The 144,179-nt window shown below is 38.2% G+C and overlaps 1 protein-coding gene across 1 annotated transcript; it reads left to right on the forward strand.

Annotated features, from left to right (window-relative positions):
* Nucleotides 1-1,445: 1,445 nt before the first annotated feature.
* OTOG (otogelin) lies at nucleotides 1,446-108,119 on the forward strand. The gene is made up of 56 exons (XM_068399159.1): nucleotides 1,446-1,497; nucleotides 1,589-1,649; nucleotides 1,788-1,842; nucleotides 5,666-5,756; nucleotides 14,479-14,571; nucleotides 14,790-14,944; nucleotides 15,337-15,455; nucleotides 15,851-16,056; nucleotides 17,646-17,776; nucleotides 18,619-18,725; nucleotides 19,596-19,705; nucleotides 20,527-20,652; nucleotides 21,871-21,979; nucleotides 22,843-22,889; nucleotides 23,788-23,933; nucleotides 30,469-30,601; nucleotides 31,574-31,751; nucleotides 33,570-33,694; nucleotides 35,126-35,338; nucleotides 36,942-37,107; nucleotides 37,631-37,705; nucleotides 40,138-40,181; nucleotides 41,262-41,415; nucleotides 52,042-52,149; nucleotides 56,305-56,443; nucleotides 56,696-56,830; nucleotides 57,928-58,074; nucleotides 58,707-58,826; nucleotides 59,662-59,778; nucleotides 61,235-61,391; nucleotides 62,431-62,457; nucleotides 65,287-65,454; nucleotides 67,596-67,874; nucleotides 77,272-77,389; nucleotides 78,036-78,115; nucleotides 78,530-82,350; nucleotides 82,990-83,158; nucleotides 84,151-84,287; nucleotides 85,526-85,615; nucleotides 86,002-86,185; nucleotides 89,050-89,270; nucleotides 90,156-90,294; nucleotides 91,492-91,686; nucleotides 92,557-92,769; nucleotides 93,537-93,641; nucleotides 93,995-94,105; nucleotides 95,338-95,439; nucleotides 95,857-95,955; nucleotides 96,668-96,708; nucleotides 97,844-97,919; nucleotides 98,857-99,035; nucleotides 99,836-99,940; nucleotides 100,357-100,476; nucleotides 101,781-101,826; nucleotides 106,545-106,624; nucleotides 107,919-108,119. Exons 1-56 carry the CDS (start codon nucleotides 1,446-1,448, stop codon nucleotides 108,117-108,119), a joined length of 10,725 nt encoding a protein of 3,574 aa, XP_068255260.1.
* The last annotated feature ends 36,060 nt before the right edge of the window (nucleotides 108,120-144,179 follow it).

Consider the following 144,179-nt stretch of genomic DNA (forward strand, 5'->3'; position numbering starts at 1 on the left):
GCTTTAAACTAGTTTCAGTTATTGTTTGCTACTTGTGGTATTAAGGGAAAATTAATAAAGTGGGCAGCCCATTTAGCAGGCAAAGAAATACATTAAAATGTGTGTTGTGTAAACTGATTCCTGCTGCTTTTTGTCTACTTTCTCCACTTCCATTCACGTAATCTGGATCAGAGAAAGTTCACCAAAGCCAAGTTCATGGTGCATTCAGAGTACATGGGCTCTGCTACACACTGAGGCTAGCACATAATTCTAAAAATCTGTTTGGGGTTGTTGGGAAAAGGCTGTGTTGAAGTTAAAGAATATCTTTTCTGTCTCACTTTCTTTCATATACATTCTCCCTCCAACATCTACAGCAGAGAACAGAATTCTCAGTGAAAACATCACTAGTTTTCCATCATTTCATTAGAAACTAACACTTGTTGCAGAAAGAAACATAATCCACAGGGACAAATTACAAAGGCAGAAAAGAGATCTTTTTAATGACTTACTGTTAACAGACTTCCCAAAGCAGTCAGAAAAGGCCCCTTTTCATCTGAGACAGTTTCTCACCTGGTATGGGCAGCTTCTAAAGCTACTGTTATAAGATATGCAAACAAACCTGAAGAATGACGGGGAGAGAGGCAGCAGCAGATGGGAAAGAGTAAAGAACAGAAAAAAGGTAACAGTGATAGGAACAGGGAAGAGAAAAAGGAAGAAAAATAACGGAATGAAGGCAAAACAGAGCAAATTTAACCATAAGAAAAAAAGACAAGAATAAAAAAGCTGGAAAAGGGCCCACAGAGAGCTCCAAATTCAAGAGTGTGAATTTACAGTAAAAAAAAAAAGTTATCAGAAGCTATGGAAATAATCCATACACATTAGCTGCACGCAGTTCGTGTCTTACTCATGCCTGTCATTACTCAAGTTCTGACACCTGTTTCAGTGGGTGGGGGACAACGTTTGCTGCGTCCCAGCACAAGCAGGCAGCTCTCCACAAGCCGGCAGTTTTCAGTCGTGCGACATTCCCAGGAGCAAAGGCAAAGCCCCGGGTTCGTTCGCGTTAGAGGTGAGGCAGCACAGCCTTACACCCCACCGCACCCCACCACGGAGGTTTCGGCTCCTGCTGAGTAGACATGACACTAATTGCTTCCTAAACCCCAGAGGGGCGGAAAAGTGGAAATAAACGTGAGGAGCCGGCGAGGTCAGTGCCCGGCACGGGCAATCACGAACTGTTAGTGGGGCCAGAGCCGCTCGGCTGGAGCGGCAGCGGCTGGCCCAGGGCCCCCTTGTAAAACGAGGGGCGGCGTCCGGGGTGGGTGGCCGGGGAAGGGCCGGGAGAGGAGGGCGGGCGGCTGATAAACCCCCGGTCTGCGCCTCCCGGGAGGGCGGGATGAGCTCAGGTGCAGGTAGCGGCGGGTGCTGAGGATCGCAGCTCCGCGGGAAGCCCCTGCCGCCCGCCAGCCCACATGGCGGCCCGGCTCCTCCTCGAGGCGCTGCTGTGCGCCTGGCTGCCGCCCGGTGAGCCTCCCGCCGGGCAGGGGACTGGACTGGACGGGAGGGAGGACAGGGCAGTCCTGGCCATCACTAACCTGCTGCCTTTGCCTTCCAGCCATGTCGCCATGGGGCGCCCTGGCGCAGCTCACCCTCGGCGGGGACCTGCCGCTCCCTAGGTAAGAGCCAGCCGGAGCACAGCGGGGCTCCTTTCTCGCTGCCGCGGTGCGCGGCCGGGTGGGTGGCAGCCCTGAGGCGGGCTGGGTGGGGTGGGCTGCCTGGGCCGAGCAAACCCTGCCTTGTTCTCCTGCCCTCAGCCGAGGCAGCACCGCGGGACCTCGGAGAGAGGGCGGCCTTGCCACGGCGATGCAGGTAGGCGAGGCGGACCGGGCGCTGTGAGGGGCGGTAGGCGGGCGCGGCGGGGCCGGGCGCTGCCGCCCCTCGGGGAGACAAGGGTGCCAGGACCTGCGGCTTTTCCCTGAGGAGCCCCCCCCGAGGAGAGCAGCCCCTTCCTGCGGTCGGTTGCCTCGAAGCGCCGTGCGACGGCATCCAAGATGGCGCCTGGCTTTCCCGCGCTGCGCCGCCGCCTGTCGAGAGCCCGCTGAGGGGTGGCTGGTGGCGCCGGTCTGAGGGACGGGTGTTGTGGTTGTCACTAGGATAACGCGGTTCTCATATTTTACCTGAATATATCTGTATGTTACCACAATGCCATCGGTATTTCTGATAGCTGTTCTACCCTTTTTGATTCTTGAGGACTTGTCTTTCAAACAGTGTTGAATGTATGTTTTATCCCAGCCATAAGGAATGTCAGTTACAAACAGAAGGAAACTTGAGGCTTAAAGTGTTTAGGTAGTGAGGGAAGATGGTACTGAGAGCTTCAGCTCATTCAGAAATAGTTAGATGTTGTATGAAGCATCCTTATTCCAAGAAAAGCTGAGGTCTGGTCTGGCTCATCCAGCAGTAATTGCTTTGTGCCTTTTCACTTCTCAGTAAGAGAGCTTGGCAGTATTAGATCGCTACAACTCAGTACTGCTTTTTGGATGTGGTTTATCTTGGCAACCCGACTACATCACTTGTGGCATGTTGCTGACATGTAATTAGGGTGTGTGCTTCCTGCTCCCTTGTTTGAGGGTGGGAAAAGGAAAGTTTGCTTTGTAGCCCTTGTTCGTGGCTCCGCAGAGGAGTCACCTTTCTTTCCCCTTTCTCTTTGCTCTTTCTGCAAAGAGCTCAGGGGAGAGAAAAATGTGCCACATAACTGCAAACAGGTAAAAAAATCAGTCACCAATAAAAGCAAATGCTTGTGGATTGAGGTTCTCCCCAAGAATTCAAGCTACAGTAACAGGCTCTTTGTTTCCTTAGCCTACTAAGCAGCAAACTTCAGTAAGAAATATGCTTAGGAGAAAGGAACAAAAATAAATTTAGTATTAGTTTTTAAAAGATAAGAACCTGAAGAGTAGCCGTTCTAGCCGTTTGAGCTGTCTAAAACTAATAATGCATTTTTACGTGTTCTTGCTTTTAATAAGCTTTCTTAAGAGGAAGAGGTAAAGCAATGCTAAGTGATGGCGGTGAAGCCCTCTGCAGAATTTTATGTTCATGAAGACTTAGTTAATGACATATCTTCCAAAATCAGTTTTTAGTCAAATGCTAAGTAGGTATTTAGAACACAGAAAACACCTGCTATTTTAAAAATACTTTACAGAATCATGCACAGGACTGAGAAATTTGAATGATAAAACTCTAGGCATGAAAATTAAATGTGATAAGTCTACCTAAGTTCTTAGGTAAAATTATGTAGACGTAGCTGGTGTTGTTTATAATGTTACTTTGGAAGTATTTTGCTAGTTATTTGTATCACTGTAGACATCATACATTGTAGCTAAGGCTGTATATTAACAGATACTGTATTTGTCACTGAATTTTCCTTAATGAAAAGTATTCTATAATTAATGTGTCACTGAAATATGAACGTTTTAGAGGATGTAGTGCTGCTGTTCTTCATGAGGTGAAGAAATAATATGAAATGGCAGTAACATTTGTGTTACTGTATTAAGTAAACTAGGTAAATGTTATTAGATGCTTTGTTAACACGGAAAAACTTACTAACATGTCATTGATTTCTGATGATGGAAAAGTTCATGTTAAATTGAGAAAAATGTTATTCAGCCTATATGTAGGCAGTTCTAGAGTAAAGATAGGTTATATAGACGGTGAGCAACGTGGTTTTAACAAAGGTATACTAATTAGGAGGTATACTTCTACCTGTCATGAGCATGGCAATATAACCACATCATGACAAAATATCAACGGATTTTTGTAACTTGGCTAAGCAGGTCTGCTGTTCTGTTTCCCTTTTGTGATTTGATGTATTGCTAGTTTTTTGTGTGTTTTGGGTTTTTTTTTAAAAAGGATATGTGAGTATTTAAATTTTGAAGAACTCTTTAAGGCACCTTTATAGATCAATGCTGATACTGCTTTCCCTTCTGCATGATTATACATTTTACAGGACTGGTTGTTTTGTGCGCACTAAAACCACAAATTAGTATTATTTCCTTAAAGCATATTTTCTACAAGAGCTGATAGGGAAATTATTTTCTAAGCAATACATAAATTGTCTTGGATATTGTTTCCTCTCAAAGAAAAATCCTGGAGAATATTAAACAATTTATACATGCTCAAGTGCTGTCCTATTTATTTCTGTCATTAAAATGCTCCCTTTAAGATGGGTTGTCTTTGTTCACCAGTTTCCTTGAACCTGCACATTCAAAGCTGCATCTTAAAGAGCAATTTCCAAAACACTGTCTAGAGTACCTCTTTGTATAAATAACTGAGTTTGTGCCTAGTCCCACTTTTCCGTAAATGGGGTAGACAAGGTCATAAATGTATAGGTAAAGTACTAAAACTTTGCACTTGCAAGAACATGGGAAGGAGCTCCTATGTTCACACATCATACCTAAACTATCCACCGTCGTTGGGTAAAATGGTGTGAAAGAATGTTGTCCCTCCAATTTACCTAGAAGTTGTCGGATGACTAGTGACCATGACTGACTTTTAGGCTGTTAAGGACTAACCTGTGGGTTCTTTTCCTTTTTTTTTTTTTTTTTTTTTTTCCCTCTCTTGTTCCCTCAAAGTATTGGTTAGAGTTCTTGTCATGGTATGCTGATGAGACTCAGTATATTTTTTTGTTCAGAAGCGATACAGGTACCACTGTGTAAATAATTTGAGTTCAGAAAGAGAGTGGAGGGATTGTGACTGGCACCACTGTTAGGTGGAAGAATGAAGTGGAAGTTGGATTAATACACGAATATGGCAAGAATGAGAGGGGGAGTCAACATTATCATGACATACCAATTTATAAAAATGATTACAAAGTCTAATAGATGAGAAACACTTGGAATCCAAAGAGCAATTTATTGGAGAAAAAGAAAGCTTCATTCACCTCAATATTGAGAATTAATACAAGAAAACTCAAGATATCTTGCTGCTGACTGTTGAAGGCAGAAGTGCTTATGAGAAAGGAAACACAAGAGAATAAAAGCTTTAGTCTGTCATGGTTTTTGAATGTTAGAACAGCAGGAAAAGATTGAGAAGATGGTAGGAAATGTTTTAAAAACTAACCTGGCTGTTCAGAAATTTTTTTTAAAACAAAAAACCACCACAAAACAAATCTGTTGATTTTGCTGTGTTTTGGATCAGGTTCTTGGAAAATAGTGTGAATTTAGGACCTTATCAGACATTTTGTTAATGATTATGATGTTGTTTAGTGATTTATGCATACGTATACTTTAAAATGATTTTAAATAACTGCAACTGAGTGACAAGAACTTCCAAAACAGCAGAATGCTTATACTGAGAATTATGTTAAATACACATGATGGTATAGAGGCTGTAACTGAGAATGAAAGGTGTACAGAGAAGGGCACAGAGGACAGTGTTTGGATATGCAGTTTTAGGTGTTTTGGTTTAACTGGCTTAAAATCTGCCTGCTGTATACAGGCATAATGTACTTTGCTCCTTTACTGGAGTCTTGAGTAGAATGACTATACTTTTTACTTTGCAATGGTGTTTTCTGATAACCCTTTAGTAAGCCACTATGAAGCAGTGAACTTACTAAAAATGGTAAAATTACTGATAGACTGTGAAAAGATTTTTAAAGTGTCTTGGTTATAGCTGCTGATTTCTTTGTTCTTTCTGAAAGGAGTCTGGAATGCCAGTTTATAATGCTTCATCTGCTACGATATCCTTATCTCGGAACAGGAGACTTCACAGTATGAAATGTGAACCAACTAGTAAGTTAGTTATGTTTTTACATGAAATAACTTCAATTGTCCATTATATTCTGCATCATTTCATTTTTTTTATGAAGAAAAAAAATAAAATAGCTAATACAGGCCTTCAGGATAAGGGGGCTCTACTTGATTGGTCTGAAAGGACTGCAGGAGTATGACAATTTATTACAGGGTTTGACCTAGCTTTAAGTTTACACCTGCTTCTGGTTTGATCATTTGAAAGACTGTCTCTAACAAAGAGCTTTCAGCAGGGCAATCTGCTCTTGTAGTGACACACCTGAAGATGTGGATTGCTGCCTAGATGCCATTAATTACATGTCCTTTGTCTCTTCTGTGCTTGGAGGTTTTTTGTTTGGTACTTTTTTGATGAGGTAACCTATGGGTGCTTTTTGTGTGTGTAATCTATGGGTTAGCAGGATGAGGTACTCTTAGCCACCAGCTTGCAGTGGTGGGCATTTGCTTGAGTAATTTGCATCTTGGCTTTCTTGGTTCATTTTATTTTCAGCAGTGGACAGGCTAAAATCTCTTTGCTCAAGGGTAAAGATCCGCTGTGTAAGCTCTTCTGTAGAGGCTGTGTCATGCTTGTCTTGTACAAAGGAGAAACATGAGGCAAAGTAATTCGGAGTAATTTTGGTTAGTGATGTGAAACTTCTAGTTTCTCTTCAGCCTGATTGGTTGCATGGGATGTGGGACCTACCTAATGGTGAATAGTGTGGATTTGTATCCCCTGGCTTTATAGCACAAAAAGCAAGACTGATGTGTGGGCTGGACTCTTGCCAATTGTGATTAGGGTTGTGTCATCTCCAAAAGTTTTTAATTTCTGTAATACATACTGTTTTCAGAAGCTTTTGAGAAGTGTGTGTCTGAATGTGGAGGAATAATAGAAGGATTTAGAGAAGAGTAATATTATTCAAATAAAAACTATTACCTGTGAACCTTTCTAGTATATGAAAAATATATATTGTGTATGATAAAATTGCTTGACAAATATAGTGGTCTCTAGCAGTAAAACTCGCTCTGCTTTTGAGGGTTGCATCAGCTTATTGACCAAGAAGTAGTTATTTTCTTAGATCTATTTTTTTTTTTGAACTGAATAAAGCAGCTTCCGAAGAGATGCGCAAATCGTGCTGAGAAATTTGCCATGATAATTGTTTGGTTTCCTGGGTTTATTTTTTGCCAAGTGAAAATTCCTTTAATGGGACTAGCGGGTTTCATGTTCTGCTTCAGAGCAACCAACTAGAAAAAAGACTTGTAAGATGCATTGTGCTACTTTAACAGAACTCTTGAAAAGGGTTTATGTGCAAGTTTATTGCTTCATAAATAGGCCTAATATTTAAGAAAGGGAAGAACAAATCTAGAAGGAGGGAGAATGAAATGGGTAGCAAGTATCTCATGCTAACTCCTCACATGTCTAAGTTTTTAAAGGAGGATGTAGTTATGATGGCAAGAATTAGGTTTCATTGCCCTCTGCAGATGTAATAGGAAAAACTTTCTGGTTTCTTTCTAACTCATATTTCTATGGGGCAAAAATATTTCATAAGGACTTTCCATTTCTGATGTACTTGCTTTGGCAAGACAATGTTGTTGGAAACATGCTTTGGAAATTATTGATGATTGCCCATTCTTGAAGGCAAATAAAATCAGGATTATTAAACTCTTTAAGCAGTTGAATACCTGGACTTGGAAGTTTCCTTTTTAAATCCCAGTAAACTCTGTGTGGGAAATGGAATCCTATTGTCTGTGTGTGAAAGACATATTAAAAACAAAACAAAAGAACAACCTGATCTCCTTTGTGCAAGAGTTTCAGTAACACGCTCTAAATGCTTAGAACAATCGTTTCATTTTGGTCCTTCCTATTTGAAGAGAGATGCAAGCTGCTATAGCTCTGCCCATGGACTGGGATTTGCACTAATCTGGGGATATATGAAATAGTAAAGCTTTTTTTTTTTTAAATCAGCAAGGTAGGGTATCATCTTTTCTCCAGTTTAGTGATGTCTCTATGAAAATTATTCTATGAATTACTTGGAAAACTGTTATTATAACAGACTTATATTTCATCCTATTACAGTCAATTCTTGTTTCAATAACATTCTTTCTTGCTTCCTATAACTCATATATATAGATAAACCAACATGTTTTATGTGGAATTTTTGTATGATGGGTGCGTGATTTATTGTGCAATAGATCTCTTTACCTTTGTGTTGTATTAGTCAACTGAAAGCAGTTTAGAAAGCGATGTAATGTCTTATATGCCAACGGAACAAAAAAGTTGGTAAGGTACAAGTAAATGCCAAGAGATAAATTCTTGTGTTAGTTTCTTGCACCCAGGGAATATGGATTCGAATTTTGAAATGTTTATCAGAATAATTGACAGCAGTTAACATGTAGTTTACATAGCTGTTAAACTTGTAACTTCCTTCCACACAAATCTTTTTCACACAAAGTTAAAAAAATAAAAACAAACAAGCAAACAAAAAAAAAGCCCCAAACATAAAACTGCAGAGCTAAAGCGTATTTAGAACATGGCACAGGCAAAACAAATTCTTTCTGGAAGTAAGTTTCAAACTACTGCTAAAAATTCCTAACAGGTTAAACACTTCAACTTTTCTTGTGTTGAAATGCTGTAGCAGGCAGGAGTCTTCAATGTTTAAAGTCACTGTTAGTATAGAAGATACTTGTGCCTTACAGTATGTGTGCTGATTTCAAGAGATGCTTCAGGGCAGAAAATCTGCGGCTAACTGGAAGGCTTTTAGTATTGAAGAATTAAAATTACATCCTACTCATTCACCTCAGAATCTCAAAAAGGAAAATTTTACATCCTGGTGTAATGAGATCTTTGTTTTCCATTCAAGGCTGTATTGCATCCTGTTGAAGCCTGTATATCATAGAAAACTTGTGCCATCACAGGCAGATCTTTTCAAAGACTAGGAAGTTGAAGGATAAAAGATAATGCAAGAAATATTTGTTGTATTAGTTGTCCCATAGTCAAAAAGACACCTGAAAGCTTTCTAGAGAAAGTGTGCAATGGAAATTATTTACAAAATAAAAAATTTCAAGCATGTTGACAGCAAAAGTTTAAATATTCCAATATAAGCATATCTTCTACTTTTTTATGCATGGCTATAGGTCCTAGTTGATGTTTCTCACAAATTCTTATCCCAAACTGCTTTGTTTTTTCACTTTTCCATTTCCGAATAAGATTTGCATATTTTTAAAATAATCTTTTTAGTAGATTGATAACCTTCAGGCACACCTCTCATACACTTACATAAAGCTTTTAAAATGTGTCATCTTTTAAAGAATCCTGAGGACTATGAAATCTTTGTCTATTTCTGCAAATGACACACTGGAGCTCTGAAACTCTTTGGGCCAAAGTTGGTAAATAGGCAGAATCATAAGGACTGAGGGAGCAGGCTGGACCTTGTACCTACCTAGCTTAAGTAAAACTTGATCACTTTCAGGTCTCTAAATGAATATTTCACGCTTCAACTTTTATGTCCAAGTGAATCTAATAATATTCTGAAAGGAAACCTGTCTTCAGTGATTTGCATTAAACAAATTTTTCATGCCATGTCTTAAACAGTAACAAATGACAGAATTCCGACTCTAGGAAGAACTTAATGTTTTACAGGAATATATCCATAGGAAGGTCCACATCAGTCACAAATCTTCAAGAATGAATAGTGTATTGATGATAATGGTGTATTACAGTGAGGTCAAAATCCAGTTGGAGCAACTGGATTAACGTGATTGTTAAAACAAAAATCAAGTATTTCAAAGTTGATGCACATGGTAATTTGAGTAGGCATACATGTTCTTGAATGCATTGGCTTGCTTTTACTTTGTGAAAAAACTTCAACTTAGATGTCTCCTTGATTTAGTAGCTTAATTTTTGTATGGGATACATATATATGCTTTCTTTGCAGTTACCTCTGTGCCCAACGGACTGAAATAACCCTATCCACATATTGAGTGGGGTTGCAGCCTATTCAGTAATTACCAGATGGTTAGAGTATTTAAGCAATGGGAGGAGCAGAGGAGAATTCAGACCTGCATTATAAGATGATACCAAGTCTTTCTCTGTTCAATAATGAAGGAATTCGAGACAAGTTGCTTCATGGCAACAATGGTATTATTATCAGAGTGACTTGTGGGTTGTAATGGCATCACTGGTCAGAAATCACATTATTACTTATGCGAGTCGAATCATGTTACTTAGGCCTACCACTTTCTGCTGGAAAAGCCTCACCAGTTTTCAGTTTCAGATTCCAACCTGATGAACTGGCATAAGCTAAGGACTTTTTAATAGAGGTCACTTTCAGGTAAGCGAAGGATACAATATTCTTCGGTAACCTGTCCTGATTTTAACCTTTGCTTAGTCTTGATGTTTATTCCCTTTCTGCAGGTGTTACAATGTTTCTCATGTCCCTAGGAGAGACCTAAACTTGGAGTATGATCATATGGGTTAGCTTATTTAAGGAGCTTACATTCCTTTCATGACAAAAATCAGAGTGAACCCTTTGTTACGGGATGTTTATTCTGGATATCTGAGGAAGTATTTCTATGTTAATTGAGCAGAATTGGATGATTAAAGGAGGACACATTGTTTGCAGTAGTAACATGACTAAATGTGATCTGAACCAACGTTGTATTCATTGTATTACCTGGTTAAGTATAACTAATCTTTGTGCACAGAGCTCTTCTATGTACTGTACGGAAAGATGCTACAGTGATGTAAAAAGGGATATAAGCAAATACAAGAGCTATGTTTATCATATTTTCTTAGAATCATAACATGCACAGACAGAAGAGAACCTTATAAAGAAGAAAATGCTCATCATTGACTCATTTGACTTCCAATTCATATTTGGCTAACTTTCTTTCTAAAAGGGAGCAAGGGAGATCCTTTCCAGTGACAGCAACGGTCCCCAGATCAGCTGACTGTGTGCACAATCTGAATAAATGTGACTTGAAGCAGGTTACCTGAGACATGCTTAAAGGGGAGTCATTCAACTTGAAACATCAAAAGGAGGCTAACTTCCTCTACAGCTAAGACAAACATGACTTGCAGTCTAATTGCAGATTATTGTAACTGGACAGGCAATAGGGCATAATCTTAGAGAACCGAAGAACAGAGACCTGGGCTCTGATTACACAGGTCTCGTAACACTCAAGATGAAAGAGATCAATGTCTGCCTCTCTTGAGAAGAGGAATAAGGCTTCTGCTTTAGTGACAAGATTGGTCACTGTGAGTAGGTAAGTGAGATGGCTCAGCCAGAATAAGTAGGGACCTTTCTACATGGTGCTTGCATTAGTTTTTAAATTGAGCTTATGCTGGCTGTGCAGGGAAAGGAGCTAGATATTCGGGCTAGCTAGGCAAAGGAGTGTTCTTTTATTTTGTCTACCTGCCTTGTTCTTTTCAGCATGACCTTTTTTTTTTTTTTTTTGGGTGGGTGGTGTTTGTTGAAAACAAAGGAATCAAAATTAATTGTTTGTGTATTTTAAAAGTTTTCATGTAAGTAATTAGTATTTATTTTTTTTTTTTGCAAATGGGAACAGCCATATAAACACCAATAAACTGTACTGACAAATTTTGGCAGAACTCAGTAAGCAAGGATTCTGTAAACTTGTAATTGAATATAGTATTTTGTAAAATCACATGGCCTAAAGTAGATGAACATGGAAGGTCTTTTTTTTAAATTGTGGTACACTGTAAGTTTCCTGAAGTCTTCCTTGTTCTAGCATTATAGCCAGCTGTGAGCACAGAGCCTTTTTCTTCTAAGTTTCTAGGATCTCGCAAAGCAGAAGGAACTTTAAATATGACCTTTTTCCTCATTAAACTTCTACATTGACCACGCTTTGGTAAAACAGCTGGTGATGATGTTTGAGGTAGCCTCACAAAAGGCAAAGTGTTAACAGCATTCAATCCATAAATTCTGACAAGAGTTTGCATGTGAATTAAATGTTGGATGCACATTACTTGGTGTGTACATCTGAAAGTAATTTGTTTGTGGTAGATACACTTGCAAACCAGGTGGGGTTTTTAAGAGGCATTGGAAAGTCTTGCTCAGGCTAAAGTAGGGGCTTAAAAGGAAGCTGGAGAGTGTTCGTAGCATTTTGTTAAAAATGCTGTTTCTGATTGTTATCAGAGATTTAGTTGCTTTTGGATGGGATACACTCACAGGATACCCTCTATGTGCAGCTTGCTTTTGGATTATATTTTAGTATATTTAAAGCTCTTAGTAAGAGAATATGGCTCACTGACTTCTGTAATGGTACTTCTGTTGATGTTATTTTCTGGGAAAACAAACTAAATCTGTGCTATAAAAGATGTTGGTAGGAAATTGGTATTGGTGAAACATCAATAAAGTGAGCTTCTAGAAGAGGGGAGAAAAATTAGCTAGAGAGAAAACACACTTTGAAATTTATTTTTCTGTTGCTATTGCTGGAATGAAGAATTCAGCATCTATTTAATGGCAGTAGGATGTCAATGATCAACTCTTGACTTGTTACAAAGCAAGCATTTCCTTGTAATCAGTTTATAAAAAAATTTCAACTATTCTGTAAAGTAGTTCAGAATCTACTTTTGATGTTGATGCTTTTCATGTATGTTTAGCAAATGCCGATAGTGAGAACAAAACCTGAAGATGGTGTGACCCTTGAAATCATAAAACAGTGGTCTGTATCCTAGCTCTGAAGTCAAATTCTGTCAAGACTAAATCAATTACAGAGTTTATTTGGATTGGCAGAAGTGGTGCTTCCTTTATTTTGCCTGCATCAGCAATGCTTCAAACCATCTTCAGCAAAGCCTTCTCAAAAGCCTGAAAGTAATCTATGTATGTTAGGACTTCTGTGTATACCACTGGTGATGAGATATTTCATAAGCTGGGGTTTTACTGAAATGGGGGAAAAGATCTTTTTCTGTGAATTCTGGTTTTCAGGGCAGCACTTGAAAAATAATCTTATACATAGATTTTTTTTTTTTTAAGAATGATGTGTTTATAAAGATAAAGAAAACAAAAAGGCTGAGTCTTCAGTCTGTCTCTTCCTGAAATAGTTTTTTTCTGAGCAACTTGTCTGCTTGTCTGCAACAAATATGATCTCAGTTTCTGTTCTCCAAATATAAAAATTACTATGATTGTATAATACTCAATTATTGAAATTCAAATGTTTTGCTAAAGAGACTTAAACTTTAAAAGATCAAATAGTAGCAACATAAATGAATATATCACAATTTTTAGAACGGCATTTAATCACAAAGTCTAAATTTAGTAGCAACAGGCTTTGTTTCTGCTTGTGCGCATCTTTCCTTAGACTGTGAAAACTTTTGTCAGATTTTGATGGGGATCTTCCCAGGGAAAATAAAAAGTAAAAAAACCCAATGCATTTTCCTCCCCCAAACCTGTCATTGCAAGTTAGGGAGCTTGCTTTTGCTACAGTAGGCTCACTATACTTAAGCATTAAATTTTTCCTTTCTTAAAAGCTTTCACCTAATAAAATCAGAAACAACAGTAGTGGTCTGTGTCTTTATGGAAAGTGTTTGTGGTTGGTATACTTAAAAGTTGTAAGATGGAAGGAGTGAAACGGTTGAGGGCCCCAAGAGCAAAGAGGATGTTGTAAATACCTTAGACATTCGACTAACCTAGTTATATAAATAAACAAAGGGGAGCCTTCTTTTAATTTAGATGGGTATATCTCACTTCAGACGACTGGGCCTTGAAAAGATAGTTTCTAATTAGGATGGCTGTATTTCACTTCAGACAACTTGGCCTTGGGAAAACAGAGGCACAGAAACCTAAAGATAAGGGAGTTGCAACAGCTGCCTTGAAGGACACAGTCTACGTGACCTACGTGATCCACGGACTGAGTTTGCGCAGAAGCAGGGGTCAGCCGGCGAACAGTGAGGAAGACTACAAGCCTTCATCTGAAGATCCCTGACGACCACCAGAGAAAACGACTGCGCATGCGGAACGGACATTTACATATATTAATGAGTTCCGGGAAATCTTGTGAATATGCAAATGAGTTATTGGGAATCTTATGACTATGTATAACTTTATGGTATATAATCTCTGAAAATCTGCAAAATCGGTGGAGCACTCATGGTGGATAATCCCCAGTGCTGCCCAGCGCTGCAATAAAGAATGCCTGCTTAATAACACACTCTGGTGTTATTGAGGTTTTCTTTCGGACTCCTTACCCAGCCACACCTAGCTTCCCACTTCGGTGAGGAAAGTTAGAAAGCAAGGGGGTTTGGAGATCTCCGATTTTTGTAGCAGGAGGGTGAGCAGCTGGAATCTCAACATTTGTATTTCTAGGGTAGTACGCTCTCATCCTGGTAGAGCTTACCCATACACTGTTTTTTGTAGCACTCTCTTATATATGGATGTAGGCACTGCACTTTTTTGTTGTGTAATAGTTGTTCACTTCCTCTATTCATTGCTTAGGGGACTAAAAACATGTCAGACTAAGAGATATCACAGCCATTTTGATTTGGCTTCTCTAACTGTGCAATAGACTTACTTCATCTGGTTGTGTTTCTTGAGGTGAAGCTTTTGCAGTATGTTTCCTGTTTGTCGGTGCCTGTGGGATTCTCCTGGACATTTAAATGCTAAGCCACCATCTCCTGTCATTCATGGAGTTACATTTGGTGACAGAACTGGGTCTTAAGAATGAAAATTATCATAATTTATTTTTAACATGCCTTGTTTTTTCCACACAGATTCATTTACCTGTTTTAATGGAGGTGAGTGTGTCTACAGAGAGATGTGCAACTGCAGTCGATTTAATGCAACTGGACCAAGATGCCAGACAGGTGTGTAAAGAGAGCAAACTAACTGGGTTTCTGGGATTGTACTTGCATTCCCACAACTACAAGAATGACTACCCTCTGCCTAAAGGTTCCTTCATGCTCTAGTACTTTTTCCTCTCTTTTCTGTGGTGATATTTCGTAGCATACCGCATACATACATCTCAACTACAGACTGAATCTAAAAACCAGTGGTACTTCTCAAGTGACTCTCCTTTTGTTAGTGTATAATACAGGTGCTGAAAGAGATCATATATGCAGAACATGGGGTCAATATAATTTTGAAACTTTCGATGGACTCTATTATTATTTTTCTGGGAAATCCACATATGCGCTTGTGAGACATACTGAATTAGATGAACAGAGTTTTTCCATACAGGTAGGGGACTGTACTTCTACGTTCCTTTTAGCTGTTGTTGAGCTTGCTAATAACGTATTAATATTTAGAGATTAAAAATAACTTGTGATGATAGTATGGGGTTCTAAAATGTAATCTAGATGTAATTCTAATGTAATGTGGGCTACCAGTTACTATAGCACAAAATATAAATAGCTGGAAGGAAACTGATGTGTGTACTTTCAAAACCTGCTGCTGCTGTGAAAAGACTGCTCTAAAAAGAGTGCTAATAGTACTCAAGTTTTTGGGGAAGAGTGGGACCACAGTACCTGTTCACATGCTGAGGGTGGGATTGGGAGTGTTATTTGTATAACATGGATTATGAAGAGTTTGATTAAAATCTTGACTTTGACACTAGTAATTTTATTTGGCAGGTGAATAATGATCCTGAGTGCCATTCTTCTCCTTACTCCTGTAAAAGGTCCATTAGTTTATTCTTTTCTGGAGATGAACAGATAAAGATGAGCAGTGAAGTCACCTATAAAGGATTTGGGTAATTGTACTCATGTTTCTGATGCTGTAGTTACACTGGCACTAATCTCATGATACCCATTTGATAACAGAGAGGTGAACTAGATTACTTTTTTTTTTAAGCTACCAATAAATATCTAGATCACAGCTGTAATAATTACTTCTCACCTACAGAGTGGCATCTGAGGAAGGTGGTATCTAAATGAGTGGTACATTGTATTAAGAAGCATAACCATTGACACTGATCCTTTTGATTTTTGCTCTTATTTGCAACTTCATCTCTTTTAGTGGAATTACTTAGTATTTATATCAGGGATTTTCAGATGTATGAGGAAGTCATTAAATTGGCAAGTAATTTATTTTTAATAGTGACACTTTCTCATGTAAAGTTGTTTTTGATTCTGTCTCATTTCTCAGAGTACAGTTACCTTATATTACTGGCAGCTTACACATCCAGAAGCTAGCTGGGTACTTCCTAGTCAGGCACCAGTATGCCTTTACTCTGGCTTGGGATGGTACATCTGCGGTGTATATCAAAATGGCGCCAGAGTACCTGGGCAAAACACATGGACTGTGTGGAAACAATAATGCTATCCTGCAGGATGATCTTGAAACTAGTTATGGTGAGTATTTAAAATACTTTCTCTTGTGTTAATACAGGGATTTTTTTCAGGTGAACAAAATGTTACTTTGCTTAGTTTTTATTTGTAACGGTAACTGAATATAAGATGGGCAACTTTTGAAATGGAAAATATGCTATGGAAATACATCTGGTAGATTATATTTTTAGTGAAGGCTGCCAATTTCAATATAGATGAGGCTCTGGGGAGGAAGATCTTTAAAAAGCATGACAAAGAGCTATCTTACTCCATTGCCTACAATGGTATTTGTACTTTGGTTCCCTAGGACTTGAAAGATAAAATCTACTTTTAAATGTTCACTGCCCTCTTAGCAGTTTTATGTAAGACCCTGTGGAAGCCTGAGATACTGCTATTGGAAGTAAATCGATAATTTAAAGTAGTAGATAAAATTGATGAAGATTACCAAATCTTGTTTGATCTGGTGCTTCACTTATGCTGACACTTTCAGAAGTGATTAGTGATCTTTGGATACCAACTTCAGATATTTCCAAGAGTCTCGGCTTTCAAGAAATACTGAGTAAAGACCTCTGTAAAATAAGAACCAGGGGAAAAAATCAGGCCCCTTTAAAGGTATCTCAAGTTAAGGGATAAAAACTTCAGGAAATCATTGCTTTGGGCTGTTTAACTATTTGCTTCTCCTCTTTAAGATCAAGGTATTTATGTAGAGTACTGCTTCAAAGCTCAGAGTACAAGATGTAGTAGGTTTCCTCTGTTGTTTAAGTGTGCCACTCAATTTTAGAAAGCATCAGCCCTGCACTAATATCTGCTTTTACCCTCGTTGAATAGTTTGCTTACTAAATCAAAATGCTTAAAATAGTACCAAGATCAATAGCTCACTGTCCTCATTGCCTTCAGAGACTTTCCTCCACCCTCTCACCTTTCTCAGGGTACCTCAGTCACATAAAGCTGTGATTGTAGCACAAGCTGATACACTGCATACTATCTTTTTCCAAGTAGCTTGGGGAGCAGTAGTGATAAAGATATGGCAAGATATGCATTTATGGGTAATCCCAGTAGTAATCAATGTCACCACTTTTCTATGATGGATAATACCTTTTTTAGCTAGTTTAAAGCTAGCATAGACATTTCTACTTATGTGAAAAAGTCACACCTTTACTTGGTTAATGTATACAATCATTTTGTACCTTTGCAGTGACCCAGGAATGCCTCATCTTTCTTGGGTTTTAGACTCTCTGGGAGTTTCATATAAAGTAATAGCATAGACCTATGTATATACAGTTTATTACAGCTTTTCTTTACTTTCTTCCATTCAAGGACTGTGGCAGGCACAGTTCTGCTCCCTAAAGCGCTTCCTTGCCAAATCTCATGAGTAAGCTTCTTTCTACTATTCTAAAGCCTTCCTACTATAGTCCCTTTTAAAAGTATTTTTGTTTCTTAAAAGGACCATATTGTCTTAAGACTAACAGCTGATTCATTTAGTTATAGGAAAGGCTTGGTGCTCTCTGCTTAATGTGATGTTTTAATTATTGAGATGTTTCCCTGGGCAATCCTATAGAAATGTTGTTGTTCTTCTAAGTCACTGTGTGACTCTGTGTGTGTGTCTTGTTTAGGAAAACTGACAGATGATGTAACAGAATTCGTGGAGAGTTGGCAGGAAAATCCTCCACAAGGAACACCCAATTGGGATAAATCTGTTCTCAATGAACCACCCTGCCTGACACAAAGCCATGAATCTCTACAGGTTTGGATTAATGAAAAAGAATTATTACAGTAGCTGATGATTCTAATTAGAGTGAGAATTTGACTTAATGCTTTGAAGAAGACTAGAGATATTCTCAGTTCTTTTTTTTTGGAGAGGTGGATTAAAATGGTTGCTGCAGCAGAGCTTCCCTTGTCCCTTCCTTTTCCCCCCCCTTTTCTTTTGCATGAGTTCATAATTTAACTCTTGATCTTTTCAACTGTTACATTGTCTGCGTAGCAGCCAATAGAAGTGTTTGAATCTGCGGCTACATGAGTGAAAAGTTGTAAAGTAGGGGTGTGTTCTAGAGCTGGTTCCCATTCCTTCCCTTAGGAAGGATAGAAAAAAGCAGGGAGGCAAAAACAGAATGAGAGCACAGTTAATTTGTTGGTGATTAAAAAAAAGAATTAGTCACTTTAGTCCATCATGTTGAAGTAGTTTTTTCTTTTAAGTAATATTTTCAAGATATAACCCTGAAATGAAGTGCTTTGAAACTAAAGCTGATGCCAGGTATGTTTTGTTTCTGTTGGCTTTTACTGTGTAATTTAACTAAAGTGAAGACTATTACAGGTCATCTGGGCTTAGCTGCAACATGGTCTATGCCCTTCTTGGGGAAGGGATATGTTTTACTACCATTGGTGTGACCTTGGAGAAAAGATTCAGTGTTAGGAATGCTGTGGCACAGAGAGCAGCATGTTGCTAGCTACTGCTTCTAGTTGATGAGAGGAAAGTGATTCCTCATCACAGACTGAGATATCTGTTCTGATTTTTTTCATAGTTTTCTATTCTGCTTAGGTTTATTTTTGAAAACAGTCTCTTCACAACAGCTATCTCATTCATTTCAGAGGGCATACACTCTGTGTGATATCCTCTTACATCCCCCGTTTGAACAGTGTCATGAATATGTGAGTCCTGTTCCTTTTATGGCAAGCTGCACCAATGACCTTTGCATGTAAGTGAATGTTTTTGGGTAATTCCAAAGCTATTATAAAAAAACGTTGTCCTCCTATCATGAGAATTAATTGTAAATTTTAACAGAACTGATGTGTGTCTTTTTCTGCATATCAGTTTTTATATAACATTCTTTTATTCTCTTGCTTTTCTCATTTGTTCTAGTTTTACTGCCAGAAATTTCTGTGGAGTTGATCCTGTTTTCTTTGGTATAAGGATGACCAAAATCAGGCCCAGATATTTTCGTAACTTGTTAGTGTACCTTCCCTTGAATATGGCATCTGTGTTGATTCTGTGTGCAACATCATTAGTATTTCTAGCCTTAATGAAAAGTAATATTGAAAAGGTCAGTTTGGCATCTGTAAGCCATATGTTAATCCAATGAAAATAGGAATTTGATTACTATTTGAATTTGTTATTTCATAACCTGCTATGCTCCTTGTCCAAGCAGTTTTGACTACTTACATTAACAGGCAGGAGAGGAGAAGATAATTTCAATTTCTTGTACCATGGTGACTCACTGGTGGAAATCTTACACTTTCTTCTTGTGAGTTTTCTGAAGGATGTTATTCCTTTTGTAAAAATGAAGACCTTTATTCAAGTCTGTTTATACTGCTGTATCTTTGGCTTTCATGGATTTATTAAGGAAATTAGCATCTGGTCTCAAATATATTGATGACCTGTCTTCAAGTGTGGTGGAATGTCTTATCCATTTAAGACTTTTAACCTAGCCAAAGAACATAGTACTTTAGAACCTTATTGAAGTGGATTCAAACAACATGGTTGTATGCAACGCAGGAGTATTCATGAGGTTATGATTGCATGTTTGAATGTAGGTAGAAAATAATATGTCAATTTTTATTTGTGTAAGGTCAGCAGTTGATAATGCAACTTGGTGTCGAGCATTAACTGAATATGCCAGAGCATGTGCCCAAGCAGGAAAGCCACTTCATGGATGGCGAATGCACTTTCAGCAGTGTGGTATGCAGATGCTTTCATACTTGGAAATACTGCTTAGTTAGTTGTATTTTGAAGAGTGCCCTTCATGCTTTTACTTCTTTGTCCTTCCTTCTGTTTTAAACTAGTATAGTTCTCAATGAAAGCATAACTGTGGACTCACTTCAAGGCTACATAAATGCAATGGAATTTTTTTATATGTGTAATTTGTACTGAGTGTATTTAAAGCACTAAGCTTATTAGAATATGTTATAAGAACCTTCTTATTAAACATCGGAGATTCTTTAAGATGATTAACCATTTGTTTTTTCATAGAGCTACTCTTTCAAATACTGTCAAAGTCTTCATGGCTTTCTGATATATAAAATGTGTGTCGTGTGTTAAAAATAAAGTTGAATTACATTTGCATAAGTCTTCATCTTAGAAGTCACACAAAGTAAGCTTGAAAGAGATCATCTAATTTGTCTGCCTGTTTGGAACAAAGGACCAAAACTGCTTTGTCATTCATGACAGAAGATTTCCCCCGTGTTTCCAAAAAAGTTAATGGATGTTCTACCACTTCCTATGCTGGTCTGAGTATCTAAATAGCTCTTTTGTGAGAAGGTTTCCGTGAGTCTCCCTTGGTGTGTAATTTAAGATTATTCCTTCTCAATGCACCTTTAATGGACAGAATATGAATATATTTATATTCTGAATGTGTTATGAAAGCCATTGTTTCACTGTTGTAGATAACAAGATACTCAGTTGACTTACCAAAAAGTAAATACCTGAAAGAAACGTGTAATCTATTTAAGCTCTGACGCAGCAGCACAATACCTTTTCGTTTATCTCTGTTTGTTTTTCAGTGATTACCTGTGCTGAACCCTTGACCTACAATGAATGCATCAACTGTTGCCCTATTTCATGTCATCAACAATCACAGTGCGTTGACAGTGAGCTTCCCTGCATTGACGGATGCTACTGTCCAGATGGTAAGTTTTGCTTCTCAAATATGTATTATTTGATTCCATATAACTTTCAGATTGTTCTCCACCAAGTTTACATACCTATATGGCCTTCTAGATTAAGGCATTCACAGGAGCTCTTTATAAATGTAGTGCCAACAGTATGGATGAATGACCTTGCTTTCCTTGTAACTGACAAGAACCTTTTCCTCCAACAAGTGGGAACAGATTTCAGCACAAATCCATATTCTAGCTGTAGAGCTCCACAATTTAACTGAAAAGTGGGGTTTGCTCTGTTGTTGACAGGGCAGCCATCCTCCTGATTCTAGTGGTTGCTGCTCTTTTTTTTTTTTTTGGGGGGGCGGGGAGTGTTTTTTCATTGGGTGTTTTGTTTTGTGGTTTGGTGTTGTTTTGTTTGTTTTTTTTTATTCCTGAAGAATGTCTGCAAGGTCAGGTGCTTAGGAGAGCTCAAAAATATGACATGACTAAAACTCATTCATCTGGCGAGAAACAGGTTTTGATACTGAGATTCTTACTGTTGTATGGGAAGTGAGGTATTTATCGATGTGGCCTATAGCAAAACTTCACCCTTATTACCAAAATGCACCTTGATGTCCAGTTTTCCCCTTGTTACTGGCTTCTCTTGGGTACATAATTATATCTAAAAGAGGACAGAGAAAGTTATGCCATGGATCTTCAAGTCCTGTATACGTACCCTGTTGATTTATAAGTATAATCATCTTTGTCATGTGTTTTATCTTTTATGGGCTAGTAAAGTCTTTTAGCTTCTGGCACTCTAATAATGGAATAATTAAAAAAAAATAAGTAAAAAACAATTATAGTAAAATAAGGACTAAACACTGCTTTAAAACATAGAGGCAAAGATTTGTAACCGTGTGAAAAAAGAAGCTGAAGATACTCAAAGCAGCATAGTTTGGTATTTGTTTATATGGCTTTGTGTTTTTTTGTGTGGGTGGTCTCTTCCTCCTCTCCCCCAATATTAAGTATCTGTTATTCATACTATTGTTAGTGTATCTCAAGCAATTTAGGGACTTGGTCCATGTAATATAATTTATTTAATATAATTCAAATGCACACTTTTTCTGCAAAAAGGACTACCAAATAGTCTAGAGTTTTATTATCATATATGACCGTTTGTGGTCGTCTTCGGTATACTTGTTAGTGCTTTATCAGGCATTTGTAGAGATATTTCACTTTTTTTCTTCTTTGTTCTATTTCTTCTAGGCTTAATTTATGAAAATGAATTGTGTGTCAAGCCTATGGACTGTCCTTGTGACTACCATGGAAGTTTATTGGAAATGGGTTCAGTGGTTTATGAGGAATGTAATAACTGGTTAGTAATTTTTCTTTCTATGCTGTGGACTTAATCCTTTCGTGGTCATGAGAGACAACTTATTTAAGGCCTATTTAAGTTAAAAATTGAATAAAGTTGGTAAGTCTTCGCTGTTTCTACATACAGAAACTGTTCCATATGTTTTGCAATGAAGGGAAAGAGAAAAGAAACTATAGAGCTATTAATGTGGAAGAAGAGCAAATTACAGATGTTGCAGAGAATACTGTAATGTTTAGTACTCTCTTCACCTTGAACTCTGCGTCAAACTAAAAAGAATCTAGAAATCAAAAACTTAAGAGGATAATTACTTTGACTTTACTTTGTCTTTTCTTTGTGTTGTCTCACTGGAATGTGAAGAGCCTAATGTCATGTGACTCTTAAGATTCTATTTTGGGAATTTCTAAGCTAATTTTATACATTGGAAAGAAAAGTTTGTAGGAAGAGATAATGCCTTTTATTGGATCAGTTTAATTGAAGAAAATGGATGAGTTTGCAGATGTGGAACTTTTTTTTTTCACAACAGTTCTATTTTTTTCAAAGTAGTAAGATTGAAATTGTTGGTGTTTATTCTTCTCAGTTTTAATCATCCTTAACTTTTATGATGGTTATTAAGGAGCTAAAAAGAAAAGTGTTATTGGATGCATGGACAAAATTTCACCTGATCATATTCTCATGACAAGCTCTTGCTGCAGCTTCCAGGCATTCTAGTGACTGTGATAGCTCTGTTGTACGCTCTTGTGCTACTCAAGACACTTGGTGCTCGTTTCATAGAGAAAGAATCCAGGGAGAACAACTGAGGGACAGCCATACATACTTCACCAAAAACAAAAACAAAACAAACCACCTTTTTGTTTTTATTACAGCACTTGCATTGGAGGAAAGTGGATTTGTACAAACCTTACATGTCCAGGTATGTGAAAGTCTTGAATACTTAACTTTCTTGATAACTGAGTTTTTACTTGGGGTAAAATATTACTGTTAGATCTTAATGTGATATTTCGCTGTATAATTTGTATTTTTATTTCTGTCTACATATAAATGCATCTACATATGCTATAGATTAAACATTAAGATGATCTGAATAGCAGGCATCTGCCTTTGAGCTTAGCGCAGTAATGTGTCTCCCTGTACATCACTGTAATGTCTCTGGTAGATGGCACTACCTGGTCGTTCTTGAAACTTCAGTTGAATGACCTCTGCAATCTTCACTTGACAAGACTTCTGGCGAGATTGCTTTTTTTCCACCACAACATTGCTGGCTAGCGATATAGTATCTAGGTATTGTACAGGTATCAGTTAATTATTTTCACAACATGCCTGTGTAATGAGGGGTGTTATTCTCATTGCACAGATAGGGGGCTAAACCACAGAGATTAAGGTCAAAAGGATTTTGCAATAAATCCTTAAAGGTACCCATGGCCTCATGGCTCTTATAGCTGCCAATAGATTCAAGCATGGGTGTCGGAGTTATCAGTTAACTGTGGGAGTGCTTCATGTTTCTGCAAGTCTGTTTTTAGAGCTGCAAATCAAATACACAGATTGTAAGGATCACATATATTATTGCCTCTTTCTGGGGGAAGAATTGTCTAGGTATTTTGGCCTGGCATCAGGTAGGAACTCCATAGCAAAAGCAAGGATAAGGGTCAGTTCCTGTGTTCCTAGTGCCTGGTTATGATATGAATACAATTTTATAAATGATAGCATGTATCAGAGTGTATGAACTCTACAGCAGTAATAACTGTTGCGAGTACACTGTCTTTTCTACATGTTTAAATACATTATTTGTTATTATTATTTATGTTTGTCAGCTGAATGCTCAGTTTCAGGAGACATTCATTTCATGACCTTTGATGGGCGCAAATACACTTTCCAAGCTACCTGCCAATATATTCTAGCAAAAAGCCGTACATCTGGAGCATTTACCATATCCTTGCAAAATGCTCCTTGTGGACAGGTAAGCTTAGAATCTTCTTGTAATGTTTATATCCTGAAGGGTTTATTAATCAGGGGAAAAAAGTATTAAAAAAAAATGAAAGCTACCTGCAATTGAATAGGTTAAAATTAATCAATAGCAACAATTTTCCTTAATGATTAAATAGTTGAACAACAATAGTGCAGAGTAAGTCTGTACATAAATTCCTGTTTGCTTGTGATAAATAGGAAAGATTATGCTAGTGTTCTCATTCAGTGTTCACTGATGTCATTCAGTAGCATAAGGTGGTTCATGCAGCAAACCCTGGATAAGGACTTGTTTTCTTGAGCTTTCTGAGTATGTTTCTGTGAATTTGCGGTCAGCACAAAATAAACCTACTGCCTGAAGGAGGAATGACTTTTTTTTTGTGCCTTGAATATAGATTTCTCTTTCAGCTTTGTTCTTGCAGCTTGAAATTCACTTTTACTTACATTGATATGAAAAACTTGGATAGCTTTTGTGACAGCTGTCTCTGATTGGGATGCATGTATGCATCTGTGTTACTGTTGTTAAATTGGTATCCTGTACAATTGATTTCAGCCAAACATTCACATGCATGTATATAGCTGATACTAAGGTGCTCCTGCTTTATATTTGGAAGTTTCTGATGCTGTACACAGAAGTCACCAAATACTTAATCTGCTTTATGTCCAAGACCCGTTCTCTTTCCTTTGTTGTTGTATGTGGATTTCTGAGCATGTATTATAACATTGTACATGTGAGGTATGGAACACTGGTAAGATTTTCACTACAGCATTTGATTCTTATTACAGTCTTGACAGGTCTTGTAATTTTGAGGAAGTTAAGGCAAGTTAGAATAAGTCTTAAACATACATAGGTGGTGTGAGAAGTATAGTTGACAGAGTTGAGCTGTTTTCTGGAGTCAGGCTTTTATCACTGACTTTGAGTTCTACAGATGCACGTAAGGGCAGAATTTGGCCCACGTTTGTATTGGGGTTATAATGCTACTGTGGATAACACCTACTTACTGAGCTGATGGACTTGCTGTAGGAGCAAGATGTTAAACTTTGTCTTGACCAGATTTATGTTCTGTCTCCAATGGTCTTGTATAACGATTTTTACCTAGGAGCAACTGTATAGATATTTGAAGTGTATATAGACTTAAATATAACTTTTTGCTTTATTTCTTGACCATCTACTATATGTTAGGCCCAAATTTTAATTCTTAGCATGGTGAGCTTTCATATTGTTGCAGTTAATGTACTTTGCATAACACCAGATTTAGCACCATTACTTTTTACTCCTGTGGAGGTAACTACTTACACTTCATTATAGTAGTTTTCTTTTGTGTTCTAAATAAATGTGTGATTCTATAAGTCCTTTTACACTAATGATTGCATTGATTCTTCTCTGCAGCTTATATTCATGCACTTGAGGTTTTCTTGGGAAGAAAAAATGGTCATATGTCATGCCACACTTTCTAAAGGCGTATTTCAGTAAAATCTTTTTGTCCTTGTGCATTAAAACCTACTTCTCTGTATGACAGAGAAGACATTTAAGCAGAAGGAAATCATATTAAAGCAGCATTGGCATGTTTATTATAATAGAAATGATTTATTTGCAATCCAGGTAAGAGATGGGAGACTGAGTGCATGGAGTCCCCTTCTCATCTCAGTGGTAAAAGTTGAGAGGTAAGAAAAACAGCTTAACTGGATAGAGACCAAATATATTTTCCAACTGGATAATCTGCACGTAAATGTCCCACTATCTCTTCTGTGGTTCCTAGGAGAAGTGTATCAGGACATCAGGTGAGGTATGTGACAGGGCATGGAAGTTACCAGTATTGGAAGAAGTGGATTCCTGTGTTGTGAATATGTCTGCTTTATTATGCTCTAATAGCCTCTAGCTCCTTGAGGTAGAAGAGTTACAGTGGGGGTTGTGAAATGAGATCTTGATGAGGACATGCACATTAAAAAATCTTCTAGGATTTAACCTCTGTGTGCATCGTCCTTTGGGTTGGGAAGAATCTGGTGATCCTGCTAGTATTTCCTGTTTGTAGGAAGATTGAGACTGTTTAAAGATGCAATATATCTGATTGTTGCTACAATTCCACACTGCAAGTATATACTGGACTTAAATGATTCCGATTTTAATGAGTTTAGCTGGCTTCATTCTGTGCTTGCCTTGGGATCCTGAGGAGTTAAGTCAGTATCATCATCTAGAAGGGGAAAAAAATAAATAGCTGTGAAACAAAACATACACGTAGGCATTCAGCATATGCATAAATCTGTTCAGGCAGCATAATAATCTCAGCACTTTGCAGAGTCAGGAGGCTTGAGAAAGGTGGTTGTATATTAAAGCTGTGTCCTGTACTGTGTGGTTGAAGATAAGCAAAGGGCATCCCCAAAGAAACACTCTAGGCAACTTTTTTATGAAAAGGAAGTTGAGGCATGATTGACTTCTTGCAGAAGCCCACAGTGGGATACCTTTCAGCCTGACCCAGTGAAAAGCCCAACGGACAACAGAGGTCTGGAGCAAATACCTGCTATGGTAATGTGCAGGATATGTATTGGGGGTCTCATTCCCTTTTGTGTTACAGAGCACCTATCTCTGCAAAATGGATGAAATATACCTTTCAGTTTAGTTATTGGGGTTGATACTTTTGTTGGGGAAAGTGATAATCAAATTAGTTTTCTGCAGAGCTCGTGAGACTAAAGAGCCTTGCAGTAATTCTTGCATCTTCTTCACCCTGACTTAGAGCCTTTGCTTAATGTGTCTCTGTGTCCAAGTGTAGGTGAAAAAACAGATTCTCTTGGCTTTTACTACATGTTGGGCTTCATATTTCACCTAGCCTTTAACAAAGCTAGCCTGATCAGTCTGTAATAGGTATAGACTTCTACAGAGTTTGAGTGAATCATTCTGGACATTAACAGCCAGGTGGGTCTTTAGAGGCTTATGTGGTATGTTCCAAGGCTATGTGCTGCTAATTTTATTATCAATGTACAAGTGGTGAGAGAGTAGTGAGAACAGTTTGTGTACTAAAACACAAGAATGTGGGGCTTCAGTGTAGCTATTCAAGTGTCTTAACTATCAACTAGCTGGTACCACTTGGCAGAAGAGCTGCTTTACAGTTCCCTAGGCACCATCTGTTATTTTTTTCCCATTTGTAAAAATTAATGAATTGAAATGGGAAGCTAAAAGATTTGTAGTGTGGAATCTCATATTTCTTGATGGTTTGAGATTTTATGTGCTTTTTTTTTTTTAAAAAAGACCTTATCAGTCCCATCTCATTCAAGCAGATTAAAACAATGTAGAAAGAAAATACCTGGGGAGATATTAGCTCTCAGAATTACAAAGAATCCAGTCATCTAGAGCCTTAGAGCTGGTGACATAAACAGTCATCAGGCAACAAGTTATTTCAAAACAATGTGAAATTTTGTTTAAGCACTTCTTGGAAGGAGAATCAGTCAAGTGATCAGCACAGCTTAACCTTATCTAAGTTTCAGGTGACAGCCTTACTGGCTTTGTAGGTTGTATGATGAGAAGGTCTTCTGAATATAATTTTAAGTGTCTAGTGAGAGAAATGGCCATTCCTGTGAAAACTTCTGCTGAAAGCTGGCAGGGGCAGTGCTGTGAAAGAAACAGTTCATTGGAACACAGAGTAATTGTCAGACAGAATTCTCCTTTAGTTTCAGCATGAAGGAATAATAAAGCTTCTGTCAATATTGTGTAGTAATGTATATACTATGGAGGGTTGTTCTCTTGGCTCTGGTCTGCTATCCGTACCAGCTGGTATTCTTTTATTTTCATCTTCTTAAAAGATTGACAAAATTGTCAATTTATAGCCACTGCTGCTGAGTGATACGCACAGAAACCTAATTTCTTAGTAAAGAGGCAAGACAACTAGATAAGCTACGACAGCACGGCTTTACAATGTAGATGTCTGGCTTCACGATCAGTTCAGGAGAGCTGATTGAGCTGATGAAATATCTCCAGTTATTTTTATAATTTGCTATTTTAAGTGTCATTTTATCATTTCAACCATTGGTGAAAGATCACTGTTGCATTATTATTTAGAGAGGGAAATTCTGAATGTAGCTTTTAATCTTTACACACCACTGTGTGTCCGTTGTACTTGTGTGTCCATTGACAGATGATCTGGTCTGTGTTAATTTAGCATCTGTCAAAGCCACATGGCAGTGTTGAGAGATCCTTGCAGTTCTAGTAATTGTTTTCAATGAGTAGGGCAACATTTGCCCTGTATTAGGCAAGTCTCAGTGAAAGTCAGTGAGAGTTGGATAAAAGCGTAAATCTTTGAACAGAACATCCTGATCTGTTTGCACTGTGAATGGTGCAATTCACAGTATAATTTTGCTGTTAGCGCAACTGTCTGAAGGTATGGATATTTTAACTGAATCTTGTTCAATGCCTCTTTCAGCACTGAAGATGCTTAATATTTTACTATTTCATCATCAGTTATGCCTTCACTGTAGGCAGTGAGACTGAAAAGTGCAGCCTGCTGCACTTCTGCTGGACATTTCTGGACTGCAGCTCAGGGCCAGATCCAATCAATGAGAAATTTCCTCCAGTGAGACTTAGGCTGCTCTCTGACAGAGTGCCTTCAGATATGTCTGTGTATGTTTTGGTACATAAGACATCATGAGACATTAAAGATGCATAACCGAGATGAGGGTAAAATGAACAAATAGTGTGCCAAAAGTGACTGGACCCAATAGTTGTCATTGTTTTTGAATACCTTTTAAATGGTTACAAGGTCTTGCAGTGAAGGAGAGGCTGAACAGAAGAAACAGCAGTTGAGTGCTTCCCCCTTTTCTCTGTAGATGGCAGGGAACAGACAGTCTCTTTATCCAGTCACACCAAGCCAATGTAAATAAGCTGATGTCTCAGAAGCTATAGTATAGAGATTTGAGTGTAGCAGGAGTGGCAGAAAATTCCTTCCTAGAGCAAAGAGAAAGTAGAAGGTGGACCTGATTCTGATGTTTTTCAGCATCTAGCAAAACGAATTACAGGATGCTGACATGATAAAGTTCAGGTCATCTCTTGATCCACCTCTGTGCCTGATTCTGTGTAGTAGAACATGTTTCTTTTTAAAAAAATAAGTAGTGATCAAATTCATTCTGTTAAGAAAATCCTGGTAATCCTCTGTGATTAATAAGCATGCTTTAATAAGCATTCTTTCCCTACTGGCATCAAAAGCCAAAGTACCTGTAGTTATTCTGAAAGGTGGAAGTCCTGTTCTGGAAACTGGTAGGAACTGACTAGTGTTAATCATCTGTCTGGCTAGTTTCCATGTTATTTAGTACAGGTGTATTTGTTACTGTGATATGTTGAAAACATTCAATATTCAATAGCCCTCAGACTTGTGCTGCTTTCCACCTGTATGGTATGGTGTCTAGTTGAAGATCAATACAGTAACAGAAAACATGCAGGAATATTAAGTAGGTTGGGACTTCATTTAGGTACCAACCAGTTTCAGGTCTTGCTTGAATGGAAAAAAAAAAAAAAATCCAGCCTAAATAACATAGAATAAGTGTACTATAGTTAATTTTGATTTTGATGAAAGCAATTAACTTGAATTCAATTCTTAATCTTTAAGCCGTTGTGAAATTGTCTTGTGTAGGCCATGTAGCATCTTTATGTTGTGAAGCTTAAGCACTTGACTCTCAACAGTTTCGTTTTTAGGATTTTAGTCAATTAGCTGCCTTTGGTAATGTTGACACTTAAGTGCCACTGAAGAGGGTGGGTGTAGGTAAGGTAGATGAGGTTGATCTAGGTTTTTTGCTGTATGTTTCCTCCAGACTGAAATGCAGTATTGCTCTTCCTGTTTTTTCTATATGATGTTTTGACTTAGAGAATTGAAATGGAAATAAGGATAAGCAATGGTAGTAACAATAAGCAGGTCAGGCCAGTTGCATGTTGTGATATTGTATGCTTTCATGATGCTGCCTTTCATCAATATTCATCCAGGGAACTTATGAACATACTGCACAACTCCTCTCAGAAATAATGAACTTAAATGCTCTTTTAAATAAAGATTCACTAAATGCTTCTGTCTTCCATTATTGTTTGCCTTTAAATAATTTTGTGTCTTAAATATACTTTAAAAGAACCTAGGTATATCAGAACACTTTAAAGTACAAATTTGGATTTCTGTGCCCTGCGATGTGGATAATTCAGCCTTGTGCGTGAGCGCTAACTCAACATCAGTGGGCCTTTAATTAGGGAGTCTCATGAATTGCAGGTGTCTTTTTACTAAGCTATGTAAGAATTGTTTAAATTTCTCTTTCCAAATCCCACTTTTGAGCTGTATTTGCATAACAGGTTAGTGCTATATTTGAACTTATATATGAAATCATCCAAAATAATAAGTTTTCTTACTTAGATGTAAAGCTGTATGTTTTACAAGTACACTCTGATAACAAGCAAGATACAACTGAAAATTTTCAATCCCCCACTAATTATAGCTTTACTTGCACTCTTATTTAACATTTTCTCCTAGTTAATTATTTAAAAAATATTTTGCTTTTACTTGTAGAACCAGGATGGATCATGTGTCCAATCAGTCAGCCTTATTCTTAAGCAGGACCCCAAGAGGCAAGTGACTCTGACTCATTCAGGAGATGTTTTGGTATATGACCAATTCAAAATTAACCTGCCTTATGCAGATGGTAAGAAATAATACATAAACATGTAACTCCTATCAAGCTCTAAAGCAGTATTTTGATGGCATATGTGTATGTTGTGATACTGTCAATATTGCTAACATACTGAAGTTAAGTGGTATATTGTTAATATCAACATTATTCATTTGTTATGAAATGTTTCACAAATTAACTGCTGTTGTACTCTTTACATTAATGGTAGGAGTTGTACAGTAGCTGTATTGGGCTAATGTCTCTTACGTTAAGATAGAGCATGTTCTGTCTCTAGCGAGTCTAAATGCCATCCCTCACATTTACAACGTTGGTTAGGTCTCTTCTGAGGGGAAATTCTTTTCTCTGATTCTTGAACGGAACAATTTCTTTTCCCTTTTCTGTGTGCAACTCAAGTAAATATAAGTGGAAGGAGCCCTCTTGCCCCTTACAGATAAGCTACAGATTTTCAGACAAAAAATTTTTGTTTCTTTTTCTTTTTGCTTTGAGTTTTTATATCTCTCCCTCTGGAAGATACTACCAAGTACTCTACATACAAATATAGGAGTGTGTTTTCTGTGAGATTCAGTGTTAGCTTCAATGAGAGATTTATATGCAAATCACTAGTACATTTGGTGCGTGTGGAGCCTTGGCTCTTTGGCATGTTGCTGGTGTTAGGATTAGGTTGCCTAAAATAAACGGTCTGCAATGTTATCTGCAGAGATTGATTTGCTTTTAGTTAACCTTTATGAATATTCCAGTGAACCCTGGATGTGTTTTCAAAAAGTGTGGTGACTGTCATAAGTTTCTTGTTTTCTTCTTTAAAGTCTGAATCAGTGTAACCTTTCATGGGAAATCAATGATTAGGGTAAAATAGGGCCTTAATAAGAAAAAGTGTAACTTATGTAAAAATGTTATAAAACAAAAACAGTGAAATGACAAGAAACAAAATGCAAATTACAAGCAGGTTTCCTTTGCCTTTCAACAATCTCTGTTTTTACTCACCAGGATTATTTGAAATACGGAAACTCTCCTCTGTATTTCTTCAAGTAAAAACACACATTGGATTACAGATACTGTATGACAGAGAAGGACTGAGGCTTTACCTTCAAGCTGATGGACGGTGGAAAGATGATACTGTGGGCCTTTGTGGAACCTTCAATGGAAATACGGAGGATGACTTTTTGTATGAATAGCGGCAAGATTTCTATTTGCCAGTATATGAATATCTACAGTTAGAGTGGTAGATCAAGTGTGAACTGAAGCTGAATGGATAGATACCAAGAACAGTTTATTTTGAAGTTTTGTGTTAGTGAGATAGTTAGGTTTTAGTTTGCTAACAGAAAATCTGTAACTTCAACTATAGGATATCAAGCCAGGTTTCGCTTAAAATATTAAAATATAAAATTACAGTGAAATATATATGACTTATAAGTGCCAGTTTATATGAAAAGTTTTGTCTGAAATATGGAGTGGCCTATATAAGGGACTTCCTGCGTCCCTGCAAGCCTCTTTATCTCTTCCTAGCTCCTGTTTTCTGCTGCAAGTTCTAATCTGCGCTCTGACAGAGCCTCCATTGTTCAGTGTCTGCAGGACAGCAATAGGAATTGGCTGTTGCCTGAGCTTCACTTCATTGTAATGCAGTGAAAAGTGGTCAGAGCTGCCTGAGCACCACAGTTAAGATTGCTATTTGTTCAGCTTCTTTGCAGTATATTTCCTATAGATACTAAAGAACAAATTTGCTTCCAGAAGATAGAGCAGCCTAATGGAAATGGGAGGAGAACATGAATTTAGAGCATGACAGAATATTTCTTTGATCAAGGCAAAAAAAAAAAACAACCTTTTTTCTCTCAAAACAGAACTTTTAAATTGAAAATAATAGAAAAAGGGAAACTTTCAATAATAGTTCCCATTTAAACACACAAACAAATATTCTAGTGGATTTTTGAACAATTTCTATCTTAAAGATTAAAAAGTATTATCAGAATGTTGTTTATAACGAGACTAGGAAATATATAGACAGGATCTCAGTGAAGAGATTATTTATGTAAAACTACTTAAAATATTTCTCTGTTTAGAGCAAGTAAGTTTTGTAGTGTATTTTGATGACAGTCTTTGGACTTGCTCTCAAATAAGTGAGAAGTTGTTCAATAGCTGATACTTGTGAAAAAAGCCCTTAAACTATGGCAACTTATGAATTGTGCTGAGACATGACACAAACCATAATGTGCAAGCATCTTGACATGTACACAAAACACCTGATCCACACCAGATCTGGGAGGCTTGCCACAGGCAATGGTGTCTTTTGCAACACCTCCACCCCCAGTTACTTTACCAGAAGTAATACTACTGGTTGTATGCCTAATGCAATCTTTTCCCTGGAGTGTAACATCCCATATTTAAATGCATGGTTTCGATCATTCTCCCTATATGATATTAATGTGCCTTGGTTATCTTGATGAAAGTCTTTCTGTCTTTCAGCTTCTGCTGCCCCTGTGCTTACCTGGGCCTCATGGTTATCTATTCAATTGCTTTTGCAGTTACTTCTCTGGATGCTTGGATTTCTGTTCCTTCCTCTTTCTTGCAGGGACTAGAGAGCCTGGGAAGTCAGCTACCCAGGAACAGACAGGAAATATTAGGTAGAGGAGAGAAAAATGAATTAGATGTCACTGAGGAGGCAGAAGTATGAATAAGGGAGTGTAGACTTTCAGGGCAGTGGTGCTCCCTCCTTCTCTCTTGTGAAAATGAAACTTGGTCTGTTTTGATCTGTCCTTCCTTACAAAGTATCTAATGGCTCTAGAGCAGATCTTCTTTTTTCATTTCTGGGCCTTTGCCTGGAAAGAAAGAGTCCTGAAACTTAAGCTGACTGCTTTACAGGAAAGTACATGAGAATATGGAACAGTGGAAGGGGAGCTTGAATCAGCTCTGCTGAACAGGGTGGTAGAACTGAGACCATTCTGTAAATTCACTGTATCTTTTGTGATTGACTTCTGTTTTGTAAAAGATCTCCGGTTGGAGTAACTGAAAGCACTCCAGAGCTGTTTGGAAACACATGGAGAACTTCATCGGCATGCATTCTTGTTCATGATAGTTCACAAATGGATCCATGTGATATTCATCTGCAGGCAGGTGGGCAGTGAAGGTCAATTGTTATTGACAAATGCATTGCTACTTATTACATCTGTGCCTATTTTCCTAGCTGGATCAGGTAAAGTAATAACCAGTCCTACCCACTGAAAAAATTAATACTTACAGGTAGGATTTGGTGAGTTGAATCCGCTAACAAATCATGTAGTGTATTGTTTAAGTAGAGGCACTTGAAATACTCCCTTTTTATTTGTGGTTTGCAGTTACAATGTGTTAAGTTCGACATGCATTAAAGGTTGGTACATTGGTATTGGTGATGCTGCTACTTAAGATGGAGACTCAGAAGTGTTGTGGTATTCGTTTTTTAAAATACTGAAAAAATGAAACATTTGATTTTGTTGTCTGCTATGGAGGAGAATGAGTAGGAGAAAGATACTTAAGCACTACCAGCCTTTAGACTGAAAGGGTCCAGTTGGGGAAAAATGCTAGTGGCTGATGCAATGAGGACTACAGATGGTCACTAAGACATCCTTTAATAATTATGAACCTTGTAGATCATCAGGTGTATCAATTTCACAGTTCTTACCACTTCTTGTCTCGGACTCCGCATGCTTTTAGGCAAGATACAGAGGTAGAATATTGATTAAGACTTCGCCTGTAATTTCGGCAGAGCTAGGAAATCATCATGTTTTTTGGGTACTTATACAATGTGCAGCTCTAAGAAGCTGCATTCTTGGTAATGAGTTTGGACAGGAATGTAGAAAAAGTGGCCTGTACAGGATGTCAGAGGTTCTGGAAAAGGAATTTTGAAGTCCCAGTTTATGCATCTCTTATTTTGTGGGAAATACAAATTTATCTCTTTCTGGGTATGCTAATATAGCATATTATTTCTTTTGGCCACTATTGCACAATTATTTAATGTATTTAGAATTAAGGTATTCAGTGCTATGTTTGGAACTTCTTATGTAACTATTTGATACTGCTTTTGTTCTCCTGTGCAATAGCACTACCCCAAGCTAGCAGCTCTGGGTGTGGTTGAAGCCTTACGCAACTGAAACAATGAGCAACATTGTTCTTTAAAATGCTGACCTATTGAAGTACTTACTGGGAATGACTTAAACTGAAGAGATATGTGATCCTGTGTGTTTATGAAAGGCACTGGGTAGCGTGTAGCATCTGTTGCCTAACCCACATCCATAAATCAGTTTAAAGATAGGAGGCTGTATGTAGGCACTGTCTGCATATTGTAAAGCTTTTCAAATACCTTAAAATAATTCTCAGAACAAGTTCAAAACTATAAGCAGCTAACTTCTTTTCTGTCCTTCCATACAGTTGTATAGATATCAAAGACAGAAAGATATATCTGGCAATAGTATGTAACCATGATCAGTTGCATTGTATAGAAGACACTTTCTGTTCCAAGTCTTTTTAAACTCCCTTACTGAAACAGTGTTTAATCTGTTATTTGTATAGCCTCTTATGCAACGGAAGCTTGTAGCATCCTTACAAAAGAACTTTTTGCTCCATGCTACCCCTATTTGAGTCCTGTTCCCTATTTTGAGCAGTGCAGAAGAGACACTTGCAAATGTGGACAGATTTGTTTTTGCTCTGCTCTGGCCCATTATGCTCATGATTGCCGAAGATTTGGAGTTGTAATAGATTTCAGAGGAGGTGTCCCAGACTGCGGTGAGTTGCATTTCACTTCTAGTCTTAAACAATTACTGTTTGAGGGCTTTAGAATGACAATCAGGAAATAAAATTAAATGAATATAATCTTTTAAATGAGAAGAGGATTAATTCTAGCACAATCTTTTGTGTACAGGGCAAGGTTCTTTTTTCGTTAAGACAGAATTATTGCCAGTGTTCTTAGAGGATTGTTCCTTTATAGTTGGCTTTCTTTAGTTCTTTTGACTTAGGAAACAATGCAAAGATTTTTTTTTTTAAGTAGTTGGAGGGCTTCAAATGTGTACAGAATTAAAAATACGTCTATATCTCTTTTATGGCTTTGAATATCTCATACCCACGTTGATATTATTTATGAGACATGTAAATAGATTTGTTCTGTTCCTTGTAGATGCTAGGTTTATCTAATTCTTTAAATGAATGAGGTGAAAAATGAAAATGTATTTACCAGTTTTAGCTGGATTACTGTCAACCGCTGCTGTCTGACAATCTCTGTTAGCTTATTGTCTTACTGTCAGTGACACTGAAATACACAGAATGCTTAAATAAGTGTAGAGAACTGGTATTGTTGGTATTTAATTTATGGTGAATTGAAGAACATAGATAGTGTAGAGACAGCCAAAGGTGACATCTGTTATCTGCTCTATAAAGCTTTGCAAGTAGAGGAATGGGATGATAATATTAAATTCTTAGTTTATACAAACTTTAGTGATGCAAAAGATGTTGATAGGACATGTGGTGCCCTCATCTACATTTTTTTAAAATTATAGAATTGGAAACCCTATAAAACAACCCCAAACTGACACCTCTGATGTTTCAGTAGGTTTGGCTCTATAAACAAGGCTGAAAATCTATTTTAAGGAACATTCAAGAATTTAACATCTGGTAGTTTTCATCACATCATGTAATTATCTATGTTGTAATGCATGATAAAGAGGATTTTGGAAAGTTGGTCCAGCTTAAGTATCTCAGGCTGGAGTATCTGTATGTATATCTGAAAAGACTGGCTTGCTTGCAGTCATTATGGCATGAATGGCTGTGTCTACTATGACTGAATGTATCATTCAAACAATTTAGTTTTATTTTGCTTTTCTAGAAGCAAGTGTAGCTTTATTAGAATATATTTTAAGTCATGCTTGTAGGGTTTAAAATATGTGAATCTTTTTAGTATTTCAAGAACTTCAGATGTTTTTTTTTAAGTAGCGCTTATAGGGGGGAGAGAGAGAAAGAAAACTTAAGATGGTATTGTGCATCAGCTGCAAAGTACATACATTTTATTTGTCACTTTTCATCTTTTCTTTAAGATGCTGTGCATTTGCCAAAGCCCATGCACAGGAGCCAAGCATTTTCAGAGTTAGAGGGGGAAAAAAGCTTCAACTGTTTGGTTTCCCCAGTGTAAATCTGGATTAACTGTGCAGACTTCATTGTACTAGTTATTACTGTGGATTTACATCTGTGTAGTTTACACATCGTAGTGCCAAGATAGCAATTTTAGTGGAATTTAATGTAATTGGGAATGAAAGAATAGAGATGTTTATCAGAAAACTGTTGTGAGGTACTTGAGTGTCTTGCACTGTAACTTGAGATATTTGTTTCATTTGGACAGCTCTTTCATGTGGAGATACAAAGGAGTACAGTACTTGTGTATCTACCTGTGGCAGAACCTGCCAAGGACTGTCTGTGCCAGAGACATGCAGCAGTGACTGTGTTGAAGGCTGTGCTTGTCCCTCTGGAATGTATTTGAATTCCAAGACTGAACGATGTGTACATAGGTAGGTAAAGTTGCAACTCTGATAGTCACACTCACTGTTTTAGACCACTGCATTTGCAAGTCGGAGTGAAAAGCTAATAAACATGTAACCTTGTAGATATTATGCATCTGTAAACTTGGCTGGATCTTAGAATTGTCCAGAACCTTTGTGTTGGTCAAAAATAGCTCTCTTTTAGTACTGACACTCATCCAACACCCCCAAAGCTAGTTGTTACATATTGTCTGGTTTTTGGTATATAAGAGATACAAAAGATGTCCATTGTTGTGTAGAGGTTCTCCTTTGTTACTGATTTGGTTTGGAATGTGCTCAAGTTATATGACAGTATTGAGATCAATTCTTGTATTAAAAAAACCCAACCAAACAAAAACCCCAACCAAACCACAAAAACCCTACCCAACCAACAAACCTCACCAAAACCAACAAAGCAACCAATTGAACTTTGAACAGCAATGAAGTCAATGGGATTTTTTTTTCTTCCTTCAGTTTGAGTTAATCACCATTACATGTTTTTCCTCTACTCCAGAAATGAATGCCCGTGCTACTTTCAAGGAATTGACTATCCCCCTGGAGAAAATATTATGACATCTTTGGGCAAATGGTAAGATACAAAACTGTTTTTCCACCTGACTAAATTGTGTCTCTTTTTTGAAGAGCTCTGTCAAATCATTGTGGCTAGCCTGTTGGGTTTTTTGTTGTTGTTTTGGTATTTTTTTTTTTAATGAAACATACAGAATAAACGTACATCAGTTTTCTATGCATGTTTGGAGAGAGCTTCTTTAGAACTTAGGTTTTCAGGCTGCTGTGCTTATAATCCAATATACTGAAGTGCAACGTAGAGAGAAAAGCCACTACAATTTTGTAGATCCCTACTAATGTGGAGAGCTCCAGAAAACCCCAGACATTTCTTGACTGTCCATTCAAGTCTGTTCAGCTAGACCTTCATTGCTATTCTCCTTCCCTATACCAGACTGTAAATCCATTTATAAAAAAAAATAAAGAATCTATCTTCCGCTAGTATAAAATCAGTGTAAAAGAGCAATGTGGCTTTATCAACTAAGAAACAACACAAATAACTGTCAGCTACAGACAAAGGTAAATAAGCATCTCTGCTTTTGTTCCTTACACTGATCATGTGATCATCCACAAATGTATTTTTTTAGAAGTTACTATAGGTGAAAATCCTCTTTCAGCTGATTTCAGTGGAGTTATTTGGGATCCAGCAGCTTATGTTTTATGTGAATGTGTTAATTAAAATATATCTACTGGTTTGTAACTACTAGTCTTAAGATAAAAGGATCTCCTAAGAGATCTATATTTCCTATTTAGTCATGATTCTTGCTTGCTGCATTTTAACAAGACTGCATACAGATCTGTTGAGAGGAAATGCTTTCAAACATGGAGGTACAGACTGTCAGCTTCTCTGAATTACCTTGTGCTAAATAATACATTAGGAATCATGTAGGACTGTGTGTGTATTTTTTTCCAGTTCATCCGCACATAATGTATTGTTTTTTTTATCTGTCACTGTATTTTTTTTATTAGAAACAATTATGATCTTTATGCTCTTTGTCCTTTTTCTTCTTAAAAACGTCCTCTTTGGAACTTTCGCTTTCAAACTGGAATTTCTTCTCATGTTTCTCTATGGAGGAGCCTCTCTTGCAAATGAATGGGAGAATAGTGCTGGAGTTCATGGGCTCAGGTTTTCTAGTGAAGCACAGGACCTGAAATGAAGCCAGTGCTGCTACGTTTTTTCCCTGACAATGAGTTGCTATCAGATCTGCTACCATTTTGTAAAAGTACTAGACTATTTTGGCTGGAATTAGACAGGAGCAGACAGTATTATGTTGCTCAGTGCTTCCCTGTGTGCAGTATCTTGTTAGGGTTGAGTTTTATGCAGTTTGCTTGTTTCTTTGCTGAACTCTGTGATGTAGGGGAAATGTGTCTGTTCCTGTCTGTGTAATATTTTGCTTGTGTGAATGGGTATATATGCTACAAGCTTTATAATACACTAACTTAAAATTTTTATTTCTAATCTTGATTAGCATAGAGTTGTTCGAATATTTTTTTAGGTTCTGATTGTGAACTGTAGTTCCAGTTGGTTCTGATAATAGTCCCAGAAGGTTGCTATTCCAGAATCCTATCATATTGCTGGAGCAAAATTAGTTTGAGACAGCATGAGGATAAAAATTAGCAACTGCATCACTGTTTCCTTCTGTGAGCCAAGAACACTAAAATAATTGAAACATTTCTTCTTTTATGAGATAGAAATTCATGATATTGTGAGATGTCTTTAGATGGATAGTTTGTTCATGATCCATGTTAGGAGCGGTTGAGAAAAGACAAAGTTACCAATCTACTGTTTGCTTGTCATTCCGGTTCGGTACAAAAACTCGGGAAAAGTCATTCCAGTTCAGTACAAAAAATTGTTGCACTCACAACAGCTCGTGACTGTATTATGTTCAACATTGAGGTTTTACCTTCAACTGTAGGATAACTTAAGAACTGTTGGTATATCACGATTTTCACGTAAACTAGTAGCTTGCTTTTCAGCAGAGTTTTAAGCTGATGGTGAGGAAAATGGAGCATTTATAATAGTGTTAAGAATGTTCATGCAAGAGTACATACCCAGAGCTTGCTGTAGCATATATGTATGTGTGTTTAGGGTTTTGTTTTATTTTGCTGCTATTGCTCATTGCATTTTTCTTTTAGATTGTTATGTACAGGGCTTGGTTTATTCTTACTGCACTGATGTCTTTGGAAGCAGTATAGTGTTGTATTCCTGTATGTATTTTTGTCGGCCCAGTCATTTTAACTTGTAGTAATGTAATGCAGAAAGCAAAAGTTTGAAGTGTAATTAATATTCTTTGTGTTAAGGCAATGCACGCTTCATCCGCAGTTCTAATGTTCAATGCAAACATTTATACAGTTATTTTGTATTGATTCATACTTAGTGCTTCATTATTAAACAGAAGACGTTAATATTTTAGATCTTCCTGGCTCTCATTACATCTTTATGTATTTTTATTGCAGTTATTGCAGGGATGGAGTAATGAATTGTGATAACAACATAATAGGTGAGTGAAGAGAGAGAGGGAAAAGATACTTCAAGTCCGATGAATATGTATCTTCCAATCTCTGTGAAACCCCTTATCTGTGGTAGAAGATTGTGCAATATGTACAAATGAATAACTTGCAGGAGGGAATCTGTAATTTGGGAATTCTATATTTGTGTGATTGAAAGAAAGGCTGGTGCAAAGCAGCAGCATAACTATTCCAAATACTGTTAAATCTGAGCAAATTTTTTCTCAGTGCTTTAAAATACTAATTTTTTTTAGATTAGTAATGTAAAGAAGCTTAGCTGCATGACAAACAGCAGAACTTCAGTAGGACAAACAAAGGTTACCTTTATATTTCTTTTGTCGTACTTAAGTAAAAGAATGTAACAAGTGCTTTTTCTACTACAGTATGTTTTATATTTCATTAAGTATTATAGTCCATACTGTTATGATGCTCCTTCAGTGAGAAAGACTTTTATTTGAGGCTTCAGTTCTAGAATTGCCAACTCTTTGGCCTTTAGCAGAAATTTGTTCCCCATGCACTTGAAGGTGGTGGTTGTACTGATTTGAGAACTGTTCAGAACCTGCCTCCCTAATAAATTAATAAACCCAAGCAACCAACCAAAACCACTTTAAAACACTGCCACCACTCTGGGCATTTCTGTTACATATTTGCAGTATGCTCAGCACAACACAGAGGCAATTGTGCAATAGATTTGTTTGTAATCAGTGGCTCCAGCATGGAAAGTAAGGTCTAGCTCTCAGATCTTTTCTTAATATTTTTTTGCTTTCTGTTGATTTCTGTTTCTCTGTTGGTAGTACTTTGCATTTCTGTTTTGGAGGGCTGATTCCTGACTAACTGTTTAGAAAATCACGTCCCTTACTAAATGAATATATTTGTTTCAGTATTTTGTATGAGACTTATAGTAGTTCTATGAAGTTAACTACGCTCAGGAGAGACAGGCAATTGGATGTAACTGGTATTACTAGATGTTACGTGTTTGTACATATTCTCAATCTAAATCTATTGCACACCTTTATGGAACACAAAATTTCAGGTATGAAGACTAATGTGTTTGTCAATTTTTTCCCCCCCAGCACACAGCTGCCCAGTTGGACAGATTTACGTTAACTGCAGTAATCCACAAGTTGATCCTGAACTCAGCAGAGAGAGAACTTGTGAGAATCAGCTGCTAAATCTCACTTTCTCAGCACACCTTCCTTGTGTTTCAGGTTGTGTCTGCCCACCGGGGTGAGTACAGACAGATTTGCATCTTTTGGTGCACAAACATAGATGACTACCTTAAGTAGGATTGAGTAATTAATTCTGCTGAGGACATACCACACTTCTACATGGAGAATTTGAGGTGTCAAGGGGTGAGCATCCAACCTTGTGAAGGCTTACCACACGACAATAAGGGCTGTTGAAGGCATAAGAAATGGTAAACCAAGAGGCAGGTGGAGCCAAAGGTCTAATACCTCACAATAATAAAACCAAAATAACAGGAATATAGAAAGGGCATTGAAATAACTTGATCCAATCCCTGTACTACAGCAGAATCATGTTTACCTAGATAACTTTTCAGATATCTAACATCTTATTTGGACATTTCACTGAGGGAGGCATGTTTCTTCAGTCGCAGGCATTATTTTCAGTCTCTTCTCCCTCAGAAGGATATTTTAAGTCTCGGGGATTTATGCTGAAAATGTGCAGATGAGCTGTTGTCATGTTTTGGAATCAAGCACTGTATTGCTGAGAGATTTTGGATATAAAAATAGTAATTATGTGTTTAAGTTGTGTTGCCTTTGATGGGATTTAGTCTCTTAAGCACATGGCTTTCAAGTTTTGAGTATTGTCACTCTAAAATTACTGTTTATGCCTTGAGAGCCTTCTCAAAATGAACAGTAAAAGCCAGATCGACAGTCAAACTGGGTTGAAATAGCTCAGTTGAAGTCTGTGGACTCATACTCATTTATGTGTAGTTTTTTCTGTGTCATGGTAAAAGATTGCTACGCAGACTTCTCTTTTTTTACCTTATCATTCAGAAGCATGAAATGTCAAACTGTTCACATGAAATGGAACCTGTAATTAGTCTGATTCACAAAATGGTACCATGGTGAAAAAAGTGCAGTGCTGAGATAGATTTTTGAAATGAACTGGAGGCAGACATTTTCAGAATTGGAAAAACTCATCCTGTTGGACCTGGCTGATACCCCTCAAACCCAATGGCTACCTTTAGCAGCACTGTATGACAGGCAACTCAGCAGAGAATAAAAAGTTTGTGATGTATTTTGCTGTGCATGACCTCTGAGATGGTGAACTTTTCTGCTGGTACCTGGTATAAGTTAGTTCTGGAATTTAAGCAGTGAAACTGTTTTTTAGCATTGGAAGGTGTCAAGTGTTGGTGATCCCAAAGCTCTGATAGGTTTGTATAGTTACATGGGCAGAGTTTTATGATTTCCTAGAGACAGAAATACAAAATTAAGAAGTTCTGTATTTACCGTAACTTTGGCAAACTTAATTCTGTTCTTCTGTGGCTGTACAGGGCCTGTAGAGATACTGACACAAACTTTTTTGTTGTTTTTTGGAGGGAGAGAGGCTTGTTTGTTTTGTAGGACTTTATCCTTAGTGCTTAATGTAGAGCTAGGAAACGGTGTCACAAGCCTATGATTTGAACCAGGAATATCAGTCTGTACTGATGAAGTAGAAATGACAAAGTGTTTCTTTGTTTCCATGTATTTAATATATAGTACCTGGTTCTGACTGACAGGGAAGTGCTTATGCAGTGTTTGAGGGACACTTCCTTGAAAGGCGAGGAATCAAGTTTCTAGGTTCTGCCAGTCCTTCCATGTGAAATGTAACATGACAGCATCTTGCTTCTGTGATCACAAACTGCATGGTTTGGAATAGAAGGTGTAATCCAAGAATCATATGTATTTATTTAAAAATAAATTGAGAATCACTGTAAATGCTGTTCAGTTCTTTCCATTATAGAGTTACTTGCAAGCTAGTCAAATCTAGTATCTTTTAAATATTTGACTCGTGTGGTCCTGTACTGCATATATATTTATATTTTTATTTGAGATTGCTTTAAGAAGAATTAAGATGGTCCTGAAGGTGTGTGCTTTTGGAAACTCAAGAGACTTCTGCTCTGTATTAACTGTGCAGGTTTTCTATTTAGACAATTAATCTTAATGTTCTAGTTATTTTAATAATAGTTGCTTTTGGATAGAAGCTGTTGAATCTGAACAGCCCTAATATTTTAGGTCAGTCACTGAATTCACACTCTAATGATTTCTATTGCAGATTGACCACATGAGTCAGAGCAACACAGTAAGATAAGCAAATTATTGAAAGAAAGATGGAACAAATACCATTACCTTCAAACAGTATCTTATCTTCTGTTCATGACAGTTCAAGTAGTGCAGGATTCAAATGCACTGTGAATTTGTGCAACTTCAAAATCACCTTTCTAGGCAAACAGTTCTTACTGGTGAAATATAAAACTGAGGTGACCTTATTCACTTTACAAGGGTAAAACAGCCATGGAATTTCTTTGATCTTAGCATTAGTTCTTCACCTGAAATAATTAGTTTCATTGCTTTATTTGTGCTTTTATTCCTGTTCAAGTTCTTGCATCAGTTTAGCTTGATTCATTATCTGTCAGTGAAGCTGACTTAAACAGTAATGAAATTAGATTAACGTGTTTGATTTTTGCTTGCTTTAGATAAACTAAAGAATAAAATCTTGGTGTAGAAAAGTGAATATGCCACAGTTAAGAAATGTGTCTAGGAAGCTGCATTTTTTCAGGAGGAAGGATCTTTCCAATCTGTTTAGTGGGATGATTATTCTTCAATGATACCATGAAAGATACTTAACATAGAAAGAGAGGGAAAGAACCTGTTTTTGCAGAGAGTGGTGTTAAGATTTCAAGAGGGCAATGTTTTTATTTTGCAGTCTATTTTTCTAGTATCTGGAGAGTCTGAAATATTCTTTCAAATACTTCACGATTTCTACCATTCCTTCTTTGTTGTGCTTAAGAGTACATTCTAGTGGAACTTGCATGATATGGAAATTAAATACAAAATAAGTAAATCATAGTGAAAAGCAGCAGTTGTCTCTGAGTGTGATTCACTTGACCTCCTTTTTTGTCTGCAGTGAATAAATCAGATGCAAGTAACTATGCTGTAAATATTTAAATTTACAGATCATTCACATTCTATGGGTTACAGTTCTTACAGTATAAAAACCATGATCATATACTTTCCCTCTGATTTAGAAGTGGTTGAGGTAGAACACTAATTCCCCTGGAACACACATTCTAATGTTGTTCCACCCTGCTTTGCTGACATATTTAGTGATTTGTAAAATTTTATTTGTGTGTTTTCTTACTGGTTTTAATCTGTCACTGCTGAAATGTCAATTTCCTAGATTTCCATGCTGCATTCTAGAAAAACAAGTAATACTCTTTACAACACAGTTTGTAATTTTTCAAGTTCAATCTTGAATTACATTTTCTGCTTCTGGGTTGCTATGATTCAAATTATTTTTCTGTCTTAAACTATACAAAATGTGCATGATTTTACATGAAGACAGTGTCTTTAATCAGATTGCAGAAGAAAGAAAGCGAAAGAAAAAGAGAGAAAAAAACAACAGTATCTTCCTATATTTCTGCATACTATGCAACATGTTTACCACAAATGGATATATGCTGGTTTGTGCTTGTCCTATTCCATTAGTTTTCCATGGTCTCCAGTCTGACGGATAATGATCTCTGAAACAGCCAGCTTGTATTCATTGTTCCTTATAGCCTGCTCTTATTGTTGCTGTCAAGAAAAACAGTCACTTTCCTGAAGAAACTTACTTGTGTTTTCTCACTTCCCCCATTGATGTTGTTTTGCCCTTGAGTGCAGCATGAGTTGGATTTGGCTGTTCTATACTTTATATAGTGTACGGTGTAAAAAAAAAAAACACCAACAACCCCCCCCTTTCCCCCCCCAAAAAAACCCCAAAAAAACCCCACTGAACAAAACTGTGCTGTATATAGCTTTTCAAACTGACAGCTGAGGGTTAGCTGGACTTTTAGTGGCTGCTTGGTACTATGTTGTGTGGGTGTATGTCTGGGAATTTATTAGCCGTATCACTGCAGCAGAGAGACCATGATCATGTTGCACGTGTAATTATTTTGCCTAGTTCAGCAATACTGCTTTCCTGCTACTCTTGTGTGATCCAGTAACAGTGGTGAACGATTCATGTAATCCTTGGGGCTGCAGGAATGGACAAGACTCCGTACCACAATGCCAAGGATCCCTGGAAGGGATTTGCAGATGCTCCCTTTGCATTGTCCTGGGAGGCACACAGAAATGAAAAAGGACTGAAAATTTAACACAGGATTTAAAGGATTACCCTACAATGCTTTTGAAATATTGATTAATTGATCTGAGAGGTAGAACGTGTCAGTATTACAAGTTTATCTGTGTGGATCATGATATAGAACATGCAGATTCTACTGGATATAATTAATCCCGTGTCCTTTAATAAGCCGTTTTCCCCCCTCTCTTAATAGAAGGCCCCTCAGAATAACCAAAGGGGTTAATTTTTTTTATATATAAAAGTACTAGAAATTACAGAACTTACAACACTGAGTAACATGAACAGCCCTGCCTCATCATGGGAGCAGTGGAGTTGTCAAGGTGCATGAACTAAACAATATTAGTTCAGTCCAGATAAGCTGCACACCCTGAATTCAACCAGTGATGTCTGTTACCTGTGCTAAGCCTATTTTTACCAATTTTGTGGTTTTTTTCTGATGGATTTATTTTAAATAGATCAGCTTCAAATAGCACTTTGAGGTTTAAAGAGAAGACAAATGTATCTTTATGGTTATAAGGTGAAGACTGAAGTTGGGCAGGTAGTTTCTGCTCCTTGCTTCCCAATGCTCTGAAATAACCAACAAAAAAATGTTGATTCAATGAAGAATGTATTAAAATTTGTCAAACTTGAGTACGTATCATCAAAAAAGCAAAAATTGAGTAGATATGAACAGATTTTTTTTTTTTGTAAAGGGAATTTTCTTCCTTATATGTGAGCTTTTAGAAAGTATAACTAAGTGCATCTTCTTAAATCTCCCTACTAGAAGAGAAAACTGAACATTAGCAATACACATGCTGTATGTTTTTTATCCATTCATTGTCAAGCACCTCATTTGAGAAAAGCTACCACAAGAAAAGTGCTGTCATCTGTTCGAAGACAGATGCTTTTATTTGGACTGACTCAGTTGAATTGTTTAATAATATACATTAGTGTTCATTTTAGATCATGTTATCCATTCACATTTCCATTAACTGAAATAGTTAATAATTTCTATGTATATTATACATTAATTCCATCTTGCTGTAAAAACCAAGAGGCCCTCCAGCCCTTAAATTGAATAATAAATACAAATTCTGAGGGTTATGTCAACATCTTGCAATACATATTGCCCCAAATGCAAATAGTAATTATTTCTACTACTTCTGTTACTACCATCTACTGTGTTAGCTACCTATTAGATCTTCCACATTTTTTCCCTTTTATGGTTTTGTCCCCTCTATAAGCTAAATTAATTAAACCACCCCCTCCACACCCCCACAAAAAAACCCAAAAGACAACCCACAAAAAGCTGAGGTTTTATTTCACCAACTTTACAGCTATGGATTTCTGCAGGTGTGGCTTGTGGTTGACACTTCACAGAATAGAAAAAGTTAACTGGGATTTTAATTTTCTTGGTACCAAAGTATATGCAAATTTTTTCCAGATTCCAAACACTTCCAAGTTGGCACAGTGAGTTATAGTCATTAAGACATCATGGACATTTGTGGGGCCAGGTTTTAATGCTACTGTTCCAATATCCCCCCCAGTTTCTCTCTTGAACAAGTGGTGTGAAGTTACGTGGCCTTTCCAGACTGGACACCATGTTCTCTGGTGTGGTAGGACAAGACTCCACTTCTGCAGGCAACTGTTATAATCTGTGACAGAGAATACTCTCATGCTGAACCTGAACTCTACTAAATTTGAGCCAATTTACCCTAATAAGAATTTAAGTGTTTCTTTTTTTCATGACTTATTACTCTCATAAAATAGAGCTATGAAAAGATAGTAAACTGAAAGCTCTAGTATCCTGTAATTGTAATGAAGTTTTGTAACTAAGAAAGGAATATCGTGCCAGGTTTTTCCTCCAAAAATTTCTAAATAATCACTGTATTTCTGAAGTGGTGTACTGTATCAAATGACATGTAAGGAGCTTAAACACATTCTTGAAAAGTTTTCTTAAAAAAAAAAAAAAAAAAGAAAACTCATCACTTTATTTTTTGGGTTTGTTTTTATTCATTTGTAATCTCCACTACAATTCAAGCAGGTACTTGATCTAACTGTAAAAAAAAAAATGGTAATATTATTTACTGGCACTGGTAAATAAGTTCACTAAGCCACCAGCTTTGATTGAATCATCTTCCATGTTGAAAACTGTTTCAGCTATAAAACTGTTAGTCGCCTGGCACATAAATTATCTTTTTACTACAGATTAAGAATTCAGAGGCCAGGACTATACTTTGACATGTATCTGCAAACACACATTCATTCCCCAAAAGCATAATTAATAAAAAATATATGTTAATCCCCCTAAAACGTACAATTCTCTTCAGAAGAACAAGTGATGATATATCAGGGACAGCTAGTATTATCCTCTTGGCCATTCACAAATGGTAATTCTTTTGGTATCTGTCTTTCCCATGGAGTCCTGCCTTACATGATTTTTAGCACTGAATTGCACCCACAGTACTCTTGAAGAAAATGGTACTATTTGAGGGCATGGAGAGAGAGGTTTTAAGCCAGTGTGTTTGATTAAAAATATTTGAACTTTAAAAAAATTGAGTTATAGCCCTGAAGTGACGTATGGCTTAGATGGCACAGAGAGGTATCAAACATCACACCAATACAGTGGCAGTCCAGGCACTTCTTATTTGTGAAATAGGCTGGAACAAAGTACAAACCTCAACCTTCCTTTCCCTCACTCTTGGGATATGTGCTACTTGATGATGAGGCAGTGTGTACCACTTCTTTATACAGCTGTGAGAGCTACAGGTGGTCTCTGAGATGAGCCCTACCCTTATAGCCCTGATGGGACTGTGAGCAGGGTGGGAGAGGCCCCTGCTTTGAACCCCCTTTTTTCTTTCTGACTGTCTTCAGTCCCTGCCTCCTTCTTCTGTTCCTTCCTTACAACACAAACTAAAAAAGAAAATGGCTATGGGGGGCGGGGGGGAAGTGCTAATGAAAGTGTTCTTACCCTTGTTCTTTCAGTCACTTTGCTTAATTTTGTAGTATTTTTCTGCTTAAAATGAGAGACATCAGGACAGAGTCCATCTCTTGCTTTGCTCTGATGTTGCAGCAAAGCTTGTACCCAGGTTTTATGCAGCTCTGAGTATTACACTCATGACTTGTGAGATAATTTTGCCCTCTTCTGTCCGCAACAATCAGTAGAAGGTGTGTGGAGGCAGGAGCTTCTCTCAAGGAGACTTCAGAGGAGGCATAGGCAATGGATGAGCCAAATTTTTAGAAGCCTCTATGGAAAAGGTTGCTGAATATGAGAATCTAGATGAAATCCTGTCATTCTACTTCTTGCTCTTGTTTTTCTTACTTTCACCTACCTTTGGTCTTTAAGTGGCTACTACTGTTTCTGTGAATTTTCTTTATTAGGGCCCACTCTGTTTAGCACCAGCAGGTTGCTGATGGTAGAGCTGAATGTAGGGGTGTTTCCCAATCCAGAGTGAAAGTGTAGGGGTCTGACTATCTCAGCTGAAGCATCAAAATCAGTTGTTACACTGATACAGAAGGATACAGCAAGGATACTAAAAATACTTAAAGCATTCTGCAGAATGCCTGGTGCTTGGCAAAGTTACTTAATATTTCTTTATAATAAACTAGGGAGGCTTGCAGGGGGAAAGAAGAGGTAGACTGTAAAAAGCTCCCCAAACAAGTAAGAAAACACTCAGCAGGAATATAGTAACTCTCCCTATCTAGACAGTGAATGAACTACAATGAAGCCATTGGGTGCTACAGTAATGTTATCAACATCTGCTGTAAAAAAATCATTCATCCTGTTTTCTGGTTAGGGAAGTCATGGGTGGTGGTGGAATTCTGGTATTAGAAATGTTACCTGCTGCTTATTTAATTCTTTTTACCTCCCTTAAACTCTTATTACAGACCTTTGTAGGAAGATTTATGAAACCTCAGAGAGCAGATTTATTGTTGGGGCAAAAGTGTTCATGGCTGCATAAATCAGTTGGCAGTAGGCTGTTGCCCAAGGGAGGGGAAAAAGCTATGCAATACACAACCTATTGAAAACTGCTCCAGTGGGGGTTGCGAGAGAGTTACTCTTTAGACTGTTCTGGTCCAGATTTGTGGGCTTTACAGAAGCAAAGAAGTGTGTGTTGACTCACAGGAGACACGTTGCTTCTAACGATGCCTTTACCAAGACTTTACATATTTGTGTGTATGTGAATGAACAAAGCTATAGATAATAATAAGATAGTAATAACTGAATGTTCAGCATGGTGAAGTGTGATAGCTATCATTGTATCTTTGCAGTTCATTGTAGCTTGGACAGTAAGTATAGGTGTCAAGAAAAATGTCTGATACTTCAAAGGGGAGCTGTGCAAGGCCTTTCTGTAGGGTATTTGTGGTGACTTCTTAGATCATTGAAATCTATCCATTTGCTTGGCTTTACAAGAGAGAAAGCTGTTATCACTTGTTTTAGCCAGGGTAATAATGTGAGGAAAAAGCTGCATTTAGTGTTACCTTGTCAGTGTGATGCTTTTTGTGTCTTAGTGTGCCCTGTTCAGTTCTGAGCAGCTTTAAACCAGTGAGAATTTCAGTCTCACAGCTGATTGTCTTCAAGTGACATAATACTTGAAATAAGTGTGGATTACAAAGAACATTTCACGTACCCTGGGGGAGAATTATTGTTTTTCGGTTTAATGGGGGAGGAGTTTTTATGATGTCTGCACATTCCCATTAAGAAGAGCTGCGGAGTTGTAAATTTCTGTCTGATAAATAACACACTAAAGAAGAGTCTAAGTCATAGTACACAAATTACCAGTTCATTAATATAAGTAAATAAAATGTTCCATAATAAATGTAATGATGAAATTTTTCCTTTTCGATACCAGGGAAACAAGAGTGCAGTGCTTTGCCCAATTACAGTGCTAAACATCAAAAACGCCAAATCTATTTTCTTCAGAAAACTGTTAGGAACACAGGAAAACCTGTATAAAATTCATATTACTACAGAGAGGTGCTGGAATTATAAACTAACTTACCTTGAAAAATAAAAAAAGGTTATCAGCCCAACAGTACCATTTTAAGAGACTGTTCATTTCACAATACAAATAGATTTCAAAACTTAGCTTGCAGAAATAAGGGTAATTGTAGATTGTATGGTGCCTGTAAGAAACCTTTTACTAAATAACTAGCATATTAGTTTTCCATCTTTTTATATTGTAGCGAAGAGGATCCTATATAGGAACAGATACAGAACCCAAAACAAGTTGGAGCTACAGCAGTTAGAGTGAAAGACACTGCTGTAGCTTGTCAAGTTTACATTTCACAATTTTCATTTGGCATATTGATTTGTCATTGAAGGTGTTCTATCTGTTATTGAACCTTTAGATCCTATACTGATACCTGTTTGCCTATCTGGTAACATTACAATGTTTCTTAAAAATTAATCTGTTTTTGGAAGAAACACAACTCTCTCGGGCTCAGTGAAAAGATAGCTTTTTGAATAAAATCATTCAGTATTTCTGGTGTATTTCCTGAGATTTATTTGTAGAATCTGTTTGAGATCTCTCTTTATCTAACTCTCATATTGTAGTTGTTAGGGATATTACTAAAAGCTACAAATATTTTACTTTAAAATTTAGACTAGTTGCTTTATTTTGTCTGCCAGACAAGAATTCCTCTATTCATTTTCTGCTAGTGGAATCTTCTTCACAATTTTTTTGAATTTTCAGTTTTTATCTGTTACTCTAGGAGTTGTGATTATAAGGACAAATTTATAGTATTAGTCTTGAACTGTAAATAGCTATGCATATGGTTATCTGTGTTATCATGAAAATCTCCTTTGAAGGCTGTGAGGATATTTCTGCCAATAAAGTTAAGTGTATTTGTGATCACTTGCATAAAGGTGCCAGTTGTACGTACTCAATTAATTTTGTGCAAACGGGATAGCTCTTCTGATATTGATTAAATTATTCACAGAGATGTAACTACAGCTATAGGAAAACTATGCAGCAAATGAAAGCTCTTTAAATCAGGTGAAGAAAAGAGGAGAACAAGAAGAAATCCCCATTTAAAAATCCTTAGAATAAGTAAGTTACTGATTTTTGATAGTAAGAGCACATACCACTAGAGCAAAGGGATGTGATGGCTCTAATAATTCTTGGAAGATGTCTTTGCTTTATGTAAGTATAAGTTAATTGGCTGAGTTACAAGAAATTTCGTGGAATTTAGTGGAGGTCTGGAAAATCTTAGTTTCCCTGAGCTTAAAATTTTATGTTAATGAGTAAGTTTTCACAGGGTTAGTGGTTGAAGGGCTACTGCCCAAAGTGCTAGCATTTACTAAAGATAAAATATTCTGGTACTTGTGAAAGGAAACTACCAAATTACTCATGTATAATTATTGATAAAATTATACCTTTTCAGTTTCAGAAGATTTTAAATATTATTTGTTTTTCACTAATAATAATACTAATAATTTAAAAGTTTAGGAAAATATTTTTTTATGTAGATACTAGGTATACTTCTGCTGAATGTATGTTGTTTTTGTTCTTTTTTTGATAGTCTTGTTAAACATGGGGATGTGTGCTTGGAAGCAGATGAATGTCCATGTTCATGGAAAGGAAAGGAATACTTTCCAGGTGACAAAGTAATTTCTTCCTGTCATACATGGTAAGCAGTGACTGTTTCATTTTAGTTGCTTATTTATGGATTGATTATTCCTCCATGTTTCTGAATCATAAATTTCACACCAGATTCTGGTGAATAGTCTACCCTAATTTTGTATTTATATTTGTTCAAAGAGCTATTAAAATAACACTTTTTTAGGGTTTGTTGTTTCAAGGAACTTGTGTATAACGAGGTAACAGCTATTTGGGAATTTTTTTTAAAAAAAAAAAGCTTGATTTAGAAAAATCATCTTTTTGATTATCAAGGTAATCTAAATTAATGTTCCTAAAGTACAGGTAAAATCCTTCAAATATTACATGTGAGTGATATTTGTTAAAGCTTTTTACTTATTAATTTTCACATTTAGCATTGAATCTGTGTAGTCTAAGGACCCAAAACATAACCCTGTGGCCATAAGTATACATCTGCTATGATGATAAATTAAGGAGAGTACTGAGCAACATCATGTACTGAGCATAGTAACAGATAAATTGGTTGCTGATTTTGTGTGTGGATAAGATAACTCATGGATCAATTGGCTTTTAAAGGAAGTGTTCCAATAGACAAGGGTTGATAGGATCACTCAAATACATGCAGAAACCTATTCCTTTTACTATCCAGTGTTGTAAATGCAGCACATACCCTATAGCTACATTACTCTGCAAAGTTTCCTTGAGCACTCCCAGTAGAACATGGTACACTACCATTTCAATAAGCTTCACAAGAGTTAAGATGTGAAAATATACCACACCTGCACAATCCTGAAACAAACTTGTTTCCTGATAGTCCCCATCTGTTTTCTTTTCTGACCACTGTTGAGTGTTGCAAGCTGGCACTAAGCAGCACTGTTTGTATTACCAGAGCCTCAGAAAAATCAGCTGTACTGCCAAGCATCAAGATACTATGGTAGTGGTGTAGCCTCTAGCTTCTCAGCAGAGCAGTTACTTCCTTTTATTCCCTTCTTTTAGCTTACCAGGAACATTTAAATGATGTCACCTGGTAAACTACTGCTCCTGGCCTGTATAGCTCAGTAATAGCCTAGGAGGGTGAAGGCTTGTCCAGTCAGCACTAGTCACTGCCTTGTCTGGATGTCGTTGCCCCCTCCAGCCTTGTGCTGACTGCCTACCTCTGCCTCTCGTCAGGTCCTCAGTATCTGCTCTAGAAGATATTTGTAGCCCTTTGGTCGACTGGTGAAGCGACTTACAAGCCATCTCCACTGGGCAGGCAGGTAAAGCGACCCGGGTTATTCACCCTCTTATTTCCAAAGGCCTCTCCAGTTGGACCTGGTGTGGGATTGCTTGCATCAGAAAGAACTATTATATCCTATTTAATCTCTATGAGACTTCACCAAAGGCAGCAGCAGTGCAGGCAGAAAGACACTGGATATTTAGCCTTCTCTCTTTCCTTCTGAGGCCAGGCCCATCAATTCATGTACAAATCCTTAAGGTTGTTACGGCTTTTCTAGTCTTCCACGTCCAGAAGCAAAGACACATTAAGTGATAAAGGCTTTTTGGCAATCAGTTGTCCACTGACAGATGGGAAGTCTGCAACAAACTCTGCTTGATACAAAGTGTAGAAAGTCTTTGAAACTGCTGTGTGTGTATGTAGGGGAGTATTTGATATGTCAAGGGAAATGTGCATTTTTGCTCACGCAAAGCATGAGAATACTCCTGTGCAAACAAACCCACTTAGGCACTCATATAGTAGTTATAATTACTTTAGTGTTATTTAGTGCAGAGAAATAGTATGTGTTGATACTAAATATAATCTTATTAATATTTGATGTAGTATTAGCAACATAGTTATTAATCTGATTTGTCCATTGAACAGTAAAATGGCAAATAAAGTAATTTCTTAAATTGGCAAAGCTACCAGTGGAGTGTCAGAAACTTTCAACCCAAGCTTTGGGGTCTGGCTGAACTGTGGTTCTAGGCTTCCCAAGTTTGGTTTTCAGTGCAACTGCCTGATATTGTTTACATGTGCTGGTGACATTAAACACAAAAGGTTATTACACTAACTGAAGGTATCGGAGCAGCATTTTGGTGCTGTGCTGTGCAAGGTAAGAGGGGTGGTGCAGTTAGCTATGCTGGTTTGCTGTCATACATTGAGACCATTGAGCAAATGCTGGTTAGTCTCTGTGGGCTGCTGAATTGGGCCTTCTGTGTTCTTAAATAATTCTTGGAAATACTTTTTTTAAAAAGCTAGTTGAAGTTTGGAATATGCTAATAGCTCTGCTTTTTCAACTAGGACTCACTAGATTCTGACAAACTAAATGTTAGTTTACTTAGTATGAAACAAGACTGGTGCAGAGGACTTTGAAGCCGTTGTGTACCTCTCAAGCCCTTCCTTCTGGCTGTGAATGTGTTAAGACTCCTGGAAAAGAATGTATGCGAAGGAGCTCCCTACTCTTTACGTGTTAAGAAATATTTCTGCATGAGCCCTTAACAGATCAGCATGTGGAGGAGGATTTGAACAGGCCAAGAGTAAAACTAAAACCTAACATCTCACAGAGAGCATGAGAAGCAGTACTTATTCTTTCAGTCCAAACGTAATTTCTATTTGTCTCTCCCTCCATCGGCTTGATTAGGTTCCTGCCTTAGGTACCACTTTGAGGTGACTAGAGTTAGCTGGGTGAGTCCTACTGCCATCTACTTGTGCTTTGGTACAGCAAACACTTTTCAGATGTACTTTTAACTTTAGCCATTTATATATGTAGTTATACAGAACATAAGCAGTGGGCCAAATCAATGATGGGATAAGAGGAGTCTTGGAAAATCTGGAAAATTACTCCAGGTTGGTGCAAGTTGCATGGTAAGGGAGCAGAAGGAAACATGATGCTACTAGTAAATGAAGCTGCCTAGATTTTCTAGATAATTGCTACTCTTTTGAAAACAGTGGTGCTCTGACTTTGTCATATGTGATAGCAATATGAACAGAAGAGGAAAAGTTATACTGAAAAAAAACTTTATACTGCTTGGTGCTTCAGTATGTGAGATGCCAAACATTAGTGATTTATCAAATAATTCCATAAGTCAGATTAATACTTCAGTTGTAAAATGTGAAGCATTCATTTAATCAGGAAATTGAAAATTCAATATTTCTGAAAATAAAGTTAGATTTGTGCTGAAATTGTATCACATGCTGTATTTAGTTTAACTTATATTTATAAAATATACCCGTAGCAAAGCTATACCAGGGCACCAGCTCTGCCGTCTTTATCGATGAAAGTTTTTAAGCGTCCAGGTGATTTAGAAACATAAAAAATAACATTTTAAAAATTGCTTGTCAATACAGGAAATGAAATTCTATCCATTATTTATAAATCTTATGTCATTTCTGAAAACGTTATTTGTATTGTAAGAGGGTGATGCAGAAAGAGACGTAGTTGTCCGGTGCTGCAAAGCCTTGCTGTTAGGCAGTTACAAAGCAAAGGTTATTCAGAAGGGTCTGAACAGTCACTTAGCATATGTGTGATGAAAGCATTTTGATGCTTAACGTGGCCATAGATAGAACTTGAACTATTCTGGAAGCCCCTAAACTGTTAGGCTAGAGTTTGGGGATGGTAATACCTAGGCATCTGAGGGGGGGGGGAAAAAAAAGGCCCGACAACCCAAAACACGGTTCTTTTAAGGAACCTAGGCACCAAAATAGTGCTACTGAAATTTTTCCTGTGCATTTCTGTGAAATTCTCATTCAAGCAGAGAGTGAATAAAGACTGTAGTAATAGAACATGTTGCTTGTTGATTCTAAGATTCAGCTTATATAGAACCAAATGTTCTGTGAGAAACTGAAAAATAAAGCTTTATCCTTGTGGCACGTTATTGATGTGAGTTACTGGACAATAAATTGTATTACCTCTGGTGGCATTTTTTGTTTTCTTGTTTCAACAAAAGAAATGCCCTTTCGGTATCTGTATGTTCCAGAACCTATAAATTCTAACAGGAAGAAACACAGATTGTATGAGTTCAATATATACTTTTTTTTTTTTTCCCAGAGAATCAATTTATATACGCTGCTTCTAGTTAACATTTCAAAATGCTTCTGACTGCAGTTGTCATACTTGCCTGGCTTTTGTTTTTTTGCTTCTCAGTGCAATAGCTGTAATCATTTGTCCATGGTTACACTTGATATTACCATTATTGGTCATACATTTTTCAGCATTTGCCAGCATGGATCGTTTCAATGCACCTTCCATCCTTGCCCATCAATGTGTACTGCGTATGGGGATCGGCATTACAGAACGTTTGATGGACTAACATTTGACTTTGTTGGAACTTGTAAGGTTTACCTGGTTAAGGTGAGACTTTTTTGTAAAGCCTTTGTAAAACTGGATTTTTAAACTACCTATTAAAAACTATCCTTCTACTTATTTTCTATCTATGCATTTTATTGAGTCCTACATACTGTTTTTTAAGCTTTGATAGTGCTCTAGACTTTGAATCATACATAACACAATAATGATATGCTGAGGTTTCTGCTAATTAAACTATGTAACAATATACGTATTTATACTAGTATATTTTAAAGTGTCCAATTTTTTTTTCCTCAGGGTACTTCTTCAACCAGTTTTTCTGTTATCATAGAGAACATTAACTGCTTCAATACTGGAATCATTTGCAGAAAAAACATTTTCATTAATGTTGGAAAATCTTTTTTAATGTTTGATGATGAAACTGGAAATCCCGTAAGTTTCAGTCTTTAACACTGATGAAAAGGTAGCATATGTACTTCTCCAGGTGTTTTTTCCCTTCATTAGCAAAAACTTACTGTGCCACTTAAGTAGCAGAGGTGTAAACATCTTTACTGTGAACGCTGATCAAATCTGGGTTGGTCAATGGAAACATTAAGCAAAATCTTGTCTATATTTCACAAAAATGTTAGATGAGATGATAGTAATTCTTTTGTTTAGACTTAATTCCTGTTTAGCGTCTTAGGAAAAATCTACATATTTTTAACTCAGTGGGAGTTTTGCTGTTAATTCCACTAGAACTAAGAGTTTAGTCTGGTCTGGAATGTATAGGAGGAATACTCCTATATAGCTGTAAAAAATAAATTGCAGTCCCTGGTGTATCCTCCACAGCCTTAATTTCATTTTTGTTTTGACCAAACTGCAAACTCTATTGCTGTAAATATTTAGTGAATTTAGTACTTTTAGTGTAAATAGTACTATTTACAGTTTATAGACTGACTATACAAAGGAAGTTGTGTCTCTTTGTATGAGGTATTGTGTAATTAAACCAGACATCTTAGTCCATGCTACAAATAATTTTGAATCTGATTGTTACTGGATGGAGAGAAGAATGCTTTATGTAAACAAGGTGGCAATCTCTGGACATATTTAGACAATTCCTTATTTCAAGAAGATGCTCCATGCATCTTTATACCTATCTATATTCAAAAAAAGCATGTGGCTAAGACCTTCTCAATGCAATGATGTATAACTAAGTGAAAATCATAACCAGGAACCTTAAGACTAATTTTTTTACCTCACAGATGAACCTTTAACATTTTAATCTTCACTCCATGCTGTTACCCATCCTGTAAATTTGATATAAAATCAACTTTTAAAATAGGAAAAGCATAAAAGTGCAACACAGTTCACAATCAAAATCCAGACTGCTTTTGTTTAACCATTTATCGCTGTGTGGCCTTCTGTCATTTTTTGGACTTCTGTCTGAGAACAGTGTTGTTCATTTTGTTTAGGTGTTTCATTTCCTGTCAAGTGAACATTTTGTGAAGAACTTACTTACTTTATAAGCTATCTTATTTTATTTTGAACAGAGCTTATCTAGTTACATAGATGAACTACAAAAAATACAGTTATGGAAAGCTGGATTTTTCACTGTTGTTCATTTTCCTGATGAACACATCACCATTCTTTGGGATCAGAGGACAACAGTTCATGTACAGATGGGTCATCAGTGGCAGGTAAGTGGAAGTCAACACCCTTATTGCCATTTCTTTGAGGTATTTGTGTAAGTCTTCTTAAGTAGGACATGTTATTCTTCAGAGAATAGACAATGTGTCAGAAATCACGTAGGAGCTCAGTGGCAGAGTCAAGGAGAGAAGCATACAATTAACCTTGCCAATTAAAATATTCCTTCTTGTTTACTTTTTTTTTTTCCCAGTCATTATTTGTTGTCTAACTTCTCTGTAACAACAGAAAGAAATATCTTTGAGGCAACATTCTCCTTCAATACTCGTTCCTTATATGACTAGAGCAGGTGTTATTTTGCTGAAGCATAAAAAAAAGCACATGGCTAGCAAACAGGTCACTCTCTGAACAAAACATCAGCTCCTTTCTCAAAGGCTTGGAGATACTTAGTTGAAAGGGAATAATATTGATGTCAAAATACAATATTTTCCATAGCTTTATTATCAGAAAAAGCTGAACTGTTTTGGCTGAAATTTAACTGAAAAGGATCAAATCCTGACAAATTTATAATTAAGCAACTGAAGACAGGAACTGAAGAAGCAAGTTTTGAAAACAGTCGTGGCTGTTAGTGTTTTGTATCATGTGGAAATATGTTTTTTTATATATATGTATCTTCCTTTCCCAGGGTAAATTGACTGGATTATGTGGAAATTTTGATTTGAAGACAGTAAATGAATTGAGGACTCCAGATAATTTTGAATTAACAAACTCACAAGAATTTGGAAACAGCTGGACATCTGTAGAGGTACCTAGTAAAAAGAATGTGTTTGCTAGTAGATTTTTTGCTGTTACATCATATAACTTATCTAGAATGAAATCAGAAATTTCTTCCTGGAAGTATCAGTCAGACAGCAATGCAAATGGCAGTATCAATGGTCCTTACAGATATCATAATCCATTAAGGATGAGAAAATAATTAACTTTTTTTCTACACAGTGCTATAGCATAGAGAAAAACGCTGTACAATATTCTGAATCTACAAGTGGTTTTGAAGATGATGTTTAAACAGTAGTAATTTTTTTACATAATGGAAGAATTGTGGGTTTAGATTGTGTTGTCAGTTTAGCTGATCTTTCGTAGCTGGGAAATTTTTAGCTGTGAAACCACAGCAATGGAAAGAAAAAATATTCTTTCCATATACTGTAAAGTTAAAAATGGGACTTTTTTTAACATCATGTGTCTAGAGGTGTTCATAGAAATGTTCCTTCCTAGTAGTTAGAATAAAAAGATTGATTTCTGACACTTCTCATGTATGTCATTTGAGTGAACTTTGTTATCTATGTAAGCTAGACTACTCAGTGTAAGGACTGCAGATGAGGTCTGCATGGCAGCTCTGTTTAGGCCTATATGTACGCATGTGTTTTCCTGCTGCTCTCAGACAAATTAAACGTTTCTTCAGATTGTGTACTTTTCCTTTTCTGCAGATTAGCATCCCTGTTTAATTCCATATCTTAGTCTGGCTTTAGTTTCATAAATGATGCATTTGTTTTGTGTTTTACATGTCTTTTTTTAAAAAACAAAACGGTGCTTTCTAAGTTCAAACACAAAGTTTCTCACCTTGATTTTGCTTTCTGGTTAAGTGTGTTGACAGCTCTGACATTCGAAATCCATGCGGTTTGAATCCCATTAGAGAGCCGTTTGCCAAGAAGGAATGTGGAATACTGTTAAGTGAAGCATTTGAAGCTTGCCATCCAGTGGTGAGTTGTGGTCATATATAGATAGATGTGAAAGTGAGCATATCACTAGGGAGAAACTTTACTTTTCAACTCTCATCACTTTAAATCTTCATCTTGTCTTCCATAACATAGTAATTGACTACTACAGCAGAAGAGAACGTGAAGAAAGTCTAACTCATACCTATTCTGATTCTAAAATGTGAATGTTTAACTGGACATATAAGGACTATCTGCACTTTGTTGACCTAGACAGTAAGCTACTTTGGCACCAATTCAGCATTCTACAGTATGGGTAGTCCTATTGGCCCCCGTTGTAATTAATGCAGACAAAGTTATACCTGATTTGTGTTATCTTTTTTTTTTTCATCCCAAGCACTAGTTGCATAAGCATAACCACTTGTTTTATTTTGCTCAAATGTATTACATAGCATGCACATTTTTCAGGCATATTTAAATAAATTGACAGTTTCTTCTAGGCAGTATGAGATGTGAGGAACTCATTCCTGGAAAAAAAATGCACGTATCTTCTCACTCAGGCAACCACCTAAGGAAATAAATGAGCCATACAACATGTTCCGACAGTCTACAGGCTCAGGTTCAGTCGCAGAATGAGGGGGGACTGATTTCCAGAGCTAGGTCTTATATGGAAAGCGACATATCCCAAAATGTTCAGGTATTGAGACTGTGCGCATAGCCTAAAGAGGGTAAGTGTCAGAATGGTTCCTAGGGAGAAAGGAGATTTCATGTGAAAGACAACCAGGAATCTTGCAGGGTTGCTTTGTATATTATTTTGGAAGAAAGTGGAAGCTGATGTTAAAGTTGTATTAGTGTAACATCAGTTTATTCCACTGTATAAGGTAGGTAGCAACTAAGTTCCTCGTAAGTGTGTAAATATTACTCAAGTGTAAATCCATGTAGAATGTGTAACAATTCAATAAGCAAATAAGCATTGACAGTTTTCTTTGAAATTTTGTCACTTAAGACTTCAAAATAATCTAAGGGAAAAATCACAAATTTGTCTGTGAAACTGTCTAATAATATGAAGAGAATGAACCAGTCTCACATGAAAAGAGTTTTCCATCTACTTCATTATTTCTTACATTTTATGTATATCTAACTTTCTTAACACTTCTGAGATATATTGATTTGTGATCAGTTTAGAGAGAGTTTCTCTTATTTCGTAAGCTTCTCTGTAGTTTATTATAATATTACAAAACCATACAAAACACAAGCTCCCATCAGCATCTTAGTATGCATGTTCTTAATGGATCATTGACTTAATTGTGTTACTAAGTACTGTACAAGATTTTGTGTTCTAATAAACTGTTTCTCTTGTGTTTCAGGAAACACTTAAATTAAAATCTTTAATACTTCAAGTCTTATATATTAAATTTTGAAGGAGTCATAGCTTTGTATTGAGGTGATTGTTGCCAGTGTCTAGATGAATATTTTTGATAAGTGATATTTATATTTCCAGATTGACGTCACCTGGTTTTACTCAAACTGCTTGACAGATACATGTGGTTGTAACCAAGGAGGTGACTGTGAGTGTTTCTGTACAAGTGTATCAGCATATGCCCATCAGTGCTGCCAGCACGGAGTTGCTGTAGACTGGAGGTCCCCTAGAGTGTGTCGTAAGTTTACTTAACTAGTGTTGCCAGTGGCTGCCACTGTCTGCATTCATGAGACCCAGACCTGAAAAATCAATCACATTAAGTTACCTGGGGCCATGAATTGAATCACTAAGCCACACTGGTAGGAAGATGAGTGGGTGCCTCTCACTGCCCTCAGTGTTCATTTTGGTCTAGCTGGATTATGTGCTGCTTTCCACATTTGTGGGTGGTACTCTTCTGTTTTTAATTCCTTGTCCTATGATGTGAAAGGAGAAGTCATGGGAAGTCTATATTAGGATATGGCATGTGTCCCTCAAACCAAAGTTACAAAGTTAATAGCTCAAGTAATTTCCATCTTCAGGAGGACTTCACTTCTTAACAGGGTCTAGGAAACATAGCTGCCTTACTACTGCCCCCAGAGTGAGTGTGAAAGATAAAGGTCTCCTGGAGAAAAACAAGTAGATTTTTAAGCAGGACTTTGTCATTACCTTAGTATTCCTATTGAACAATGCTTAGAAGTTGTAAAAAAATCTGAGGCCTTTTTCTATAGCACCTAGTGCAAATGCCTAACAGGAGACAGTCATTTCCCCAAAGATGTGAAAAAAAAGGGCGAGTTAGAAAGAATGGAAGGAAACAAGCATTTTTCTAATGTTGCAATTGCGCAGAGAGAGTATGCCACTTGCTCAAAGCCACACAGCAAATTTGCCGTAGAGCAAGAGGGTTACTCTTAATTGTTGATAGAAATGGTGCGTATGTTTTAATGTGAGCACAGAAAGACAGCAAAGCTTAGTCTTAACCGCTAGAGGTCACAAAAAGACAGCTGTAGGCGTGTAACCTTAGTATTTCCTGCTAGAAAACAATATTTAAATCAGTGTAGTTTAAATTAGTATTTTATTTAAAGCAGTAAAGTAAATATTTGGCAATAATTTTTTTAATAAATGTTTGTGTATGATCTCACGTGGCCAAGTGTTTAGCTTACCTCTTAATCATAAAGGGTAATAGAAAACCTGTTTGTCTGCAGAATGCCTGCAACTGCATTTCTTTTCTTTTTGTTTTTTAGCTTATGATTGTGAATATTTCAACAAAGGTAAGTCCTAAAGGAGCTGACAAAATGTCAATAGAATCTTTGGTTTCCTTATATAAGTCTTAGTACTTTGTATGAAAATAATTGTGTTAATGAAAACAGTTGCAAATGATTATATTATTTAAATAGCCAAGATTCTGTTTTACTGATTTATTTTGTTTTTTCAAAGGGTTTTAATTTCATAATCTCTTTTATTCCTAGGCCTTTCCCCAAAATACGTGTTTAACTAATTTTCTTTTCATTTATGGATCATGATTAAACAATTAAATCATTAAGTAATAAATAGACTATTCAACCCAATAGTACTAGTGGCACTTGCTTAAGGCATGCTGCAGTTCAAAACTGATACCCGAAGGGTCTGTTAAACCACTCACGATCTCCTGTGCAGCCTCCAGACGGAGCTAGCTATTAAAATATTTCAACTTTTTTTGCCCAAAGGGGGAATAACTCTCCATTTAGGTATGTCTGACCTAGCTTTAAGTTCCTGAGCAACAAGCATTGCTGCTGCATTAGAATGGCTCTCAGAGAGAGGTGCAAAACTTCTACAAGGTGCTAGAGTAAACCTTGAAGCTGCAGTGGGTGCTGTACTGCTGTGTTAACACTGGAATCCGTATTCAGACTATTTTAAAGTTATATTGTGAGTGTCTGCATAGTTAGACATGGTATACATACAAGCACTGCAAGCCAGCTTGATGTGAGGAATGGTCAGGACTCCTGGTATTTATTCTATAACTCCTTTTATCAAACTCGTGTAAAAGCCTGTCTATCCAGATGGTTTGTGATATTTTGGTCTTCTGTTAGACTCCGTATTGCAGCAGCTCACCCACAGAAAGACCACGGAGAGGGACTGAGTTTTAATTATAAGAGACTTGTGCAATGTGCCAGGCCCAAATGATATGGCCAAGAGAGTTACATTATCTGATATACTGACTGCTGAAAAGACTTTGAATGGGGTCAAATTGCTAATGCAGTGGAATTTTACCTAAATCACTATTTAAGCCTTTAAATTAATTTAAATAAAGGCCAGTTGAATATAAGAGGTGATTGCAGTTTTACATTTCCTTTTTGCTTTGTTTTGTTTTATAAATGAAATGCAGTCTGATACTAGATAATCTTATTGCAGTTGTAACAGATCAAAAGTGCAGTGCCTCTAACATCTGTGGTAGTAGTGAAGTAAAGTTAGATAATACATACGCTCTTAAAGTCTGTTATTAGTTTTCCTTGTTACTGAATTCTCACTGATGGACATTAGTTGAAATACTGGAGAGCTGTACATGTGACCAGCTTGTAAACAACACAGTTATCATATACTTCTCATTTAATATCTTCCTACTGTTTGCTAATCCAGCTCATCAGTATTCAACATAGGATGTTTTGGAGCTGCCAGTGGAGGGAAAAAAGATCATCTCTATGCTGAAGGTTTTCTTTTCTAGCTCAAATATAGTAGCATTCCCCAGAGTTACCTAGTTTTGGAGACAGGAAGGTTAAGAAACTGTCTTAGACCAGAGAGAGGTTTTCTCTGTGTAACTTTGTCATGAATCCTGAGTGAAATAGTCCCAGTCCTACTAGAAGCAGGAGCAGAAGCCTTTTGTCTTTGATAAGGGGAAATTCTCAGCCGATAGCTGTGGTTTCTGAAGTTTTGGATGGGCCTGAGATATGAGACTTAAACGTATAATAACATTTCCAGAACACTAGATGTTTTAAGTAATTTTTAAAATGTTTTTCAGCTCCCTGCACTGAAGGTAACCAGGTTTCACTGTACATGTTTAGATAGGTATGGTCTTGTGTCCTAACTGGCCACCTATTTGTGCCATTAGACTATAAAACTCTGGTTGTAGTGCAGCCTCTTTAGGCTTTCAAAACTCTTAATAAATTTTAAGATTAGGGAGAATCAGAATAGGAAGGCAGGCAACAAACTGTGTCCAAACTTTTAACCTGTTGGAACAGATTTTAAGGGTCAATAGTACTAGCTGCAACTATCAGCTAAGAAGTTCTGGGACACTTCTACCTTAGATGTACGCTTGCCGTGTCCTGGCTTGTGGGTAAAATGGCAGTGAGGTGAATTGCTCGGGTATGGTCTAAAATGCCTGGTTTTAACAGAGAAGTTTACAAAAATAATTTCAAATAACATTTAGAGATAAACTTCAAAATATTTTTCTGCAGCGAAATTGGAACTAAGTGAGGAGGTGTGACATTGTAAGATTTGTGAAATTACAACTTTGCGTGCTTTTGACTTTTTCTACTTATAGGTAAAATATGACCATTCTTTTGCTTATGATGCTGATTTCTTCCTGTATCACTTCCCAGTGGTTACTTTGCATCTGCACTGTTCAAGGAGTTCTTTGGTACTTGATGACAACAAACTTTTATTCCCTGCAAAATGCCTCGCACTTTGGACACGAATAAAATAGATTTTAAAGAGTAGTAAGAAGTGTATAATCAGTTCAACCATACAAATAAACAATTTAGAGAGATTTAGTGGTCTGTAGAACACTGTTTACTTCTAAATCAAATAACCGAGGAGTCAGCTAACTTTAATAAAGTAACTATGAAACCAAAGTGGATGAGAGGGAGGAAAAAGAGAAATTAATCATGAATCTTGAAAATTGAAACTAGGTATTTTGGACAGTTTTCAGAACAGGTATTTTCTAAATGAGTTTGACTTTGTTTTGGTTGTCATTATAGCTTAGTGCATGGCACCTGGAGCTATTTTCAGAGTGGAGAGACGTGTTTTTATTTATGTGCTGTATCATAGTATTTAGAGCTCAAACATTTGTGACACTTGACATGAAAGGTAATTCTGATTTTTTTTTTTTTTTTTTCTCTCAACAGCTCTGGGAAAGGGCCCGTACAAACTGATCAGCTATCTGGATGGAGAATTTGTAATGGCAGTGAAGCTGGTGGATGGTGTTGTTTTCCCAGTGAGAGAAGAGGAGATTGTTCCTGGACATGCAGTGAGCTTTATGCTGACTTCAGGACTTTATAAACCCAAAGCACATGGTAAAGTCACTGTAACCTAGAGGCTTAAATAAGGCAGAGCTAATTCTGCCCTTGAATACGAGCCTAAGTTTAAGAACAGACCTGGGTCAAAAAATATTTTAGCTGTCAGCTGATTGTGCACCTTAATGTTGTCTGCCAAAATTTTCATTTGGTTGATTTTAATTAGATGAATCAGATACTTCTAGCTGAAAAGCATCAGCCTCCCCCCACGCCCCAGCCTTCAGAAGCACCAAACCAGCGTTGTAGCCCAGTGTTTCAGATATGTGTTGCTCCCTCCACCTTTCCTCTGGCAGAACTGGGACATGGGAAAGGATGGGAGAGAAATGATACAAGAAAAGTTACTCCCTGATTCACTTGCTTTGCCACCATCACTCATTGTCTGCCCACTTGTACAGAGATGCCCATTGGCACTAACCTGATCTGTGTAAGGGTGTGTATACTGCAAGTTTGTCTCCTTCGGGTCCCAACCTAAGTTTCCACTGAAGGAATGTGTTGCTTATTCAGCAGACAAAAGAAGTTTTGCACACCTTCAGACAGGTGGAGAAAGCTTACAAGAATATATTCAGCACTTTGTAACATCGAGTGCTAGAGTTGTCTGCATACGCAATTTTAATGCCCACAGGGCACTTGAGTCTCAATACAGTTTTACTGCCCAGAGTCCCCTGATAGCTCTTCGGACAGCCTGAAGGTGGCTGTCTTTGTGTAATCAAAGAAGGGATATGGGTCAGTTGAAAAAATGACAAGCATTTGATTAGTAATACTGCTGTCTGTAGAACTGACACAAGAACTCATGTAACGGAATATCCAGGGCCACATTTCTTTTATTAGTCATAGTTTTGAGACACTTGTACATTGCATTCAGTTTAGGTTTTGAAAGGGAAGGTCAGTCCTACTTGTTCTATTCCCATATAAAAATATTATTTTTATAATCGGCATTTAACCTGGCAAATGGAATTTGTGCCTTATAGTCCAATTTGAGCAAATGGCATTTCATAATTTGGCTGTGGAGGAGTTTATACAATCAATGTGACATTTTTCATATCCCTGTCTTCATTTATATATGTGCGTTCTTTGGTACCTCAGAAAAATTAATGTGTTTCATCAGTTTCAGGCAAATCGTAGACAGTGGAAAGGTTTGGGCATTGATGTACTGATTGGCTATATGGCAGGTATTATAAATCACACTGACTGTCCATTGTTACTTATCAAATAGCTGCTTGCTAGAGACAATTAATAAAAAGATATTCACAAGTGCTGCTATGTTTTTCAGATTAATTGAGGTTTTTTCACTCAGAAAACAAGTTGGTCTTTCAGAACTGTTATACCAGAATGTGATATTCTGTCTGTTTAATAGAGATCATTTGTTTTCTATGCATTCCTTTTTCAAGAAATGCTACCCAGGCCTGGAGGGTTAGTTGATTTTACAGTAGTTTAATGGCTTTTTTCAAGAGAACAGTGGAGTTTAGAGCAAAATAGAATGAAGTAATTCTGTGAGCAACAGATGCCTGTAACAGGCTCAAGATCTGCCACTCTGCAATTGGTTGTACAGAGGTTTGCTTGAGATCAACAGTACTGTTTTCAGGGTAAGGTATCATATGGGTACGTTTGCCAGAAAAGAGACTTTGCTGTTGACATTCTTAGGGGAAGGGCTAGAGAGGTGACCGCTTAGAAACTAAGACATAAAGCTGTAAGCTGAATGCAAAATACATTTTTATAATTTATTTTTAATGAAAGGCTGAGCTCTTAAGCTAGAAATTCCTGATGGCAAACATTACTTGTAAAGCTAGTTAGATGAAGTTTAACTTTTTATTCAATGAATGACTTAGTGAAGGCTGTAAACTGAAGTTCTGCATGACTGCGGGGCTATATTCCTCTGTCCTGGTATGGGCAAATGTTTTAGTCTGCTTGTATTCCTGTTTGAAATCTGTAGCATATTTAGAAAACTAAATATCCATCAGAATCTAACACTCTGGAATTCCATATACAGTACATTTTCTTACAAGATTCAGGCTATTTTCACTGATAAGGCCAAAGTAAATTTTCATTGCTCATGCTACTAATATCAGTAGTGGTACATCAGAATGAGTTTAGTTTATTATACATATAGCAGCAAGTAAATGAGTTCTGTGTGTTTTTTTCAGATTCCAACTTGATTTCATTTGAAACAGCTGAGAGACCAAACTATTTTCTTCAGTTGGCCTCCAATAATACTCTTGTTCTTTCTAAATGGGAAAAAAGCGAAGAGTTTCACAACAGATCTACATATGTCATTCACAAGAATACATGGCTTTCAGGATACAGTTCCTTTGAGTCATTTGCAAAACCAGGATACTTCATCCACGTTTCAGCCTCTTCAATTGAGCTTTTGAAGTACCATCATTCAGAGGAGTTCAGACTGTCAACCCTTTTTAAACTTGTAGGTAGGTAATTAAAGTTTTATTTTATCAACAGCAGTTTGCTCCCTGTGAAAATACAGGCTAAATGGTGTTGATATTTTCAGAGGTGATGAGATTGCTTACTTCTCCCATGTATCACTGGGAGCTGTGAGTAATCCGAGACACGCAGGCTCAAAATCATCTTCCCTGAGCTTTGTAGTGAGAATGAGATTCTGTTTTCTTCCCAAAAGCCATTAAATAGCCTAACACACGACTTTTGCTATATTTGCCAGCTAGCTTTGGAAATACATAGCCTTAGTGTATAGTTTCTGGGCAATACTTGCTTTGTTAGGTGTCGAGGAAATTCTTAAGGAGTAGAAAATTCATGCTGATGAATAATGAATTCAGAAAGGGAATAGAAAAGAAGTGAATGCATCTTGAAAAGCTAAGGTCGATGGATGATGTTTTCTCCTTCTTTCCCTCTGATTGCTGCCAAGAGAGTTTTCTGTACAGTGCCTTCTCATTGCAAGCTTTGTGGCCTCCTCAGAGGTCATGCTATCCAGTGCTAAGGACATTGCCTGTAGATTACACCTCTCAAACCTCATCTTTTCCATGAAAAACACCTTGACTTTTATGCACATACTCACTCATAGAAGCTCTGCTTTTTGGGATGTTATCCCCTAGTGTTTCAGGTGCAATCTAAGTGGAGATATGTGCCTCTTGGAGATCTAGATGCCTGTTTCTCTACCAGTTTCTTGGACAGTTACAGCTCTTGAATACACAATGTAGACTGCTGTGAGAGTGTTTCTACCTACTTGAGAGATTCCCATTCCTGTAACAGTAGTCCCATTCCACTGAGACATAAGGATCAGAAATGTAGGAGATATACTTAGGACCCCTTCGTAGCAGCTGGATCCAGAAGTTGCTCCTACAAGAACCAATGACAAAAAACAAACATTAAAAAAGTCACTAATAAGTCAAGATCTTTCTTTTTTTAGATTAGCAAGGAAAAAAATAATAAGAATAACTGTTTTCACATATTCTTAAATACTTGGGAACCATGAGCTGAAATGAAGATGGCCTTACAGGTCAACAAGATGCAAGAAGTTATATTGGCCTATAAAATAAAACAAAGCAGATAATTCATGAAACCACCATTTGCCTTAGTGTCTGCTTGTCTTGATACATCAGATACATCAAATGCATTCATATGACTGACTTTATGAACTTCAGTGACAACTACTACTTGCTGAAACCACTGGCCTTTGTGTGGTATATAAAATACCAGTATCACTACAAGTGTTTATTTTTACGTTCTAAAGCTTTTTATTGTGCTGTAGTTTCAAATGCTTTAGTAACTCATTTATTGGTGTAGTGGAAATATTTTAATAGGTGTTATTGGCAATACAATTTTTTAAAATCAGTTCTTCATTCTCTGAAACGGAAATTTTTTTTACAAGCAAAGAAAATTACATAATGCAACAAATGAAGCATGGCCTGGCCATGTTTTACAGTGACCATGTTGAATCTCGGCACAGACAAATCTGAAGCAGGCACTGACTTCTGTGACAGAAGAGGCCAACTGTATGCCTTGTGGAGCTTCTTGTTAGAAAAACATTGAATTAAAGTGTTAATGGTGGCATTGTGAATCTCCCGATGTTTTGTGGTGCATTATGCTGACAGCCTAATGCAGCTGTTGACTGGCACACTCCAACTTCAGAAAAAATGACAGATTTTGTCGTTGCCAAATGTCTGTTGCCTCTTGACAAATGCTTGTAATCACAGAGCTGTTGAAGTTTTTGAACAGCAGAATTATAGAGCTAATGCTATGACCAGGATGTTCATACAGCATTTCAAGCAAGGAACTTTCTTTGGACATAACAAAAATATCTCCTTAGTCTTTTATCTTTGAGAGAGGAATGAAGAAGGTTAAAACATGTTTCAATTCTCAGTGGTCATCCATTAACACAGAGTGGTATGTCTTTTCAAGTGTCTTTACCCTCCAGTCATTATACCAAAAAATCCTATCTATGCCAATGGAAAACTAAAACAATTTACCTCAGCAAGTGGGATCAGATCAAATGATCAAGAGGCATTTCATTAATCACCACATCCGAGGGCTTGAGTTTCAGAGTTTTATAAGCAGAGGAACATAGGGCTTGAATCTTTCTCCAGTGTACTTTCACAAGGGCCAGCCTGCTGATGTAGGGTAATTACATGGTCTAAAAATACAGCAGCATTTGTTTAAGTTAATGGAAAAGTTACACCAGCTCCAGAGTGCACAGGCAAAAGCGTATTGAGTTTCCTGCTGACTATTGTAAATGCTTTGCATATTAGATCAGAAACTCTTAAACCGGGAACAGCTATTCCTGCAGAATCAGAGGATAAATATCGGGGGCAGAATAATAGGCCCAGTAAATCCCCTTGGCCAGAAATTTCCTCATGAGACTTCTTCATGCTCTGTGACGCACATTCAAAAGGAAGAATTTTAAATGACCTGATCACCGCAGCAATAGATACATGTTTGTTTAAAGTCAGCTGATGAGTCACTTTTTCCAGTTTCATAGCAATAAATATTGGCACATTGAAGTACTTTGCCTATAAATTGCGCAGATATGATGGGCTAACACTGCGAAGTATTTTCCATGAGAACTCACTTCAGCTTTTAAATTGGGTTATTTTAATTATACTTAGATTTGTCTGCTGTCCTGTTCCCACAAACATTTGAGGGTTTGAGTTGATAACTGACTTTGAATATCTAGAGTATACTTACAAGAAAATACATTTTGCATTCTATGCAGGAATTTTTACTGGCAATGGATTGGTATGCATTCAGTCAAAAGAAAGAATATACTTAGTCTTACCAGATGGACAAGCACAGAGCTGTCATGTAGGAGTGATAAATTCACATCTGAAATTGTTGGGAAATTAGTGGATTCAGGGAACTGATGATCTTTTTATGGATATAACTGCAGTTTTCTTACACTTTTTTAAAATACTGTGCTCAAGCTAGTTACATTTTACTTTTCATAGAATTATCATAATATGCTTTACCTGTTTAAGATCACTGTGAATTAATTTTATATGTTATAAAAATGTGACTTGCCCTATATAAATTCTGCAGCAAAATTCTTAATAATGTTAGTTATGTGCTTTAATAGCTAATAATTTTAACTTGCTGTAAATATAAGACCTATCTCCGAGAGAATTTTCAGCTAAAATTAAAATCTCAAGATGCCCTAGATATGTGCACAGTGCACAGAGGTATTTACAGAATCAACTAGGTTGGAAGAGACCTCTGGGATCATTGAGTCCAACCTTTGACCTAACACCACTGTGTCAACTAGACCATGGCACTAAGTGCCACGTCCAGTCTTTTCTTAAACACATCCAGAGATGGTGACTCCACCACCTCCCTGGGTAACCCCATTCCAATGCCTAGTAACCCTTTCTGTGAAGAAATTTTTCCTAATGTCTAACCTGAACCTCCCCTGGTGCAGCTTGAGGCTATGTCCTCTAGTCCTGTTGCTAGTTGCCTGGGAGAAGAGGCTGACCCCCACCCCACTACAACCTCCTTTCAGGTAGTTGTAGAGAGCGATAAGGTCTCCCCTCAGCCTCCTTTTCTCCAGGCTAAACAATCCCAGTTCTCCCAGCTGCTCCTCGTAGGATATACCCTCCAGACCCTTCACCAGCTTCATTGCCCTTCTCTAGACTCGCTCCAGCACCTCAATGTCTTTCTTGAAGTGAGGGGCCCAGAACTGGACACAGTACTCGAGGTGCGACCTCACCAGTGCCGAGTACAGGAGGACAATTACTTCCCTAGACTGGCTGGCCACACTATTTCTGATACAAGCCAGGATGCCATTGGCCTTCTTGGCCACCTGGGCACACTGCTGGCTCATGGTCAGCCGGCTGACCACCAATACCCCCAGGTCCTTTTCTACCAGGCCGCTTTCCAACCACTCTTCCCCCAGCCTGTAGCACTGCATGGGGTTGTTGTGGTCAAAGTGTAGGGCCAGGCACTTGGCCTTGTTGAACTTCATACCATTGGTCTCAGCCCATCTATCTAAACATTTATCAATGTTTAAGTTTGATACAGTACATTTTTGATTGTTTTTAATGTTTGTATCTCAATTAACTGAAACACATTCAGAAACATAGTACAAAACTGAAAATTAAATTAATTTTAATGAAAAACTTTTTTTTTACAAAAGCATCTTGCATCTTAAGTCAGATTTATACATGATATTGTTGATTATTTTAACTTCAACTCGCTCTTACCCGTTTCCATCAGTAGAATTAATTTTCCAGAATGTCCTGTTTTACTTATAATGGGTTGCTCTTAATAATTTGAGCTCGTATGCTTTGTCAGTCTGAAAGATCATGACATGAGGCCTGGGACTGGATAATGCTGAGCAACTGCTGTTGTACCTGCAAATCCCGGGTATGTCACTGAACACATCTGCTTGGTAGCTCTTGGAATCAGGCTGAGGTTACTGTCGAATTGTAACGTATTTCCTATTTATACCACACACAAACATTTGACCTACCATTTTTGACTGGAAAAAATAGGAGGAGATTAAGTAGTTACGCTAACAAGATTATATTCATCTAACGTCATAATAATAAACTAAATCAAAAGTATTTGAGAGATAGATAATTATACTTTGCTTTCAGTGATGTTTAGGCTGGGCACAAAGTTCAGTTTTTCCAGTGAAATTGCTTAATTTTCTCATTGCAGAAACTTAGAAGTCATGGGCAGAGTTTCTTAGTAGTTTGTGTGTGTTAAGTGGGTAGATAGGATTTCATGTTTCTAAACTTGTAACTGAGGAGATAGGGAATCTATGTTACTAAGCAGGGTTTTGCTGCCATTATAAATAGAACTAATTCTAAAGCAAATTTTGATCCTACTAGATTTTTTGAAATCTTTGTCAAAAGTAGCAAAGCAGAAAAAAGTGTCAGGTGAGAATCAAAATCCAAATACTTATTTTTTTTCATTATTTTTAAAACCTTTATTTTCAATGCAACCTTTTATTAACATTAAAACATTTCAAATGTTAGGGGTTTTTTTTAAAGCAAATAGCCATTTTTTAAGCATAGCATGAATTTATAATATGCATATTCTGAGAACGGCAGATTTTGTTCCTATGAGGTAAAAGTCAGCACAGAAAAAAAAAGGCAGGATGGACTTGTGAACAGTAGGAATTGTCAACACACAAAAAGTGGCCAAGTTACTAAGAAAGGTGGTTGTGACTCAACACCACAGTCTGTCAGGGATAAAAAAATTAAAATTCTTCATTAAATAGTAGCAACTGTTCTCATTACCACAGAATTATTTTTGAAAGCCACAAAGAATGAAAATCACAAGTTACAGGGAACAAGATGCTTCTCCGATGTCCAAGCAAGTGAGAAAACGACGGAGATGGGGAATATCTTTTAATGTGTTGTCTTTGGCAACACGTCTACCTGCATTCATACAAAAGCTTTCTGCAGTACTATAACATGTCGATATGCTCAGCTGCTGTTCTGGGCTCAGTTGGCATGTCAACTGGAGCAACTGTCATCCAGGGCATAATTTACCATTTTGGGAAGGATTTGCTGTGTCACTGAACAGAAGACAAATACTGGTAGACTTCACCAGGAGACACATGGTTATTTTCAAATGCCATGACCAATCCTTTTGAGGAACACATGCCTGATATAAGAAGCTTGACTCACTGTCTGTAAACTGTGTATCCTTCTTTTGTTGTGAGTGAACTGTACTGTTGCACAGAGTACAGTAAGCTCATATTACTGGTTGCTGGAGGGGGAATTTAAGTATTAAAAAAATGGGAAGCATGTGGTAGAGGTGGCTGATTAGCATTCTGGCTAGCATAAAGCGTTCGTGCCATGACACTGGTGAAATCCACAGTTTCAGAGCTGTGGTAGTTTCTGTCATGGGAATAGCAGCATTGTAGTAACAATAAAGCTGAAGTTGGTCTGGCGTGGAAGTTAATGCCTAAAGTCAATACAGAGAGTGAAAGGAATATTTCCCTCAGTTTAGGGAGAGGGATGCTTGAATGGGTTTAAAGCACTTTGTTACTGCTTTTCCTTATACCCTAATGATTGTGGGTATTGGGATCATAGTTAGTATAGAGATGTATAAAAAGAGACAAAATAATTATTATTTTATCTAGATATAGAGATACTTTGTTCTCTTGGCGTAGTCTTGAAGTCATGTTAGTTCAGAACACAGCTCTGTGCCTCTATTTCTCGTCCCCTTCATTTTCTGTCTAATTTCTATTTAGTCTAAACTTTTTAAGCAGGAACTGCGTCTTACTGTGGTGGTTTTTTTTACAGTGGCTTGCACAGTCAATCAGCTAGATCCTTGGGCCGCTTCGGCATTTCAGAAGTGATGCTGCCAATAGTGAAATCTTTAAATATGATGAATGACCGAACTGACTTTCTCCTAATGCTAGAAAGGCATTTTGCCATAATTCATAATAAAGCACAGATTTCACTATATCTGATGGGTTTACTGAGACATACTGAAAACTTTTGAGATACTGGAAACCAGTTCATTCAATATAGTCAGCTCTAGCTGTGGTGATTTGGTCTGTTCTTTTACATAATTTACACACTAAAAAATATAATACAGCTTGGCTCAGCATACTCAATTCTCTAAAACCCCTTGACTGGAAAATTAAATGTCCATTGGTTCTACAGCTCTTCTTTGAAAACAGTTTTTGCAACCAGGTTCATTAATTCATCTGTTGTCCGTACTTCTTTCTGCAGAAGTAGAGACAAAATTTTCAGACAAGCATGACTTTTTTCGTTCTTGACTGAAAGCAGTGTTTATGAACCACTCAACAAATGCTGTATCTTTATGTAGAAATTTGCCTTATTTCCTACCAAGGCATGCAACAGCAGCAAACTCTGTGAACTTAATCTGTAGGAAAGCTTGAGGAAAACATGGCAATCATTTCATAAAAGTCTAAGTTTATTTAGAGAATGGGAGATAGTATGTCAATCCCAGCACTTGGAAGTGTTAATTCACAATCACTGTTCTGCTAAATTGAGTAACTAACACTCTTTGTCGGGTTACAGTATGTCTTCTGCAAAGCTTGTGCCTTTATTGTGTTTGAAACTTCTGTGATTAATGGTGAGGTTTGTGGCAAGAGTTAATAGTTATGGATCTGTCTCCGTACTTAATCTAGAGTATAGTCTGATGAATGAGATTTCCTAGATTCCACTTGGATATACTGTTATTGCTGGTTATTACTACTGTTGGTGATTGCTTGTGCCAACATTCTCCGATATGTACTTTTTGTCATATATCTTCTTCTTTTGTCCTTAAACCTTACCACTCTGACCTGTCAGTGCATACAAAACCCCATACATCAGTCAGCAAAATGTATGGAAATAATTCCCTTCCTCCATTAGATTTAAGCTACTTAAGTTGGTTTTACTAGAAGGGATCACAGAAGAATCCACTGACGTGTACTTATCTGTTTATGGGAATGTAACTTTATAAATGAATTTGTTACTATTGTAAGAATCATGTTTTCAAAAGCAATTACAAGTTATGTCCTTGGGTAGAGTGACATGTAAAAAGGATAACACTAGATGGCAACATACTCTTTTGTCTGAGTTTGCTTTATACCTTTGATTTAAGAGGATTATTTGTATTTTAAAAGAAAACATTAATGGCTAATAATGGCAGAGAGATAATTAGCTGTAAGTGCAGATGTCCCTAAACTGCAGGAACAACAATTTCTTAGCATCTTCATGGAAAAATTGACTGTCTCCAAGAAGATGTAAAAGAGCTGCTCTCTTTGTGTCAAGCAAAGATCAGCAAAACTTAAAAGCCAAAAAGACTTCAAAAGACCAAAAATGGAAACTTTTTCTATGTAGTAAGCGTTTTCTTTCTGGTCATTAATGTAAACACTGTTTAAGAGCCGTTACTCTTCATAGGCTCTGAACAACACAGCTCTAAGATCAGGTTTACCAATCTAGAGGGGACCCACATGTCATCATGATGGTGGTCTTCTGTAGGCATAAATGTAAGGGACATGTGACTGCTCTGCCCTGACTGCTACAGGAAGGAGCTGGGGTGGGCTGTCATAGTTGAGGTACTAGAATCCAGTTATATTGGATAAGTCAAGCAGGCGATGGAAGAGCCACTGGGCTAATCTAGCATTGTGTGGGAAACTCTTCTGCATGCAGATGGGACAGGGTTGTAGTGGAAAAAGCAAGCATGATACTGCATTTGAACATGCAAGTACATGTCACCTGCATGATGATTGCCACAAGTTTGTTTCTCTTAGATTTTACACTCGCTCGGTCTGTTTCTTCTTTACGTTAATTTTGTAAAGTTCCTGCATAATTTAATAAGCACTGGAAGTATAGCTGATCCTTATTTCTGTTTATTCTCTCTTTGAAGTTTAACTCTTCCTCTGTCTGAATTTGTACTTTGGGTTTCAGTTATGTGAATTTGAAGTCTTTCAGTAAACACTATCTGCATAGATACTCTGAAGGCAATTTGGGTTTTGGTTTTTGTTGTTGTCGTTTGGTTTGTTGTTTTGCTTTTTTTTAAATTTGTCATACTGTTTCATTATTGGTGCTATTTTGTCTGATGAGGTATGTTTTGAGTTAAATTTTGCAAGACTACATGTCTTGTCTTATCCGAGTTGCTTTGGTCATAGGAGCAGCCAGAATTTCAGATTCAAAATGTTTTGAGGTTTGATTTAGTTTCTGTTGGAGTGGCTATCTTATACTGCTTTTGAGAAGATCAACTGTTAAGATATATTGCTTTAAAGAGCCTAAATTGGCATAATTTCTGATTACTGTATTTGGAATAGTGTTTTTTTTGGCTTTTGAAATACAGTTGCATCATACTGCATCATACAAGTTATATACACCTTTGTGCTGTATCAGCAAATTTTACACATGAAGTAAACAACTGTTATGATACATTATGTTATAAAGAGTATCAGTGTATCCAGCTGGTTCTTTTTATTTTGATTCTAATAGCCATAGTTATATTGAATCAAAATAATCTTAATTTTGCATTTTGTTTGAATAACCAAACATATAGTTTCATTGTTGATATATTTTTTAAAAAACTTAAAAACAACAGCTCTAACTTGCCTGGATTTGTTTTCTGGTGATTGTAATATGCAGTAAATGTGGCTAATTCAATGTCATGTTTTATACTACAAAGAGTAAAACAGGCTGCAGAGCCAGCACTCTTTAATATACTCTGCATAAACATAAACTCTTATTCTATATTTTGAAGATCTTAGAAGTTCAAAAAAATATTTCAGTTTTATTTGTAGAGAATACAGGTAGAAACAGTAAGAGATTTAGAGCTGCAGTGAATTTAAAGCATGCCTCTTAGTGATATGTATCTATGTCTGTTTCTAGAAATACATGAGAATAACAGATCTTGGTTGTTTTTCAGATGTCAGATTTAAATTTCTATCCCGTTCTGCATGTGAATGGCATTATGATGCCTGTACAAGCCCTTGTTTCAAGACATGCAGAGACCCTTTGGGAAAAAACTGTCAGACAGTACCGAAGTAAGTATCTGTATTTTTATGGAAAAGTATGTAATTAGGGTAATATAGTTATGCAGCATAATAAGAGTATGAGGGACCAGATCAAGGAAATAGAATAAAACTTTTTGAGACAGCTGCATGAAAGTGAAATTTCAGTTGTTAGGTAAGTATTATCAGATTCTGGAATGACTAGTATATTTGTAACTTTCAAGCTGGGGCTATATAATAAAGTATTAATAAAGAGAGGTGATTACAAGTTTGTTTCAAATAGTTGTGCCCCTACTTTTTCATCATGGCGTTACAACAGCCATATCTGTCCTTGTCTTTTCCTTCCAATTGGAATTTGTGATAAGTCTGGTAAAACTGGCATTTGGATTTTGGTGTGCAAAAATGTTTGACATTTCTTAAGCAATAGCATTCACTATTGAACCTGTGACCGTTCATTTCAAAAGCCCAGTGATGCAGAGTTCGTGCTTTAGCTTAGATCTGAATGAGAATGGAACCTGTGGCAATGACATTTTGAAGGAGTACACTGAGGTGATAAGATTTAGATAGAAGAAGACTGTCTACTTAAAAATACTTTATAAATAAATTGTGTTTTCCTAAATTAAATGTTCAATCCAGAAGATACTGTTCAACTAGTTAATACTAATTGTTTTTCTTTTAGAGTGGAAGGATGCATTCCTGCCTGTCCTGTCAATATGTTGCTGGATGAAGTCACTCAAAGATGCGTGTATTTTGAAGACTGTATGTGTGAAAAATTATATATATTATGTATGATACTTAGCTTATTAATTTCTTAGGTCTTTAGTCAAATTTTCAAATATCAGTTCTTAAATTTGTGTAACTATGACCTTAGTTATATGAATCTTGAGCTCACTGAACATACATTTCAGTTAAATTTATTTCACTCCTCAAAAATCTGAGACAAATTTTAAACTAAGAAGGATGTTCTTTCTTCATAAAACATTTCAGTAACATTAGATATGGAGCAAATGATTTAATGAATTTATTTTTAATTTGTCTATGAATTTTAGAAGTTTAAAGGCAATTAAAAAGATCAGAGTTATATGAGTTACCATCATTTCCTTCTAGCTCTGCTAGCTTTATGACTATAATTATTCATAAATCTGAGTGCTATTTATTTATGTCTGTTTTCAGGCATTGAACCTGCAGATGACAGTCCACCTTTGCCACCCAGCATTCAAACACCAGCACTTTCACAGATAACATCAAGTACAAGTTTGGCAGCGATCAGTGAAGTGGTAACTTCATTTCCTGTACCTGAAGCAAAGGACATGGAAACAACACTTGCTTCAAAACTGCAACTCTCTGCAACTACAGGGAAAACCGAATTTTCAGCTGTTATATCTAATACAACACTTCCAACCATAACTTTATCATCAAATACTTCTTCACAGTCAACAGAAATGACATCTGGGAGAACCACTACAGCAATATCCAGAACAACAAAATCTAATGTAAGCTTGTCTTCTATTGGCTTTCCTTCATTGTTTCCATCTACTGTCAGTTCAGAAACTTCTACAAAGATACAACCAATCAGTCGTGGTTCCACTAAACTATTGAGGGCTACTGAACCTCAGACAGTAACTGCTACACATGCAGTGACTATAAACACAGAATCAGAAAGCAAACCAATTTCTACTTTTATTTTTACTGGGACCCCACTTATACTTAGAACAACAGAATTGCCAGTCAAAACTAAAATAATGGAAATATCAGAAATAGCCACAAGAACACTTCCCACAAAAGCAGCACAAGTGAAACCAGAAGGACTTACAACATTTACGCCCAGTTCATTTGAATCAATAACAGAAAAAGCTACTGCCTTTCTGCCCCAGTTTTCCACACCACCACCTGTGGGCATGCCTTCATATACACCACCAGTAAACCTAACAGGAACTTCAGAAGGGACAAAAATAAGCATAGAACAGTCTTTTACCACAGCAGACAATGTTACAGTAACATCGTTTTCTCCTGTGATCACTACTTTGTCAAAACCAGCGTCTTCAGCAACAACAAAATCAGCAATTGTTTTAACTGAACAAAGCACGAAGACTGCATTTTCGCCATCATTCACACCACCTATTTCATTAGGAAAGCCAATTACAGAACCTCCTATTGAAGTGGTTCAACAGCTGACTCATACTGCAGAGGTACCTTTCAGTACAACTCTAGGTCCAAAGACGACAATTCTGCAAACTCAAGAGAGATCATCAGAAACAACTTTGTTATCATTTACAACTCATAAAAAGGAAATTCCCAAAACAACATCTCATGTGGAGCATACGTCGAGTTCCTATTTCCGTCCATATTCATTACATCCTAGTTCTACAACTGAAAAATCTGTCATTCTTTCTACAAAAAGACCTTCAATGTCTGTTCCTACTCCTGCTTCAGGTGAATTAAAAAAAACATTTAAAACTGTTTCAACTACAGGATATCCCTCATACCTAGTTCTAAACACAACAGAGTTCCTGACTACATCATCCACTAAATATCCTGTTGTGGCTGAGACTATCAGAGTGACACCTTTGTCTGTTGAGGTAACATCCAAAATAACATCTCCTTTTGAATTAGCGGCAAAATCAACTTTGTTTTCTAGAAAAATATCTACCGAATACAAGTCAACTCTGGTTTCAAGTACAGTGAAGACAAGCACTTCAGCATATTCAGGTAGTGTTACCACATCAGCAGTGAAAACCTCTATCTCATCAAAAGAAACCACCAGAGTTCCTTTCATAGCTACAGAGCTAGCTCAAAGAAAACCCATCACTGGATCTCCACTTAGTCTCCTTAGTGGAACTGAAACCACATTGTTGACAACACAGCCTGATAAATCACTAGTGGAAAGAATTACTAGCATCTCTACTAGAAAGCCAACTGCTTTCTCCTTTTCACCATCAAGTTCTCTAATCTCTTTAAATATTTCTCTTCCTTCACTACCCTCATATGAAAAAGAAGTATCACTGACAGCTCTCAGTCCCGTGCATACATCCCATGAAATGATCTCTTTTTATCCAAGAACAACTATAGCAAAATCTATGTTACTGACAGAAAAGACCTCTCCAATCTTGACTTTCTCTACTTCATCCACTATAAAAGAACAATCAAGTCCAATAACAACAGTATCACATGACAAATTGCTGGGCAAAGCCATTTTAAATATCACTTATGCCACATTCTCCCCATCCTCTGAATTCAGCAGTCAGCTCATAACAACGAAAAAAGTAATGACAGCCAAAGAAAAATCAACTCTGTCCCCTTCTGCTGTACTTCCACTAACAAAGTCATCTTATACTTTCTCCACCTCTCAGTATCAAGCAGATAAATTGGTTTCTTCACCTTCCTTAACACAAATGATTCCAGAAGTAACAACCACACCAAAATATCCAGTAGAAACTGAAGTAGTTTCTACAGCATTGAAATCTACAGTCCGAAGTATAACAGATACAATAAAACTTACAGCAACTACAGCTCAGCCATCCTTTCCTCCATCTTCAGTAGGCCCTTTCTCTTGGCAGACATCTTCAAGAGATAAACTTTCAGTACAGACCACAAAGACCATGGTTATACCACATTTTTCTACTGAGAAGGCTATGGAACTTGGTTGTCAGACTTCTGAGCCTTTGTTGACAAGCCAAAGCAGTACCCCAATTTACCAGTATCCTGCAAAACCCACTGGTCAGCCACAACATGTCTTTAGCACCACCGAAGCTACAGTAGAATTGACTTCCTCATACCCTTTAATCACCTCACTACCTGAAGGCATTCATTCAAGTATATCACCTACTTCAGTAGGTCCTACACAAGTTATTTTACCAACTGAAAAAAAGTTGCATTTAACTGATTCAGTCACACAGCCATATGTATCAAGAGCTGCTTCTGTTTTATGGCCTACAGTCCCAACTAGAACAACAGCTGACTTGATTTTTGGCACCAGAATTCTCCCTTCCTCACCAGAAGTGCTTGCAGCTTACTCTTCTTTAGCAACAATTAAAAAAGAATCATTTCCTTCGTCTTCCACACAAAAGGCAGGTACTGGTCTCAAATTCACACAGCAGGCCTTGTTTACTGAATCCCTTGGTTCAAGTCAAACACTTCAAACAAGTACAGCTTCACCAGAATCTAAGTCAACCTCTTCATTGGTTTTGTTACCAGAAACAACAGGAATTCCCATTGTGATGGGGAGTGGGCCATCCACATCAACGAGCAAAAGTGGTACAGAGAAAACTGCGGTGTTACCTAAGCAAGTCACACTTTCAACCACCGCCTACGGTTCCATGTTTCTAGCAAGTACAATGTTGTTGGCTATGGCCCATTCATCAGCTGCAGCTTCAGCCTCTGCAATGATAAGCAGTACTGAGCAAAATACTAGTGTTGCGTCAGCAATTTCAGACAAAGCAGAAGCAGTAACAGAATCCATCACAAGCTCTGCGAAGCCCACCTATTTTCCTGTCACTTCAGAAGCAAAAGGAGCCGTGCCCCTCGATACAGTAAAATCTGAAGAGCCAGAATTAATGGAAGTCCAAGCTGTCCATACACAAGGTGCTACTGTTACCCCAGAAACACCTCAGACATTTTACTTTCCATATTTCACAAACACAACTGCAGTTCCTTCTAATGTAAGTGTATCAGTACTGTCTACTACACGTTCATCCTCTGAACCAAAACCTTTTTCTTCTATAGCTGCATCATCGGTCAGTACTACTCAAACTTCAAAACTTGAAATATCATCTGAGGTGCAAATGCCTTCTGTGAGTTCACTGATAATGATATCTGACCATCCAAATGACACAACAGCTCCATCACTTTCTTCATTTGCCTATTTATCTACCAAATCACGTTATGGCTTAACTACAACAGTTTCTGATGAACTGGCAACAGCTGAAGCTGTGTCAGGAGTCACAGCATCAGCTTTTATGCTGCCTAGAGAAACAGCAACTCTTCAGACTTGTACAGTGAGTAACTGTAAATATTCATCTGTTTTGTTTTGAATATGTCTTGTTTACTTTTACACACTAATAAAAAAAATTGTAAGACTACTTTGATCTTTAGAATTTAAAATATCTGTATCAAACAGGGAGCTCTATTATTTTTTCAATTATATTTGAAACTTTGGATGATTTCATTGTGCATAATGGTTTTTGTAAGTGCTGTAATACACTGTTTCAGGCCTCAGTTTTTTGACTGTGACTGTTACAAGCATGGTTTTTTTGGTAAAATATGGAGCTTCATGTTGTTCGATGGCAGGTTTTTGTCACATTGCCCTCCTTAAAGTATGTCTTTCTAGAGATCCCGGTTATTATTCCTACTTGTGCCCTTCCATACTTTACCTTCTCAACTTCTTTTAATGTAAAGTTAAAAATGCAATAATGCCATTCTCTGCTCTACAACAGGGCAGCAGTTTTAAACTGTCCTCAGAACGGTCAGATTTTCAAAGGTGCTCTTCACTTGTAGCTTTCATCAGTGTCACAGGGATTCATAAGTATTCTGTACCTGAAGAATGTGAGCCTTGGTTTTGAGCAAATACTCTGCAATATTGTTGATACTAGCTTGGTAAGAATGGTAACCTATGTCTTTTATTAAATATGCCTTAGCCAATCACAGAGAATGAGTGCATAAAATACATTTGCTTGGATGGACGACTGATCCAAGTTAATAAGTCGCAGAACTGCCCATACAATGCAACTCAACCCAGCTGTGGAGTTTTAGGATTTGCTACTCAAACAAATGGTGACAAATGCTGCCCAAAGTGGGAATGTGCATGTAAGTTTTAATTATGCAGTACTTTTGAAGTGAATTTGGGTAACAATTTAATGCATGTGTAAGAAGGCTAAGGACTGATTCTTCTGTATCATGGCGTAGAAATAGAAGGTGCATATTGTATGGATTACTCATTGTCTAATGCAATTTACAATTTAGTTCTACATCTAGGGAAATTAAATTAAAATGCTCCTTTAATGTAGGATATTCCTCTCACCCAACTTTAGGTATCTGCAGTGGACATGTCTAGCTCTGACTTAGACCCATGTTGTCCTCTGTCTAATCAGAGGACACCTAGTCAATATAGTCAGTGGTTTTTTTGGTTCATCTTATATCTACTTCAGGATGAGAAGATTCCCTAGATTGTTAACTAGCTCTGTTAACAGTTTGGGGTCTCTGGAAGCATAGCTGTACTGTGATCACTCCCATCAATTATCTAGAATTGGGCAGGAAGAATCCAGACCTTAAAGAAAATTAAATTTAATCCATAATAGCAAAGAAAAGATGCAGAGATAAGCAATTCGCATTTCTGATTATGCTCTAGAGTTTGAAATAACCAGGAGTAGAACTCCAAGCCCTTTGAAACACAAAAGCTTTAGTAATAAGACTAGCAAGAAGGAAACTTTCCATGAGCTCCTGCCTTAGGAACAAGACTAGAAGGGAACTAAGGATCCGGCATGATCCACTGTCATTCATGTTTTTTGCTAGTCTGGGATTTGTAAAAATTACAAACCTTTGCTAGCAAGAACTATAAGAAAATAACTGATTGCAGAGGTCTGCAGGTTGTTCCACTGAAATATGCAGGATTTGACTCTGCTGTCCATTTACAGAGACACAACAGTATCAAATATAGCTGAAAATGTGCTGCATATATGAATCTCTAGTAAGCTAGGTAATCTTATGAAATCTATTCGTTTATCTTTGTATTTTGTAATATTTACAGAAATTCTAAAATAAGTTAGAAAAAACATTTAATTTATTTTTATTTTTCTTAGGTCGTTGCACAATTTTCTCTGATCTGAGCATTGTAACCTATGATGGAAATCATTTGGCTTTATTCAAAGAAGCATCCTACATTGTTAGTCAAAGTCAAGATGAAACTATAACCATCCATGTCCTTGACTGTAGAATGGTAACTAACATTTATCAGCTAACAAATGGTGGTCAGTACTGCTAATAAGATCTCTCTTAGAAGAAAGGGCATAGTAATACTCCATAGTTGTGTTTAATTATTCACTTCTGTGCAACATCTATGAATTGTACTTGCAGTTTACAACACTTATGAATTGTATAGCGCTTTATCACCTGACTGTATATGCATAGTTCCTTCTGAAAGAGTTGGAAGGTGAGAGGTAGGTCTGTGTTATCTTATTATTTGTGTAAAATAGACAAGGTGATGAGAGATTAAGTGGATATTTACTCGTCACTTCTGTGAATGCCATCACATAACAAGTACCACCGTAGTGTACCAGTGTACCACTAGTGTATTTCAGTGCATGATTTTTGTCTATGTTCATATGGAGAAATTTGCACTGGAAACACCAATTGTCAGAGCCATAAAAGATTGTAGGATTGTCAGACTAAATTAGACCACCCCGTGCATTCCAAGTCTCTGATGGGCAAATATTTGTTGTTTCAGAGAGGGAAGAGAGAAACCCTAATGGGTATCCTGCCTAGTGGGTAGTGTAGATTGGCTTTACGTCATGAAGAGTTCATTTCTCGTGAGCCTTTACAAAGCTCTTTAAACTCCAGTCTCTTCTATGAGAACTAGGTAATTTTGATGTCCATATAAATGTCCATCACAAAGTTTGGTCCCAAGTAGTACCTTATGGAAGCTAATTTCAGAAGCTCAATACAATTGATATGAGAAAGGAGATCTGTTTATGATTTTCAGGTTTGTTTTCCTGCTGTATTCAGTGCTTTGTGTTTTGTTCAGCACCTTGTAGCTCGATGCATGTATTTCTGATCCATTACTTCTGTACTGTACATATATCATATGCATTCATCATTCCCAGTCTCATTCTTGCTCATCTTCAGATGTGTAGTTCATATTTTTCAGTGTCCAAACAGTTAGTCCGCCATATTTTTTTTTTCCTGAAAACCTTTATTTCTGTTGTAATTTCAAGATGGGGGATACAACACAGTTGCTGAACACAATGAGATCATAATATTTTGTTTATTTTGCAAGAATGCTGTCCAGATGAACTTTGTAGTCCAGACTTGAAACTGCAATCAGCAGTCATTTTCCTCTCTTAAAAATATACCCACCAAAAATCCTTAATGTGCCAGTACCTAAAACCAATAAGCAGCTAACGTATAAAGGTGTTGCACATCATGACTATGGTTGATGTATTTTTGCTTTCTCTACAGAGTAATTCAAATTCAACTTCTTTGTGCCTGGCAATGTTGAATCTAACCTATGTATCAAACCAAATTATTATCAATCGTTTAAGTAGAAAAGTAAGTATTTTGAGGGTTTGCTTTTCTTTGCCTTTTGGACAGTATCTTATTTCTGTAATCATCTACCTCCTCATGTGGATACTGAAGGTTAGAGTACAACACAATAGGTCGTATAATCCATTGCTCCAACTTTGTAATTTAGCAAACTGCTAGTAAATTTAAAGAGTCAAATTGTGATACCAGGACAGTTAATGAGGTAAGTCACAGAGCAAGGCACATAAAGTGTTAGTCTCTTTAGTACTTATGTTATCTTTGTGGAGGTGAGCCGGACTTCTTTTGAAATTAGTTATGAGTTAGATTCCAAAGCTGTTGAGAATCTGGCATTAGTTCTTCTACCTACAGCACTTGGTACCTGACATTTAACCTCTTTTCTGTGTGTATTTCAGATAACAGTAAATTCAAGATTTGCTTGGCCTACTGTTAGAAAACACGGATACAAAGTCGAGGATTCGGGCAACAAGTATGCAGTTGAGACCCCAACAAAAATCAGAATTCAGTGGTTTCACAGCACAGGTGTGATGATTATTGAGTTTAATAGTACCAGAGAACCAAAAGCTTTGGGACTATGTGGTAAGTATAGACTAGTGCAAGAAAAAAAGGCAGTCAGATGCTTTGCTAGGGAAGCACATTTTCCTAATGATATAAACTATCTTTTGCAGGATCTGGCCCAAAAGATTTATTGCAGATCATTGCAAAGTTTAAGATACTATTAAAATTAAATTATTATTGATTTTGTTAATTGTTGAAATTATGTCTGATACCTATCCATGTAATCACTTTTTACCCATAGTGTTGCTTCTGACCTGTAATCTGTTTGAATCACAGACATGATTGCTGTAACCAAACCCAAATAAGTAAGACAGGCATAAATTCATAATGTCAGATAAGGTCATTTACAGATTTAGTGTTTGGTATCCATCTGATAGGAAATGATATGTGCTATTTTCAGTTTCTAAAGGTCAGAATTCACAGGAAATGTTAACTTGGGAGGACTAATCTTAGTTTATCTGTTGGAGGAAAGAGCTCAGAGGGAACTTCTTAATAGTAATGGGTTAAATAACCATCATCTTGCACTCTTGTTAGGTCTGCTCAATAGTTTCACCTAGTTTCTTTTTCAAAAGCGTAGCCTTGAACAAGCTGTTGGTGCTATAGTTTTTGCAAGCGTGTGTTTGTTGATGTAAATTCCTACTGTGACACCTGAATCCGTAAATTTATCTGCTGTAAATTGGAGCTGGAAACCAGGGTTACAGAGTTCATATAATTACAGTGGATATCTTTCCAGTTTCAGAAAGGGCAAATGCCTGTAGCTCAGTATCAAATACCAGTGGTAGCTCAGTCCAGTTCCAAGTCCTGCAGACAGTAATGTGCTTCTCACAAAGGAAGAGAGTTTGAATTTACTGCCATCTTGAAATTGGATTATTGTCTGTAATTTGCCCTAACTTTTGTTTTCAACATCATTCTTGCTCTGTTTGGCTAATTGTTATTGTAATTAGATCAAACAGAAGCAAGAAAGTAAAGACTCTATTTTTTAGTAAGCCTGATTGAAGTTATCCTGAGTATCTCTTCTGCCTTTACCTGTTTGGTTACTGTAATAGGGAGAATTGGGAACATTACATTCCTGGTTTACAAGGCACTTTAACTAGATGACAGCACATTTGTGTGGATGGTGTTCCAAGTACAACTTTTTCAGAGAATGTGCTGTGTTTTTCTAGTATTCATCTCTGATTGGGATTCTCTACATAAGTCTGACAGCACAGTGCTGTTTGGTGCAACTTACCAGAGCATGCTTTAAATGAGCTGGTTGTACTGCATCTTTTCAGGGTAAATTAGTCTTCCCTGATCTCTTGTGCTTTCTATGTTAGTCTGCTTCTTCTATTTGAGCTTTTGCAGATGTCTTTTAGCTGAACTGCAGTATTGATAGATCCTGATTTCTCAGCTTCATGGAAATGATAAAACTGAAGACACCATTACAGTTTTGTAGCAGCAAGTATCCCATGGAAGAATCTGTGTCAGAGACAAGCATCTTTTACAGTGGAAGGATCAGGCAAACATGGCAACTGGTGAAGAGCTGGTGTGGGAGATGAGGGATGTGGGAAGGGAACATGGACATCTTTATAGCAAAACTGGTGAAAGAGAGTGGAAGCATGTCAGTTTTAGCTGCAATAGATCCCACCAAGCCAAATGTGAAACCTTGGTTTTGTTCTGTTAAATGTCCTTGTCAATGTGTAAGAGAAGTGAAAAAAGATATCCCAGACATGACAGCAATCCCTTGAAGACTCTCAGAACCATCGAGTACTTCCTATTTGTATTGCATAGACTCTCAACCTCAAAAAGTTCAACCAGAAACATTTGTGGTTGAATAATGGTTACAGTTTCAAAAGCTGTTTTACTCCCTGAAAGCCTGTTGCTGTATCACTGATTATGGATGGCTTGCTCTTGTGTCAAGAATTGTGAAAAATGGTAAAACAGACCAGTTCTCTAGGAAAGGGTTAAATCCACAAACAGTTCTTAAATAGATAAAGATTTAGAATTGCCGTGCAGGTTTGTGGAGACTTCAGAATAAAACGTTCTAGAAGTCTGATACAAAAGTCTCAGAAATTAGTGATTAGGAAGAAAGAATGGGGAACTGATCCATCATTCTTCTTTTTTGTACCTGCTGGCTTTTAAAGGACCTTACAGAGGAGACTACTGTAACGCTTGGATGTTCTGTGTTGACCAAAGTCACTCACCATGTGTTACATTGCTTCCTTTGCTCTGAATGGTTTCAAAATTGCCAGCTACCTTAGTTTAAACAGAAACAAAATGTGATACTGCCTTCTGAGAAGTGAATACAGAAAAGTGTTGTGTGTTTTTTGTGGGTTTTTTTGTTGTTTTTTTTTTTTTTCCCCTGCTGACAGATAATATAAGTATACCTGGGAGTGCCAAAAGCTGCACTTTTATGGTAGCTCTTAAGCCAATAGATGCTGAAGACTGCTCAGAAGCACAAGTAGAATAGTACAGTATTTCTGAAGTACAGTATCAGATAAGCATCTTGGCATTTTATGGGAGTTCCCTTTTCTCGTAACATTTAGAGTTTTCATTTGTTGCTCTACATTAGAGGTGCTTTGTAACCTTTTATAAAATACATTTTGGTTTAGTGCTTGTGCAACTGAGGGGTGAATTTTGTGCGCCATAGTTGGGCTCTCTGAACAGCTCTTTGATATGCAATAGGTTTCCATTCATAGATGCATCTTTACTTCTGTTTTGCTTAATTTGTCTGAATTTTGTGTATTTTAATCCTACCAAAGACTTTCTACATCTGTTGTGGGTTGTGATACTGTCATGTTGTATAAGTTTTTTTAAAAGCTGTTTACTTGCTTGAATATGCCACTTCAAACATACTTCAGAATGAACCGTGTGATGTTAACCTGCTTTTTTCTTCTGGTAATACACAGGTTTTTGTGATAGAAGCTTGGAAAATGACCTGATGCTACCCAACAGGACAGTTTTAAGCAAAAGCAGTGACCCATCGACTTTTATAGACAGCTGGCAAGTGCCAGACACATTAAAGTACGTTGGAGAAGACAGGCATCAGGAAACTAATTGTTCAGTCATGGACTGCTCAGAGTGCTTAAGAATGGTGTTGAACCAGACCTTCAGCAGCTGTCATCCTTACGTATGTTAACTATTTCAGAAGCCTACATTTTGAGAGAGATGCAGTTCTGATGTAATTTTGTATACTTGATAATTGCATTAATGTGAAACTACATGTAACCAAATATGTGGAATGAGATATATACTTTTTGTATCTGCAGTTGAAAGGTAAAAATAATTGAAGAGTGTGGCAGCTTGATAGGAGAGTTGCAATAAGCAGCTAACCCTTTTAGAATTCATAATATATCTTTGTTAGTTTTGACAATACCATCTAATTCAATTGTATCAATATGATGTAGAGCAAAGTAAAATAAAATGGGTTTAGGATTTAATTAATCCTTAAACGTTCAGTAATTTAACAAGTTCCAAATTGCAATGGGTAATCTAAGAGCCTGCATTCTCAAAGGCTCTAGGGACAGGGAGTTCCATCTTAGAGAAATGAGAGGGTAGAACAGGACATTTAAAGCAAACCTAAAGCAGATAACAAACTCACAATGTGCAAATAAAGTATTTATTTGTGATCATATGGGTACATTTACCATTTCACCTTTTGTATATTGTTGAGCTTGTTGAAGAGGAGGCCAAAAATAGACAAAAATATAGAGGTAAGGAAGAACAAGGAACAATCAGTAGTTATGCCTTCTATTGGAAAAACTGTATTAGCTCTTGCCTTTGCATTTATAAGGGATGAAACTGAGGAATATAAGGATGTCAACATTCAGGAAGCCTTACTTTTAAATACCAGCAGATTCTCTTTGTACACTGGTGAAGGCTTGTGGCCTCTTGCTTCCTGTGAACTGAGGACTTCTGGCTTCACTGTTTGTAGCTGATATTTTAAAAGGTCATCTTTTTCCTACCTAGCAAGGTCTCTAAGAAGGTGCAATATTTTTTATTTTTTCTTTGTTAGGTTCCACCTGAGCTATTCTGTGATATATGGATTCAAGACACTGAGTACATTCGAAATCCATGCATTTCGCTAGCTGCCTATGTGGCAATGTGCAACAAATTTAATATTTGTATAGAATGGAGGAGCCCTGATTACTGCCGTAAGTATTCTGCACGTATGTGCACGTATAGTTATGTGTTCCATTCATCGTGACGGGATGCATCACACTCTTATTTTTATACCACAGTGACCTCTGGTGGTGCATGCCTAGGAAGGAGGAACCACAAAGTCACATGTGGATTTTTTGGTCACTAAGTGTTGATACGCTGTAGACTGATTTTTAAAAGCCTGAGCTCCTGTATTTACAAGGCTCTAGTAGATATTTCCTGTGGGGCATTATGGCTATTTTTAGTAGTGAGGAGCTGAATAAAGTCAACCTCCTCTCCCAATTAATCTTTAAAGTCTAAACTGGAACCTTCTTTATTTTTTGAGCAGACAATCCCTTTGTGAACTGGACTTTGTCTCATTACCATGATTCCAGATGGTGTTGCTGTATGATTTAGGTATAAATACATGATAAGGATCATCTATTTCAGCAGTTCACAGCACCACGCTGTTGGCATTTGTAGTCATTCTCCGTTTGCCATATTTATGCAGCTTTGATCATTGTTTTGAACCAATGAAAGATCATGTTAAGTTTTCAACAGCAAAAGTTAAATCAAAATGAGATGGTTTTTTGGTCTATTCCTGCATGCACCCATAACATGCCAATGAATTTACTTTAGTAGGATAAAAAATGCTAAATTTAACTGTGTTCTTTGACTTAAAAATAACACATGCGCGCAAGACTAATTAATGTGGATATCTATTAAATATAGTAATGAATTCATCACATTCTTTATTATTCCACATAAAACAATGCTGAATTTGTCTTTACATATATACTTTTGTAATTGACAAAGGTTTGCCCTTTAGTAATCACTGCATTTTCTTAAGCCACCGCAAGTATTCAGAATGATTCAGAACACTGTATTATTAATTTGTATAGTATTTGCAAATGTTTTTGATGTTTAAATTACTTTGTGTCAACACTGTTGCATCTCTACTGCGAAAATGCAAACCAAAGCTGGATGAAAATGTTACTACAAGAAGAAGAGAAGTAAAAGTGCTCACAACTTTCTTTTGTTTGAATTTGTCATGTTAGAAGGTAACTGGTCTGTATTGGTATTTTAGGCTGGTAGATCCTACTGAATCGGCAAGCACAGGAAGTTGACAAGAAGACAATAAGGTCTTCTCTTAGGTAATGCCCCATGTGATTACAACTTCAGAAAGAGTGATTTGGTTTTTTCCTTCCTAGCCTTCCCCTGCTCTGAAGACTTCTCCTATCAGGCTTGCATAGCTGCCTGTGAGGTTCCAGAGAGTTGTCAGAATAACAAGGTTGCTTCTCTGGACTCAGACTCCTGCTCGGTGTTGACAGAAGGCTGTGTCTGTGCTGGAGGGACCATCCTTCACCGAGCTCACACTGCTGTCTGTATTCCTGAAGAAAAATGTGGTATATTTGGATGTGATTTTCTTCTTTATTATCTGCAAGTTAGTGGTCAGATAGTAATAAGTGGAGTTCTGGCCTGATGTTGTGTGGGTTCTGCATACGTCATTCAGTTGAGGACTCTCGATATTCAGTAAACATTAACTGTACAGGTGAGCGAGCAGGGAACATCATTGTGACACACAATTTTGCTCACCTTCTCTCAGCTGGAGGATGCTCTTCAAAATGGAAGTTTTCTCTTATGTTTATGCATTCTAGTATTCCAAATGTGTTAGTCTTGGACTCCTTTTCACCGAGCCCTTTGCCGAGGGTCCAAATTATTGATACTAAATGGCATTCAAGAGACATGCAACAGTTAACTACACATTTTGAATAATGCATGTATATGTCCTGTGTTCTTTCTGCCAGCATTGATATTTGTTTTCATTACAATTCTGTCTGAGCACACCAAATTGTAGGCCAATACTTAACATTAATAACACAAACCTTAAAGATGCAGTTTATTATAAATAAGATTACATAAAGCACTGTAAATTAATAATAGTTTTGCCATGTGTGAAATACAAAAGTAACTTCTTTTCAGATCACTGCTTTAAAAACAAAGGTTTGGATTGGGATTTTAAGTGAGTAGCCTTGCAGTGGGGTTGCAAAACAAGGTGGAGGCCTCTGGAGGTTATTGAGTGTCTTGCTTTCTCATGCAAACTCAGTCTCAGACTGTCTCCTCTTTCATGTTTTTGTGGGGTAATGGGGATAGGTGATGCCTTTAAAACTCTATGATTTTTATACTTCGTAGATCCACGCCTGCTGTGGAAGAAAATAGTGGTCAAAATTTGAAGCAAAAAGGAATTGTTTACGTTTTCTGTTGTCCTGATCTAGCTTGTACAGACAGCTCAGGAGCACCTCATGCAGTAGGTGAGATCTGGAGAACTTCTTTGGGCGGATGCTGTATGCAAAAATGTGTTGACAGTGAGACCATTATTCCAGTGGAGCACAACTGTTCAGATATCCACAATTTAGACTGTCAGCGATTTGCTGAAGTGGCCTTGCTTGTTCCTGGTGATCAGACATGTTGTCCTCAGAAGATCTGTAGTAAGTATTCCTTAATCATTATGAATATTGCCCACTGGAATATACAGATATCCTTTCTCTGTGGTTTGTTTTCCTGTTACACATCCTACTTTTGAAGTGAATGGAAATTACTTCAGTTTGAATTTACAGCTTATGTAGAAAACTGTAGAAACTTTGTACTATTTGGCTCAATATCCAGCAGGTTTTGAGGGTAAGGTAGTCAAGGGAAGGGGTCAAGGGTTATAAGGACTGAAATAGCACTGGTTTTATTTGTATATGAATTGTGTTTCTCTCAGCTGTACAGGCTACTGATTTATTTTTAAAATACAAATAAATGATATAACTAATTCTGAGAAAAAAAGACCAGATGATTGTTTATCTAGTTTACACAGTGAGCAGTAAAAAAGGGATATAAAAGCCTTTTTTTAAAAATCCTTATTTAGCTTAGAAAGTCCATCTTCAAAAAGAAAGTGCAAGCAGTTTTCATGTTTTGATCACCTGGGATGATGTTGCAGTGAGTCTTCCACAGGATTTTTTTTTTTTTTTTTTTTTTTTTAATTCTCACAAGAACTGGGCTCTAGTTTAACTTTGCCTCCCTGGAGATTGTTGCAAATGCTGGACACTTCTGAATATTGCCTCAGGCTAGTTTGTTTGGTTTTCATATGCATGTTGTTATTTGGAGATTTGGGGTATCAAACTGCAAAGACTGCTTGCCACTACTCTACTTGACTTATAAATGCATAAGACAGTTTAGAAGATTTTTTTTTTTCTTTCCCTTTATGTAACAGTTTGTAATCAGAGCCTCTGTGAACCCCTAATCCCTGAGTGTAATGGTTTGGAAAAGCTGGTTACTTACTACAGTGAAGAATCCTGTTGTCCCAACTACGCTTGTGGTAGGTTTCTTTTGAAAAGGTAAAAATGTTCATCCTGTAAAAGATATTCAGTAAACTAAATAGATCAGCTTAGATGCAAAAAGGTAGTTAGTGTAGACATCATTGTCAGTAATGGCCATTTACAAAATTCTCTTTCATCTGAAAGCCCAGGGTTGGTCTGTGCCTCAGTTTGAGCAGATATAATGATGGAGTCTTGTGTTTAACGATGAGGTGAGAATGTGTCTTTGCTCTCTTGCGATACAAGGCAAAAGTTTTTTCTACTTCTCTGCTCTGCTATTCCTTAGGGATATAGCAGAACAAAGGAGCAATGCTGTACTTCATATAAAGAAATACATCTGTTGTACTTTTTTCAGAATGTGATCCAGCAAAATGTGAAACAATGGAGCAGATGCCAAGCTGTCAAGATGATCAAACACTAATTGCTGCTCGTGTGGAGAGTACCTGCTGCATTTCATATATATGTGGTAGAGTATCCTGGCTGGTTGAGGCTATAAGTGTTTTTGCATATGCAATGATGCCTGCTATGATCTTGCCAGTTAAGGCTCCTTGTACTTCCTTTAGTTCTTAAAACATAGCAAGGCTTGAAAGTGGTTAAAAAAATGGACATAAAGTTTACAAAACACAAGAAATCGCAACAACCATCAAGAGTCACAAACCAGCTTTGTGCAACTGAGTAGTATTCTTGGGTCATGTAGAGGACTGGTGGTGGAGTCCATGGATGAGGGAGGTGAGAGCTTTTGAGAGACTGTCTATGTACAGTGTGTGGACTAGCTGCATGAATATTTTATCTGAAAGAAGACTGAAGTTATATACGCTCTTGCTCTCTATATCCTGTTGTATCAGCTATGGCCCATCTTATTCAATGGTAAACATCCCATATGAAACTGTTATGCAAATTTGTGCCGTTCTTTTGGGGCTTGGCCTTTAATGACTTAATTCAATAAAAAAAAAAATTGCACTTTTGGCATCAGTATAGGAGTTCTGATGTTACCATACAGTTGTTTTCTGTATGGTAATAATGTGATAATTAGGTCCTATTGAATTTACTCTATTTTTGCACATAGATATCTGTGAACCAAAGGCTGAATCATCTTGATTAGCTTTTCATGTGCAAAAATTTAAGCGTTAATAGAAAACTTGAAATACACTTCTGTTATTTACAGTAATCAGCGGTCACTTGGGTCACGTGATAGCGATGTGCTGTGTTTGGCTCTTCTTGCTGTCTGCACAGCATCCTTCTGTCTCTTTTTTGATATAATGAGTCTTCGCACTGTACATAATGAAAAGTACCTGTTGTGGTTTTCGTATGTGTTCAAGTTGTAGGACAACACTGGGATCACAGGAGATACTCTTTTTGGGGGATCAAAGATCTATAATTCGGGCAGGGGAGCATTCCTGAAAAGAACAAGGTGACTTGGTAGGAGAGAAAAATCTACCAAATTTTTCATAACAGAAAGGGAGAGAAAATCCTTTTGTTTGTGATCTGACTCACAAACAATGTATTCATTCTTTATAGCAGGGGACAAAGAAGAGGGAAGCTGCACTGAAAATTAGCCTCTTGTATAGGGACTGTAAGGAATGAACGCAGAGTATCTCTGTTCTTTCATATGTGTCTGTGACAAACTTACGGGCATGTTTCCTAGGCAGTAGTAAAATTTCTTCTTATGTTTTAGATTTAAATAATTGTTTTCTCCAGCATGCAGAGCTTGCTCTGATCAAATACCCAAATGTCAAGAAGGAGAAGTTCTTATTGTGGATGGCAACACTACAGAGAGGTGTTGCCCTGCATACCAGTGTAGTAAGTTTGACTTGATTTTGATATTTTTAAGTAATAGAAAACATGTCAAATTTTGTAGTCTGGATGTTCAGTGCCAAAAATGGTGGATTAGAGACACAGTTCCACTTGTGCATATAAGCAAGCTATCATCTGTACTCCTGAACAAATAATATTCACTTTTAAAACTTCATCTGCCTAAAGCATTATCTGAATATCTGTATCATGGAGGCAAATGAGTAATTTCAGGCTCCAAATTGTGGAGATTTAAAACTGTTTTAGATATTTGCCTATTACCTGGTGGCTAATGATTAAATTTCGATTATTAGTCTTTTGAAATAAGATGTTTTCTAAAGGTATTTATTATCTCTTGATTCATATTTCTGTTCATCAAAATATGACAACCTTGTGTTTATTGGACTTTCTTTTCCTTAATTTTAGTTTGTGAAATACATCGTTGTCCCGAATTCAAATGTCTGCTAGGCATGTCTTTGGTGGAGGTATGGAGCCCAGAGAAGTGCTGCCCCTTTCGGACATGTGGTAAAATGACTGATTTTCATTTTAATTGCCTTAGACAATAACATACTGACAAGAGCTTTGGCCTCTTGGGTTTTAAGTCTGCTTTCAGCCAGTTATATTATTGTGATCTGCTCATGAACAAATGCTATAGAAAAGTCATCGCATGGTACAGAACTTCTTCATCTGCCTGTTTTGTTTTTTCTTGCTTCACAAATGTGATAGCGTATTGTAGAATTTGCCTGTCCAAACTGGGTGACTTATCATCTTGAAAATTTTGTAAGAGTTAATAAATTATTTATGGCTTAAAAAAAAAAAAAGTTAGGTTTACAGGTCAGGAATTTGCCAGGTTACAAAGATGGTAGTATATCATACATCTCTTTGTGATGCCTTAAACACAATTCTCCATTGCTTTATATTGATTGTAATGATTGTCATCACTGCAAGGAGGCTAGTGGCTAGAATGGTCATCTTTTTATTTAATGTATTCGGGTGGCAACTGCTGTAAATTATTGTAATAAGTAAAGGTGGTCATAGAAGCTGGTATTAATTTTCAGGATGGAATAGAAATCAAACATAATTCTGGACTCCCCAGATGGGTATATTTCAAAAACTAGCAGAAATTCTTCAGTGATGACTTGTAAATCTGGAATTGCTATTCTCTCTGATGCTCTGTGTTAAGCAAATGGCATATAACTTTCTAAACTGTTGTTCCTGTTACCATATTCTATTTTAGAATGTGCATGTGAAACAATCCCCAAACCTCAGTGCAAACTGGTATGAAATTCATCTTCTTTATCTGTATTCTTTTATTAATTTCTAATAAATCTATTTGTCAGTATCTGACTAATAGTTTTATCAGTGAAATATGAAATGCCATGTCATTCTCTTTTTTTCTTTTTCTTTTTTTTTTTTAAATTGCATTACAAGAAGATATATCAATTTTTAAAAAGCCAGTTAAGTTTAAATATCTTGCAGAATAAAATGGCTGTATAGCATTGATATTTCTGGAGTTTTCTATGACCGTATCCTGCCCTGAAGTATTTGTAGAGTGGAACTGCTTTCATGCACCCAAGGAGAAGATTTTGTTTTTAAATTGTCAGAACTGGATGCTTTAAAGCATCAGTGTTTTGTTAATATTATTTGTTATAATGAATATGTTAGCATGTATCATGCACTCAGACCACTGACTGAGCAGAACTTTTAAACTGTATTTCATTGTGACTTGTTCTGCATTACAAAATACTTATTAGCATTCTGCGTATGCTTTGATTTTGCTTGTCGTTATTTTATCCAGCAAATAATATTGTGACGGGAATAATTTATAAAAATTACAATCTGGAGTTCTAGGAAGGAACAGGAAATAGTACTCATTTTTTATAGAGGAACTTCAAAATGCTTTGTAAGTGAGGTTGTTAGTACTTTCATTTTATAGACGAAGAAACGTGGGCATAAGGAATCAGGACTTGCAGAAGACTGGGAGAAAAATCTTAATATGCATATGTATAAACAGTAAAAGGCAAAATTAAAAAGAACATCTATGCTATCGTAATACTATTTATATCCATTAAGTTATTTCATGAAAGAATACGCTCCACCCTGCATGGAGATTTTTGTGCAAAGGCTACCCATTGCGTTTCATTGTTGGCCTGCCTTAGTCTTTTCTATCCTAAACGTCTGCTGTACTGAAACCAACAACCATTCCTATTTTTCACGTGTAAAAAAAAATTCCCATTTAGTTGTCATTCTGTAACGTCCCTGTGGGTGATGAAAGTGGATTCAAAATAGGTCTCTAAGGGCAGAGATACTGCTACTCAAATCCTGAAGGAAAGGTGTTTAAAAGAAAAAGATCATACAAATAAGAAAACACTGTCGTTTCACTTATCTTTTTTTTCTGGTTTTATACACTTAGGGGCAGAAACTTCAGATAGATGAACAGTTTCAGAACAGTACAGAAAATATCTGTAACTGTGTTAAGTACAAATGTGGTAAGTCATAAAAGAATTTAATTCAAAGAAATACCCTTTCAAGTGCTAAGGTAAATTGGGATGTTCACTTTGAACATGGTAGTGACGAGGAAAGAACTGACTGACATAATTCACAAATAGTGTACAAAAAGGCAAGAAAATAGGACCCCTCACTAAATATTTGGTTGATTATGGTCTGTCTTTGTAGTCTATTTGTTGCTGCAGCAGGAGATCTGTGCATGGAAATAGCAGACAGAGTTTTGGGAAAGTTGGGTGGTGTTGACTAAGCAGCCTGCATATTGCTGAGCTGGAGTAAGAACTCTAGCAAGAAACTAAAACACACTCAATGTCCACATAAAGAAAAGTCCCGCTAACCCGTTAAGGGACTACTCAGGAAGTGGTAGGCGTGCTTATGTGCTTTACAAGATCCAGGATAGCATTCAGCACCATGTAAATTAATCTTAGAGCATGCCTAATGGCAACTGAGAAAACTCAGGAAAAAATAATTCCTGTGGGGCACCCAGTTGGCCAGTAGAGCTGGGATTGTCCTTGCCTAGATTTCTACAGCAAAGATGTATACTTCTGAGCTAATTATCCTCTGTGCCTTTGGTAATCAGTGGAGTGAAATGGACATTTCTCAAGTACATTTCTTATCCTGAAGTAGACTTGTAAAACAAATCAGTTAAAGAAGCCTTCACTGTCATTTTGGCGGTGCAGCTAATAGAATATTATGTATTTATTTACATTTCATGCATGGTTTTATTTGAAATAATTTGGTGATTGTAGTGAAGCATTAGACTACTATTAACAGTTTATATTTGAAAATCTGACCATAATTCTTAAAGAGGTAGAGTAGCTTTTTCCATTATGGTTTTACTGTTTGAAACATGTTTTAACAGAGTTTTGATACCAAGCTGATTGTCCTGAGCATGTTTTTTATATTTGTGTGTTCTTGTAGTGAGAGACAAAGTTTGCCTGAGCAATGAGAGAGGTGTGCTGCGTCCTGGACAGACAATCATGGAACACAGTGCAGATGGCATTTGCCGTATTTCTTCCTGTACAAATGTGATTGATCCCTCCACTAAATACTACCAAATAAGCACGTCTTCAATAGACTGTGCTGTCAAGTGCAAGGCTGTAAGAAATTCCGAATTTTAGACATGTATATTGTGACTGGTGGTCTTAATTACATTTTGTTGGGTTTTGTGAGTGGATTACAGTCATAGGAACAAGATGGAAAGAGTAACTGTGAGATCTCCCTCTAGTGATATGTTACTGCACTTCTGATAGAAGTTTATAAAAATCTCACTCCCCTTACTGTTTTCTGCCCCATGTAAATTTTATACAAACTAATGTATGTGGCATACTGCCACCTTGCATCCCTGTATAACTTTAGTTGTGTTATGTGCAAACTGGTACAAATTCCTGGCAGACATTAGAGTCTTGTTAGAGACTTGTTAAGAGAATTGTTAAGAGAATAATTATAAATAGAAGAACAATTCTAAAAATGGTGAAAACAGCTTTATAAAATAAACAGGTGATATCTTGTCGTTTTACAAAGTATTGTACATTACCATGCGAATATTATATATATTACTTTTTCTAATTATGTACTTATTTGGTATCTAATGTGTAAAAAGTCAAAATTGCAGTGGTGCTTGAAATAAACTGTCAGACTTACATTTGACAATAGTAGATAGACCAGTTCATTCTCTGAGTTGGAACTTCTCCCCATTTACTTCAATTAAGATCAAAGATATTTTATAAAAGCTTCATGAATGTACCCTGTGTATAAATGTAATGGCTATGAGGTTTTGAAAGTTATTTAAGAACTGTCCCTACAATCAGATACCTGAAAAAAATCTGCCTATTACAGCAGTAAAATGTTGAGCTGAAAGATGCTATCATACATGGAATAATCTATTTGATTTTGGCAGAACCAAGTCTATCAACCTCCAAAAGATTTAACAAGCTGCTGTGGTAGCTGTAAGAACTTGTCTTGTCTCCACACTTTAAGCAATGGCACAGTTTCCAATTTTAAGGTAAGTTTATACATGTCTTATTCCCTCAGAATATTTAGAGGTAAACAATAAAATTATGAGATGTACACACATTGCCATATAAAGTATGCAAAAAGCAGCTTTATTTGGCCAAATACTAGGAATAGTTTGCATGTACACAACATTAATTTCTTGAAGCGTCAGTCATAGCTGTCTACAAAGATTAAGGGATTTTGATATATCAGAGAATTATTTTAGAACCTGCTTAACATTATATATTTAGTGGACTTTTAAGTTCTGTACTTAAACAAAACTTTAACATGCATCTAAATTATATTTTGCTGTAAGTATTACTTTTGATTCTGACTATCACATTCAATGGAATTGCATATTAAATGCTTATAGTATTGTTTTTGCTGAGTTGATGAGTAAAGATTATGTTTTAAAATTTTTAACAGCCTGGTACTGTTTGGATTTCAAACTGCATCAGATACGAATGCACTAACACAGCAATAGGACCAGTTCTGATTTCCTCTTCAGTTGGCTGTCCACCCTTTAATGAAACTGAATGTACGAAGGTCAGTGTTCAATACATTGTTTGCATTCCAGCTATGATTTACGTTTGCCTGAAAAGATTAACACTGACAAAAGACATTTTTGCCTCAAGAAGGGCAAAATTATAAATTCTTGCAATACTTGCATTTTTGCCCAGGCATTTGAAGGTGAAAAACTCTATACACATATAATGTGCCACCAGACTGCCCAGTTACACAGCTGGAGAGACCTCTTCTTATTCTCAGAAACTTTTTTTTTTCATAGAGGCTTGTAATATCAAACTACTCCTCATGCAGCTGTCTGAACTTGGATACTTTTCTGGGTTGGAATTTTCCTTTCTAACTGATTTTCTGTGTATAGCAATTTGGTTCATCGCAGTGGTCAAAAACATTGAAGAAAAGGGAAGATTGAATACCAGGAAAATCTTTTCTACAGTGAGACATAAGGTTTTCTGGACTAGTTTTGCAGCAGAAGCAAAAGCTCTATTTGACTTTGCAAAATGAGATTAGACTAAGTGCCAGGAAATGTATGCAGGGAGCAATCTTGTATTGCTCTCTCTAATTCCACATTTACGTGTGGGTGGGAAGATACTTTCCTTAATGGGTGATGGTACCCAGGCAGGGAACAGTCCTAAAGGAACTAGGTGTCTGTAGTTGTTCCTTGCACATAACAATGGACTGGTTCTTCAGAGAGTCTCAGTTACATAGCTGGTGAAGGGCTTTTTGCTGTTCTAGGAAAACTAAAAAAGTTAAGGCAGAGAGAGAGATCATCATGGCTTGAGATGCTGAGATGAACATCAAAAATTGAACTCTCCTTCAATGTAATCCTGAGAGAGCTTTTTAAAAAGCTGCAGCTATTCTTCCCACAGTACTCTGGGGAGTGCTTCATGCTACAGCACTGAAGACAGCCATGAATTTCCACTATGGGGAATGGGTGGCTTCTCGTTTACATGAGATTTCTTCCTGCTTTTGAATTCAGAATCAGTTTTTTGTGATTGTCAATATGGCCTCTACAAGAAGTCAGGAGTTTAGTCTAAGTAACACAGGATGGAGTCAGACTTAACACAGTCATTCCCTCTCCAAATGTGGCATTTTGATAGCTGGTGATATATGGTGGCTTTCAGTGACAACCACTTAATACTCGCTTGTGTTAAAACAGTCAAGTTAGATTATTTACAGCCAAACCTTCATCCATTTACCAGAGTGCTGCATTTGCCTGAATAACGTTGCAGAGCTTTATCTGGAAGATATTTCTAATAGTGCAGTTATATGGGAATGAATGTTTGAAAAAATCAAGATTTTTTCCTCTTTATTTCTCTCTTGGTCAGGTTGGAGGCTATGTTGTACCATTCTTACAAGGATGCTGCAAAACATGTAAGTGATTAATGACACTTCCTGCATCACAAGTCTGTCTGATTTGTTGTTACCTTAGAAATAAGGTTGATTCTTTCCTGCATGAAAGCTTCATTCACTGATCTCAAAGGCCATGCTTTTCCCAGTTTTACTTGTGTGGATACTAGAGAAACTAGTGGAGTTAAATGAGAAGAAAGTAGTTTAACATTGAAGGATTTACTCCACTGATAGTGATTGTGGCTGACCAAGTTGCTAAAATTGCTACCTTGAGTATTTTGTAGTTCTCATGTAAAGCTCCTCAAAATATCAGTTTCTGCATTTAGTATAATAAAAGGTACTGTGTTTTCGAAGGCACCTTAAAACATGTTTCATCTACATTCATATCTTCATATTTGGTAAAAAGAAGATTGATCTATGCAGTTTGTAAGTTAATGCTGTAAATAATTAACTGATTGTAATGCAGTCTGAGCTTCCATTAATAAGCATATTTCAGAAGCTTTCAGGCAATATCTTTTAAAAGAATTTACAATTAAAAAAATCTCCCCTTACTTGATTACCAAGATATGTTTTGCCATCTATAAGAGCTAATATATAATATAATAATATAATGTTCTCTGGAAAAAAATAAAATAGTTCTCTACAGAATAGGTTCCAAATATTCTAATTCTTGATATAAACCAAGAGCTAAGTACATTTTTTTCTTAGCACACTGGTACATAGCTGAAACACCTTGGCTGATTTAAGGAAGAACTTAGCCTGAGACAGACATCTAACCTGGAGAATTTAAGATCAAATACTTGAAGTAGACAATGTTATAAGCAATTGAAAAGGAGATTTTATACTGGGCTGTATCATATTATCTTTAAAAAGAGGCAAAAATCTCACTTCATTTGCATAAGTGGCTGGAATAATGACCTAAAAGCTAAAGATAGTAGGAGGTAAAGTGTGGCAGAGAGCTGGACAGAAGTGCAGGTATTTCCTGCTGGGTGGGGTGGGACTTGAACAATCATGACTACCAGATATGGTGCCATGTGCACAGTTACTGCAGTGGGATCTATGTTGCCAACTGGGAGATACCTTTTGGTGTTATTCATTATGTATTACATTTTGTAGTACAAAGGTTATTGAAACTGTGAAAGATTTATCTGGTTTTTTCCTGCTCCTGATCACTGTAAGGGAATGGTGATATCTCTTCAGGTTTTTTCACTCTGGTGGACCTATGTTTCAAGCACTTGTTCTAGTTCTGTAGCTGATTCTCCATAGGCTCTTTGAGATTAGTTTTTGATTATCTCACATTACCCTTCAGTGCCTTAGCAGACATATAAGACAGCTTCTGAACAAACTATTTATTAAGACCATTAAAAATCCATTAAGCTACTTTTCAGCAACGCAGATGATATTGCTACTATACTTAGAGAAAGATCATAACCACGCTCTTAAATAATTAAGACAGAAGTTATTAATCTGGGGCATGCATCACAAAGTAAAATTAAATCCTTGAAATATCCATTGACTTCTGAGATGCATTTACAAGTAGATTCATACAGTTTTGATTTCACACCTGCTTACAGACAACATAGTACCTTTATGAATCATGTAGTTCATTCTGACTCCGAAGAAATCTGACATGAGAGTTGTTAGTCAATTGTAATTGTGTGAGATGTTTTATGACAAGGGTTATCAGGTTTTTGTTTTCTTTTGAAGTACTTTATCATTAGAAACCGTTGTGATTTTTGCTTTCAGTTTTAAGTGGTATTTGAAAATTAAGTCCCAGGAGTTCCAAAAAAACCTAGAGGGTTTTTGCAAACACTGCTCAGAGGAAATTATACTGTTTGTTTCTTGTAGCCCCAAAGGACAACTTAGATTTAGGATACCAGGTTGTCTTAGTTATACCAGTGTAGATCAGATTCTCCCTGGTTTTGACATGAGGCTTCGAAATGCAGGTAATACCTGGACATGGTTCTGAGTTGCTGGTACAGTGGTCCCTGCCTGAGCAGGGAGGTGGGACCTGATGACCTCCAGAGGTCCCTTCCAACCTCAGCCATTCTGTGATCCTGTAATATACAGACTTTTTAAGGTTGAATTCTTTTCTCAAATATGCTGAAATCTAATAACTCCAAAATGTTTCATACTGATAGGGAATCCTCTGTAACATGTACTCTGTTCAATATGTAATATTCTTACCAGGTTCTTCAGTGTCAATGCTCCTCCCATTCCCTGTTAGCCCAGTCACTCCTACAGCCTATGCTAGCTGTAACACAGGTACATTTTCCTGGAAATAAGTAGGACCGACCCAAACAGCATCATTGTTGATTTCCAACAATGTACTCCCTGATAGGAGCATCAGGCCTCATGTTACCCAGTTATGCCAAAAGCTGCAGCGTAGTATAACTGCTCATGGTTCAGAGTGGGCTCACATTTTGGTTTTGTTTTGTTTTTCGTTTTGCACTGTGTGGGCAGTGCATTGTTGTTAGCCAACAATGTACTGTTGGTAGTAAGCACTTGAGTAGTCTTTAGCTTGCTGCATGTGTAAAATTGCTGTGTTTAAAAATGTAAGCTAGTTCCATTATGCTTACAGTGCTGTAGAACATAGAGACTAATGGCTTTGCTTGTTAAAGATTATTATATAAACAACATTTCCGCAGATGATGTATCATATAGTTTTGCTTCCAGTGACATATACAGTAGTAGCAGGTCATTTCTTTCCTGTCCATAGTTAGGACAGTATACTGAAAATAGCAAGCCTGTGTTTATTCCATGAAAATTTGAGATTATCTTTGTTCTTTTTAATAGAGCATGTTAATTTTTTGAATCGTAACATGGTATGAATGAAATTCTTTTGGCATTAATTTTGTGAAAACACCTCTATATATTTCTGTAAGAGAAATTATGTTGGCTGCAATTTTGTACCTCACTGAGTGATACATCCTTCATTAAATACACTCATGACTCTAGGAGTACTACACTGAAATCTATATTACTCTTTCATATTGACATCACTTTAAATGAAAAAGGTGTTCTGAGTCAACCCAAAAACCAAGCAAGGATTTTCAATCATACAGACTGTGAAAAAGAATCTCATTGTAACATGACACGTATAAGATGATCACATGTTTTGTAAGGTTGTTCATGGAAAAGTATATTATGTTGTAGACCTCATTAGAAGCCCCTGGGCATTAAAGTACATGTATGGAAATACATTATATATTTATTTCTTTATGAGACATGAGGTACTTTCACTATAGCCTGGATGAAGTCGTAGCCACAGCTGCGCTGAATTCTCCATCCTACACACCATGTATAATGTAAAAGAAGAAAGGATATGAATAGGACTATGAGAAACATGAAATAATGGTGAGTGCTTTATTTTCAAAACCAATTTTTTTTCTTCATTTTGCAATTTACTTTTTCCTTAAGCAAATATAATTCAATGACAGCCAAGCAGTAGCCAGCTATTTCTGATTGTAAGTTTTTATTTGCTTCCAAGAAGATTGATTGCTGTCCTTTTTTTCATATTCGAGAAACCTCTGCTATGTCTAGAAACAGTAGCAGGCTTATATATTTAAAAAAAAAAAACAAAAAAAACCCCAACAAAAACAACCAAAAAAACCCCCAAAACAACACCACAAAAAATATTTCTCTTTGAGAAGTAGTACTACCTGGTTTGACAGTGATTAGAGCAGGGAACTGGACATTGCACATCAAGGTGTAATAAACCTTTGTCACAGTTCAGTATTGGGTATTGGTCAAACCAGTGAGTCTTTCATTGCCCTTGCTTTTCTGGAGCTAGCAGTATTCACTTTTTATTCTATGATCTCTGTATTTCTTGACTGAAAGAAAATGCAGCTCTAAGTGGAGAGTCATGTGGCGCTGCATCATTATGTGTAAAATCTGCTGTGAAAGTGTGGAAGCCGTTATAACGGAAAGGACTATTCATTTCTTTTACAGATCTGCAATGGGATGTGGTTTCCTCAGCATAGAGAGGATTGTCGTAAGAAGATACTATGTTTTCTGATCTCTAACAACTGAACTTTATACTGCACTTCTTTGCTTTTCTTCAAATGTTCAGTATTCCCTTCTAAAATTAAGTTTAACTCCTCTTATTTAATTTCACAATTTCTTTTTATCTTTTTTATTTCATCCAGATATTTTGTACATATTTCTGTGAGAAAAATTGTGGAAATAATGCTAATGAAAATGTAAATAAAAAATGTAATTTGTTCACTGGTGTTCTTTTCTTATTTAATAAAAAACATACAGAAGTGTAAAGCCCCCTGAAGCCCTATTCTTCATCAGATTCTGCTGTTAAGTGTTCATTTTAAACTTCGTTTATACCACTGGAATGCAATTGCTGCTATTAAAGTTTGTTAGTTATTTCATAGAAAACGCATTTTATGTGTTATTAACAAGCCTTCTCACAGGAGTGGTTGATCATTTTTACAAAATTTTTTGAAAGACAGGGGACTTACTCTTAAAAGGCTTCCGAGTGAGGAATGAACCTTTTATAATTGTTATTGGAGATATAGGGAGACAGATACTTTAATGCATGAAATAGAATCATTTTGAAAGTGATGCAATGTATACGTAATGTCGCTTTGCCAAAGTTTTGTATGTGCAGTGATGTATTGGGTAGTTTGTTCTTTGTGTCTGTTGACCCCATAAAACATTCAGGAATGTTCTTGTGTCTGAAATGTTTAGAATGTTGAGCTGATATTTTTCAATCAATGCGCATTTTTCAGGTAAGGAAGATGGAAAATTCTGTAAGAAGGTGACCGTTAGGATGACTATCCGCAAGAATGACTGCAGGAGTAACATACCAGTAAGTAAATAACTATCATGATTTCTTTTAATAGAAGGGAAAAAATACAAGAAATTAAGAAAGAAAGGGAATGCAAATTTCACAAGGCTATTGTCTGCCTTTCTCTCTCACAGAGACAGAGGTTTCTGTGTTTCATAGAGCTGCTTTAATGTTTCCCTACATTCTCGACAATTGTCTTCTCAAAGAATAAGAAAAAGGGGCATGTGACTTCTGCTTTTGTATGCATTTAGATGCATGTTGATTTAGTGCAAATCCAAGGTCTCAGTTCACCCTCTTAATGAATTATTATATGCAAATTAACTCTGATATAACTGAATCTTGCCAGTGATATCCTACAGTTAAAACGGCTGCAGATGTGTTTAATTTTCCATCTGTCCAGGGAAAGTATTTAAATGTCAACTTCATGAAGAAAGGAATCTTGGATCCTGAAGGTTTTTTTTAGACAACAGCATGAGCATACTGTGAAATGTGTAGGAAGAATGAGGCACTATCTATGTGTCTACTGAAGGATTTACTGTAGGACACCAACACTGTCCTGCTGGGCAGTAAGGCAATGTGAGCAGCAGCAAGGGTGCAGACAGACGTCTTGTGTGAGATGTGTAAGAGCGCCTGGAAAAGCTGTAATAAAAGAGTATAGGGAAACAGCTGTAACATCTAAAATGACTCTGAGAGTATGTTTTGTAGAGTAAACTGTTGAGCAGCCAGGAAATTTAGTCTCAGTATCTCATCGAACAGAAACACAAATCCTACTAAACTTAAAAAAATTATCAGTTGATATGACTGTTTCCATTACAGTCTGTATTACAGTTTTGGTATCATTAGTAATAATTCCCCTTGACTTTCCAAAGGGTTTATTCTTTATATTCCTCCTTACTGATACCAGTATAGCAACACTGCTGCATCAGCGTATCACTAAAATTAATACTGTAGGGAGTTGTGGACACAACATTTTATGCTATCTTCAAGGTCAGGTTTTTACAAATACTTTAAAATTCAAAACTGAAATTGTTTCTTTGTGTTTGTTAATAGCCAAAATCTGCTGTCACTGAAATTGACAGGAAGGTCATCATTAATCTCAGTAAGATAAAAATTCAGACCTGTCTGGGCAACATTCTTCAGAGTTTATTACTCAGATACACGGGGATTTCATCAGGGACTAGAGGAAGTACCTCCAAATTTTTCATTGCTTTGCCATTGGATTTGGATGCCTAATGTCTTTAGGAATTGTCAAGAAAGTCCAACTTTATTTCCTAGCTGCTTCAATTTCCTGATTATTCTTCATATTTGTTACCAGGTGAACATTGTTTCGTGTGATGGAAAGTGCCCATCTGCAAGCATTTACAACTACAACATCAACACATATGCAAGATTCTGCAAATGCTGCAGGGAGCTTGGACTACAGAGACGAACTGTGCAATTGTATTGCACTAGTAATTCAACCTGGGTCAGCTATTCAATCCAAGAGCCTACAGATTGTTCTTGCCAATGGTCTTAAAAAAGAAACATGAAAGAAAAGAGCAAGCGAAGCTGTTCCCAACATAAGATATTTTGAACAGTTTATCTATTAAAAATACAGTACCCAACCCACTGAATTTTACCAGATTAATGCTAAAAGATAAAAGAACAAAAATATTTTTGGACTCTTCTAAATTTCTGAAGAATGGCTTTGCATGTTTTGTATTGTGATTTGTCTTCATGTTCGTTTCACAGGGATTGTTTAAGAGTTGATATGTGCCAACTTAAAAGGTGAAGTGATTTACATTAAAGACACCTCAAGAGAAAGAACACCATCTATTTTCTTCTGGAAGGCTGGCCCACTCTTTGTCAGGCACCCATTCCTGTTCTAAACCATTGACCGCCTTATCTGGCAGCAGTTCACTATTTTTAATGCATTGCAATTGTGCAAATACATTCAGTGTCTATTAAGAAAAATTGTCTGGACAATATGAGAAGAATTTTCAGTTTAAATCATATTCTTATTGTAAAGTAGAGCATGTATGAGAAATTCAATTAAAGATTTTTTTTTTTTTTTTACATCAGGGAAACTGTCAATACTGATAACTTTATGTAATATTCCCTGGTAATAATTTCAGGTTTTCTAATGTATTTTATATTGTAGTGAAAAGCATTATGGCAAACGTAATGTATGGAACAGATAGACTGTTTACGCTATCTAGACTAGTCATTAGTAGTTACTTTATCTTCTAAACAGTATGACGTAAACTGAAAACACACAGATTTAACAAATGAATACCATTTTACGTTTCTTGATATAGATATATCTTAAATGAAAACATTCAGCTTATGAAATGCACCCTATTTAAACTGTTTCTTTAGGAGAATGGACTTTGTTTAACACTAATTTTAAAGATGAAAATTCATTAGGAAAAAGAAAACCAGGATTATGTATCCATCTAAAAGGAAAACAAAGTTGAAAATCTTTGTTACCAGTATAGTAGAATGTAACTTCTTGTGGCAAGTGTTTGATATTGAAAATGTACAACTGTAAGGTTTGAAATTTCAAAAGCAATTTTGCTTATGAACTTGAACAATTAACGTTTCATTGTAATGAACTAATATTTTTTTTCTCCTCTAAGCTGATGTTGCTGTTCTATTCTTTTCCAACAAATGCCACCAAGATTCAGCAAAAATTCAGTAGCTTTCATTTTGTAGATTAAAATTGTAGATAGCACATATTGATACTCTTGAGATCCTATAACAGAAAATAGATCTCGGCATAACTTCTTAAAAAGCTGCTTGTCTGCAGTTAATCCAAAGAAAAACGTGTTGTTAAAATCAATCGTGAACATTTTTGATATTAATTTTGTATACTGTACATTTCATTCTTACAATATCTAATAAACCATGGGAAGTCTTATTTTGTTATAATTAATTTTGCTATCGTTGTTAAAGCAGCTTACTATCATGTGATTCGACACACAGTGTTTAGTAATTTCTTTTTCAGCAGTGCACATGGTTAATTTTAGGGTTTGCTGCTGTCATAAGTACTAATGATCTAATACTACATCAAGGAAGACCTGCATATGGGTTTTTGAAAATACACATCTTTTTCTGATTCCATCACTGTTCACTTTCATCCTCAGAAATGCAAAATTCAACTGTGTCATTTTATTCAAAACAAAAATTGGAAAACCGTTGCTCATCAAAGTATAACACGTTTTTGACCCGAAGTGATAGGCTGTTTGCTCTGGAAAAACAGGGTAAATTTTTGCATATTTCCTTTCCACAGCTCTTCCCTAAACTGTCCCTCAGGACTGACTGTAATGAGTAGACTGTGTTTTGAGTAAGTGTAGGCATTTTGTTATAATATAGTTGTTGTGTTGTGATGATTACCCTTCAGCACTTAGGGCCAGATGAGTTGTTAAGATCTAACTGTAACGTGCAGTCCCTGCACATTTATGAAGATGTGTTCCTTATTCAAAGACATCTTCTAAATAGTGAAAAAGGGCAGAGTTTGGGAAGAGTGCATCCTTTGGAAAACCACAAACTGAGGAGCAGAAAAAAAAGTGTTGTTTACAAGACATTGAGCAGAGCTAAATCCTTCAACCCAAGTGCCTAAAATACAAGCTTTGGCATTTGCAAAGGTAAAGTTCAGCCTCCCTTAGTACCAGCTGGCAGATGCCATCCTAAGGTAGGAGTTAATAAAAAGAGCTGGTTTCTTTTGCTCTCAAGCAAGATGGTATTTGCTGTGAAGTGCCAACCACCAACGTGAGGGACAGAATTAGAGCAGGAGTAGGCCACTGCCCTGCTTCCCTCGGCTGCTTGCGTGGTCCTTGCTCTTGCCACTCGAGCTAATGGCAAAGTGCTCATTGATTCCAGAAGCATGAGGCGGTTACTCTGAAAACCATTCGAGATCCAAACTTTCAGCTCTTGGTTGAAGAGCAAGTTAAACCTGGCAGTGAGAGTAGAAAGCAGGCTGTAGTGTATCCAGTAACTGTAATCAAAGACTGCTGCTGCTTCTGTTTCAGGAGTAAAATAATAAACATTGTGTTAAGTCCCTGCCTCTGATTTTGTAAACATTAGGCTTATGCTGAGAGAAACAAAGGGGAAAGATCCAAACTGCCTCTGGCTTGACAGGAGAAACTACTTTTATGCCTGCCTCAGTGTATAATTCCTTCAGAGGTGCTTAGCATGTCTGTGTGTTGTTTTTACCTGACCGTCTATTTACCTTACACTGTGTTTGCACAAATCAGCAAAAAGATTTTGGAAAAAGGTTTTGCCTTATTTGTACTTCCACATCTTCAGAAACCAAAGGGACCTCAACAAGCTGTGGGTTTCATCTGACCCTCCCATGCAGGAGGCACTTGGACTGTAATGATATCTGGGTCATAAAACAACTTTGCTTTCTTTTTACTAAGAAGTTGTCTTTTGCTTGATTATATAGGTGTAATAGGAAAGGTATACAGCACTGAAGCTATGCTCTTTAGAATACATGCATTTTACTATCGCAACTTTATTTGTGTCTCTATGTCCTGGTTTGGCCTAAACCAGGCCGATTTTCCTTTCAGTGATTTTTACTTTCAGCTAAGTCTCCTCTAAGTAACTGCACTTTCTGAAACTAACTGCATGTTTTGCAGACAGTGTCTGCTTCCAGGACTGATAACGCTCGAAGTTTGTAGTTATCGCTGAGGCACCGGTAGGGATGTTGTGCAGTAAGGCTCTTGCTGTACTTAGTCTTAGAGAAACCAAGGTCACTGCTGAATTCCTCACTGCTTATGAGTGAAGAGCCGAAGAGGGGTCACAGCTGCAGGGAGGAGCAGACAGGGCAGGTGACCAAAAATTGACCAACGAGGGTATTCTATCCCATACACGTCATTCTCGGTATAAAGCGGGGGGATCACGAGGGTCTCACTGTCTTTCTGCTATGGCCGGTGTCCAAGGAGGACTCCATCTGTTTTCCTGCTGCCCCCGATCCCAATCTGTGCATCCCTGAATCCAGCTCTCGACCGTCGCTAGGCCCAGCCTGGGCCTTCCCGGAGCCTGCCCTGCAGTGCCGGTGGTGATGTGGCTGACTTCAGGGGAGCTCAATCTTGGTTTTGTATATATATTTGTATATATTTGATTATTTCTATTATTATTATTATACTCTTTTCCATTATTATAGTTTATTAAAACTGTTTTAACTTTCCAACCTGGAAGTCTCTCTCCCTTTTCCCTTTACCTTTCCCTTTGGGGGGGGAGGAGGGGTGGGGATAAAAGAGAGCATCTGCCACAGGTTTAATAGCTGGCCCAGCTTTAAACCGTGACAGATTTATTGGCTCCCAACGTGGGGCTTGAGAGAAGCTCCGACAGGTTGCTCTGATAAGTCGAATCCCAGCTCCAGTGGGAGGAGACCCGGAGAGCTCAGCTGAGAGAGTATCAGAGTTCTTCCTTTGAGATTTACGAGGGGTTGGAAATTAAAACAGATAGCGAAGATGGTAATGTCATTTTTGAACGCTGTGCTATCTCGTCTCTTTATTAAGCCTTTTACAGAGTTAAGTGTAATAATACCTTACTTGCCGTTGTTTGTTAGTGTTTATGTGCAGTTTATCACTGCTGGGTACTGGTCAACATGCATTGTTTTGTTGTGGCGTTTCGTACGGATTTATGTCATGATAAACTGGGCTGTTACTATTCTGACCTCGGTAGCAGCGATTTTTTCTGCGCACTCTGGGAGTCCTTTAGCTGATTCTGTTAATGATTACACTTCCAATTTTACTTTGGGAAATAGTACCTTCTCCTTTTCTGCCAAGGTGATTCCACTAGATTTTGCGAAATTAGGATGGTGCTGTCTAGGTGGCATGCTTTTATTTTCGGTTGTCCTGAATGTGTTTCTGATGTGGGATAAGATTAAATATAGGTGCAGCAACAGCGGTAGGTATCATGCTGCCCCTGTAACCAGGAGAAAACACCGAAAGAAATCAGCTAGTAAAGTGAAGGATGATGACTCAGAGCCTTCTAAGGCAGAGCCAGCACAGGACCCAGGTGAGGGCCCTTCTCAGGCAGAGTCAGGGCCTGACACAGATGGGGGTTTCCTTGATCGTCTTTTTAAAGCAGACCCATCACACAAGAAAGGTCCTTCTAAAGCAGAACAATCACAGGAGGACTCGGACTCGGACGTAGAGATAACCTACCACTCCTTATCCCTGAAAGAACTGCGAAGTATAAGAAAAGACTTTAGTCGTTACGACCGTGAGCCAATTATTACCTGGTTGCTCCGATGCTGGGATAATGGGGCAGATAGCATAGAATTGGATGGTAGAGAAGCCAGACAGTTGGGATCCCTGTCCAGAGATGGTGGTATTGATAAGATGCTTCCAAGAAGGTCGAACACTATCAGTCTCTGGAGGCGACTCTTGTCAGCTGTAAAGAGCAGGTATCCCTACAAAGATGATGTTATAAGCCACCTAAGCAAATGGATCACTATAGAAAAAGGTATTAACTACCTTAGAGAACTAGCTGTGCAAGAGATCATTTATAAACACCCTCAGGACATTGTAGATCCTGTAAATCCTGATGAAGTGGAATGCAACCGATCCATGTTCCGGAAGGTTGTGAAGAGTGCTCCACCAACACATACCCATACATTGTCAATATTAGTTTGGGGAGAAGATGCTATGGCACGACCTAGTGTGGGCGAAATGGCTAACTATATGTGACAGTATGAAGATAGTATTTCTTCCCCACTGCAGGCCCGTGTCTCGGCTGTGGGAAAAGTGACTAAGGAAGACAAGGACTCATTTAAACAACTGTCAGACAAACTGTCCAGAATCGAGAATAAACTTGACTCTCTACCTACACAGGCCCGCGTTGCAGCCTTTAGGAGGAAACGCCCTCCTACAGGACCGGCTCAAAGGAAACGGAACACGTCACGAGGTATCCTGTGGTTTGCCCTGCGTGATTATGGGGAGGACATGAACAGATGGCATGGACAACCTACCAGTACCCTACAGGCACGAGTACGTGAGTTGCAAGCTAACAGAAATACCAGAGAGAATTTTCCTAGGAGGATGGCTGCTCCATTTACCAATGAGCAGGACTCTAGTCACGGTAGATGGGCCTCAGGTCCCTATTTCCCAAATATGAATAGGGGAAATGAAGGTCCAATCCCTGTGAGCTGCACGAATCCAGTCTTTAATTAGAGGGGCCCTGCCTCCAGCCAGGAGGAGGAGAGGGACAACCGAGTTTATTGGACTGTGTGGATTCGATGGCCTGGCACATTAGAACCACAAAAGTATCGAGCCGTGGTAGACACTGGTGCACAGTGCACCCTCATGCCATCGAATCATAAAGGGACAGAATCTGTCAGTATCTCGGGAATAACACAGAATCACAGAATCACAGAACGTTAGGGATTGGAAGGGACCTCGAAAGATCATCTAGTCCAATCCCCCTGCCGGAGCAGGATTACCTAGACCATATCACACAGGAACGCGTCCAGGCGGGTTTTGAATGTCTCCAGAGAAGGAGACTCCACAACCTCTCTGGGCAGCCTGTTCCAGTGTTCGGTCACCCTCACCGTAAAGAAGTTTTTCCTCATATTTAAGTGGAACCTCCTGTGTTCCAGCTTGCACCCTTTGCCCCTTGTCCTGTCAAGGGATGTCACTGAGAAGAGCCTGGCTCCATCCTCTTGACACTTGCCCTTTACATATTTATAAACATTAATGAGGTCACCCCTCAGTCTCCTCTTCTCTAAGCTAAAGAGACCCAGCTCCCTCAGCCTCTCCTCATAAGGGAGATGTTCCACTCCCTTAATCATCTTCATGGCTCTGCGCTGGACTCTCTCTAGCAGTTCCCTGTCCTTCTTGAACTGAGGGGCCCAGAACTGGACACAATATTCCAGATGCGGCCTCACCAGGGCAGAGTAGAGGGGGAGGAGAACCTCTCTCGACCTGCTGACCACACCCCTTCTAATACACCCCAGGATGCCATTGGCCTTCTTGGCCACAAGGGCACACTGCTGGCTCATGGTCATCCTGTTGTCCACTAGGACCCCCAGGTCCCTTTCCCCTACGCTGGTCTCCAACAGGTCTGTCCCCAACTTGTACTGGTACATGGGGTTGTTCTTGCCCAGATGCAGGACTCTACACTTGCCCTTGTTATATTTCATTAAATTTCTCCCCGCCCAACTCTCCAGCCTGTCCAGGTCTCTCTGAATGGCTGCGCAGCCTTCCGTTGTGTCAGCCACTCCTCCCAGTTTTGTGTCATCAGCGAACTTGCTGACAGTGCACTCTAATCCCTCATCCAAGTCATTAATGAATATATTGAATAGTACTGGTCCCAGTACCGACCCTTGAGGGACTCCGCTAGACACAGGCCTCCAACTGGACTCTGTCCCATTGACCACCACTCTCTGGCTTCTTTCCTTCAGCCAGTTCACAATCCACCTCACTACCCGATCATCCAGACCACACTTCCTCAGTTTAGCTGCAAGGATGCTGTGGGAGACCGTGTCAAACGCTTTACTGAAATCGAGATAGACCACATCCGCAGGTTTACCATCATCTATCCACCAGGTTACATCCTCATAAAAGGCTATCAAGTTAGTTAAGCATGACTTCCCCTTGGTGAAGCCATGCTGAGTGCCCCTAATGATCCCCCTATCCTTGATGTGCCTAGAGACAGCATCAAGGACAAGCTGTTCCATCACCTTTCCGGGGATGGAGGTGAGGCTGACCAGTCTATAGTTCCCCGGGTCCTCCTTCTTGCCCTTTTTGAAGACTGGAGTGACATTCGCTTTCCTCTAGTCCTCAGGCACCTCTCCCGTTGCCCATGACTTAGGAAAGATGATGGAGAGTGGCCTAGCAACGACTTCCGCCAGCTCCCTCAGCACCCGCGGGTGCATCCCATCAGGGCCCATGGATTTATGGACATCCAGATTGCTTAATTGGTCCCTGACCCAGCCCTCATCAACCAAGACAGATTCCTCCTCTATCTTGACTTCTTCTGGGGCCTCAGGGGTCCGGGGCTTCTCAGGACAGCCTCCAACAGTATAGACAGAGGCAAAGAAGGCATTCAGTAACTCTGCCTTCTTTTTATCTTCTGTCTCCAGGGCCCCCACCTCATTCATCAGTGGGCCTACATTGCCTCTAGTGTTGGCTTTACCTGCAATGTATTTGAAGAAGCCCTTTCTGTTGTCCTCGACCTCTCTTGCAAGGTTTAATTCCAAGGAGGCCTTAGCTTTCCTAGTTGCCTCCCTACATCCTCTGACAACAGACTTATATTCCTCCCAAGTGGCCAGCCCCTCCTTCCATGATCTGTACACCCTCTTCTTCCACTTGAGTTTGCCCAGCAGTTCCCTGTTTAACCATGCAGGTCTCCTGGTACCCTTCCTTGACTTCCTACTTGTTGGGATGCTCTGATCTTGAGCTCGGAAGAAGCAGTCCTTGAATGTTAACCAACTATCTTGGGCCCCCTTACCTTCTAGTACCCTGTCCCATGGGATTTCCCCTAGCAATTGCTTGAAAAGGCCAAAGTTGGCCCTCCTGAAGTCCAGGGTTGCAATTCTGCTAGCTATTCTGTTCCTGCCACATGAGATCCTGAACTCTACCACAGAGTAGAGTTCTCACAGGGGGATCTCAAGACTTATCTGTATTGGAGGCTGAAGTGAGCCTAACTGAAAATGAATGGAAAAAGCACCCCATTGTGACTGGTCCAGATGCTCCATGCATCCTTGGCATAGACTACCTTAAGAAAGGGTATTTTAAGGACCCAAAAGGATATAGATGGGCCTTTGGTGTAGCAGCTGTAGAGACTGAGGACATTAAACAGCTGTCTACCTTGCCTGGCCTCTCAGAGGATCCTTCTGTTGTGGGGTTGCTGAAAGTTGAAGAACAACAGGTGCCAATTGCTACTGCCACGGTGCACCAACGACAATATCGCACCAATCGAGACTCCCTGATCCCCATTCATAAACTGATTAGACAATTAGAAAATCAAGGAGTGATTAGCAAGACTTGCTCACCCTTTAATAGTCCTATATGGCCAGTGCAAAAGTCTAATGGAGAATGGAGATTAACTGTGGACTATTGTGGCCTAAATGAAGTTACACCACCTCTGAGTGCTGCTGTGCCAGACATGCTAGAACTTCAGCACGAACTGGAGTCAAAGGCAGCCAAGTGGTACGCCACTATAGACATTGCTAATGCATTTTTCTCTATTCCCTTGGCACCAAAGTGCAGGCCACAGTTTGCTTTTACCTGGAGAGGATCCAGTACACCTGGAATCGACTGCCCCAGGGGTGGAAACACAGTCCTACTATTTGCCACGGACTGATCCAGACTGCACTAGAAAAGGGTGGAGCTCCAGAACATTTGCAATACATTGATGACATCATTGTGTGGGGTGATACAGCAGCAGAAGTTTTTGACAAAGGAGAGAAAATCATCCAAATTCTTCTGAAAGCTGGTTTTGCCATAAAAAGAGGCAAGGTCAAGGGACCTGCCCGGGAGATCCAGTTTTTAGGGATTAAATGGCAAGACGGGCGTCGCCAGATCCCGATAGAGGTGATCAACAAAATAACAGCTATGTCCCCACCAACTAACAAAAAGGAAACACAAGCCTTCTTAGGCGTTGTGGGTTTCTGGAGAATGCATATTCCAGATTACAGCCAGATAGTACGCCCTCTTTATCAAGTGACCAGAAAGAAAAATGATTTTCAGTGGGGCCCTGAACAACAACAGGCTTTTGAACGGATTAAACAAGAGATTGTGCATGCAGTAGCCCTTGGACCAGTCCGTATGGGACAAGATGTTAAAAATGTGCTCTACATTGCAGTTTGGGACAATGGTCCTACCTGGAGCCTCTGGCAGAAAGTGCCAGGGGAGACTCGAGGTCGACCCCTAGGATTTTGGAGTCGAGGATACAAGGGCTCCGAGGCCAATTACACTCCAACTGAAAAGGAGATACTGGCAGCATATGAAGGAGTTAGAGCTGCCTCAGAGGTAATTGGTACTGAGGCACAGCTTCTCCTGGCACCTCGATTACCAGTACTAGGCTGGATGTTCAAGGGTAAGGTTCCTACTACTCATCATGCAACTGATGCTACATGGAGTAAATGGATTGCATTAATTACACAGAGGGCTCGAATAGGAAACCCTAATCGCCCAGGAATCTTAGAAGTGATCATGGACTGGCCAGAAGGCAAAGACTTCGGAATGCCACCAGAAAAGGAGGTGATACGTGCTGAAGAAGCCCCACCATATAATGAACTACCAGAGGATGAGAAGCAGTATGCCCTGTTCACCGATGGATCCTGCCGTCTTGTAGGAAAGCATCGGAAGTGGAAAGCTGCTGTATGGAGTCCTATACGACGAGTCACAGAAGCCACAGAAGGACAAGGTGAATCAAGTCAATTTGCAGAGGTAAAAGCCATCCAGCTGGCTTTAGACATTGCTGAACGAGAAAAGTGGCCAAGGCTGTATCTTTATACTGACTCATGGATGGTGGCAAATGCCTTGTGGGGGTGGTTAAAGCAGTGGAAGCGAAGCAACTGGCAGCGTAAAGGTAAACCTATTTGGGCTGCTGAACTGCGGCAAGATATTGCTACTCGGCTAGAGAAACTAGTTGTGAAGGTACGTCACGTAGATGCTCACGTACCTAAAAGTCGGGCAACTGAGGAACATCGAAACAACCAACAAGCAGATCAGGCTGCTAAAGTGTTCCAAATAGATTTGGACTGGGAACATAAACGTGAACTATTTTTAGCTCGGTGGGCTCATGACACTTCAGGTCATCAAGGGAGAGATGCAACATACAGATGGGCTCGTGAGTGAGGGGTGGACTTAACTATGGACTCTATTGCACAGGTTATCCATGATTGTGAAACATGCGCCGCAATTAAGCAAGCCAAACGGTTAAAACCTTTGTGGTATGGGGGACGGTGGTTGAAATATAAATATGGGGAGGCCTGGCAAATTGACTACATCACACTCCCTCAAACCCGCCAGGGTAAACGTTATGTGCTTACCATGGTGGAGGCGACCACCGGATGGCTGGAAACATACTCTGTGCCCCATGCCACTGCCCGGAACACTATTCTGGGCCTTGAAAAGCAAATCTTGTGGCGACATGGCACACCAGAGAGAATTGAGTCGGACAACGGTACTCATTTCAAAAACAGTCTCATAGATAACTGGGCCAAAGAGCATGGCATCGAATGGGTATATCACATCCCCTATCATGCACCAGCATCTGGGAAAGTTGAACGGTATAATGGGCTGTTAAAAACTACCCTAAAAGCAATGGGGGGTGGAACCTTTAAAAACTGGGATAAGCATTTGGCACAAGCTACCTGGCTAGTTAACACCAGAGGATCTATCAACCGAGCTGGCCCTGCTCAGTCAGACCTTTTACATACAGTAGAAGGGGATAAAGTCCCTGTGGTGCATGAAAGGAATCTGTTGGGAAAAACTGTCTGGGTTCTTCCTGCTACAGGCAAAGGTAAACCCATTCGTGGGATTGCTTTTGCTCAAGGACCTGGATGTACTTGGTGGGTGATGCTGCAGGATGGTGGAGTCCGATGTGTCGCTGAAGGTGATCTGATCTTGGGTGAGAATACTTAATTCTGAACTGCATGATGTTAATTGCTGCATAATACTAACAGTGTTCATAAGTGTCTTTCAGGTTGAAGCAGTGGTGATGGGAATGGAGCTAGCTGCAAGTGGTGTCCAGTAACCTCCTCGAGACTGACATCTTTAACCTGCAACCCGTGGGCACGAACTGTGACAAAGCTCATACCATCTCTCCTACCCTGGGAGACTCTTAGCCAGATGGAAACCCACAATCCTGAACTAAATGAACTTGATGAACTTTTTTTTTTGTATAGAGATGAATCATAAACTAATGTTATCTGTATATATTTTAAAATGAAAAGTTAGTGGTGATCTGAGTATGACATGAATGGTATGGAATAAGGGGTGGAATGTCCTGGTTTGGCCTAAACCAGGCCGATTTTCCTTTCAGTGATTTTTACTTTCAGCTAAGTCTCCTCTAAGTAACTGCACTTTCTGAAACTAACTGCATGTTTTGCAGACAGTGTCTGCTTCCAGGACTGATAACGCTCGAAGTTTGTAGTTATCGCTGAGGCACCGGTAGGGATGTTGTGCAGTAAGGCTCTTGCTGTACTTAGTCTTAGAGAAACCAAGGTCACTGCTGAATTCCTCACTGCTTACGAGTGAAGAGCCGAAGGGGGGTCGCAGCTGCAGGGGGGAGCAGACAGGGCAGGTGACCAAAAATTGACCAACGAGGGTATTCCATCCCATACACGTCATTCTCGGTATAAAGCGGGGGGATCACGAGGGTCTCGCTGTCTTTCTGCTATGGCCGGTGTCCAAGGAGGACTCCATCTGTTTTCCTGCTGCCCCCGATCCCAATCTGTGCATCCCTGAATCCAGCTCTCGACCATCGCTAGGCCCAGCCTGGGCCTTCCCGGAGCCTGCCCTGCAGTGCCGGTGGTGACATGGCTGACTTCAGGGGAGCTCAGTCTTGGTTTTGTATATATATTTGTATATATTTGATTATTTCTATTATTATTATTATTATACTCTTTTCCATTATTATAGTTTATTAAAACTGTTTTAACTTTCCAACCTGGAAGTCTCTCTCCCTTTTCCCTTTCCCTTTCCCTCTGGGGGGGGAGGAGGGGCGGGGATAACAGAGAGCATCTGCCACAGGTTTAATAGCTGGCCCAGCTTTAAACCGTGACACTCTATTACCCCTAAAGGCATATGTACACTTGGAGCTAATGAAATACTGGAGCCTGTATGTAAGTTCTCATAGTGACAAAAGTCAAATCTTGCATTCAGCACCTAGAACAAGTCACTGGACGGAAACTCGCTCTCTAAAAGCATTGCTGCCATGACATGCTGTGTGCTTACGGTTGTTCCTGTTGCAGCAGTGCACTGTGCATGTGTGGTTCAGAGACAAAACTGTGACTGGATCTGTCACTGAGTTCAACCAAGAATTCTTGCAATATTTTGCAGAAGAACAGTGTTTCCTAGGGATCTAAAAGGGGGAAAAAAAAAAAAGAAAACCTGGTTTTAGAAGCCCAAGAGACCCCAAGAGAAACAAAAAAGCTGCCTATCCAGCAGATACTGGGTAGTCTTTTTGAGAGCCACCTCAGCTGAGTGACTGCTGGGGTGGCAACGGGCGGGAAGGCTGGAGCAGAAAGACTTTGCTCCCTCACAGACACGGGGATAGGGCAGGAGAAAACACCTGTGCTGCTGCCATGCACCTGCTGCCTCTCAGAGAGGAAGCCTGAAGGGGTTAAGAAGAGGCCTCCTCCCCTCCCTCCAGCTAAAAAGCCAATTTTCACCAGCTGAAGCCTGTTTCTGTAGGGCAATAAAGGTGGAAGAGGCGGGGGTTGGGCTGGGTGTCTGGGGGATAAAAGCAGTAGGGAGGGAGTAGCGTGAGGTGAGTGCTGTTTTCCTGAACTAGCTCCTTATTTTAGAAGAGAACAGGCCTGCTGATATGGGGTCTGTGGGCTGTAAAATGAGGGACAGGAGGTGTGTGGCCTTAGGGGCTCTGGCAGAAGTCTTTAATCTTTCCCTTGTGCCTGTCTCAGTGTGGCTGTGAGATTTGAAAAGGTAATCTTTTATTCTGTAAAAACTGACTTGCAGTGGTAAAAGCAGCAAAGAGATAAATAAAAATGCTGGTGGTGTTAGAAACCTTTTTGCTTGTACAGTCATATTGAATTATTTCTCCAGGCTCTGCTGGGAGAGGTAGCTCTCAGCTGGAGAGCAGGCCTAACTCCCTTCTGTAAATCTGAAACTGTGGTGATTGCTAGGGGAAAACACAGCTACAAATGGCTTCCTAGTTTTCTTGTCTTTTGTTGGCTGCAAGGCTATCTCCAGAAATGGACTTCTAGAGGCTGATTAATTTAGATCAAATTCAAAAATGGTGCTCAGGTGATTCCTTCAAACAAATGAACACTGTTGGTTCTGTTCCAGCAGACATCTTGTGACTGCTTCTCTGCAGGGCTGAGGGTGTTGTGAAGTTGTTTATCCTGAATAAAAGGAATAAAATCTAAATTTTGAAAAATTCTCTTCAGAGGGTAGGTGAGAGACTGAGTGATTTAGGGGAGGGGGATAGGTAAAAAGTGGGCAGGAATAGTTTTCTCTTCTTGATTTCTAGCATCAGAGTAAATAACTCTTTTTGTTTGTTTGTTTGTTTACGTGAATTAAAATGCTGTGAGAGTGAAACCCTGACCTTCTTGAAACTGAAGCCTGTTACATTTCTTCACAACTCTCAAAACTTTACTCCACCTCAGACGGCCATGTTCTCCCCACATGTATTTGCATATATGGAGTTTCTCCGCAAAAGTGATTTCCCAGTGTAGGTACAGAAACATCATAGGCTTGTATCTTGTTAAAAATAGGATTTAAAATCTTCCCAATACTGGGTTGTTTTCAGTCTTTAAATAAAATATTTAGTGATTTGAGTATGGAAATATTGCTTATTTGTTATGGTGCTGATTGCTCATTGATATCTCCTTTAAAAAACATTTCACTTGTATTAATCGAGCAAGCTTACCCAGCCATGATTCACAGGAAAATATAAATGATTTGGCAGCTGGAGCCTTGAGTATGATGAATATTGGCCATTAAAGAAAGGCCTTTAAAAAGAAATATAATTATATCGATTGTGCTATCTAAACTCTCACTGTCTGGGTTATTAGTACATGATCTTGTCTCAGGAGAACAGCCTCTTCAGTAATGCTTCCTTTAATTAGCGATAATGCTGCTTGGTGGTTTGGTAAATTAATCTGAAATATTGGCATCTGTTTGTCTGCAGTTTAGTGCAAACTGTTAGTCACAAGTTAAATAATCTGCATCTCCTCAGACGGCTTCTCAAGTATGTAGTCTGTGAAGTCAGACCAAAATCATTCAAAAAATTTCATCCTCTCTCTTATCTCTGCCCACGCCATCATCTTTCTCCCCAGTGCAAGTGGCTAGCCATGAATAATTAAAATGAGGTAACAGCTGCTATGCAGATGGTGATTTTTTAGAAAAATCCCCTCTCATTGTGATGAAGACATCTAACCTCTTTAGAAATAACACCTGACAGACTGCCATCCCCTCATGTCTGCTTTCTGTATGGACTTTTGACCAAGGCTTTGATCATGTCAGCTCACTTTAGCTGTTTAAAACATAGATGTCTGAATTAACTCAGGTGTCGAAGCTCCATCTGTCACCAAAGAAAGAGGTGCATCCAGAGAGTGACTCATCCCATCCTAAAATAAGTGTCTAAGATTGCTATGATGAATCATCGTTGAGCTGTATCATCTTTCCTTTTCACTGTAGAGAGAACCTGGATGGCAAGATGAGGTTAGGCACCTCGTTTTTAGGTTGTTAAAATTAGTTTAAATGAAATTCATCCATTCAACCATTAATGGTTAAAGATATCTTGACAGCCTCAAAATCAGCTACTCTGATAGTGTATATGGCATTATCTTATCCGAGCTCCTCATATGAGGTGGTTAATGGTAATATTTTATTTGAATGAAGATGAATGTAATGTAATTTGTCTTGTACAGTTTTTCCTGTATGTCTTAAAGTATACTCACTTCATATGACAGCTATACCTAAACTATCCCTGTATCTCTAGACCTGAAGAAAGATACCATCATCAGCCAAATCTTCAAGATGGAAAAGCGCAACTGAATTTGGGAAGATGCGTTTATTGCCATGACAAGGCGTTATATTAGCTGGAAATGATCTATAAGGTGAGTGAATTTTAAAGTACTTCTGTTTTATAGACCTTTTATTGTGTAGGTGTTGGCGTGAGTCTTGCAGGTGATTCATGATCTTGCTTTCTAAGCTTTTGGCTTCCAAGATCTTTAAGGTAATGCAATTCTTCAGAAAGTTACGAAACTCACCTATGAAATATCTTTGTGCTTTAGTGCTCTAGAGTGTCTGGAGTTGAGTACGAGGCAGCAGAGAGGCTTTTCAGAACACAGGCCTTTCCTGACTGGTTTTTTTTTTTTTTTGGTATGATTGCCCAGGAGCAGATTCTGACCTCAGTTAATGTACTTGAAAGGAACATCAGATTTGGTGTTTGTTTTTTCTCAAGACTGATATTCATGAATTGAATATGTGAGATTTGTTCAGCATGTGCCTTGTGTGGTAGAAGATTGGAAAGAAAAAAAAATTATAGCAGAGCACTTTAATAAAATTTATTTTGATTAATAATGCGGAAGTCTGATCTTAAGCATGGAATATCAAAGGCAGAATAGCTGGAGTAATGCCTAATGTAAAGAGCATGCCTGTTCTTGTCTCTGTTCTTAATCCCCCAACTGTCTTTTCTGGACCATATTCCCTATTGAGCTCCATGTTGATGTTTTATTTTACTAAATAGGGGTAAAAGCAGAGAAGGACCTTCTGAGATGGAGGGCATCAAGGTGCCTAATAGGCTTGATCTCTAACCTGGCTGTATGCAGAGTGGTGTCCTTTGATTGTAAAACACTCCTCCATTTCCTATCAGGAGAAGATAGCTGCTATATTTCCTTTTTTTTTTTCTCAAAGAATCCCACCCTGCCCAAGCAAAGCTATTTTGGTGAGTGGCAAAAGTTAGCTGTGTGATGATTTATCACTAAAGCAAAGCATTGTTAAATATTGTTGGAGTGGTTAGAGGTTACCAGATAACCTGGTCAGCAGCACATGAAGATCGTTGTTTTGTATGGGACTGGTAGCTTGTATAGCCCAGCATTCTCTTTCTAACCTCTTGTTCCTGAGGAAACTGCAAGAAGGGGAAAGTTTTAGATTAGTGTTTTTGGAATAAGAAAGGTGGTTTAGAATTTTGCATGTGAAACTTGCATTTTTAGGCAAATGGGCTATCCAATACTGTAATAGCAAAGTCTCCCATCTCTTATGAATCATAAAAAAACTTTCAATAATGTTTGCTCACAATTAATTTCACAGTCCAATTGGATGCTGTGAGGAAACGCATGGCTTCACAGTTATGTGGTTTTCAGTTCATGGGAGGGGAATAGGCCCTGGGTATCAGTATCGTTTATTGTTACGCGCAGGTTCACCAGAACCATATTTAAGGGCATGTTGTGTGCAGGCAGCTAGAGCTTGCTGGAGGCAGATTTTGCTGATGCAGTGTTATGCTCACCTTGGTAAATTGCTTCCCCTCACCTGTACTTGTTTCAGGCTCTACATGTGGAAATCCTCTTGGCCTCTCCCAGTGCTACACCTGAAGGTGGTGTTTAAAATGAATGTTTAAAAGCACTTTTCCACTGCCAGTCTGACGGCCCAGGGCAGGACCAACCCTGTGGAGAAAGGAGGACAAGTTCATATTGCTTTCCTGCTTGTATATTTTCCTGGAATTCCAAGCGCTCCATATGAAAAGAAGAAAACTGAGGCCTAACAAAAAGGCTGGCTTAAAAAATAAATTAATGCCTGTTATATCTGTTGGGATAACTTTTAAGTGGGGAAAAAAAAACCAAAACACTTTTGGTTAAAATCCCTAAAGTGTTAAAAATGGTTTTCTGGCAGCCTCCTTATTTTCAATTTTTTTGTTGGAATATTAGTATTTTAGATCCTGACCCTCATCTTTTTCTCTTCCCCTCTGGAAGAGGGGGAGAAAGGAGATAAGATTTTTGAGGAAAACTTTTAGAAGTTTATCTCTTCAAATTGGACTGACAAGCCCAATTCTCATGAAGTTGTTATACAGCGGAAAGTGGGAATCAGTATCTAAGGGGCCTGTTGTGAGTTTCAGCATTAGAGAGGGAGGGGGGGAAGAAAACCCTCCCTTGATAATGTAGGAAAAACGACATATTCTGTGGTTACGCTGATAGCAGTGGGCTTGAGTGTAGCCTTTGGTGTAGAATTAATGTAGGTTTGCCACGTGTACCCAGTCCCCACTGCCTGTGTGTTTTGCTGGTGATGCCAGAAATAGGGTCAGAGCAAGCCAAAAAGGCAGGGGCTGAAGACATGCTGCTGTTTGCCCTAGCAAACGCCCGCGGGATTTTTGATGAAGGGTTCTGGCTCTGCGAACTATTTCAGATCAGGATGCGTCCGTGCTTTCTCAGGGCTGCGGTTTGGGACTTGTCTGTAGGCACTGATGGAAACGTAGCGGCTGTATGGGGCCACAAAGGTCATTCTCTGTTACAGCTTGGCTGTGAAGCTTTGGGCTGCCCACCAAAATAGAGAGTTGTAGGTCACAGTTAATGCAAGGATGTGATTTCTGTGATGTTCTTTACAGTATCAGAAACTGGTAATTCATTACCAGGTCTCTCTCCTGTATTTTTTTCAAATAAGAAGAAATATTCTGCAGACCTGTATTTAATGGAAAATTTTGCAAATAACACTGTACTTGCAAACTATAGTTTTAGCACTTTACCATATTTTTTAGTGGTAGTTGCTCCTCTATCTTATCCACGTCTTGTGGGGCTAAAGAAAGAGTATGGAGCCTTCAGGTAGCTCTGGTAATGGGAGTCTTGTAATTACCTACAATGGACATGAAAGAAAATATAGCCTAGAGCCCTATAAATACTGTACTTAAGCTGATCTCTGGAATGAAATTCACAGCACTATTGCAAATTTGTTTCTCAGCTCCACAGCCAGAGGAGAGGAGGGAGAACGAAGTAGGGGGAAGGGAAGGTAGCATTTTAAGGCTTTAGATTTAGCCATATTGTAGCACTTCTAAATCTTCTGTCAACACTGGCGTGATGTTGCATTCATTAAAAATGCACGACCTTTTTAAACATCCATCTGTTATATAAATAAAAATAATGCAGCCCTATATTTTTATGGTATGCTAATCCTGCGTGGCCATGGTCTAATTATCAAATGATTTCATGCTACCCTGGTGGCAGGCAATGTCCAGACCACTGAACACTTGCTATGGATCTCTTACTAAATCGCTCTTGCACAGTTTCGTTCATAAATTTACCATGGCTTTTAAAACAAAATAGTTTGATGCTTATACAGCAATATCAAATAAGAGCAGTATGTTTCCAGAATGCAGCAACATTTTTCAGATGCTCCACTTCATGCATGACTGGATACTTGGCTGTAAACTCCATTATTGCCACCTTTTACCTTGAGTGGAAGCCATGCCGCTGATAAGTAGTGCATGCCAGTTGTGCTCAAAGACTAGATGCCCTGTGTGTAACCTGTCCATACCTTTGTGGAGTTTGAATATTCTACTCTCTGCAGCAAGCTTCATTTTAACAATGGGTGGCCTAAGTCAAGTATCAACACTCCTGATCCACACCCATTTCCCTGCTCCGTTCTGGCCATGTTGGAGCTAGCACAAAGGTGCTGGGCTGCTCATGGCTCTTGCCTCCTTTGATGTTCTTCCAGCACTGCCCTGTGTCAGCTCACAAGGGAGACATGGTGCCTTAGGGCTTTGGAAATATGTCACGTTACACTTGGAGAGCCAAAATTCAAAGAAAATTGTGGTTTTGTTGGTTATGTTGTTGATTTAACTTTGGAAAGATGTAGAAAGTTGCTTGGTGGAAGTGGCTAGTGGAAGTGCTTGCTTATTTCAATAAGGCAATTTTTCACATTTGAATTCAGTGCAAAGGGCTTATTCCCAAGTGACCAAGCAATTAACTCCATTAACAATGAAATTATTAAAAACAGAATTAAAGTGTTTGTCCAGATTTACCAGAGCAAGAGAGCGCACCATTTATGTTAGCCCAAAACTGCTTCAAATAAAAATGAGGTAGTACCACAGGAGTGATTTGCACCCGTGTGTTACCAGCATCCCTGGCCTCCTGCTGAAGTTTAACGAATTAACTTCCCTCTTCTCTGTCACAGCTAATTCTGATTTAAGTATTTGTAATAAACTGGAAATTTCAATGAGTTGTGTGCTTACTCACTGAAGTATGTGACTTGCTCATTGCTTACCAAGTCTGTTTTTGTTCCCAGGTCATTTGAAGTTCAAAGTAGCTGAAGATGTTTGCAGCATATTCTTTAAAATAAGATGCTGCTATTCTCTGTAAGAAAATCCTCATCCAGAGCATTTTAAGCAATGTTTGTTGGATGTGGAATTTGGGCGAAATTTCTTCTAAGCAATTTGAATGAAAGATGCCTGGGGACTGCCAGTGTGCCAGCATTCAAGTCACTTCCCAGTTCTCTTGCTGCAAGCAGTGGGTCTGCTTAAACCATGTGCCACATCCCCAGGTGGCTGGTCTGCCATTGTTGGCAGAGGTTAGAAAAGCACAGATGAGGCAGAGTGGCACTTTGGGGCATCACATATACTTAGAAAAAAAGGTATATTTTCTATTTTAATTTTTTTATTTAATCTCCTTTGTGGGTTGTCTGAAAGCTGTGGCAATACAGATGGTAATGAAAGAGCCCCCAATAATCAGAGCAGCCTGCCTCGTCACTGCCAGCTTTCTCTGCTTCTGCCTGCCCCAAACCTGCCTCTTTCCCTCTTCTTCCTCACAGGTGGTTTATTTTCTTCATGGTCCAGCTGGCATGTATGAGGTGCAGGATGGTGGAGTGTGGCTGAGCTGGAATTGCCTGAACTGGAGTGTGGGGAAACAACTATATCTGGGCAAACTAGGTGAATTTTTACAGGCTAAAGTGACCATCTTTGTGCTCAGGCTGGTCCTTGCCACATTTCTGTTCCAAAGTCTGTAAGTACTAGAAACTCCCAGGCCAATGACTCTGCAGACAAATATATCTTTTAATTACAGGGACAAGCAAGTGACTGTTTCAGCTGAGATCTTCAATAGCACACATAGTAAACTTAGAGAGGAATATGTCCATTACAAAAAACTTCTGTCCAAATTATTTGCTTGCCCAAATCATAAAGCTCCAAAATTAGGATTTTTACAAGGGAGAGGTCTGGGTAAATTATTTGGGGGGTGCTGCCATCAGCAAATAATAATATGGATGGAGGGTTAATGGATGTGCAGCTAAAATACGTTACTTGCTCTCCAGCAAGTTAAGTGGTGGTGGGAGGGAGGAGCAGGAGCAAGTGCCAGCACCTGTGGCTAAGTCAGCCTGGTACTTCCAATAAACAAGTAACTGAAAATAGTTTTACTTATTTGATACTTATTTGATACTTTGATACGTACTTGAAGTGTAGATACACTGTGTATACTCTGTGTGTGTATGTTATATATATGCACACAATGGAAATGTGGTCATGTGGTACTGGTGACTAACAAACAGCACTCAGTGGTCACAGATATTTTCTTTTTATACCTGTTGAATATTCCATTAAAACACCTTTCATTTTATATAGGTCTGTGCAAGTATGTAAAATCACATATTACTGTATAATACAAAGCACTGGTTACTAATCAGATTTTCAGTTCACAGACATTGTCACATCTCTGCTGAGTTTCAAGATGTTAAGAATATTTTCCAAATGGCCAAATCTCATATTTAAAATTCTAATGTATTTTACATAACATAAGAGGTTTTTAGTACCAGAAAAATTCCATTTTCCTCAGTCCAGTTTCAGGTTCCTAACCTGATTTTCTGGACTTAATCCTCTTCCTGTTGAAATCAATAAGTACATTGTAATATAATGATTCACGTTCAAGGTTCAACCATAGAAAATTAAGGCTACATGCTGATTTTACTGCCATTGTTGAAAGATGATCTCTTAAAATGTGTAAAAGCACAATAAACTTTTTAACTCTTTCAGCACTATTCTTTTTCCTCTTCAGAGAGTCTAAATGCTTCAAATGGATCTTTGTTTTGGACCTAATCATGGCAAGGAGATATAAGCTGAGAGATGCTATTTAGATAGGAATATCTTTTGTGGTTTCAAATGCTTTGTAGTGGGACCGTCACTGGACAATGTGGAGCTTGACACGAGATGCCAGGAAAACCATAGTCTACTCTGTGCACCTTTCCTGATCCTTGACTGTCATTTTATATGTGCCACATAAAAAATAAGGATACTTTAGAAAACCCCAACACTTTCTTTGATATCTGTAGGTGAAAAGGCATCCAAGTTGGGATAGTTTTGTTCCTTATTTGTGTAAAAACTGCAGTTGCTCAGTTCTGTAATGCTATCTTCTTTCCTTAACTAATGCATGTTAGGAATGAAAGGATGTAAAAAGCAAGTGGGACATATTTTCTTATTTTAATAGAAAATAATATAATTAACACTATGGAAGTGTGGGCTTTGATTTGTTTAACTCTTTGAGAGCTGTGGAAAAGAAGCCCCAGTCAGTCTGTCTTGTTGAAATGCACTGGATGTGCTCTGAAAGTTTGGGATGCCCCGTTGTCATTGAACACCCCGGCAGCATCTTGTGTGCTCTACACAAAGGCCACATAGTTAGGAGGGTCCTGACTGATGCTCATAGCAGTGGTGTGACTGCATCTCTAAAGGTGAATGTTTCAAAATAACATTTGGACTTGATGATCTGAAAGGTCCTTTCCAACCAAAATGATTCTATAAAAATGGGGTTTAGGATATGCTTCTGTCTGTCTTCAAATGGCTCTTCTGGAAGTGACAAGTACCACCTTTTCTGCTTCGCTGCATCACACAGATGCTATAACCATGGGAAAATCAAAAGGGTGGATTCTGCCCTTGGCTGCCCCAGTTGGAATGTGGGGGACACTGCTGGGGCTCTGCTCCCTGTGGGTGCACATATGAAGAGCCTCTACCACTGCTTTCCACCAGAGCTGTCTGTGCAGGTCGTAAGCATCCTGATGCCCCATGGCTCCTTCCTAGGAATAAAAGTCAATATACATCCTATAGCTTCTGCTCCCTGAATATGAAACTGCCTATTAATGAAATAAATGCACCTGAAGCATTAACTTCTGGCTCTTTGGCATCCCAGTTGAACAACTCTGTTTTCTTCTTACTTCCAAAGTCTCTAGGAAAGAAAAAAAAAGAATCTCCATCTCCTCCCTCATCCTCACCCCACAAGACTTTGTGAGGAAGCCAAACCCTTCCCATTAGGTTTCCAGTCTCATTCAGGCGTAGCGATTTCCCCGCAGTTGCTGAGCTCTTGTCTCAGTTTCTGGCTCGGGTGGAGGAAATGCTATGTTCCCTGATGAAATACAGCCTTTTCCCATCTGCAGGGAAGAGCAGGAGGGCATTCCAGCCCTCTTCCTACTTTTGGGACCCCGTAAAGAAACACGGGTATCTGGAAAGGGGAGTCTGCGCCAGCTATTTGGGGAGCCCTTTCTTGTGCAGAAGGACAGGGAAAATTGAGAATATGTTTTCACGTGTCCCAGCTGACAGAATTACATGCCCCTGTTTCCTGAGATGCATGTTTTTTCTAGCACACAGACTTGTGGAAAACTGTGGACTGATCAATGAATATTTCTAGCACTAGTGGAACCATGTCTTATAATAAGTGTAGTATTCAGAAAAACTTAGTCTGAAAACGTATGGTACAAAGTACACTTTGTTTGCATGTCCCTATTGATTCCAGTTCAAGTGTATCCATTATAGTATAAGATACTACTTTTCTTTTTTCCTAATCATCTGACCCACCAGGAAAGGATTGCCAAGTTGCAGATACTCTCCTCCCCATCCATAGATGCTGGTTTGTACTAAATCAGTAAGGATTAGACTTTTTTTGGTGGACGAACAATGGCTGATCCATGAAACTTCAACTTCCAATTAAACTTCACTGAGGAGAAAAAGGCTTAAAAGGGTAAAAGCCAGAATAGGATACAGCTTGATCTCCTTGCAGATGTGTTCTGCTCTGCTGGTAGAAGAAAGGAGTTGGCCATTCTGGCAAGGGTGGTGGGTACCAGGTCAGCAGGTACTGGCGTTCCATACTTCCCAGTAAATAGGAAACTGTCACAAAGAAATGCTGGCAGGGCAGGCAGCACCCAGTGTCTTGGGCTTCTTCTCTAAATGCTGTAGTGGAAAGCAGTGATGAGAAAAGTTGGATATTTTTCTCTAGCTCGTGTGAATAAGTGAAGAATACTAGTACAAATGCGTTCATTTCTTGGTTTCTTTAAAAATAATAACAAAAAAAATCTGGTCTATTTTCTCTTTGCTTGCCAGGTTGGTTTTTGTGATCTCTTAAGACTGAGATTTATGTGTAGCCTCCAGACACTACAGCCAGCCTCAGATGCAGAGAGGGAGGACTGTGTGATGAAATGAAAACAGGCTGAGAATCCAATTTCAGAGGCACCATTGACATTTTATTTTCAAATATGCCTTGAAGCTCATAGCTTACTCCTATAACAAAGAACAGTGGTTTGTGCTTTCTTCCAGGATTTTTCTTTGACAGATAGTGATTCTGGCTTGTTTGGTAACAGTGGAAGGAAGATTGTTTCAAGGAACTGGTGTTGGTACTTTGCTTTCTGGACCAGAGCAAATTGACTTATTTTTAGACTGGTCTTGATGTGGCTGTGGGCTGCCAGGACACTTCAGGAATTTGTGTTGCATGGTTTTCCCAGCAACATCTAACCCTTGACTTCTAGAAGTGTAATACAATATACATCCTAGATAAAAGCATCATAGTGATAATGCTACTTGGAATCAGAGTGAAAGTTTTGGAACAAATGGAAACACTTCTTAGAAAGATGCTACAGCGTGTACTTGCAAAAGCTTTGATGAGTTAGTATCTGGTGATAACCTTACTTTTATTAGATAAGATCTTGAAACTATGAGATATATGTAAATAGCTCAAAGTTGTTGGTACCAAGTGTTGAGAATGGAAAGGTGGCCTAAAAATTAAATACAGGATTATCTGGCCCTAGGAAGTGTTTGACTTGACATAGCAGCCAACGTATTGCCAAATCACATCATGCTATTGAACATGGAGGGTCATAGTACTTTTATCAGGGCAGCTTATGATTAATAATGTTGAAAACCATTTTATAGGGCTTTTTCCGTTGGTAAGAAGCTGAGTACCTTTAAAAACAAAACAAAACTATTATCAATTTTTGCCTTGACAGCTGGAATCTAATTTCTAAGTTTGGTGACGATATTGCTGGTGTTTTTTCTGCGTGTAAAAAATGTCTACCTAAATATATCCTGTATCTGACTTTCTGTTGGATCTACACATGAGATACTAGCTGTCTTAAAAAAATCTGACTTATTAATATGCACACTAAGAAGAATGCCTCAAATATGAACTTACGTTTAGTTTTACAGCTTGTAGACATTTTCAAAGACTTAGTTTTGGATCAACTCAGGGGAAAACTTTAAAAAATTTTGAGAATTGCCATCAAGCCAGCACTGCCACATGGGGTCAGGGCCTCTGGGTTCATGGTGCCTTCTGACATTTTGGCAGGTCCCCTGCATGGTGCAAATTTGTTTAGTACCTGGGAGCCGTATTTAAAGGTAATGCTGCATCTTGTCTAGCCCTATGCTGTGTGCTGAAGCCATGAGGTAGCCAATTAACTGTTAGTGATGAGAGTAAACTGTCATCAGGCCTATTAAACATGCTGGATGGCATGTCTACTGGAGCACCATGGCAGCTGGACAGCTGTGCTTAACAAAACAATAACTCTTAAAAATGGTTTTGAGGAAACAGTTATTAGTCACGGTGTTTTTTAGTATTTTTTTATTTGCACATCATCTCATATAGTCCAGGATTTTGATTGACATGTGTTTCCAAACCAGTTACAAATGAGGAGCTGGAGAATTCGTGAAAAGCATGTCCTATTTGAAGTTAGACTGAAGAACACATTTTTAGTTGCACAAATGTTTGCATTGTTGATGTTAAAACGGAGAACTCTCTCTGAGGGGTCCTGTTAAGCTCCCTTTCTATTTTTTTCGTTCTTGTTTTAGCTTCATTACTTGCAGATAGATGTTTCGTAAAACAAGTGTGTTTGTGTGTGTTAAATATGTCAACCTCTCATCTATTGTGATGCTTTAAATAGAGAGGAGAAGAGCTTTAAGGGGAGTGAGCCAAGACCTCTACTGCTGGAAACGGGTAGGGCTTCTGTAAGGTTATTTGCAGTAGCAGAGAATTTACTGTAGTGTCAAAGTGCAGGTATTGGCTTTATAGCAGGAGTCAAGAGGTAGTACACTGATCTAAACCAGAGGGAGGCTAAACGTTTTTATGTGAAGCATATGTAAAAAGCCTCTTTATATTGAAAATGTTTGCACTAATGGAAAACATAAAAGGAGAAAAATAGAAGACTAAAAGAATGAATTTTAAATAGCCAGAATGCTGTTGCATCTTGAAGGTCCATATAGTTGTCTTCATTATTTACTTAGATTTGTGAAAAGTTGGTAGTCTCATTGGACCTGTATCAAAGGCTTTGTCTTTGCCTGTTCCTTGACTGGTTCCTCACCTGATGGTGAACAGTAGTCAGCTGATGACAGTGCTCACTGCCTGCATTTAGATTTATTTCTGTCATCGTGCTGCTGAAGTGATGCTTACAGATTTAGAGATGGAAATGTTTCTTTGGATTGTCTTCGGCTTTAATGATGCCCCTTCGGCTCCTGTAGTTCCTCCTGTGAATGCCAAGATTAAGTATGCTGAGAGCCAAGACTGATGCTTGGCATAATTACTGCTCAGTAAGGGTGGTGGAAGACATCTAAGAGGTTACTGTAGCAGGACCCAAAAAGGGGAATGTGGCAAAGAGGGGCTACAGTCCCCAGTTTTGCATGCCTAGAGGTGTATGTTGTCCCCTAAGTACGGGTAGCTAGTAGCAGATGTAATTCACAAGGCAAAACTATAAAAGAAGTAGTCAAGGAATCCAGCCTGTGAGTGTAGACTGATGAAGCATCCAAAAAAATTATTACCAGAAAGAAGTGACTAGCGATATCAAAACTGTCTCCATTACTGAGTTTATAAACACTTCTGGTAAATAAGAGGTTAATAACTCTGTTTATAGTAAGAAAAGGCCTCTCTGCCTTAGGGTACACACACTTCACTGTACCCAGATAATCCCTGGAGCAAGGAGGTTTAAGGTAATTTGTGGTGCAGCTGTCCTTTTCTGGAACATGAGAAAATTCTCCTGCACATGGTCAGCTGCAAGAACAAATGTCTATAGCAAATGAAAAAACAAGATGTTCAACCGCAGCCTTCTGCACTTGCAAGAGGGGCACGTGAGCTGGGCTGTTCCTCCTGCCTGAATCAAGCTCCATGGCACGAAAGGGTTTAGCGTGCGGCTTATGGCCAAGTGGAAGCAACGTGTCAGCGGTGAGGGAGGAATGCTGGTGATGGAAACTCAACTGATTGACATACAGTGGCTATAGAGTCATAGTAAATCTATTGTTTCACCAGAAGGAAGCAGGATTAGAAAATGTATAATCATTACAATCCCTGCACTATACAGCATCAAGTGTCGGTTGCTCTCCTATTGCTGGTGTGGCTCATACTTGGCTTAATCCCACCACCAAAGTCTGTACTTGGGTGAAATCTTCATGTGTTCCATGTGGTTCAAGCCATAGTCATTGGGACATTTTACCCAAGAAATACCTCTATGGCATTGCAGAATTTAGCTCAGTAGTTTTAAGGAGATACTGTTGTGTTGCTGCAGGCACCTACCACAATGCAAGTGGCAAGTTTAAAAATTGCTATATGGGAACTGATTCTCAATAAAATTATTAACAAAAATCTAACTAATCAATAGAAGAAAAATCCAATTCTCTGAAACAGGTATATCTTATCCACAAAGAAGTAAAAGTAAAAATAGAGAAGAATGTCATTAACATCTAGAGGACAAACTCGCTTCTAGTCTAACTGAGCTGAAGGATAAAGCTGCATTTTTTAGAAGTCTGAGTGGCCTGAAGAGGGTTGAGGGGGAAATAGTATATGCAACCACACCTTCAATTCCTTACTAATTAACAGATAAAACAATTGAGTTACCCAAGTCTGCTGCGTTTTTGAACACCTTTTTGAATAGATGCAAAACTGCTTCTGTATTTGTATTACATGTTGCCCTAAATGTAATGTTTTGGATTTCTGTGTTCCATTTGTCTTGCAGGATAGACTTTGAGCCTGTTTGGGTCTCTGCACGGGATGCCCAAATGTCATACAGAGATCTACATTAGCGCAAATTCCGTTTCTGCATCCCAAGCAGACACAATGGAGAGAAACCCTCAAGGAATTTCCTGTTAAGCAGGAGAGGCTGAAGTCTCTAAAATAGTTTCAGAGGTTTTTCCATGAGGTGAATGAAAGTGTTTGGTGGAATGTTAGAGTAGTTACATGGTGGATAAAGTGGTAGTTGATGCTTTTTACAGTAGTGTATGCTCTCTACGTTGTCGTTCTGTGTTTGACTCGGACAGCGTGATCCCACCGTGACTTCTTGCTGCTGTACCTGCTGAAGTTGTTTTGGTGGTGGGTTTATGTTGCAACACGGTGTCTTTTGTGATTAAACGTGGCCTGTTTTCTTTCTGAATGCTGGTAATATTAATAAGAGGATAGGGTATGCCCCTGCATGCACTGTTGCTGAGATGGAAGACACTACACGCCTTATTTGTGCCAGAGAAGAGCAAATGGAAAGTCCATACGGGCCGATGTTTGGGTTTTACTTACTCTGATGCTCAAGAACAGCAAGTGCTCCTTGTTTGTAGGGAGATACGGACCATATGAGAGGATATGGAGGGGTTCATCTATTAGTGTTTATAGTACAGGGGAAGGGAACTTTCTAATTTCTTTCTATTTAAAAGTATATCCAGAGCTGAGATAACTGTGAAAATGGCATTGGCTACCTAAGGGGTGCACCTACACTAGTGTACTAGCTGGCATGGGATTGGGAGGGTGCTACTGGAGTACACTCTGCAGGTGCCCAGGGATGACCTACAAGTGAGACAATGGTGATTCAATCTCATTTGCTAAAAAAGGTGGAGAAGTTTGATAAACCTCAGGCTTTAGACTAAAATAGTGACGTATTATGTCATATGGTGAAATTACTTCATATCTACTTCTTCCTTTTTTTTTTTTTATTTTTAACAGGAGTATTTTTAAATAGAATACCAAATCCATAAGCCTCTGTAGTGTGTTTATGGTTACCCTGAGTTGTTTGTAGGAGGGTTTCCTGTTGAATGTGGCCAGTACTGTGCTTTTGCATGAACAAGTTAGAGCTGTCACAGATCTTTTGAAGAATGGAAATACTGGGCTTTTGCATAGGATCTTAAGTTTTGAAAATCACTCTTCCAGATTGGAGTGAAAGAAAATAATTAAACTTTCTGTTAAGGAAAACTTTGAGTAAATTGTTAAAACCATTTTGTTTTAGCAAAAAAACCCCAAAATGTTTATATTTGAGTGTACCTTTTTCTGTTCTTACTGTCTGGATCAGTAACACTGGAAGTTCTCAAATACTTTTGAAGTAAAACTAGATATTCCTCTTCATTAGAAAGTTAAAACAAGATATTTTGATGTGAATGGAGTTTTAGCATCTTGCCCCCACTCTTTGTTGAGTAAGATTTTTTTTTCCCCAAAAAGCCTTGACTTTCAAATGTCCATGAGTTTGAATAGGAAACAGACAAGATGAAGTTTTTTGAATAAATTTTAGCAATAGTTGTGATGTTTTCCCGGAGTGAGAATCTGACAACATGAGCAGTGCATGACAAGTACCTCTGGGTTTTTTTACTGGGTGGGAATACATGACTAGAAAATAAAGCTGCAATATCTCAATCACTTGATTTAGGATAGAGCTTGCTTATACATTAAATTGTTGTGCTTCATGTATCTTAGCTTTGTTTTGAAGTTTATTTTTCGGGTTTTTTTGTTTGTTTTTTTTTTTCAGTCTGGCCTTTCATAGCTTGGGATAAGGAATTTCTCTTTATATTTGCTTAGCTGAATTTGACTGAAACACAGAGCAACTCCTTTGTTTAAACTGAGTTATGCTGGGTGTATAACAGCGCAAATCTGTTCCTGAGCTTTTGGAGAAGTCACTTGGCTTTTCTCTGCCTCTTGACCCCTCTTCAAAATGGAGTGAGGGTTACCTGTACCACTAAGAAATTCAGCAATGGCAGGGGCTGTTGAGATCCTTGACTCGAAGGTGGAAGGGAAGAATCAGGCTTTAAATTCATTATCCTGATAGGCAGAAAAGCCCTGAAATGAATGAAATGGCAAAAAGCAGAGAGGGGGACTGGAAATAACCATAATTCATCCCTGGGATTTTGCAAGCAGCTGAGCCCTGCTGAGGTGATGCCAGGAAGGGTTAACTCAGCAGCAGCTGGCCACCAGCGCTTGGTCCTTATCTCACTCTTATCCTCTGCTATTAACAGGCCACAATTACGGACCATATCGGTTACTGCCATCTGTTTTTTCATGAGGCGTTGGTCGGATTGCAGCCAGAAAAAAGGATTACAGGGAGAAAGGCAGAAATGACAAAATGCTTCTGCGGTGCTGGGGGGCTGCAGTGGGGTCCCGCCTGTGGCCGGTGCCCGCCGCCATCCCCGACAGCTGCGGGGAATTAAGTGTAAAGATAAACTGTGAAGGCTGTTTCAAAGCTGCTGTAAAGGAAATGCATTTCTGCCTGCAGTTGTAATGCAGGGGTTGTGCAGAGAGAATTAAAGTGTAAAGCGAAGGTGGTCGGTGGCGGGGTGTGTTTCGGGTGATTTTTAGCTTCCAGTGTGGATTGTTATTGGTGGGGTCGAACTTCATCAGCCACGAGCAAACGGCAACAAAAAGATGGATATTGGGTATGTTGAGTAGGAGGGAAAACCAGCCTCAGACTGTTGACTGAAATGCCCCTTCAACGCTTATTTTTTCACTGGTAATTGCCATCTGGGCTCTCGCTAAAAGAAAAGGCGTGCAAATCAGGGACCGCTTCAATCACCACAGTGTGTGACCAGGGAAGGCAGTGTATTTCAGTCCTGATTATCAATACTCTAAAGAGCATTGAGACTTTTGACAAATATTAATTGACTGCAATGCTATTTTTCTAAACTTTCCCAAATGTCAGACCATCCTGCAGTAATGCGAGAAAGAAGTTTTCAGCGTGGTACCGGGGATTCAAGAATCATTATGGCTCAACAGCTGTACTTTGATTCCAAGCTTTACTAAGACCAGATTAATTAAATTATTCCAAAGTATGATATGCTGCCAAAATAAGGCTCTCTGGATTTTATTATTTTGGGTAAATTAAATTAAGGATAATACAGATTTTAATGTTGGAAAAGCAATACTTAACTAATATTTAATATCCTTTCTTAATTTTTAATTAATACATGATAGTCAATATTCTAAGGATTAACATCAATAGAGGAACAAATCTAATTCTTTATAACACACAAGTTAGAGGAATAACTAGAGGTGCATTTTACTTGGTAAAGCTACTCCTTTCCCTCTCTCCATTCCTGATACACTTGAGTAACAAATGAGGGAGGGAAAAAAAAAACATGTTGTAATGCCTTTTGGCTTTTTCATTATTTCAGGTCTGTTGATGCTTTTTGGATCAGGCAATACTGTACTGATGCTCTTGACTTGCTTTGTGCTCTAGCTTTGGGGTATGGGGTTTAAGGTTTTTTTGTTTTTTTGGGTTTTTTTCCTCTGTATATGTCTAGTTTCACTTATTATTGGCAATAAGATGCGCATGTATGAGAAGTAAAATTAAGCTGATGTTGCAAGTCAGTGGTGTTAATGTGAGATGTAACTACCCTCTTATTCTGTGTTTAAATAAGGATAGATGACTATTGCAATACTGTGCATTAGCAAATACTAAGAGGTAATATTTTTTTCTTTGTTATTGAGTTCTTTATCTCTGTTTTTGTTAAAAATGTCAGAAGTCAAAGAAGTGCTGTACTCACTGTCTTCTTGGAAATTGTTCTTGGTTATTCTCCTGGAAGGTGCTTGTGCTGTCATGTTTAGCCATTACCTGGGCTTGGGTCTGGCAGCGTGACCGCAGATGTTACATGGCAGCTCATGGTTTGTTCATAGCTTGAAAACAGGCAACATCTAGTAACCCTTTATGCAAACACAATCACTGCTGGCCCTTCTGGATACTCCTAAAACTTCTCAAATATGTCATGGTACTTTCCCTGAGCAGTGGTGCTTAACCCCTTGCTAACAAGTTCTCTCTTACTTCAGCCACCAGAAGAAATCTCAGGATCTCAGGTCCTCTTACCTGCCATGGTGCCTGCAGAGCCCTGGTGCTTTTCTCCCCTACAAATGCCAGTTTAACCGCTGTGGTGGCAGATCATCGTTGTCTAGGGTAGGTGACTGCCCGAAAGGCTACTGGGGGTGGTCTATGGCCGGAATAACTTGAGCAGAGTCCTTGGCAGCTTGTGCCAGGACCTGGCATGCGACCTCTTTGCTGTCCCACATCTACCACGCAGTGATGGCTTGGGATTGGTGCTGGGCTTGCCTGCCCACAGTTTTTTTACCTGAAGGATGTAATAATCTCCTAGGCCTTCACATCAGCTGCTCTTCTTACTTCTGTACTATTCCAATTAATTGTTGAAACAATTAGTGTTTATGTTGTAGAATTATGTTATTACTATTCCTATGCCCAAATGGGGTGTAAAGTAGCTCAGCACTCATTTAGAAATGTTCAGGTAGGTTGAGAGTAACCTTTTACACCTTTGCGCATTAGTGAAGGCCTGTGTTGTTGAACTCTGTTCCCTTGAGACTCAAGGTTAATGTGTCAAGCAAAGTTATAACATAATGTTAACATTTTCCACCTGTTAAAATGAGTTTATGAATTTTAAAAAAAATGTACCTTCTTTCCTTGACTGTTTATGCAGAAATACTAGCATGCTTCTCACTTACCAAAAAGCACACAAAGGCATATTGGCACCGTATCCCTTTAGCCGTTGGGATATATATATCCCTGTCCGAATTTCTTCCAGCATGATTAAAAGATGTGAAAAGTTATGCACAGGAAGTTATACTATGTATACACATGCATGTGTCAGGCTCCTATTGTATTCAAGACTAAAATTTAGACTCTTCAAACATTTTTATATTCACCTATTTGATCATTGCTCCCTTTATATGCCTCTGGCTATGTGAGAACTGGCATTACAGATCTTTGTGGTACAGTGGAAATATCAAACTCATGAATGCAAGAAAGAAATTGACTATGTGATAGTTCATGGTCTGCCTGATGGGTATAAAAATAAAAACTGTCCACACCTTCAGTTCTTTACTGGAACTTTCACTGGTAAGTGGCAGAAATTTTAAAAAATATTTTATGGAAAGAGAGCTTTTGCTTAGTTGACTCTAGTATAAAAAGTAAAGTGGATAAAAATGATGTTGAGTAATTTTGAGTCCTTTGTTATTTGTGTCTGCATGTCCAGTTAAGTAACCTCTGCATATACTTGGGTAAAGGATTTACCACCCTTGCAGCTCATCTGTGGAGATAACACTTTTTAAATGAAAGCTTTTACCTCTTAGAGCTGTGTTAGATGATCTTGTGTCTGAATTTGCTACCCTTCCATTTGTCACCTAACAAGTGGTCTCTGGGGCTATGTTATAAACTTTGTGCCAAATGAAAGTTTTCAGAAACTTAGGGAGGAAAAAAAAAAATCTATGAATTTTGCCTGAAGCTTGTAATGCTGTCTGCTCATTTTGTAAATGTTTGCTAACTGCCGTGCATTTTGCTTCTGTTCAATTTACTCTTCCCTATGAACTGGTTTTACTTCTGTGTCATCTTCTAACTTGTGCAAAGAGCTTACAGCCAAAACGTTTATATACCCACATCATGGCAAATTGGGATGTTGTATAGGTATTTCTTGGCCTTCATTTTGCTCCAGTACAAATGACAACTCTGAGAGAAAAGAATCAGTTTCAGTATAGGTTGTCATATCGACCTGCTGTGTTTGGGTTTTGGGAAGGTGTTGGATGATGTTGTCCTTTCCTGCTGGAAGGACTGGGTACCCCAGTATATTTGGGGATTGCTCGGGGCCACCCGGAGTGGGAGAGTGGAGGTCAGGTCATGGCAGAGTGGTTTTGGCTGTCGGGGCAGCGTGTTGCGCCCTCCCCTCGAGGGCAGAGCAGGGTGGATATGAAGATACAGCGTAGCCTGGTGGACCCCCAGTGAGCATCGAATAAAAAACAGCTGGTGCTCCCTGTCGCAGGAAGCCAGGCTGTGCTATCGGTGCTCACCGGGTACAGGGCAGAACTAATTAATGCCCGTGCTGCTTCGTGGGTGGCAGCGTCTCACAGCCAGGGGCTTACGGGTGGCGTGGTGGGGTGGAAATGATTTGTGAGTGACTAGAGAGTTCACGGCTATCACCGGTCTCCCTAACAAGATGTCTTGTAACTTTGTTTTGTGTAAATGGGGCTGTGGCTCTTTGAGCGACTCTGCCCAAAGTGAGTGATGGCAACGTGCAGAGGAAATCGATAGCGGTGAATGTGTCGTATGGTCTCATTCATTTATTATTTATCTGTAGTGTTATATCTCCCTGGACCTGTAGCAACAGAGAGGAGTAAAATTTCTTTCGGTGAAATCAAACCATGGAACGTGCTACAGACTTGAACGCAGACTGTACTGCCATAGCTCGTATGAGTGGTGGGGAGAGGTATATTTGGGGGAAAAAGGGGAGCTGAAATAATGTTCTTGAAGTGCTTTTCCCAGGAAGGTGCACAGGGCAGCACCGGTCATGAGGAAAATCCTTTCCTTACCCCATCTCAGCATCAGCCTTCCGAGCGAGCTCCAGCCTTGGAGCAGACGTGGAGCTGGGCGAGTGCTGCGGGTCCGCATGGGTCAGGGAGAAGACATCTGTGTTTAATAAGGCGTTCAATGTTAGCCAGCCTCCTTCAGCTGTAAGGAAAGATCAGTACTTTCACAAGTCACAGACCATGAAACGTGATCTCTCCTTGCCCTAGCAAAGGTATCTGCTTACTTTTCCAGAAGATTACATGGACTGGCATTGCACTTTGCTAGATAGATAGGGCTGAGCCTGACTTTTTTTCCCCCCCTCTTCACAAAAATGTTTAACGCCTCTTGTCTAGGGGGAGTCGCTTCTGAAATGCAGGAGATGTATGGCTGTAGGCTGAAACCAATGGATTTATTTTCAATTTATCCTGCAGGCATGGAGACGCTACAGACTACCGTGTTTTCCAGTAGCAGGCAAAAGGAACCTAATTTATTTTCTTATCCTATCTTTCAAAACTTTTTTCATGATTCTTTAGATATTTAAAGCAATCTTTGATTTAAAAAATCCATTAGATTTGTTTATAAATATTGATACATTGTTAAGGAAATCACAAAGCAACATATCTAAAATCTCTTTGGTAGTGGAAAAATGAAGGTACACTTGTGAAACTTAAGATAATAATACTGTGTGATAGTGGTAACTTCACCTGAAGTCTGTGTTTTAAAGGGTTTCTCAATTTTTTATAAATTATGCTTAAACAACAAAAGCAGCAGTTTGAATTCAATATGAAAACTGCAACTGGGCAGTCTCACTCAGATCACTTTTTAATCTTCTCCCATAATTCACTTTCTTTTGCTTGAAGGAGAAAGAGAATGTCTATGTCCCTTTTTTTCTGAAAGACTAATATCAACTAAAGTGATGAACTTCTGTCATGAAACTGATCTCAGCTCGAGACCAGGGAATTATGTGGCTTCGAGTAAATCACTGCTAAGGTTGGGTCATTTCTTTGGATAGAAGCTAATTTTTCAGTGTGTTGTGGTGTGTTTTGGTTTGGGGCTTTTTTTGCTATCATAGTGAGCAATGGCTGAGGTGGTATGTTAATTATATTGCAGCACTGGGCAGTTTCCTCAGCAAGGAATTCAGAGCCAAATGCAGGGACTGCAGAGGGGGACTAATTGGAGGCAGTGCAGAGTCTGTGCAGTACACTGTATTTGCATGAGTCTGGTGGGGCAGGCAAGTGTAAGTATGAAGGTGATGCACATGTCATTCATCCCATTTTATAGCTTTTTAGATAGCCAAGTTGCTATATAGAAAGAAAAGGAAATCCTTTCTGAAATAAAAAAAACTCTTAACAGTAAAGCCTGAAAAAGAAACTGTTTTCCTTTATTCAATGAGTGTTGACAACTTCAAGACTTTGAAATGTAAGTGCATCCTCACTCACAACAGAGGGGAGAGTATAAATTAGACTAATCAAATTTGGTGCCCCTTGTTCTGTGGAAAAATTAGCAACTGGAGGCTTTTAATCCAAAAGTGTTTAGGTAAATCAAAGCGTAACTCAAAATAAATATTTATGTAAAATAAAAATTTTATTAGAAACATTGCCCTTCAATAGGGCAAAAGACTTCATTTGGAATGATTTTAATTACAACGAAATATCTGTAGATCCCTACTAAATATCGCTAATGAAATACAAGTAGGTTATCGTTTCTATTCTTATTGCCAGCAGAGGCTTGTGCAATTTCCTGTGGTAAGAGTCCCTAATATTTGGTGACTTCTCCCATTTTCTTATGCTGATTTTCTGCCTTGTGTCATATGGCTGGAGCATGGGTAACCTCTGTGTTTCTAACACTGATCCTGATCATAGCCTATAGATTGTATTCAACACTGCTTTAGAGGCTACCTGCCTCTAATAACATAGTATCTGGCATTTCTGTGTGGTTTATGTGAAATTATAATATTTGTTGCCATGGTGGTGCTTTTTGCATGAACTGACACTGGTAACACATCACACGCTATTGGCTTGATGTGCTGGGATGAGATAAAGATAAAGATAAGAAAAAGGACAAGGGGTAATGATTTTAAATCTAGGAGGGTAGATTCAGACTAGATATAAGGAATAAATTTTTTATAATGAGGGTGGTGAAACACTGGACCAGGT

The sequence above is a fragment of the Nyctibius grandis genome, chromosome 4 (genome assembly GCF_013368605.1).
Source record: "Nyctibius grandis isolate bNycGra1 chromosome 4, bNycGra1.pri, whole genome shotgun sequence".
NCBI classification, from domain to species: Eukaryota; Metazoa; Chordata; class Aves; order Nyctibiiformes; family Nyctibiidae; genus Nyctibius; species Nyctibius grandis.

Bases quoted from the DNA above. Each gene is read 5' to 3' on its own strand.
- OTOG (XM_068399159.1), top strand. From the start codon at position 1,446: ATGGCGGCCCGGCTCCTCCTCGAGGCGCTGCTGTGCGCCTGGCTGCCG. The intron at 94,106-95,337 runs GTAGAGTATCCT...TGTTTTCTCCAG, and splicing joins CTGCATTTCATATATATGTG to CATGCAGAGCTTGCTCTGAT. The intron at 99,941-100,356 runs GTAAGTTTATAC...AATTTTTAACAG, and splicing joins GCACAGTTTCCAATTTTAAG to CCTGGTACTGTTTGGATTTC.